Source organism: Brienomyrus brachyistius, unplaced genomic scaffold (assembly GCF_023856365.1).
Source record: "Brienomyrus brachyistius isolate T26 unplaced genomic scaffold, BBRACH_0.4 scaffold118, whole genome shotgun sequence".
Classification (NCBI taxonomy): Eukaryota; Metazoa; Chordata; class Actinopteri; order Osteoglossiformes; family Mormyridae; genus Brienomyrus; species Brienomyrus brachyistius.
Window position 1 is genome coordinate 290,724 of NW_026042393.1, and position 140,487 is coordinate 431,210.

The following is a 140,487-nucleotide window of genomic DNA, read 5'->3' on the forward strand; positions in this document are numbered from 1 at the left end:
AGTGCCTTATATGTGAGTAGGAGAACTTTGAAGTCGGTCCCGAACCTAACAGAAAGCCTGTGCAGGGCTTTAAGAGCAGGAGTTATGTGTTCGATCTTCCTGCTCCTGGTGACAATTCGAGCAGCTGGATTTTGAATAGGCTGCAAAGAGCAGAGTGTGGTCTTTGAGAGTCTAACCTACTGTACACACTGGCATGTATCAATTTCTCTGTGTTTTGAATAGTAAGCAATTGTAGTTTGGAGATATGTAGCTGAGGGAGCACACCTTCAATACTGCATCCACATTTAATTTGAATGAGAAGCTTGTATCTAAGAAGTCATCTAGGTTGCGGGCTGAGCTGCTGAGGGAGACGTTCAGCCCCCAGAGCGGAGCGCGGAGATCGCAGTATTTCTACCTGCAAACTTGCCTCCAAACAACAGGACCTCAGTTTTCTCCGCATTTAGTGAAAATGTTCAGTCATTCATGAGCTTCACATGCTAACGTCACGCCTCAAGAGACTGTATTTCATGTGACTTGTTTTTGGGCCCCCATGCACATTACTAAGTAGTGTAAATAACAGTAAATACTGTATGTTGATACTCTGCCGTTCCATAGGCTTGTTAAGCACAAGCACAAGCTCAGCAGTGACCCCTAGATTGTTGCTGGGGAAATGCTTGCCACCTGTTGCGTCCCGTTTTTTCTGATTTAGTTTTTTTTCTTTTGTTTCAAATAACGATCTTGGGTGGCAGCAGGCTGTAAAGCCGCAGGACTGCAGAGAATCTCCCAAGGTCCTGTGTATCTCCCACGGTGGCGGCAGGCTGTAAAGCCGCAGGACTGCAGAGAATCTCCCAAGGTCCTGTGTATCTCCCACGTGGCAGCAGGCTGTAAAGCCGCAGGACTGCAGAGAATCTCCCAAGGTCCTGTGCATCTCCCACGGTGGCAGCAGGCTGTAAAGCCGCAGGACTGCAGAGAATCTCCCAAGGTCCTGTGCATCTCCCACGGTGGCAGCAGGCTGTAAAGCAGCAGGACTGCAGAGAATCTCCCAAGGTCCTGTGTATCTCCCACGTGGCAGCAGGCTGTAAAGCCGCAGGACTGCAGAGAATCTCCCAAGGTCCTGTACATCTCCCACGTGGCAGCAGGCTGTAAAGCCGCAGGACTGCAGAGAATCTCCCAAGGTCCTGATAACAGTCCTGTCTCCCTGGAGACGCCACCTCCTCCTTCCCAGGCTGCCGTGGGCCTCACAGCCTCAGCATGTTACCGCAAACAGATGCTGCCACATGCAGCCTTGAAAGGCTGTGAAATATGACCATGTCAAACATTTAAGCAGCTAAGTATAGTATATAAATGGCACACTGATGTCATCTTGTAAACAGGAAGACAGGAGGTTAGGAAAAATCAACAGATTTTTCAAAAAGAGACGCAACTATGAGGTGTGTAACGCAGTGCTGCTATGCACCATGTGCTGTCCTTGAAGCAAATAGACACACACACACACACACACCCTGTAGCACCAGCTGAAGAGGCTGACAGCTGACAGGAAGCCTCATTACCTTAATGAAGGCCATCGCCGGAGTCACTGCAGTAAGAGCAGGCATCGGAACAAATGGCTAAAACGTCACACACCTTAAATAAAAGAGCTGAGCAGGCATCCGGAATAAGAAGAGGGCAGAGCGTATCGGGCAAGCTTACTGGCAGGTCAGCGCCAGGCCCAGAAAAAGCCTGTTCTCCATGTCCCAGCCTAAAGTCTGTCCTTCCTGTAATGAATCAGGACAGAGACATGGCCAGCAAGGCAGCTCTGTGCCACAGGAGCTTATCACAGAGGTGTGACACAGCACTGTGCTCACAGCCTTGCTGACCCCCTACGGACCTTACGTGGATCACGTCACCATGGAGACCATAGCAGGGGTCGGCTGCTCCACAAGCTTTCCATGGTAGAACAGAGTGATGACAGGAGACACTGCATACACCTACTTGTCCCTACAGACACTAATCCACAAACCTTCACAACCCACAGCTCTGTAAAGACCACTCCCCCGCAATCCCCTCGCTCTGTAAAGACCACTCCCTCGCAACCCCCTCGCTCTGTAAAGACCACTCCCTCGCAATCCCCTCGCTCTGTAAAGACCACTCATTCGCAACCCCCTCGCTCTGTAAAGACCACTCATTCGCAACCCACAGCTCTGTAAAGACCACTCCCTCACAACCCGCTCGCTCTGTAAAGACCACTCATTCGCAACCCACAGCTCTGTAAAGACCACTCCCTCGCAACCCGCTCGCTCTGTAAAGACCACTCCCTCGCAACCCCCTCGCTCTGTAAAGACCACTCATTCGCAACCCACAGCTCTGTAAAGACCACTCCCTCGCAACCCGCTCGCTCTGTAAAGACCACTCCCTCATAACTCCCATTCTTATAAAGACCACTCCCGCATAACTCTCATTCTCTATAAAGACCACTCCCGCATAACTCTCATTCTCTATAAAGACCACTCCCGCATAACTCTCATTCTCTATAAAGACCACTCCCGCATAACTCTCATTCTCTATAAAGACCACTCCCGCATAACTCTCATTCTCTATAAAGACCACTCCCGCATAACTCTCATTCTCTATAAAGACCACTCCCTCAGAACTCCCCGTAGACCACTCCATCATAACCATCTGCTCTGAAAAAATTGCTCCCTAACAGCTCCCAGTTCTATAAAGACCACTCTCTCATAACCTCCCTCTGCTGGATCTGCCTGGTTGATGAATAGCCCCCCCCCCCCCCCCAAAAGCACCTCTCCCAGAGGCGGCAGTGTACTGTATCAGAGAGTGGGACAAAGGACCCCCATTACTAGGTCTCAACTCCCCCCCCCCCCGCTCACACATACACACCCCCCACTCTGGAAACATCCGGTAACACAGGGATAATTGTGCACTCTCCGCCATGCTGGATGCCTGGCGCCATCATATTTCCCACATGCAGTGCAGAATGAGAGAGAACCTGAGTAATGAAGGACATCTGGTCACCATGCCAACTGTCTCCAGGATTTGAGGCTGATACACACAGAACAATTCACAGGACAGGGGACTCAGATAGGACACGTCAAACAGGGCCAGCAACCCTCCACCCACCGTCTAAGAAACACACACACACACCCTAACTACAAACTGCTGGCCATAAAAGGAAACACTTTCTGTTTCCTATAAATCTCACACCTTATCGCTCTCACCCAAAATAAAAGTCCTCTAAATGTAACAGCCTTCGTGATTAAGCACCAAACCCCCATCATATCTACTGTTATTTTAGGCAGTGACCTTATAAATCACTTTCACTGAAGAAGAATCCAGTAAACTGCAGTGTCTTCGCCATGGCCCCCGGCTGGGGCCAGTAAACAGTGGCATCTACACGGGGCCTAGGTTGGAGCCAGTAAACAGTGTCGACTTTGCTGGGGCTCCCAGATTAGGGTCAGTAAAGGAGGAGAGCCTGATTACTGGTCTATCAAGAGGACACCCACTGCACCTTTCAGGTCTTCCTGCACACATCGCAGTTTGAAGGACACAAACAGGAGGAGGCGCATGTCCTGCACCTCCGTCACGACAGAACAGCGGGAACTCCATGAATATTCAGCTGCCAGCGAAAGCTGATCATCAGCTGTTTCTGAACAGAAGGGTCCTGGTGACATTGCGACATCGGGCTTTAACCTCCTCCCCCCCCCCACACATACATAGTTTCAGGCTGGTTATGCCAGATGGTTTCCAGGTTAAAGTTCATGAGGGCCTGCTGAGATCTGCAGACAACAACAAACCGGATGAAAAGAAGTGAGGTGGAGCAGCAGAGAGCCACTGAGACTCACACAGACCCATAGAAAATCAGAGAGAGCCACTGAGACTCACCCAGACCCACTCAGAATTAGAGATCCCGTAGCTACAAGTTTATAGCTGTCTGCCCGTAGCTGTGAGCCTGTACTTCTGAGCCTGTGGCTGGGAACCCAAAGCTGGGAGCCTGTAGCTGTAAACCTGTAGTTGTGAACCTGTAGCTGAGAGTCCGTAGCTGCGAGCCCATAGCTGTAAGTCTGCAGTTGTGAGCCTGTAGCTGCAAGCTCGTAGCTGTGAGCCTATAGTTGTGAACCTGTAGCTGGGAGCCCATAACTGTGAGCCTGAAGTTGTGAGCCTGTAGCTGCGAGCTTGTAACTGTGAGCCTGTAGTTGTGAACCTGTAGCTGGGAGCCCGTAGCTGTGAACCTGTAGCTGTTAGCCCAGGGACGGATTACGGACCGGGCCAGCGGGGCCGCTGCCCAGGGGCCCTTGGGATGCAGGGGGGCCCGTGGGGCCCCTAGTCCAAAACAATTTGCAACGCTTATCAACAATGTATTTTCGTTTGTCTATTTTAGAGGGCCTACATTCTTTGATTCTCTGCCTACAAGGGCCCCTGTCCCTATAGGGAGGGTGCTTGGCTGCCAAGGGCCCTTGAATTGTGGTGGTTGTGGTGGTGGTGCTTGTGGTGGTGGTGATGGGGGGGGGGCCCTCGCGAACGTTTTGCCCAGGGGCCCACACAACCCATAATCCGTCCCTGTGTTAGCTTGTAGCTAGGAGCCGCATTAGTCTGTTGGGCTGTTTTAATCCCTTCCAATCTACTTTAGAAGCTTACAGTGAAGCTATCACATCTCCATCCCAGCATTTGATTTTAGTGACAGAGGTGTAAATCAGTCCACACACCGCCACTGAGGTGGCTGCTGACTCTAACCCCGCCCAGCACCCCTGGTAAGGTGGGTATCAACCTATAATGCCGTCTACTGAAGTCTGACATATGATCCAGAGAGCATTTTAAGACTGCAGCTAAAGATTGAGATTATCACAGATTCAGCGGGGGTGTTCCATCGGGTCTGTTCCATCCCCAGAGTCCAGGGGGGTGCAAAGCTACGGGCAAAGGTAAATGTTTTGGTAAATTGAACGAAAACAAAAAAACTGAACGCTTTTCATTTAATAGATTTACTTTAAGTTTCGAAGAACCAAACTAATTAGCAGAGTTGTAATGAAAATCTCACGTCTTTTGCGGCTTTTTTGCAGTTTGCGCGTACTTTATTTACTCAGCAAAATATTTATCATTTTATTGCATCAGCACTTAAGTATTAATGTGTGAGTAATCATACCAAGCAAAAGCCTGGGGACGGTGCGCTTTCGCTTTCTCCGTCCAAACGCAGGAGCAGGCGGACGTCACCACGAGGCGCCCTAATGCCGAGCAAGGACTGAATAATAGATGATGTCACGCTGCCACCGGGACCCCGGGGGGTTTAGGGACCGTCGGCAGCGCAGGACAGCAGCAGTGCGCCGGCGGGCGACCCGGGATTTACACATAGAGGGAGAGATTAAGGTAAGAGTGACGTCCATATTATGCCTTTAACACACTGGAAGCTGGAGCAATTTTATATAAGGAAAATACTCTTAATTTATTTATCTTACTTAAAAGTTGCAGGTAATTATAGGGTTGTGAAGGCAGTCTCCGTCTCAGCACACGGAGTCTCACAGTAATTATGAAGGGGCAGCAGGAGCCGAAAACCGATTCGCAACCTAATTCACAACCTTTAAATAATCTCAGTGCTGTTCAGTACAGCCAATACAACACAATACGAACGCGCAAAACAGAGTTCTAAGTTTAGAAAAAAGAGAAGCGTTGTGAGTTGGTGAAGTTTGAACCGCAAGTAACTGCAAGCATCTTAATCAACTCTCTAGTAAGTTACCATTAACTGTACAGCGCAGCCGTCGCCTGGTTTCCAACCGCTGTACACAAGAGATACATTCATGTTACTGAATCTGACATGAACTGCAGAGGAAATTTTTAAATAAGGGACGGTTTATTACACGACGGCTGTGTCTAAATGCAAAATGAAAGCAGGCGTGAGACGGCATTCACTGACATCGGTCTCTGCAGGTCGGAGCGCTCTGCCTGCAGACTGTTGGTAAACAGCCTTGCGTGCAAGTGCGCGTGTGCATGTGTGTGTTTGCGTATAGCGACCAGCTCTCCGGTCCGCAGCTCGCCGTGTCGCCGTCATCCTCGCACTGTGACTAAGCGCGTCCGTCTCGTCCTGCAATATTTCGCCTCTGTCTTCGTACACGGTTAGGCGGCGCAGTCCACTGCGGACAGCAAGGATCCAGGTGAAGCGGCCGCAGTGCATAAGGGACGCTGTCCCGAGTGCTGAAACGCGCTTTCCGCGGAAGTATCACTCGGGCTCGTTCTCTACACTCCTTGTCGGAGTAAATGGGATTTCAGGTTCTGCGATGGAGAGATTTTTCCCGTCCTCCGCTGCGCTGTTGATTCTCGGCTGTCTTGGCGTCTCTCGGGTCCAAGCGGGTAAGTGTAAATTCTTGCGATCATTGCTCATATTTACAGTAATATACATTTATGATAATACCCGTCAGCTTAGGGATCGAAATAACAACAAATAAAAATATATATTTCTTAAGCTTGAGAATTAATGGGGCGCTGTTTGAACGCTTGTCGTGACTAGAATGACTATCGAATAGTGCTCTGTGTTCTATACTATGCATTTTGTGCATATAACTAGTATATCAATGCAAGATCCATGCGATCAGCAATATTCAATGAACCGACACCAGAGACGATGCAACAGACGAGGACTCATGCATTTCTCTGAGATGCAGACTGTACTTAGTGAATTGCACTCTATTGTCCAAGCCCAGCACAATTTTTTACAAGCTCCCAAAATTATATCACTTGTGCAGAAAACACAGGGTAATTGACCTGATCTTTCCGCCTTAACAGCACATTGGTCTGAACCACCGAAGCGATGGTTGTCAAAAACGAGCGATCGTAGCTGTTTCCTGTTCATCCGTTTAATCTGATCAAACCAGCGAGTTTAACATCGAACCGGTTTACTATCTCTGCAGTTTCCCAAGTCCATGTCTAGCACTCACACTCCTCCATTAAGGCAAATAATAGTTAGATACAGAAGGGATTCATTTTATTGTATGGTTGAAACCTGGGCCGTGGTCCGTGAATAAAATGTAAATAAACCCCATAATGAAACCCCTAATCAAACCAAATAATCAACCCCCCACAATCAAACCGTAACCATACTAAATGATCAAGCCCCGTAATGAAACCCCCAATCAGACTAAATAATCAACTTCCAAAACCAAACCATAATCAGACTAAATAATCAACCCCCACTATCAACCCCCAATCAGAAGAAATAATCAACCCCAAACAATCAAACCGTAATCAGACCAAATAATCAACCTCCAGAATCAACCCCTTAATCAGACCAAATAATCCATTCCCACACTTAAACCTGTAGTCAGGTCTGGACTGGGATTAAAAATTGGACCTGGAGTTTTGTCCATACTGGCACACCACACATACACAAGCTACCTACGATAAAACCTGCTGATCAGGTGGAGGACCCCCACATGGAATTTTACTTAGCGACCTATACATTTACAAATTCCACTAATAGCAACTGGAAATAAACAGTGAAAAGAAGTCCGGAGATCAGAGACTCGGTTAAACACCACAAAAAGGCACGTCGGCATAAACAGACCGCACTCTTGTAATATTTATAACCCACTTTCACATGCAATTCCGCACAGATGCAATTATCCATCCATCCATTTTCCAAACTGCTTATCCTACTGGGTCGCGGGGGGTCCAGAGCCTGTCCCGGAAGCAATGGGCACGAGGCAGGGAGCAACCCAGGATGGGGGCCCAGAGGTGTGAGGTAACAGTGCTAACCACTGCACCACCATGCCGCCCCCCAGATGCAATTAACATACAATTAATGCACCTTCAAGAAGGACGGGGATGGAGATCCATGCCCAGGCACCCAGGGAAGCTGGCCAATCACATTATAGTACCTGGACACCCACATCAGTGAGGACCTCACCTGGACACTGAACACCACACAGCTGCTCAAGAAGGCTCAACAGTGGCTGTACTTCCTGAGGAGGCGGCTGTACTTCCTGAGGAGGCTGAGGAAATCCGGTATGTCAACCAAGATCCTCAGGAACTTATCAGCATCATGGTGGAGAGTACACTGACCAGCTGCATCCCCACGCTTTACGGCATCATTACAGCTATAGACTGTAAACGCCTGCAGAGAAGATCAGGACTCCGCTGCCCTCTTTGCAGAGCAGCTACCACCGCAGAGTCCAGAGGAGAGCTGCCTCCTTCCTCAAAGACCCCACACACTCCCAACATGGACTGTTCACACTTCTGCCCTCAGACTTCTTAACAGCCAACAGGAGTATGATTAATGGACATCATCACCTACCTCATACAGTAATTTTTGCACATTAAGCTCTTTTGTACATCTTCTTCATTTGCACAAATACACAGTTAATATTTCCTCGACATTCTACCTCATAGTGTAATTTTTGCACATTAAGCTGTTTTGGACATCTTCAATTTGCTCACATCCACAGTTAATATTTCTCAACATCTGCACAGTACATTTCAAAGTGTTTACTATTTTTCTATTATATTGTACCTCAGAATTTTGTGTGAACAGCAAAGAAACAATTTCATTGCATTTCTCTGTGCAGTTTTCCACCGTACATATGACAATAAACACTTTGAATGGAGTTGAATTAAAGCTTCTACAGCGGAGGCATCCCAGCCTTCCCGTGGGCGTTCGGCCTTCCCCGTGGGCGCTCGGCCTTCCCCGTGGGCGCTCGGCCTTCCCCGTGGGCGCTCGGCCTTCCCCGTGGGCGCTCGGCCTTCCCCGTGGGCATTCGGCCTTCCCCGTGGGCGCTCGGCCTTCCCCGTGGGCGCTCGGCCTTCCCGTGGGCGCTCGGCCTTCCCCGTGGGCGCTCGGCCTTCCCGTGGGCGTTCGGCCTTCCCCGTGGGCGCTCGGCCTTCCCCGTGGGCGCTCGGCCTTCCCCGTGGGCGCTCGGCCTTCCCCGTGGGCATTCGGCCTTCTCCGTGGGCGCTCGGCCTTCCCCGTGGGCGCTCGGCCTTCTCCGTGGGCGCTCGGCCTTCCCCGTGGGCGCTCGGCCTTCCCGTGGGCGCTCGGCCTTCCCCGTGGGCGCTCGGCCTTCCCGTGGGCGCTCGGCCTTCCCCGTGGGCGCTCGGCCTTCCCCGTGGGCGCTCGGCCTTCCCCGTGGGCGCTCGGCCTTCCCGTGGGTACCTCAGCACTCCAGCACTCATTAGACCAGCGCCTATGCCTACAATAAACTTTGGTAGCCCATAAACTCATCAGCCCTCCGAGAAAATAATGGCGTAATGTTCGCAAGGAGTGAAGCCAAACCTTGGTCATGACTGAAATGCCCCATCTACTGGTGCATTACCTAAGCTACATGTACAGCCAATTCCGGGATGCTGCAGTTAGATCAGACGCTACATTTTCACGATTTAAAATAATTTTAACCAAGCTTCGTTAGCAGGTTAGCTGACTGTGTGATGGTTTGTGTTCATGAGCAGCCAAGATATTTTTCTCACGATTCATTGGTGGTATTTGGATGGAATGACTGGGTTTTGTTCTAGAACCAGAGTTTCTATAATATGACTAGTGTGGCAGGAAAAAAAAACACCATTGGTTATGTTATCCCAGTTACAGCTAGAAGATGGTGACATTCAAAGCCTGGTCAGACATCCAGCACATAAGTAGGCCACCTTTGCAGGAAAAGGCAGAGTAATATTCTTCTGCAGGGAAATGGCAGATTGATCTTCTGGTTTGGCCATACACTCAACAAGCTTGCACACATACTGTACACTGAGAGTGAAGCTCATCTGCTTTGGCAGCCATTTAAAGCAAGCATGGCTCTGAATAAACAACATACAAAATACTCCTGAAGGGGCCAAAAACTGCTGCAAAAGGGACATTCCAGGCAAGGCCTTATATCCTATTCAGGGCTGGTATGGCATCCCTCAAGCTCAGCAAGCAGACGGCCTGCTTTGAGAGCACCATTCCACGTGGCACTCACGGGCTCTCAGGCCACATTATCTCTGGCAGGGGAGAAATGGCTTCTGGGTAATCACAGCTAGAAGAACCAGGACATGGCAAGAAGATGTCCACCTTGGCCCATTAGCAGCAGATGAGAATTTACAGTGACAGTAGTCCAGGCCACAGGATGGTCGGCGCTGTCTGCAGGATCCTTCTCAACTCAGAGCAGGAGCAATGGCTTCCGTTTCATCTCTGTCCGCTGGTACCAACAAGAAAGGTGAACTGTGCTGGAGTAACTGTGCCACTTACGGGACTCATGGTTCAGCTGGACCTGTGGCTTTGGGCCGGGCAGCTGACTAGATTCTCCCTTTTCATATACTACAGGCGCATGCACAGCTATATGGGTTCACATGTACACTCACAGACACACTCACACAAAAACACGCTAAGATGTACACTCACAGACACAAACACACAAAAACACGCTAAGATGTACACTCACAGACACACTCACACAAAAACACGCTAAGATGTACACTCACAGACACACTCACACAAAAACACGCTAAGATGTACACTCACAGACACACTCACACAAAAACACGCTAAGATGTACACTCACAGACACACACATACACAAACAGGCTAAGATGTACACTCACAGACACACACAAAAACACGCTAAGATGTACACTCAGACACACACACACACAAACAGGCTAAGATATACACTCACAGATACACACACACAAACAGGCTAAGATGTACACTCACAGACACACACACACAAACACGCTAAGATATACACTCACAGACACACAGACACACACACACACACACAAACACGCTAAGATATACAGACCCACACACAAACACGCTAAGATATACACTCACAGACACACACACACAAACAGGCTAAGATTTCCACTCACTGATACACACAAACACGCTAACATGTACACTCATACACAGACACACTCACATGTACACTCACAGACACACTAACGTACACTTCCAGGTTTCCTGATGACAGGCGCAGAATGAGAGAATAAGAGGAAGAGAGAAGGAGATTAGTGACCCCCTCCACTCTCTTTGGTTCCAGACAACCTGACACGCCCCGTCAATGTCACGGTCAAGGCCCTGACAGCCAGCTCCGCCGTAGTGACATGGGACATCCCCGAAGGGGCGCCCATCATTGGTTTTGCCATTACGCAGCAGGTAGGTGAGGTGTGTGTCCACATAAGCGTGTGTATGATCCCATGTATGTTCAGCTGACTGTTGGGTGTGTCACTTGGAGCAGAAGAAGGATGTGCGCATGCTGCGCTTCATCCAGGAAGTGAACACCACCAGCCGCTATTGTGCATTATGGGACTTGGAGGAGGATACAGACTACACTGTGCATGTGCAGGCCATCAGCATGTGGGGCCCAAGCCCACCCAGCACCCCCCTGCGCTTTCGTACCCCAAAGGAGGCTGAGAAGCAGGCATCCAAAACCAAAGGTGAGTCACATTACCACAGCAGCGCAGTTCATAGAGACGTTAAAGCCACGGCATCCTCACAGCCAAACACAGCCAGGCTCCGTCAGCAGCGTCCTCACTGCCAAACACAGTCCGGCTCCGTCAGCAGCGTCCTCACCGCCAAACACAGTCCGGCTCCGTCAGCAGCGTCCTCACCGCCAAACACAGCCGGGCTCCGTCAGCAGCGTCCTCACTGCCAAACACAGTCCGGCTCCGTCAGCAGCGTCCTCACCGCCAAACACAGCCGGGCTCCGTCAGCAGCATCCTCACAGCCAGGCTCCGTCAGCAGCGTCCTCACTGCCAAACACAGTCCGGCTCCGTCAGCAGCGTCCTCACCGCCAAACACAGCCGGGCTCCGTCAGCAGCGTCCTCACCGCCAAACACAGCCGGGCTCCGTCAGCAGCGTCCTCACCGCCAAACACAGTCCGGCTCCGTCAGCAGCGTCCTCACCGCCAAACACAGCCGGGCTCCGTCAGCAGCGTCCTCACCGCCAAACATATTCAGGCTCCGTCAGCAGCGTCCTCACCGCCAAACACAGTCCGGCTCCGTCAGCAGCGTCCTCACCGCCAAACACAGTCCGGCTCCGTCAGCAGCGTCCTCACCGCCAAACACAGCCGGGCTCCGTCAGCAGCGTCCTCACCGCCAAACACAGTCGGGCTCCGTCAGCAGCGTTCTCACAGCCAAACACAGCCGGGCTCCGTCAGCAGCGTCCTCACCGCCAAACATATTCGGGCTCCGTCAGCAGCGTCCTCACCGCCAAACACAGCCATGCTCCGTCAGCAGCATCCTCACAGCCAAACACAGCCAGGCTCCGTCAGCAGCATCCTCAGCACTAAACACAAACAATCATGGCACAGCCATCAGCCCAAAAAGTAGAACACAGCTGTTCATGTGTTTCCCAGAATGGTAGAAAGTGAGCTATAGGCAGCAGTAGCCAGCCTGGGCTCACTACTGTGACCAGTGGCCCTCAATACATAATATAAAAGTTATAATTATAATATAAATATTATATAAATATTATAAAAAATATTCTCTGAGAAATGCAGTGAGTCTGTCCTGAGAATCTGTCCACACACAAACACAGACACACACACACACAGGTGGAGTCTCTCTTACACAAACACATGAAGTTGGGGTGTCTTACTGTGACCTGGGGGAGGAATCTCAGAAGAGCCATAAAGTGGCATCACAGTTCTCTTATGTTTTGCTTCTTCTTGTTAAAGTACAAATAAACATCACAAAGTAAACCAGAACGAATCCTCACTAACTACCCCCCCCACCCCGAGGGTGACCCCCACAGCGTAGCCGTGCAAGTCGGGCTTGGGCACACAGGCGTGCTGATCCAGCCCCTCTCCTACAGACGAGGTGACAATGGAAGAAGTGGGACAGAGCCCTGAACTGCAAGCTGGAGAGCTCATCATCATCCTGGTGGTGCTCCTCATGTGGGCAGGTGAGAGGGTCGTCATCATCGTGGTGGAGCTCCTCATGTGGGCAGGTGAGAGGGTGATCATCATCGTGGTGGAGCTCATAATGTGGGCAGGTGAGAGGGTGATCATCATCGTGGTGGAGCTCATAATGTGGGCAGGTGAGAGGGTGGTCATCATCATCATGGTGGAGCTCCTCATGTGGGCAGGTGAGAGGGTGATCATCATGGTGGAGCTCCTCATGTGGGCAGGTGAGAGGGTCGTCATCATCGTGGTGGTGCTCCTCATGTGGACAGGTGAGAGGGTGGTCATCATCATTATGGTGGAGCTCCTCATGTGGGCAGGTGAGAGGGTGGTCATCATCGTGGTGGTGCTCCTCATGTGGGCAGGTGAGAGCGTGGTCATCATCATCATGGTGGAGCTCCTCATGTGGGCAGGTGAGAGGTTGGTCATCATCGTGGTGGTGCTCCTCATGTGGACAGGTGAGAGGGTGGTCATCATCGTGGTGGAGCTCCTCATGTGGACAGGTGAGAGGGTGGTCATCATCGTGGTGGAGCTCCTCATGTGGGCAGGTGAGAGGGTGATCATCATCGTGGTGGTGCTCCTCATGTGGACAGGTGAGAGGGTGGTCATCATCGTGGTGGAGCTCCTCATGTGGACAGGTGAGAGGGTGGTCATTATCGTGGTGGAGCAGGTATGGACTGTGGACAGCAGCTCAGCTTTTTCGAACATTATGTTTTAACTGCTTGTCGATTAACATCTGCTCCATTCCCCCCTTTGGTTTCTTCTGATCATCTGACCCCCCCCCCCCTTCCCCCAGGTGTCATCGCTCTTTTCTGCCGTCAGTATGACATCATCAAAGACAACGAGCCCAACAACAACAAGGACAAGGCCAAGAGTTCATCAGAGTGCAGTACTCCTGAGCATCAGACAGGGGGGCTGTTGCGCAGTAAGGTATGATCAGTGAGCTCTGCTGTCCATACCCCCTCTATCTATCTGCCACCTTATAACCTGTGTCCTGTTTTAACATGCTGCCTTCGGATTGGCTGAACTCATCATAATTTGTATAGGGACCCCATGACGATACCCTTGTTGTTACACCAGTAAAACGCAGCTCCTGCTCAGCTGTCTCTGCTGTTTGCCTCCACAGTTCCCCAAAAACAGAAAACCTTCAGTGAACATCATTCAGGTGTAACAGAGGACCAGCTGTCCAGGAGAAACCAGTGGTCCAAGACCTAATGAAATGCAGGTGGCGCTCAGAATTCTGGGAACTACTGGTCAACCTAACAGCGCCCCCTCAAGGACAGTAAAGGGTTTAAAAAGGGAGCTTCCTGCATAAATCTCACTCCGCTTCGGCCCCTGCTTTGAATGCTACAGAAGGAGGCGTTAAAGAGCAGTGCTTCTGATTGGCTGTGGGTTGGGAAAGGAGGTAGGATGTGTACGGCATGATCTGACCGTCAAAGAGGACGCACTCTGCTATCACACGCACAGTGGCATCTGAAGAGTTAGTGCAAGATGCTCACCTTCAGGAATCTCTTCAGGCCTCTTGAACTCTGGAGAGCTCTGACCCACAAGAGGGCGCTGTGGTGTCCTGGGGGGTGGAAAGGGGGCAATAAAACACCCCCCGCACTCAACCCTTTCCTAGCATGCACCACCACATGTGTTGAACCTGCAAAGAGATGTGAACATGAGCAGGGCAGATAGAGTAGTGTAGCAGGTTTGAATAAGCAAGCTCCCCCCACACTTTCTGAGATGGATGTGATGGAGGAAGTTCCCATGGACACAGTTGCCAAGGTGACCCTTTTGTCCAGTTATGACCATTGTTGACTGTTTGCCCTCCATCCTATCACCTTTATCCTTGCCCCACCCACCACACAGGAGCTTATGAAGAAGGTCAAACAGTAGCCTCCTTGTATGGGGTGTCAGAGATGCTGTGTCTGGAGGGGCAGGAGGCACCTACCTTAAAACTCAGCACGGTGTCGAAGGGACCTGCAGGTCGATGGAGCCCGGGATGGACGCCTCGACATGTCAGCAACATCCCTGGCTGAGAAAGGCTCCGTGTTCCCGACGGGCCCTGCTAGTGAGCTGAGGACCTGTGTTCACACTGACACATCAGGCCACAAGCTGTGGTTATGTTGGCGTCTGAGGGCATGTCTGACCATCACGCATCCCACACCATCCCTTCCGAGTGCGGCGTCACCTCAGCCTTCCCTGTCATGTGCCGTGGTCTCATCACAGGAACCCCCCATGAGCAAGAGTGCTGCAGCATGGAGGGTGGAAAGGGAGGGGTCACAGACAGAGAGTGAAAGAGAAAGCTGGAGGGAGAGAAAGAGGGAACAAAAGACAGACAGGGTGCAGAGGATCTGACTCGGGGTCTGGGTGCTGTGGCTGTAATCTCCTGTGGGAGGGTGAACCTTCTTAATGTGTTCTCCCCCCTCCATAAACATGGCTGGAGAGTTAACAAAGACATCCTACCTCTAGGACCTTGAGTCACTGAGCTCCAAAACCTGTGGAGAGTGAGCAGACACAGAGGAACATCATGGTCCTGCAGGGAGTTCTGAAGGGGCCAGCAGGTAGAGCAGACTGGCACATTTATGCACTTCTGCACAGCCAGGCCAACAGACACTGAATACAGGGTCCCAGCAGAGCACAGGAGGCACCCCAACAAGAGAAGCAGGGCACCAGTCATGCTGGGGGGGGGGTCATTGACATGGGTCATATCAGGAAGATGCATGGCTGACAACCTGTATAACCTATACCGTACTAAAGATGTTATAGTGACAGGAGCTTGGCCATGGATAGCGTGGTGCTAACATGAGGCAGAAACCGCTTCTACCAAGGCTGTGCAGTTAGAACTGCATATTAGAAACTAATCTAAATAAACCTAGGAAACATCTCGAGAGATGAGAGATGTGGGTGCTCTTTTGCTACACACAGCCCCACTGGTACCACACCCAGAACCGTGACCGGGGGGGTCCAGGTCTTACACATACAGGATTACACGTCAGCCGGAACGTGGTGCGTGAGCTATACCGAGACTTTGTCTTACTTGTTCAATTGTTTCTGGAATTTAAACAATGGAACTTAAGGGTTCTGGAATGTAAGGGTGTAGTGGGTATGCATTGACATCCCTGCCGGAACACGCCCATTCAGACAGGCTGAGTGACAAAACACGCGATAACATTGACTTTAGCGGGGGAAACTGCAAAAAGATGATCTGTTTTAAACGGAAATCAGTAGGACAACTTACCAAAGGACCAGTGAACCACGGACGCTGCTATGTGGCCAGGAACCGGCTTTCTGCACCTTTCTACGTGTTCTGTGTACACCCTCCTCTGCCAGCAGGTCAGTGCACTCAGACTGTCACTTTCCAGTCACTCTAATATAAATTTACTGTATTTTCAAACTCTTTATCAATTTTCATTATTTCTGTAGTTGTTATCCTAACATTTTAGTTCCATTCTTTCAGCTAACTTTTCCTCTATTTCTCAGTAACATGCAGCAGGGCTTGAGGAATCACATTTCCTTCCTTTACGTTGCACGATGTGTTGATGTATAGGAATGACAATAAAACCTATGAAATTGAATTGAATGATATATACCTGATGTCAACAGTGTGGAAATACACAAAGCAAAGTCTAAAGCAAGGTTCCCCAGTTCCAGTCTGGGTCAGTTTCCAGATTCCCTGCTCAAAACACACCTTATTCAGCTCACGAGCCAATTGCAAGATTCAGTAGGTGTGTTTGAGACTATGAAGTCCAATTAAACTGTGGTTCCTTAAATCCGACAAGTTACCCCAATAAGCTAGTAACCCTGCTTCGTAGTACAGGCCACCGGTTTTTAAAAAATATTTTTATTGCACCATTTATTTAGTCAGAAATGACAACAAATCCATGTTTTGGAGTCTAGATTTGGGTTGTTTCTGTGGATGGCAGCAATCCATTTAAGAACATAAGAGATTTACAAATGAGAGGAAGCCATTCGGCCCATCAAGCTTGTTAGAGCTATTAGTTAAGTTCTCCCCAGAGTTGTTAAAATCTTATCTAGCTCTAATTTCTTTAGTAGTTGGTGTCCTAAAAGGTAGCTCCCATTTCTTGTACAATCAATCATTCATTCGCACAGTAGCTCATTCCCCTTTTAGATGTGTTTGTGGTATTCGAGCTGGACGTCTTTTTGCCACTCAGTGGGTGTGACCGAAGTGACTGCCAGCTATTGTGATATCATGTGCATAGCACTGGCTGATCAGAGCCCAGCATGCCTTTCAAGAAGCTCCAATGTACGCGTGCACTTGTATGACAAACACAACCAGCGGCGGTGATCACCAGCACTCAAACCACGCGTCTGTAAGTGACTGGGTGGCTCCAAGACAAAAACAGGCCCCTGAACACAGCCAGCACAAATGACAGCATGGCCCAGCTAACATGTCCCATTGGTTTTAAGAAATCCCTGCACACTTGGGTTCTTTACATACAGTTCACACCATACATGATAACATTACCACAGTGTGTAGCATCTCAGCAGTCTTGTCCTGAAGTGCCAAATGAGCAGTGGGAGATGGAACAATTGGACCAACCACCAGAGGCCACCAGACACGGCCCAGCCACCCCGAGACAGAGGCAGTACAGCTTTTCAGCAAGAGCAGAGGGGCTTGTTCTGGCCCCCCAGCTGAACCAGAGCAAGCAGGCTGTCAGGGAAGTGCTAGGAGACCCACAGTGTAGCTCTACATGAAAACAGAGGAAGAAAGCTGCAGCACACAGTATGCAGGCCAGCCGAGAGAAGTCAGGGGTCCCACTGCCAAGGAAAGACAGAGAACACAGAGCCAACAGCAGCGACGACAGCATAAGATACCCAGTGACATCACTCCAGCATCCAGGCTCAGCAGCCAATCAGACAGGAGCTTTTTGAAGTATATGTGACGCTTACATAAATACCAACCCCCCCCCCCCCCCCCCGAGGATGGCTCATACAGGGATCTCCACTCTGCCTACTGGAGTCAGGCTGCTCCAGGCAATACAAGTTTGCTAAAAACCCCAGTGCCATGTAGAGCGACCCCCCCCCCAAAGTACCACCAGGACCAGTTACACCCAGTAAGGTGAAGCACACAGCAGAAAAGGCCAGGAGCCCTGGTGCGGGACGAGCACGCTTCACAGCGTATACCGATTATACCGAAGCGGATATCAGCCTGGCCGCCCCCAAAGAGAGAGAGCCAGAGCAGGCGGGCAGGATATACGGGAAGCAGAAGGTGTACCACCGAATCCTCACTGATACCTGGTGACACAGATTATACATTCCTCCTTTTATTTACCAAAAACCACTCAAAAGGTACAAAAGTGAATTAAAAACACACACACACACACACACACACACACACACACACACACACACACACACACACAGCAAAACCAGCAGTAAGACAGCTACAGGCACTGATACTGGCCAAGCACAGCTGCAGGCTTCCACATACTGCTGACATCAAAACAGGAAATATTTATAAGTGCGAGACGAGGTTAAGAGTAGAAGTAGAGGCCATCAGAGTAGCCTGAAGGCTCCCAGAGCCGGCTGGACCCCTCAGAGGACTGGGCTCCGCTGGAACTGCAGCGGTACACTGGCAAAGCGCCGCTGGACCTGGGAGTTCAGCTGGTACCACCGGTCCAAAGAGATCCGAGGCTTGTTCCGGCTTTTTCTGTAGTTCCTGGCAGGGAAAGCAGCAACATAAGAATTCACTCGAGGCAACTTGCAGTTGACACACACTGATACGACACATACCTGCATGTGAGGTCAGCGGGATGCTGCCAGGTAGAGGCGCTCAAGGCTGCCCCCTGCTGGCCAACCGTGCCAATGAGATTATAAAGTTCCTCGACAGCACCTGCAGGCACAGTCACACACTTTAATGACCCTCTGATTATCTGTGACAGGAAATAAACAAACATAGCTGACAGGCATGATACTTTACTGCAAATGAGAAGTAATATGAATAAAAGGGTCTCGTGGCATCACAGGGCTGCCCCCAGACAGGGTGCCAACTGTGTACCCAGGAGCGGCACCCACCCCACCATGGCGTGGTCCACCTGCCCCCCACCCAACAGAGGGACGAGCCCGGCAGTGCAGATACACCGGCACGCCCCCCCACCCAACAGAGGGACGAGCCCGGCAGTGCAGATACACCGGCACGCCCCCCCACCCAACAGAGGGACGAGCCCGGCAGTGCAGATACACCGGCACGCCCCCCCACCCAACAGAGGGACGAGCCCGGCAGTGCAGATACACCGGCACGCCCCCCCACCCAACAGAGGGACGAGCCCGGCAGTGCAGATACACCGGCACGCCCCCCCACCCAACAGAGGGACGAGCCCGGCAGTGCAGATACACCGGCACGCCCCCCCACCCAACAGAGGGACGAGCCCGGCAGTGCAGATACACCGGCACGCCCCCCCCACCCAACAGAGGGACGAGCCCGGCAGTGCAGATACACCGGCACGCCCCCCCACCCAACAGAGGGACGAGCCCGGCAGTGGGTGTGACCGCAGTCTTTGGGAGACTGAAAAGACCAGGGTACCCCCATGGGCAGAGATAGCCAGTGCACTCATATACAAAGTCACGCTCCACCCCAGACAGGGACGGCACCAGCCAATCAGAGGGAAGCTGCCTGACGGGACAAATGGTGGGGAGGGGATCAGCAGCTTCATACAGGACGTCACCCCCTGCATCCCACAACTGAGCACCGGATGGATGCAGAGAGGATGGCCGGGTTCATACCTGCTGCCGCAGAAGGGCGGCTGTGGCTGAGAACGGCGTCCACATACTGCCGTCTCCCTTGCTGCCAGTCCTGATCGCTAAACACCAGAGCCCTGCGATGAATGTGACGTCAGCCGGAGCCACACTCCCTCTAGGGGTCAGAAATGGTTACCGCACATATACCTGTGTGTGCTTCCAGACGGACTCTGCTCAGATTGGCCTAGACCGCCCACTGTTCGCACCTGTTCAGCACATGGAAAATACAGCCAGAAATGAGAGACACACTGAATGAGCCCAGAAGTCGTCACCCTGGAGACACGATGCCAGCTGTACCTGGGGCTGGGCTGGGCAGCGCAATGCCCCGCCATGCTGGTCAGCCGCTCGTCCCCCTGGAGACGGGGATGCCGACGTCTGGATGATGCAGCTGACGCCGCTCTCTCCCGCAGAAAGGGCCTCCTGGTGCATGTAGCCCTCATCCTGGAGGGCATCACCCCCAGGTGCTGCGCTGGGGGGCTGGGAAGGGGTGGCGGCTTCAGGGCCACTCAGACTGAAGCAGAGGTCGGTGACATCAGCAGCACAGCCGCTGTCATCGCTGACGATGGGAGTCAGACACAGGGTGTCATCGGGATCCAGGTCGAAGCAGCACTGGCGGTCTGGAGGACTGTCCACCTCCCTCGCAGCACCATGGGCCCACCTCCCCGACATCTTTTCAGGGAACGGAGTGCTCGCAGTGGCCTGCCTCCCCTCCACTGGGCCACTGGTCTCCAGGATGGGGGAGGAGTCACGGGGATCCGGTGTGGGCCGCATGCGCTGGTGGGGCTGCGGGGGGGTGTGGATCACCGGCAGCAGCGACTTGCTGCCTCCTGCGGACTGGACGTTCGCAAACACAACTCTGAGGTTTCTGAGGGGAACAGAGAGCTTGCAGTCCAGTTTACCAGAACGCGTAAGGGGCTGTTCAGTGAGCACGGTGCGAGAACAGGGAGGGGAGGGGCGCTGAGGGCATACGTTGTATGGTCCTCTATAGCGCCTGCTCTTCAGACAGACACGGCGAGGTAGGCTGCCCTTCTCTGGTCGGGGACTGGCTCCCATTTCGATGGCCAAGGTATAGCAGCTGGGGGGGGGGAAGACAGGCCAGACAGCAGGCAGTGGGAAGTTTAGCCAGTGCAGAGGCAGGAGACAGGGCCCCTCCCACTATTATGACATCATTGCCTGCTACAGCATAAGTGATAAGGGTGTAATCAGGCAGTCTACTCCCAATTCAAGGCTCCTACAATGAAATTACTGCAGCTCTTGTATGGGGCACCAAGTGTCAAGCGCTCATTTTCGTACAAAAATTGAGAACCATCAATCTAGAGACACCGCAGTAGAGAGTATACAATGCATCACAGTACGTTTGATGTAGTTTAGTTCACCTGTGTTCCTACATTAACAGTAAACTATACACATCCAGAAACTCCGTTGTTAAAATTACAAAACAGAATGTTTCTTGCGCAGATGTTATGTTTTTGAGACATTATTCATTATTAAAAACGAACAGATAAAGGGAGCGGGAGCTCGGATTAATTTGGCAGCAGATTTCCTCACCTGATGTGCAGCAGGCAGGCAAAAGGATGCAGAGGATTTGACTAGATGCCACCAAAATATTACAATAAACATTCGCATGTGCCAATGTGTCAGGCCACCATCGCCATTTTACCGAACAAATAAGATCAAACAAACCACAGAAATCGTTAAATAAGGCGTCCCCTGCTGACAGCTCATTGACCGGTTAAATCAGCAATTATGTCTCTATGGAGGTAAATCAAACGGCCAGGTGCAGGCTTGGGGGGGGGCACCATGCGCATCACTGAGAGGCAACCGGTGGGTGAAATTCACCGAGCGCCTCGAGCCGCCGCTTTTACACCGCGGAGACTGCAGAGTAATTACTAACAGCTGGGGGGGCATCCGGCATCTTTAGGAGCATCATTAAGAATGCAGCGATTCACAATCATTAAAAAATGACATACAAATTATTTCATACATAGCAATAAAACTACTAATAAAAGTATGAAATATATCGGTTTTGTTTTAACAATGATGTGATTTTTATGCGAGGGAAACGACATTCGCTACTCACCGAGTTGTCGCGATTTGAAACTTACCAGTCAACTGTACTTCAGGCTATATTTAATGTTACGTCATCGGCAGTATATCAGCGATATCCCAACATGCATCGCGATACAGGCACTGGTCAACGTGTTCATTTTAAGGTCATAGCTCGTTATTTCTTTGATTGCATTACAGTGTGTAGTATTTTGATATCTAAATGGGGGAAGAGTATGAGCGAAGATTTAATAGTATGAGATGTATAATAGTGCTTCCTAGTGGTAAACACGGCAAGGTCTTTGGCTGTGACGTTGCAGGTTGCCGGAATTCCCAGCGGCGTCGTACCGGGGGCGGCGAAGGCCGGAGGCCAGGAAACGCTGCTGCTTGGCTCATTTTGTTTTAAAATGACATGGGTCGGGAAACTTCCGGACCAGGGGCCTGTTTCACAAAGCAGGATGTCTTGCTTACCCGGTTAACTTGTCGGATTTAAGGTGGTCTGTGCTATATGTAAGTGAACAAAGCAAGTCCACGTTAACGGGGGCACTTAAATCTGACAGATTATCCAGCTAAGCAAGAAATCCTTCTTCCTGCTACAGGCCGCAACAACACACTCCTCAAACCTAAATTAACATCAGCACATTTTGTGATTTAAAATACAAAAATCCCTGTTGGAAGCAGCACTCCTCCCTGATGCACTTTAATAAAGCCCAAAAATATGGATCCAATCAGAGCAGGGAGGCTGTACCTAAACCTGTGCTACACGCCCCCAAACAGACCAATTCAGTCAAAATATAAACAAACCAAAGTGGGTCTTTTTTGCCTTTCAGTAACCATGAGCGGAGGGCCAGCCCGCTCCAGGGCGTGGTCCTCACGCAGGCCAAAGGGTGGGTGGCTGAGGTCCAATTTGGGCCATGAATCAGGCAGACACTGTTGGAGCAGCTCCAGGGGCCTGTCTCCTCCCGAAGGGGCTCGGATCCCTCCCCTCCCCTCCCCAATCACTCTTAGTAAACAGCAGCACATAGACCCCTCAGAAAGCAAATGGGGGGGCTGGGACACTTTAATGTCTTATATTATACAAACTTGTTTTTTTATAAAGGTATAATGTATATATACAAGCAGCTGAAGGAATTAAAATAAACACTGTCTTTAGCTGTAACACCACATCTGCAATTATTGCATGTTTAGAAGAGAAAAAAAATTATATATATATATATATATATATATATATATATATATATATATATATATATATATATATATATATATATATAAATTTATTGCTTTGGTCAGAGCTCCAGAACTATGTAGAGTTCCCCACTGGGTGCCCAGCCACAAGGTGGCAGCACTGAGACATTCCTTCACAGTCCCTCAGAAGTTGAAGATGTCATCCTTGTCTCCGGCAGCTGTCTCAGCTTTGTCCCAGTCCATGGGGGAGGGGCACTCCTCAGCGCTGAGGTCCTGGGCATTCACCCCGATGTCCAGCACCTGGGGGTTGGTCCGTGACTCTGCGAGTCTGTGGGGAGAGGCACGTCAGGGAATCCATCCCCAGCACACCCACAGGAAGAGGCTACACATGACACCAGCACATGCAGACAGAGTATGGGGGACGCCCCCCCCCCCCCCAAGGCACATAGGCACTGAGGACATGGACAATATAGGACAGGATCCTTGGTGGGAGATGCAGGGGGGGCACTGTAACAGGAACAGAGCACATGGGGGCCAGTCACCCATACAGCTGTATGCTCCTGCACATCCATCCACTCCTTTGGCTGCATGCACACCCTCCTGAAACTGCTGCTATGGAAATGCCATCCGGGCACCTTCAGCTTGGCCGTTACCATGGCAATTCCGCACAGGGCAGAGCTCCACAGTGATTCTCACACACTAGTGGTACCACCTATTGTTAAAAATTTAGGAGTCAGCAGCAGTAACTTATCTGCTGCTTAGGTACAGCTGAGTCACAGGACGGAAGGTTCCTCTTATCAGGGAATGACTGATGGTAATGGGGTTTGGGTCAGTCTGCTGCTGCAATTCATTTCTTGGTCCTGGGCCTCAGCTGGCGGGGAAAAGCCCCGTTACCAGGGCGACAGCACTGAGACAGTGGACAGCATGTCTGCACACGGAGTCCCTGGCACTAGCAGGAGACTGATGGCCAAAACAAGATGGATGAGGATGTGCTGTATCGGCGTGCCCTGGCTCGCACCATCGCAGGACTCCAAGCCCCTCGCATGATGGTGGCAGTCTGAGTTATGCAGGCTGCGGCAGGAATGCAGAGAGCCCGCATGGGTTATGCAGGCTGCGGCAGGAATGCAGAGAGCCCGCATGGGTTATGCAGGCTGCGGCAGGAATGCAGAGAGCCCGCATGGGTTATGCAGGCTGCGGCAGGGGTGCAGAGAGCCCGCATGGCTTATGCAGGCTGCGACAGAGATGCAGAGAGCCCGCATGGCTTATGCAGGCTGCGGCAGGGGTGCAGAGAGCCCGCATGGCTTATGCAGGCTGCGGCAGGGGTGCAGAGAGCCCACATGACTTATGCAGGGTGCGAGAAGCACCGACCACTTAGCGGGAAAACAGGATGTCTCTCCTCTCTGGTTTTGAGGCTGTCATTTCAGTGGCCAGTAGATGGTGCTGTCACACAAAATGTCCAGGAGATGCACTTTGGGAAATCACTGCTTATGTTACTCTTAGCCAGGTGGGCAGGGAATCACTGGAGGGAAATAAAATGGGGTCAAAAGCAGCTAAAGAGCTGAAAGACGCATGACCCGTTTCAGGGGAGGGGGGTGAGCCTGATCTCACAGCCGCATCCTGGGGCCTATCTTATTACAGCTCTGAGCAGGAGGCGGGGTGGCACATCAGGGATGGAGCCGGCTTTATGCTCACCCCTAAGCAGCAGGCCCTACTGCAAACTCCGGAAGCTTCTGAGGATCGAGACAGAATGCAGCAGAGGAAGGAAACACGAGAGAGACAGACATGCACCCTGCCACCCCTCACACAGCATATACTCATGGACAATTTGAGGGAGCTTTCGCTCAAAAGAACCGGACAGCATGAAGTGCAGCTATGTGTCTCTGTTAGAGGAGACCCAGCCCAGCTGACATCATTTAAACTCCACACATGAACCACTGGGTGTCACAGTGCCCCCTGCAGGTGGCCGACAGACACACCTGGAGAAGGCTTCATCCAGGCCATCGTCCAGCTCCTGTGTGGAGAGACAGACACGGGTCCTTAGAAAACAGCAACAGGACTCACTCCTGCCCCTTGCTGTACGACGGGGGCATCAGGACGGCGCTACGGTGGAGCAAACTTGCCAGGGGCCAGGCGCCCATCACGGTGTGATCACAGGTGGCTGCCCTGTGCTGCCCTGTGCTCACAGCAGCTCAGGTGAGGCACTTTAATCTGACAAAGTGGGAATGATACGCCGGGCTCCCATGTGCTGCTCCCATGCAAAATGGTCTCTCCCGGGGAGGAGGGGATGCTGAGGCCATGTACTAGACTATATCAAGCGTGCGGGGCCCCCCAGGCGCGTGCGGGGCGTGTGTCTCCCTTACCCACAGCATGTTGTTGTTCTTGGCTGCAGCAGAGTGTGTAGTGAGGTCCTGATCAGGGAGAGAGACAGCGGCTGCCCCCCCTTCCAGACCCAGCAGGTTCTCTGTGGCCACATCTGTGAGACAGACACACGTTTCTATTCATCGGGACCGTCCACTCATTTCTCTGGGCAAAACCCTAATCCCAGCAATGATGACCTTACCCCCCACCCAGCCAAACATTAACCACAAGTAACCAAACTAAATGCCAGACTCTTGCCGTTTTCAGTTTGATTGCACTCACAGATTTTTATAAAAGTGAGATTTATACTGTGGGTACCTGAAAAATGACCCTATAATCTAAAAATCCAGGTTTTACTGCATCGTGGACACACACACACACACACACACACACATACACACACACACACACACACAATACAGCAGGCAGTAGTTTAGATGGTCTCTGGCAGGTGTGCCCCCTACCCCCACGTGACTTAACTGATACCAACCCCACCCCCCACAGCTATCATGTGTCAGTATTAAGCTGAAGGAGAAGGCGCCTCGGTCCCGGGAGGGGGGGGGGGGGGGGGGGGTTCTCTGTCCCTGTGTCCTTCCGGGCCCCCATGCTGAGGCAGCAAGAACCTCTGGGCTGTCAGGAATAGACAGCTGACACCAGCATGTGCTGCTGCAGCGACTAACAGGAAGTAGCCCCACCAGTCACAGGAAGACTGTGGGGGGGGGTGACAGTCAATCAAGGGAATCGCACTGGTGGGGGCAACTTCCCGGGGGGGGCAGGAAGGCACATGTCTTAAACCTTAGGGGACCCTGACAGTTGCAGTTTCTCTGCTGGGCTGCGAGTCGCCATTTTATCCCGCTTCCCCAAAACGGGCGGGCGCCTCACCTCCTCCCCTCGGGGGGGCCGAGCTCTCCGACACCAAGTTACTGCCGCCCTTTTCGTCTGAGCCACATTTCGCTTGCTTCTCCTTCTCTGGGGGGGAACACAGACATTGCGGGTCACATCCTGCACTTCACAGTTACACCCTGACCATGTGACACGGGGCACTGACACCCTGACCATGTGAAACACACAGTTTAACGGCATGGACATGTTGACTCGTATCCATTTTGTATTAAATTAATCAAACTGAATTGAAATGAGTGGTATCACCATGCAGCGGCATGGTGGTGCAGTGGTTAGCACTGTCGCCTCACACCTCTGGGACCCAGGTTCGAGTCTCCGTCTGGGTCACATGTGTGTGGAGTGTGCATGTTCTCCCCATGTCGTCGTGGGGTTTCCTCCAGGTTCTCCGGTTTCCCCCCACAGTCCAAAAACATGCTGAGGCTAATTGGAGTTGCTAAATTGCCCGTAGGTGTGCATGTGCATGTGCGAGTGAATGGTGTGTGAGTGTGCCCTGCGATGGGCTGGCCCCACCATCCTGGGTTGTTCCCTGCCTCGTGCCCATTGCTTCCGGGATAGGCTCCGGACCCCCCGCGACCCAGTAGGATAAGCGGTTTGGAAAATGGATGGATGGATGGATGGATGGATGGTATCACCATGCTGAGACCCAAAGAGCTCTCTCAGGCCTTCAGAAAGAAAACTGTAGATGCATACAAGTCTGGGAAGGATATAAAAAGACCTCAAGAGTTTGGAATCAGCCGTTCCACTGTCCAAAAATAACTTACAAGTGGAGAACATTTAAAAGCACTGCCATCATGAACAGGGTAGGCTGTCCTAACAAGTTCAGCCCAAGAGCAGGCACCAAGATGCTGAAAGACGACTCCAAAAATCCTAAACAGGACATACCGGAAGCTCTTGCCACAGATGATGTCAAAGTACATGCATCTAGCATCAGAAAGAGACGCACAAGTTTGATCCACATGGGAGCTGTGCAAGGAGGAAACCTCTGCTGTCAAACATCTGGGCAGCACTGAGGTTTGCCAGAGACCCACCTAGACAAAGTGCTGTGGACAGACGAATCTGAAATTGAATTATTTGGGCGCAGTAACAGGACAGTTTGGCGTAAACCAAAGACAACTTTTGAGCAAAGAATCTCATACCAGCTGTGAAGCTTGGGGGTGGAAATGTCATGGTTTGGGGCTGCTTTGCTGCAGGAGAACCTGGCCAGCTCACCGTCATAGGATCCACCATGAATTCATCATATCAGAGGGGGTTTGAGGACAATGTGAAAACATCTATCCAGAAGTAAAGTGGGGATGGACCATGCAAATGACAATGACGTAGAACATTACAGTAAATCTACCAAGGAATGGCTTACAAGAAAGAAATGGAGAGTTCTGGAAAGATCAAGTCAAAGCCTGGATCTGAATCCTTTGAGATGCTGTGGGGTGACTGGAAGGGGAAGTGCATGTAAGAAAGACATCCTTCAAAAGTCACACAGCTTAAGGAATCCTGCATTGGAGGGGGGGGGACTTTGTGCCAGCCAATGTCAGAGGCTGATAGATGGTCACAGGAAACGTTTCACTGAGGTTATTTCAGCCAAAGTAGCTATTAGGGCACTGGGTGACCTGAAGACTAAGTGGGTGAGTGTGGAGGCCACTTAAGGAAGGACCTCATGACGACTCCAGAGGATTGACATCACAGCCACAGCCCCCCAACAAAAGCAGATCCAACAGGCAGCAAAGAAGCCCCCCCGGTCCAGAACACATGCTTCCTAAACGCCATCTACACCGTTTACTCCAGGATGTAGCAGGCGGCCGAATGCGTTGACTGCATGCCAGGGTATGGGGGTGCTGTGTATGCACAGTCTGGAGGCACCCCACATGCCCACTGCTCCTGCTGGGCTCAGCACCTTTACGCAGACGGAGGTATCTGGAGCCTTCCTCACCCGTGCAGACGTGCAGACACCCACACCCGCGCAGACGCCCAAACTTCCTCACCCGTCCAGACGCCCAGACCCGCGCAGACGCCCAGACCCGCGCAGAAGCCCAAACTCCCTCATCCACGCAGAAGCCCACACCCGCGCAGACGCCCAAACTCCCGCGCCCACCCTCCGTGTCATTCACGGCTCCCCCTGTAAACAGTTTACCGACATGGAAGAAGTGGGGTTTTAAGGGAGGGTGTCTGGCACAAACTTACCTCCTTTGGCTGCTTGCCATAACTCGAAAGCCAACTTGAAGGCCTGAGCAACAGTCAGGGTCACGGCCTGCGCCTGGGGGGGGGGGGGGTAGCACAGGGACACTGTCACAGCCTGCGCCTGGGGGGGGGGGCACGGGGACACTGTCACAGCCTGCACCTGGGGGGGGGCAATACTGGGTAATGGCCAGCACTTGAAGGGGAGTACAGGGAGGTTCAGACCACAGAATGACTCAAAGTTGTTCTGTGCAGATGTTGGGTGGAGTTTACAGAATTTTCTGAAATGATACATTATCTGTGGGACAGTGATAGAGCAAACTTTGCAAAGGGGAAGGAAGCAATAGTTAAGGGCAGAACAGCACAGCGACTCTCCAGGGAAGATAAGTATCTAACATGAATTAGAGAGGGGGGCGGGGGCACAGACAGAGAGGGGGGCGGGGGCACAGACAGACAGAGGGGCGGGGGCACAGACAGAGAGGGGGGCGGGGGGCACAGACAGACAGAGAGGGGGGCGGGGGCACAGACAGACAGAGAGGGGGGCGGGGGCACAGACAGACAGAGAGGGGGGCGGGGGCACAGACAGAGAGGGGGGGCGGGGGCACAGACAGAGAGGGGGGCGGGGGCACGGACAGAGAGGGGGGCGGGGGCACGGACAGACAGAGGGGCGGGGGGCGCGGACAGAGAGGGGGGCGGGGGCACAGACAGAGAGGGGGGCGGGGGCACAGACAGAGAGGGGGGCGGGGGCACAGACAGAGAGGGGGGCGGGGGCACAGACAGAGAGGGGGGCGGGGGCACAGACAGAGAGGGGGGCGGGGGCACAGACAGACAGAGGGGCGGGGGCGCGGACAGAGAGGGGGGCGGGGGCACAGACAGAGAGGGGGGCGGGGGCACAGACAGAGAGGGGGGCGGGGGCACAGACAGAGAGGGGGGCGGGGGCACAGACAGAGAGGGGGGCGGGGGCACAGACAGAGAGGGGGGCGGGGGCACAGACAGAGAGGGGGGCGGGGGCACAGACAGAGAGGGGGGCGGGGGCACAGACAGACAGAGGGGCGGGGGCACAGACAGACAGAGGGGCGGGGGCACAGACAGACAGAGGGGCGGGGGCACAGACAGACAGAGGGGCGGGGGCACAGACAGACAGAGGGGCGGGGGCACAGATAGACAGAGGGGCGGGGGCACAGACAGAGAGGGGGGCGGGGGCACAGACAGACAGAGGGGCGGGGGCACAGACAGACAGAGGGGCGGGGGCACAGACAGACAGAGGGGCGGGGGCACAGACAGACAGAGGGGCGGGGGCACAGACAGACAGAGGGGCGGGGGCACAGACAGACAGAGGGGCGGGCCTCTCACCACTTTCCTCTTGGTGCAAAGGTAGGCGTGGCACTCGAGCGTCTCACTGTGGGGACTCTGCGCAATGAAGGCAAAGACTTTGTCGTGCATCTTGTCAGCTGTGCAGTACGATATCCTGGGGGGGGGGGGGGGGGAGTCCATACTGTCAGAATGCATCTCCAGGGTGGGGGGAGGAGCAGAGGACAGGGTAGTAAGTTGCTGTGATGATGGCTCACCTGTAGATGGAGACGTTCTCTATCAGCTGGTTGGTGGCGCCGTCATACAGTATGATCCCTCGGGGGGAGACTTCCAGGGTGACCTTCTGCAGCTTCTTCCCGCTGGCTTTCGCCTGTTTGAATGCAGAAGAGGGGTTTGGAATGTGGGGGTGCGAAGTGGGGTCATACCCGACCCCACACTGCCTACCCCTGCGAGCTGCAATCGGATCTACATGCCGTTATTTGAAACATATAGACAGTTTAACAGCTGGAAATACAGGCTGGCATGCCCCCCTAGCTGTCTATTTGGGGAGTGTCCAGCAGGCAGGGGGTTGGCCAGTCCCATGGGGGCAGGGCACACTCACCGTGGCAACAATCCTCCTGATGGCAGCAGCAGAAAGTTCCTCCCCCTTGGGTTGCTCCACAAGCGTCATCCCCAGGTACTTCAGGCTGAAGGTCATTCCCTCCAGCAGGGTCTCTCGGGTGTCTGTCCAGTTCTCAGGCAGTTCTGGGGGGGCGGGGATTGACAGTTAATGTCCTGACTGACCTTCCTAGAAGTGCGGCTCCATGCTCATGCAGCCCTAAACAGGGGAGTTTATGCATGAGGTACCATCTCTGTTCATAAACATTTAACAGCGCAGTGACCATGTGACCACAGAAACCAGAGCCACCCGACCAGGCTGCAGGCTGCAGATAAAGAAGTAGCTGACAGTCCCTCAGTTAGAGCAGCTTTGTAAGCTGCCCTGCAACCTGCGGTCTGGGGCCCCTGAGCATCCGAACTGTAGATGGGCCAGAACGTGCAGCACTCAGACACCCATACCCACTCAACACAGGGGGGCAGCACTGAGCACTATTGTGTGTCCAGGCACAGAACAGTGTCTTGGCGTGTTCTGAAAAGGCACAGGTTATTTTATTGCCAGACCATCATGCTCAGCGTTTGATACACACTTAAAAGCAGGCAGACGCAGGCACGCGGGCAGACGCAGGCACAGACGCAGGCACAGACGCAGGCACAGACGCAGGCACGCGGGCAGACGCAGACACAGACGCAAGCACGCGGGCAGACGCAGACAGACACAGGCACGCGGGCAGACGCAGACAGACACAGGCACGCGGGCAGACGCAGACAGACACAGGCACGCGGGCAGACGCAGACACAGGCACGCGGGCAGACGCAGACACAGGCATGCGGGCAGACGCAGACACAGGCATGCGGGCAGACGCAGACACAGACACAGACGCAGACACAGACACAGACGCAGACACAGAAAAGGCTTCCTCTGCCTTCAGGGTTCATGCATGTCTTTCAGAGCCACGCTCAAGGTGAACCATCAGAGCCTCCAGCTGCAGGGGCTCCAAGACCGAAGGTTTTCACAGGAAACGTGGGGGAGTGAAGAGCGTGGAGCCGATCCCTAGGAGGTGACATCAGAACCGCACAATCGGGGGAAAGAACGAAGGAGACAGGGATAGAGAAGACATAAAAAGGGAGAGAAAGAGAAGACGACAAAGAGGGAGAGACGAAGAGAGAGAGAGATGGGGAGAGAAAGAAGGCAGAGAGAGAGAGAACGAAAGAGAACGAGCCCATGGGAAGTATGTGATCCCCAGACCAGCAGTGGTAATGGAGAAGATGGTGAGTGAGATCAATATGCCACAGCAAGCAGACATCAGGGGGGCAGGAGGACCACTTCCTGCAGGAGCCCGAGCCTTTAGGGAGCCCCTGGGGAAATATCTAACATGGAGGAGGGAGAGAGTGCCCCCTGGGGCCGGAGCGCGTCATAAGCAAAGCCTTGCCCCAACTAGGCCACCTGATCACTGCCTGCTGCACGATCATATGACCGGCAGGCAACTCTGCTCACCGCAGGGACAATAACCTCCATTCCTGAGAGCGACTTACCCAGAATGCACCAGCAGCAGGAGGAAGCGCAAACTCAGAGGCCAGACACGGAGAGCACACAGAGGGTAACGTTTACACCGGCTTCACCAGGTCACACTCTGTAGCAGCGAAAATGAATGGCTTACCCAAGCGTGACCCTCGCTACCTAATAACGGTGCAGTCAGACAATCATTAACCGGCAACTAAAGCTAAATTGCAAAGATAAGTGGGCAGTCTGAGCTCCTGGCCAGTGGGGGGCAGCACTGCAGGGCCAGAGGAAGGCAGCAGAGTCAGCACAAGCGCATGCGTCACCTCATGTACACATGCACCCACACATGCATGCACACACTCGGTGGGCTATCGCTGTCCCCGGCCACAGCCCCCCAGTGCTGGGAGGACTGGTAGAGGACAGAGACGCCACCCCAGTCCTCAAAGGGCCTTTTGTGAGACCACACAATGCAGGCCACAGCCGGGAGGGCAGCTCCAGGTCCAAACAGAGCCGTCCCTGGCCGGCACCAGCCCAACGTAACTGTGAGCACGTCACCCCCCACCCCCTGAGGCACCCCCATGCAGACCTGCTCCCAGACCAGGAGGAGGAGGAGGAGAACGGAGCCTCCTTCACCCGTCATGTAGCAGCTCTGCTCCCCCTGGATGCTGCCCGTCTCAGAATCTCCGGGCCAAATGCCCCAGTGCCTCAGGAAATGGACCCTGGTACTGACAGAACTTATCAGGCACCAGAACTACTAGAAATGTTTCCTGCTATTTATTAGAAAAATAATTTAAACTGCTATGGTTATTTGTCTCATGTTGTCATGTAACCATTTACTAATTTATTTCTATGCAACTTGACACATATCTACATGTACACTAGGTGTATTAAAGGTATATGTATATTTTAATATATTCCAATAATCTTACTATTGTTAGTAGTGCTAATATTTATTTTGTTTTGTCTTTTTCTTCCCCCACTGTTCCCACATCTCTGATATTTGTCCTGTTTCTGTGACTGTATTGTTGTATCTTTAATGTTCTTGTTTGGACCTTAATAATAAAAAAAAGAAATACTGTTTAAACTAAAGACAGTTTGACATCAATGGAAAATGTGTTACTCATGGGGGGGCCACAGAGTCGGGCTTCCGCACCAAGGTGACATCGGCAGCAGGCCGGGACACATTCCGAAGGGGACCGTGACCCGGGACTGCCACAGCCGTGGATCTCTCACGGAGACAGTCTTACTGTCCACAGCTAAGCCATCCAATCCGCTCTGGAGAGGAATTCAAGGAACAACGAGTGACATCTGCTTCGGATTACATCTCAATCGATCTGCCTTATTCAAGGGCCATTATGGGACAGGGGGTGAACTACAACCATTCAGGTCCTTTGATGACCAAAAACAAGGCTGTGTTCCACTAGGGAGGCATACAGACAGTGAGAGCGCCGTCACAGGCCCGGGCCGCGAGAGGGGGAGCGCCGTCACAGGCCCGGGCCGTAAAAGGGACACGCACTTCCCAAAGCCTTGCATCGAAGCAAACTGGTGCGTGAAAACTGACGAATAATTCACAGGTGACCTCATTTCTCACTACGCACCACAGGAGCAATGGCAAGCTTAGGGTGGTTCACCAGGCGTCCTGTGGACACAAGTGCTTAAGAAAGCAAAGAAATGGCAAGTGAAAAGCAGCCTGCAGGAGGCATGAAGCCCAACGGGCTGCATGCGACCACCTGCGTCGGTGCTTAACGAGACACGTCAGAGCGAACACTACTCCCCCCGTGGGCCAGCATTTGGTACAGTCAGGGACAACTAAAGAACAGGCAACAGAATAGTCCACAGCCAAGCATCAGGTTACATCCCCACTGCTTTCAGGTCGACCCAGATCGACCTGCAGAATCGGGCCATTTTACACTGGATCTTGGAGGAAAGTGAGCCAGCAAATTCCAGTATTCACCCCCCATATGGAAAAAAGCAGCAGAGAGGGTCTCCTAACCCTAACCAGGCAAGTCAAATCCTAACAAAACTTTGTGGATCACACATATTATACAGAGTGAGAGAACCATGGTCACACACCCTAACACGCGACTCCTGACGTGAAGATTATTTATGAGAATGGAAACCCAGCAAGTGACACTGGCAATAACACTGCAGCCATACAAAGGCAATGGTACACTGAACAATAGGGGGAGCCACCCCCCTCCAGGAAGCTCACGTGTTGGGGGGGGGGGTCTCACAACATGGCCAGAGCCCTCTCTTTGAACATGCCTGAGGGTGACACTAATGATGTCCTGTGTGACAGGCGCTGAGGAGGTCAGAGCCCCAGGCAGGACTCCCGCTCCCCCGCAGCCAGCGGACGCCGACGTGCGGGACACGTGGGGCGGAGACAGGCCTGATGGACGGAACGGAGGACAGAGAGCACAGCGAGACTGTGGATGCGGGCTGTTGTTCGGGAAATACAGACACACATGCAGAGACGCGAAGAAGCAGCGCAGTCCCGGCGGCTGACGTGGCGAGAGACGGACTCCCTCACGTCCTTTGGCAGGGCGTTTCGGGGCTGCTCAGCGGTTTAACGCCGTATAAAGATCGTGCTACTGCTCCGGTTAGTCCGCTGGAAACGTGTGCGGGTCCCGGTAGAGGAATGACATGCAAATAACAGGCAAATCCATTGTACAGCGTTTGGCTCCGCGGAGCAGGTACCCGGGGATCCGAGGCGAGCGCGGCTCCGCAGCAGCTCCGACCGGGATTAGCGCGGATCCGGAACCGAGCGACACGGCGGCAAGAAGCTCCGCACGCTGGGCGCTGCGCTGCTTTACTCCGCATTTCCGCAGTCAGACAACTTTATAAAAGTGATAAAAGCGAGTTACGGAGCGGTGATCCGAGCCGGGATAAGCAGCCACGACAGCCGAAAGCGCCAGAAACAAACTTAAAACTAGTCCGACGGCTGCGAACTTACTCTTGTGCCTGGCGACACCCCAGGACTGCTTGGCCACGCTGGGGCTCCGGATGATCGCTCTGCCGGCCGACCTGAGCGCGTCCATGCCCGTCACTGGAGCCCGCAGCTACGCTTCCTGCTTCTGCGGCTCGCAGCGCCCAAACTCCGGTTCTTTCTGCTTTCTGACCTAATACTTGTTTAAAAACCACCCGAGCCGACACGTTTCCCCGTCGATGGGAGGTGTCACATATGCAAAGCGGGCGGGTCGCGGACATGAGGAGGGGCCACCTGACCTGACAGGTCATGGGGCGGCTCCAGGGAACTCGCAGACAGCAGAGAGGTGGCTCTGCCTCCACCTGAAGCTCGACATGGATGCAGCTTTCAGGGGAGGTCTGATGCTGAAGTAGCCACCAAGGTCTTCATAGGTTTCAGTTTTGGCTGAACTGTATTTTTGTTTCATGTGTAACCTAATAGCACGATGCGTTTTAAAAAGAGCTAAGAACATACTGTGCAGGATCTAGGCAGGAAAAGCTGCAGGTGCGAATCACAGTCAGTGGAGTCCTATCTCAGCAAGGCTATCGCACAGTTAGGTCTCTGGATCGCGGCTGGGAAGCCACAGGTTTGGAAGGAATGCAGGGAATGTCGCCCTTGGACTTGCAAAGGGAAGCTGAGATTCTGACAGCCACACACTGAGCCCTTTGTGCTCATCCTGTTTAAGATGAAAATTTCTACACTCTGTCCTCCCTTTCCTTCCATAACCCTGCTACCCACTGGTTGATCCCTATAACTAAACCACTGCTAGATGTGTTGCTGAACTACCTGGAACAAAACAACTAAGCTAAGGGACTGACCTAAGGTGTCTAGTCCACGAGGATCCAAAGGAGAGTGCAGACCCTGGATGGCAGCCAGCCAGCTGCCATAGCGCCCTCCGCAGGACGTGTCCGTACCAGCGGCCCTGCCCATAGCGAGACAAAAAGCTGCAATGACACAGGCTGTGGGTGCGAATCACTCTCAACCCCCCCACCCCCCATCTTCACGTTTCCATGCTGACAGCACATATATGATTTACTTCCAGTTCCACTACAGCCACATTCTTTGAATTTGATTTTTAAAAATACTTTTCCTGACCTCCATTCTGTTCTGTGAGGAGGCTGAGGGTCGCAAGGGCCTGGCTTGGGAGCCTCCGGAAGCTTCTTAGAAAGTAACTGAGGAGAAGATAGACCCCCAAAGGCGCTGCTGGAGAGACATGCAGTTGACCGATGCAGAATGCAGGGCCAGGCTGCAGTTGACCGATGCAGAATGCAGGGCCAGGCTGCAGTTGACCGATGCAGAATGCAGGGCCAGGCTGCAGTTGACCGATGCAGAATGCAGGGCCAGGCTGCAGTTGACCGATGCAGAATGCAGGGCCAGGCTCCAGTTGACCGATGCAGAATGCAGGGACAGGCTGCAGTTGACCGATGCAGAATGCAGGGCCAGGCTGCAGTTGACCGATGCAGAATGCAGGGCCAGGCTGCAGTTGACCGATGCAGAATGCAGGGCCAGGCTGCAGTTGACCGATGCAGAATGCAGGGCCAGGCTGCAGTTGACCGATGCAGAATGCAGGGACAGGCTGCAGTTGACCGATGCAGAATGCAGGGACAGGCTGCAGTTGACCGATGCAGAATGCAGGGCCAGGCTCCAGTTGACCGATGCAGAATGCAGGGCCAGGCTGCAGTTGACCGATGCAGAATGCAGGGCCAGGCTGCAGTTGACCGATGCAGAATGCAGGGCCAGGCTGCAGTTGACCGATGCAGAATGCAGGGCCAGGCTGTAGTTGACCGATGCAGAATGCAGGGCCAGGCTGTCTGACTGAGCCCCTGTATCAGACCCTGACCTAAAACTCGCAGGCAGCCTCTAACATGTGGTGAAGGAATCAAGTCGACCACAAGAGCAACGTGCTGCCCATGACAACTGTCAGAAAAATGCATGTGCAACACATCCGCTCATAAACAACCAACACCCCCTGCTGGGAGCGAATGAGATTACAGCCTTACCTAAACCCAACTACAATCTGCAATTAAAATCTGTCACGTGTAATTAACTGTATGTGCATCAGGTAATGTGTAATTAACTAAAATGTGAAAGCGTGTCATCACTGAGATTTAAATACACTGCTGCAACCTCTGTGACTGGACTTGCTGCAGAGTCAAAGGAAGGTTTCAAAACAAACTATTACAAGAAAAAAAATTTATTCCTTGTAAACCTCACAGGAAGCGACAGGGCAGCAAAGATCAGATCTGGAGAGGAAGAGGGCTCAACAGGTGGTGCAGAAAGTCCGATTTACCCTGGGTCAGTCCTTCCCCGCTGAGCGGACTGGTGAGAGGGCGGCTGGGATTCATGAGAGGAGGGTGCAGACAGTGTTCCTCTGAGTGCGATGCGTAGAGAGGAAAGAGGAAATGACCCCCTCACAGTGAGATCACCACCTCTGCAGTGTACTGCAAACCAGTGTGCAGCTTTACTACCTCCTGCTAGATATTATACCAGGTTCAGTGTAGCACCATTTCCTAATGCACTGGCCAAACATGTCTAAACACAAATGTTACACTGAATAAGTTAAAAAGTCCTCGCTTGGCACAAAAACAAAGTTGAACATTCAACTGCAAAAAGATGGGTGCAAATGCCAAGGTGACTTTCAGCCACGATCGGCACCCGACGGCAGCACAGAGCCCCGTGTTACAGCAAATGTGTGATTGTAGGAAGCGGCTGGCTGGGGCCCCTCAGCAGCAGGCCCTCACTGGCTCAGATTAAGGTATGGGGGCAGTGTTTATGCCAAGGCACTATTAAAACACAGGCTGGTGTGCAGTGGGAAGCCTGTCACTGTACCGGGTGGTGGAAGCAAGTGATAAAGGCCTCGCCCCCCCAGGCTTTTCGGCAGGGCGGTCACATGGCACGACGCCGGCCCCCCCTCTCAACCACACTTTCACTTCTTCAGAGGCTGGTACACCGAGGCGTTGGGGTCCAGGCCGGAGGGACTCGTGTCCATGAATTTGGAGGAGTAGTGGGGGGCCACCGCACTCAGGCCGCTGCCATTGGCTGCGTATGCCAGGCTGGGCATGACAGCCATCACCTCTGCGATCTTCTGCTTCAGCTCTTTGATCTCCTGGTCCTTCTGGAGCATCTGACCTGTAGGCACACAGATGAGGAGATGCGTGAGGAGACACCAGGCTGTTTGCACCGTCTGCCGCGACCTCCAGCCCCGTGGAGCTGACCTTGGGCGATCTCCAGCTGCCTCTTCGCGTCCCCCAACGCGGAGAACAGGTCCAGCTTGATGCGGGTCTCCGCACTCAGGCTGTTCTCCAGGTGCTGCGTCTTGTCCTGCATGGCTGACAGCGCTGACATCAGCACCTCCGTCTCCTTCTCGTTCTCCTTGTACTTGTGTAGCTCCTGCGGGTGGCAGACAGGCGCATGCCTGAGCACAGATTCTGCCCTCCTCCCTCCCCCCAGGGGCTCGGCCAGACTCTCACCTGCAGCTGCACCTCCAGCTCCCTCATCTGCTCCTCCTTCAGCTTGAGGTCCAGGGAGAGCTTCTTGCACTCTGCCTCCAGTTCACGGACACGGCCCCGCAGCGCCTCCGGGCACTCCCCTCTGGGGGGGAGGTACATCAATCACCCAGTGGAACCAGACTGGTCCCCATAGGGCTGGAGCTAACCACAGAGGAGCCCTGCCCAGCCGCTGCTACCTGGAGGCCGTGGCCAACACCGCCGCCCGCACCGACCCCGCCGCCTCCTCTAGCTTCTTGCGCTTCCTCTCATCCACCAGCTGCTTCTCCACGGTGGCACGCGCCTCCTGCTCCACCTTCAGCCGCTTTTCCAGCTGGCACACCACCTGCCGGTCCTTCTGCTTGGCCTGCACTGCACTGTGGAGCCTGTGGGGGGGGCGCAGTGTGAGCCGGCCAGGTGGAGCACCCGCCGAGCGTGACCTCTGACCCCTGAGCAAACGCACAAGTGAGCCTTACTTGTTCTGCAGGAGCTCGTTGTCGTGGCGGAGCTGCGTGAGCTCGGCGCGTGCGCCCCGCTCCGCGCTGCTCACTGCGCCCATCTGAGTGCGCAGCTCCTGCTCCGACTGCCGACTGGCCTGCAGCTCTGCCTTCAGCTTCTTCACATCCTGCTCCAGCCTTGGGAGGGGGGGTACATGCTAGCATTAGGAAACAGAGCAACGTGATCGGGTCATCGGAGAGTTGGGCTAGCTCGAAGACTCCATGCACCATGCAGTCTCTACATGCCGTTTACGGCGATCAGACGCCAGATGCATGCAGGTGTGGCTCCCTTAGCTTCACAGCGCCAAGACAATGCCGCAGTGGAGCAACGGGACGCGCCCCCCGGTGGCCAAGTGATGTCTGTACCCCCAAGGAGCTATGGACTTACAACGTGCACACGGAGCAAACCAAGGGCAGGAAAAGCAAAGAGCAGTGAGGGATGCCAGCGTAGCCCTACACACACACACACACACACACACACACACACACACACACACACACACACACGGGCTTCCCACATCAGTGATCTGCAGCCTGTCACTGCATGCCTGTGTGCCCTTGCCAGGAGGGGGCACTGTACCGCATGAGGGTGTCGGGCCGACTCAGCTGGCCGCCGGCTACGCAGCTCTCCGTCGGGCCCTTCCCTGCCACGCTCTTCTGCTTCTTCTCGTTCTTGCTGGATGTGGCGGGGGGCGGGGCAGATGGTGGCACACTGCCATTGGTGGCACTGTGCCCGCGGGGCGAGGAGTTGGCCACACCCCCTCCACTGCCGTTCCGGTAATTTCTGGAGGAGGTGAAATCAGCGAACTCCTCCCTCAGCAGCAGGTTCTCTGTGCTACCCGTCAGCTCCTCAGTCAGCCTCCGACCGCCATTAAGCTCCATGTATTCCGGTTCCTGCAACCGGGAGTCCACAGAGGGCAGGATGTGGCTGGACACGCTCAGGGCCACGGCAGCCTGTTTGCGCATGTCCTTCCCATCCTTGCACCTCTCCCTGTACTCCAGCTCCGGCAAGGTTGGCGAGACCCTCTTCCCCACTGGGCCACCATTCTGTGATGTGGCTATAGAGTCCAGTTCAGACACGGCCCTGGTGGGTGCAGCTAACACAGACAGGAAGAGAGGTTGCATGTCAGCAGGAGGTGGAGCTTCAGGAAGAGGTTGGTGTAGGTAGGCAGAGAAGCAGAGCCATGCTGCTGCGGCGGCTGCCCTCACCGTCCTCAAGCTCCGCCTCCGGCCTGCGGAGGAGCTGCTGTCCGGGGGGCAGCGCCTGCTGCAGCAGCTGCATGTAGAAGTCGTTCTCCTTCTGCACCTCCCTCTGCTTCCGCAGTCGTAGCTTGTAGCTCATGTAGCTCTTGAAGCCGAAGCCCAGTGTCACCACGGGGTAGCCGATGCTGGGGGCGGGGTCAGGGGGTGGGGTCGGGGGGCGGGGTCAGGGGGTGGGGTCAGGGGGCGGGGTTAGGGGGCGGGGTCAGGGGTTGGGGGTCAGGGTCAGGGGCACTGCAGAGCTCGTGGACTCAAGCATGTTTCACAGAGCTGGGGTCAGACTCACCAATGTGCAGCAAATGGGCGGCACAGGTCCACGTGGAAGTTCTTCAGATCTTTGAATCTGATTGCAGCCTCTATGTAGACAAAGAGTATCCAGAGAGACACTGTGGGCAGACACACGCCCCTCTCTGTGGGTGGAGACAAGGGTGCGAGTCACACGCCAGCCTCCCGCGGGAAAGAGATGAACCGGAATACGGAACTAAAAAAGTGACCACAGGTGACACTGTACTGAAGCAGCTGCATGCACAGGCCCAGCGAGCGGGAGGCATGCTGGGAAGGGGGGCGTTCATGGACATCAGGCCACAGCACGTCAGGATCTGCAGCTCAGCATGTTTTCATAATGTTTTGATCAGAGGGAACAGCCTCACACAGCAGCCATGAAAGTCAGAGAGAGCCCAGGCTGCAGCCCTGATCTGCATTTACCCGTCCGGGATACATGATGAAAGTCACAACTACTAATAATGCACGTAGCACAGGTTACACCACCAGAACAACCACCACTCCAACCTGCAAATAAATGGTTATGCGAGCATGCCGACGCTGGGGCGGAGGGGGATGCGCAAGAGGGCACCATCAAACAGCCAAAAATTAACAGGCTCGACTGCCCTGGGCCGGGGGGGGGGGGGTGCGGACTCACCAGTGTGCCAAACATACTGAACCCAGACGTATGTGCTGGCAGCAAAGAACAGCCACTGGAGGGGGATGAAGAGGAGGCAGGTGATGTCAGATGTGAAGGCCATACAGACGAAGAACACAGAGAACACCTGGGTGAGAGGGGAGAGAAGAGAGGAGGAGAAGGGAGGGGGGAGAAGGAGATGAGGGGGAGGGGAGGAGAGAGGTGGATATGAGGGAGTGCAAGCAGACCGACGGCCCACCTGCCCCCCACCCCTCAAACCCCCCGGCCTCACTCACCAGCCCCTGGTACCTGAAGGAGTCATACACGCTGCGGATGAATAGCCAGAAAGGCCACAGATACTCGAACCTGAACTCCAGCACGAAGTCTGCCAGCAGCACCAGGGCCCACACCACCACGAAGCGCAGGTACAGGAACGTGCTGGAGGTGGGTCGGGTGGTGGGGGGGGACAGAGAGGCAATTTCAAAGGAGAGGGCATCTCTTACCACGTCCACTCATCTACACCTCCGGGGGGCCCGGTCTCTCCGCTCATCTACACCTCCGGGGGGCCCGGTCTCTCCGCTCATCTACACCTCCGGGGGGCCCGGTCTCTCCGCTCATCTACACCTCCGGGGGGCCCGGTCTCTCCGCTCATCTACACCTCCGGGGGGCCCGGTCTCTCCGCTCATCTACACCTCCGTGGGGCCCGGTCTCTCCGCTCATCTACACCTCCGGGGGGCCCGGTCTCTCCGTTCATCTACACCTCCGGGGGGCCCGGTCTCTCCGCTCATCTACACCTCCGGGGGGCCCGGTCTCTCCGCTCATCTACACCTCCAAGGGCTGGTCTCTCCGCTCATCTACACCTCCAAGGGCTGGTCTCTCCGCTCATCTACACCTCCGGGGGCCCGGTCTCTCCTCTCATCTACACCTCCGGGGGGCCCGGTCTCTCCGCTCATCTACACCTCTGGGGGGCCCGGTCTCTCCGCTCATCTACACCTCCGGGGGGCCCGGTCTCTCCGCTCATCTACACCTCCGGGGGGCCCGGTCTCTCCGCTCATCTACACCTCCGGGGGGCCCGGTCTCTCCGCTCATCTACACCTCCGGGGGGCCCGGTCTCTCCGCTCATCTACACCTCCAAGGGCTGGTCTCTCCGCTCATCTACACCTCCAAGGGCTGGTCTCTCCGCTTATCTACACCTCAGCTGTCCTAAGTGAAACGGGGCCTGAGAAGCCTCAATCCCAGAGTGACTCATCACAAGCATGACACCCCTATGCACAGATCATCTCAGACAGCCCATTTCTCTTAATCGTTCCGATGGATTATGTTGGCCTGTATTCCATCCTAGTTGAGTCCAACTCATGAAAACGTGGTGTGGGGTGCAGGCGATACTCGGAGGGCTGGAACACGCTGCTTTGATTGCCCCATCACACCCCAAGGTGACACCCTGGAGCCCTGCTGGCCTGGATAAGTGCACAATGACTGTTCTGGGCAGGAACCCACCCCCACATGCCAGAAGAACAAGAGCTGGGTACGAGAGCCGAGAGAACCAAGACTCAAGGCAGCCGAGTCACACGTGTGTCACACGGCACCAAGGCGGCAGAGTCACACGTGTGACACACGGCACCAAGGCGGCCGAGTCACACGTGTGTCACACGGCACCGAGGCGGCAGAGTCACACGTGTGACACACGGCACCGAGGCGGCAGAGTCACACGTGTGACACACGGCACCGAGGCGGCAGAGTCACACGTGTGACACACGGCACCGAGGCGGCAGAGTCACACGTGTGACACACGGCACCGAGGCGGCAGAGTCACCCGTGTGACACACGGCACCGAGGCGGCAGAGTCACACGTGTGTCACACGGCACCGAGGCGGCAGAGTCACACGTGTGACACACGGCACCGAGGCGGCAGTGTCACACGTGTGTCACACGGCACCGAGGCGGCAGTGTCACACGTGTGTCACACGGCACCGAGGCGGTAGAGTCACACGTGTGACACACGGCACCGAGGCGGCAGAGTCACACGTGTGACACACGGCACCGAGGCGGCAGAGTCACACGTGTGTCACACGGCACCAAGGTGGCAGAGTCACACGTGTGACACACGGCACCAAGGCACGTGTCACCTGGGAGACAAGGAAGGGCGTTTGGCAGGAAAGGCCACTGAGGTACCGACACCCCATCTGGTCATGTCTAGACATGGCACAGCTGCAGGGGGCCGGGGGCAATGGAGAAATCATGTTCCTGCAGCTAAGGAGCATACGATTCCCAGAATGCTCTGCTGTATTTTCATGCAGCAGCACAGCCGAAGCCACTTTCTGATTGGACTGGGCCTCCCCTCACTGCCAACCACAGCTGTCAAGCTCAGTGTTTCTTTCTCTATCTTCTGGGAGTTTTACTGATGCTCACCTGGCACCAAGTACACAACTGGACAGCATCGGGCATGGCGTTCCTGCAGGCTACACTGGGCTGCTTAGCCAGGCTGTGCCTGTCAGCCCAAGCACCCGCTTGTGCCCCCCTAGGTCACACATGCAGAAAGTCATTTTTTTTAAAACAATTTTTAGTAGCAGAAGTTTTGCCAGAGTCCAGTTTTTTCTTAAATACATGTCCAATACAAAACCCAAAGAAGCAAATCTCCCCCAATCACTCCATGTGAGGCCAAGCCAAATGAAACGCTCAGAGAAACAACCAGCCGGCGAAGGCAAGCCACAGACTGACCCTGAGATCAGGAAGACCCCCGTTAGCACTCGGAGCACCCACGATCCATTCACTGCTCCTCACACAAGCTGAATGTCCCCAGGCGCCTTTCACGCACTTAATCTACTCTGCAACCGCTGTCAACCATCTGCGGATGCTGCGGTGATCAGCCGAGATTTGTCTCTCCATGCCGGGGACCAGTCACCAGGTAGCAGGCTTCGTCCCTGCCAGCGCCGGCGGACTCGCATCAAGCAGATCGGAGCTGCAGCCCGGAGCCTGTGAGAGACCGCTGCTACCGACGAAAAGACAAGCGCCCACCGCGGGCCGGAACCCCGTACCTGCCGTATATCCCCTCCGCTATCCGATTCCGCTTGAGCGGCCGCCGGAGTTTACTGCAGTCCGCATTGCGCCGCTTCATCCTCCCCTCCTCGGCTTTGACTCCTTGATTCTTAAATTCGTTCCAGTTTCCTTCCCACTACTGCCCATAAATGACTCTGAAAAAGTCGTTAGAATGAATATCTATTATTCCATTCTGCAGCCGAATCAAATACATAAATAATACAACGCCACCATAAGCTGCGCTCCTTCTTCTGAGCGCAGGCGAAATGAGCCGCGCACTGTTTTGCGCAGGTGTCACTATGGGGCTGCAATTGCACCCAATTGCACAGCCCGTGTCTTTGATTGATGGAATTACTGACCACTTGTGCTCCTCAACAGACAGCCAGTTACGTAATTTCTGTCAAAGACAGCAAATTGGGGCGGGTCGAGAGCAGGTCGACAATATCCACAGTCTGTCATTGGACCAATCAGTTTCTTCGTAGACCAATCACATATCGATGACTGTCATATCAGCTGAAGGTGGAGGTGGGCCTAAGCTGCGCACAATGGGTAGCGGTTGGGTAACCGAGTGACGGGAGAATTACCTGTGATTAGCATTTAAGTGGCCAAATATTATTATAGTTGACACGCACCTGGCAACCGACCGACAAATAAGCAAACAGTAATAAAGTGGGCGGGATGTAATTTTATCGTGCGCTGCATGATGAGCGCTGATTGACATTACTGGTGTGTAGAGAGAAATTTGTTCTGACTCCGTGCGTAAGATTTCGTTTACCTAAACATTCTATGCATACTTGAATCCCCTTTGCTTCGTGAAACTGTTTATTTTACGCCTGTCTTTTCAGATTTTTTTTATAATGTGTTGTGTAATGACCTGGATCCCGTCCACTTGCTTAGGAAAATGAAAATCTGCATTCAAGAGAACTGGAAAACAGGGAGCAGTTATTTAAGCAACCAGGCATGGAAGTTAACGGTTTGGACGCGACTCATACAATTGCTCCTGAAATAAAAAGAAATTGGAATTTGAATGTATACGGAGCTATGGAACATGCCCTGGATTAAAAAACAAATTGCAGTGCGATACAGTTATGCAACATATCATGCATTTAATCCAAACGTGATGTAACAACACATGACATGTTAAGGGGCGTGTCCTTCCTGTGTAATAAATTACAATACAGTACCAACAGGCAGGGACGGATTATGGGTTGTGTGGGCCCCTGGGCAAAATGTTCGCGAGGCCCCCCCCCCCCCACCACCACCACCACCACAATTCAAGGGCCCTTGGCAGCCAAACGCCCTCCCTATAGGGTCAGGGGCCCTTGTAGGCAGAGGATCAAAGAATGTAGGCCCTCTAAAATAGACAAACGAAAATACATTGTTGATAAGCGTTGCAAATTGTTTTGGGCTAGGGGCCCCACGGGCCCCCTGCACCCCAAGGGCCCCTGGGCAGCGGCCCCGCTGGCCCGGTCCGTAATCCGTCCCTGCCAACAGGTACTATTAGTTTATTGAAGTTGTAAACCATGCTAATTCATGTAACAATTAAAATATTTGTGCAAATACATATATCTCAATTAGTTTGACTATACTTCCACAAAAGTCTAAACCTGCGCTCTAACACAATAGTTTTCAGTCCTGTTTCTGGCGCCAGAATGTTTTCATTCCGACTCTCACTGCTTTCAACCTGCCACATTCATTAGCCTGTGAAGGACCATATAAGCCTGATTAAGGTGAGATTGGAATGAAAACATTCTGGCAGGGGTGGGGACGCCAGGAACAGGACTGAGAACCACTGATCTAACATAAAATATCAATTTATTAAAATAGTATGATGCATTGTGCACAGACTTAATTTCCATCCTTGTTAAATAAAGTAGAACATATTTCATGCATTTATAAAACAGAAAAAAACTAGTTGACTTCACCGCTCTGTAGGACAGAAACGCAAAATGCTCCGCTGCGCACATTTTCTTGGAAAGATAACGGGGCGCTGAGCCGAGTAAGAGGCACGCCCCACTGGCCCCCGCCAGCGCCGCACACAGCTCACCCCAGTCAGTCTGCTCCGATGGCGCCGCGCTATGCGCCCAGCCTGCGGGCGCCGCTGCCCCTGTTGATCCTGCTGCTGCAGACGAGCTTCGCTGTACTCTTTGCGCTGTATGCCAGACTGGCCAAGCCTGAAGTCACCGCGGACAATCCGTTCACAAACACCTATGCCGGTAAGATGTGTGCTTATGATATCGTATCATATCGCTAAAATATAGCTCGTGTCTACTATAGTAATTGTAGGAGAAGTCACTTTAAATAATCAGAAAAGTTTTACGTGGAATCGGGTATTCTGCGAACAGTCCTTCTTGATTAAAGGTAACCCGAATGTGTGAATGCATCAGTGTGCAGCACAGTGATCGGTAGTGACCTCGTGGTGTTGTTAAGGTGTCCGCCCTGTGTTCAGACATCCATCCTGCGCCTGTTTAAGCTTTAAGGGCCAGAGGCACCTTTACCTGTCTTTAAATAGACTATAAAGGGAGAAAGTTTGCATCAGGTGATTTTAAAAGTTTTCAGCAGGAATCTAAAGGTATCTGCCGAAGCTGCCATGCAGAGTGAGTGGATACTATGAACAGGGTGGAGGCTGCAGCCTCTGGGTTCCACTGATAAGGGGGATACGCGGCCCCCACTCAGCAGTGTGCCCCCCCGATAGCGCAGTCACAAGGCACTGGCCTTAACTGTGCAAACTACACAAGTGCATTAATTAGGATAATTGCAGTTTATAACCAATTAAATTCAACTCAGGGTAACTTTAGATTCACATTAGCAGGGTAACTTCAGACTTTAGCACTATAGCATTATGCTAGCTGGCAGCCTGGCGAGCCACACGCTGACTGATCCACGGTGTTCCCCATATGACAGGATTCCAGGATGTCAATGTTATGCTCTTCCTGGGCTTCGGCCTCCTGGCCACGGGCTTCGTTCGCTATGCCTTCAGTAGCTTGGCCTTCGTCTTGCTGGTGGGCTCCTGCTCAGTGCAGTGGGCCATCTTGGCAAACGGGTTCTTGTACCACCTTCATGATGGAAAGATCTGGATCAGCCTACGAAGGTAAGCAGCACTGGCTGCCCGGCGATCTTGCTTTTCATGAGTACACTTGAAATATAAGCAGGGAAAACTAACAAAGGTACAAAAATAGTAATAAGATAACTAACAAGGGGGGAAAACTCAAAATGTCCAACAAACCTACAACAGCTGGGGAGCACAGTTCTCAGTCGCATGCCCAGTTCATTTAGCCACATGGTGGCCCTGGGAACACAGGAACACGCTAGGGACCGTGACAGGTACTAAATACAGAAAAGAACAGGATGACTAGTGACACCTCCTGGCCAAACAGGGAAACGATGGATAAAACAGGACAAGACAGGGACTGATCCTGACACAGGGAGCTATATCAACTATATCAACTGAAAAGTAGCAGACTGTAGACAGGGCCACTCCTCAGAGGCACTAAACTGGGCTTCCAGTCTGCCACGGTCATTAAGGATTATGCTGTGTTTACTGACACACTAAGCTTTAAAGCAAACTGCCCTGATCAAAGATCCTAATCAGAAAGTCTATTATAATAAAGCATAATTCTTTACCACCAAGCTGATGCGCAGTGAGCGTTCTGGAGTAAAATGAATGATGATCTTCCATCTCTGCTAAAACACCAGTGATCTATGGCTTGTGGTCTCATTCTCCTCCCTGTGTGCTCCACCAGTTTGGCTGAGGCCCAGCTGTGTGCAATATCCTGCCTTATTGCCATGGGCTCGGTCTTGGGCAAGACCAACCCTGTCCAGGTGCTTCTTATGGCTCTGCTGGAGGTCACTGGGTTCATAACCAACACCTGGATCCTCCGTACCTTCCTGAAGGTGAGTCTGAGGCCACTGAGGAATGAGACATGAAATCCAGAGGGTTGTGGGTTTGAATCCTAGACCTCATTATTCTCTTTGACTGCGGTGACAGTCTATGAATATAGCATGATAATGCATTCTAAACACAACAGTAAGTGGTGCTGATCCCACAGGCTGAGGGCATGTACAGCAGCATGCTGTTCCATATCTTCGCCTCATTTTTTGGAGTCATAATGTCATGGACACTAGTCCAAAAGCAACCTGAGCTGCAGCACGAGAAGGAGAAGCTGGATCACAAGACAGCCCTTTTCTCTATGATGGGTGAGTCCATGGGAGATGATGGTGTAATGCTGAATGGGTCAGAAGTGAGGTGCGTGGGGGGGCTCACAGCACCTCAGGATGCTCCATTTATGGATCTTTGGCCAGCATGGCTACAGAAAAAAATCCAGCCTTGAGTAAAAGCATTAACAAAGCAACGACCTGTGGATGCAGCGTTACAAACTAACCAGCAGATGGCAGCAGTGTAAGGTTTCCATTGCACAGGAGTTTAATGGTCCTGGCCTGTACTCCGCAGGGGTGCTCTTCCTGTGGCTGTTCTGGCCCAGCTTCCTGTCTGGGCTAGTTGCCCCTTCCTTGCCTGCCTACAAGATGGCCGCCATTTACAGTACTTACCTGTCAATGGCGGCGAGTGCCATCTCTGCTTTCACCATCTCCATAGTGATGAGCCCAAGAGGAAAGATCAACATGGTGAGGGCAGGGGATGGGAGGGGATGCTGCCTGACAGCGGCCACAGTGCATCCTGGGAGTTGCAACACCGATCCAAGTTCACAATCAAGATTACAATGTTCACCGAGTGAAACCCACAAATTCAGAGGCACAGATGTGCTCGGTGTGTGAGGATGCAGCGTGTTTTGCTTGTGTATGTCCATTGCACGGGTGTGTGTTTCACCTTTATGTCCATCCTGCAGGCTCACATCCAGGGAGCCGTGCTTGCAGGAGGTGTTGCTATGGCACCCGTTATCTCAGTGAACCACATGCCATGGGTTGCTATAACAACAGGGATGTGTGCTGGCCTCCTCTCCACGTTGGGTTTGCTTTATCTAAAGGTGCTTAATTGATCACTCACAGCTAACTTTGGGCTCCGCCTCCGATTCCCACTGTGCCAATCAGAAGGAAGAAGCCTCTGGCCCACATCCAATAATCTTCTGGATGTCTGCCTTCTCTCTCTTGCTCCACAGCCCCACCTGGTGCTGGCATTTGGCTGTCATGACACCTGCGGGGTTCTCAGTGTCCATGGGCTGGCAGGAATTCTGGGATGGGCAGCCTACCTCCTTCTCCAAGTGTACCACACCCCTGATACGTACGTGACAGCCACGGCGCCCACGGCAGTACGGCCCCCTGCCCCCGTTTTACACCCTCCCCAGGCAGAGCTGATCCGTGCCCCCGTCCTCCCACCTCGCTCGCACACCTTGTGTCCTGCTTGCAGGCTGTGATGGCTTTAGCTGATGCCCGGTGACCTGTCCCCCAACAGGGCCTGGAGCCTGAGCCTGTTCTGTGTCTGCAGTCTCCTCATCACCCTGAGCACCAGCGCAGTGGTGGGGGGGCTCACAGGTGCGTGTCCTCTGCTCGTGGGGCCCAGCAATAGGGCATGTTGGCTCTTTTCTCTAATTAACACCCAGTCGCTCTCTGACCTGCAGGGTTTCTCCTTAAGTGGGCCATCTGGAGGCCACCACAGGACAGGAAATGCTTTGAGGACCAGGCATTCTGGAAGGTATGGGGACAGCAGGGGCTCCACTACTATCGCTGCCACCGCCAGCAGCCATTTGAACAGCAGGCCTGTCTCTGTCCCTGCAGATTGAGCACCTGGCCGTGGAGCAGTGAGACGCTGCTCCAGGTAGAAGCAGAGCGAACGCTCCCCCCTTCAGCAACCTTCATAAATGGACTAACTGCAAAATACATATCGATAGTTAACACCTTGAGATGAAATTTACTCAGTAGGAACCCTTTCATTGTATGGGCCGTAGACAGGTGACGAGGAACACAAGGCTCGGTAAGACTGGAGTAGGTTGTCAATCATTGAAGAATCAGCCAATTAGTGTATGACAGCATGATAGTCCTGCCCACAGAACCACTGTCATGTCATAACTCTGTTGCTTTGTGTTTGTATGAATATTCTACAGCAGCAAAGCCATCAATAAAATCATTGTTTATGTCCCGTGTCCCTGCTTCTCATACTGTGTAACTACAACCTACGGGAGTGTAAAGAGCTTCGCTTCTGGCCTGGTGGGTTGTCAGGTCATGGAGCTAACAGCTCTTATTTTAGTACATAGGAATGGAAATAGCAGAGGCCCAAAGTGACCATTCAGGCCAGATTGTACGGCCTGGGCCGGCCTAAGCGTCTTGCACAAGGCCGACCCCATGTACCTGGTGGGGGGTGGGGGGCATTGCTGGAGGGACTCTAGGCCGCATTTCCTGTTTGCACTGAGCAGAGTGCAGAAGGCTGCAGCTAGGCAGACACACTGAACACCTTCGTGGCGCAGACCGTCTAAGATGTTTTAAGAAACGGCACAAGCGTCAACACGAAGGTTGCATGTTTTAATCTGTTATACAGCTTTTGCATTCTAAAAAAACAGTACGGTGACACAGAAGGAAAAGACCCAAGTATGTAGAAAGTTTACATTGGGGGTAGCAGTGTATAGGTATAAAAAAAACATTAAGGTTGATTATGAGGATGAGAAGCAGCCCTTACTGCTGCTTACTGAGAGTATTCAGCATTAAGCACCTTGTCACCAAACCACCGCCTCCCACAGACTGAACACATGCTGTGTGCTGGATGCCGACAAAGGTCAGTATAACAAAAGGTCATGTCAGTTTTTAAAGACCCCAAAGGGAACTAAACTCAGCATCCAGCATGCAGCACGTGTACCTAATAAAAGACACCAACTAGAGAGAACATGGAAAAAAGGCAGAAAGACGTTGGCTTGCTCGAAGAGGGCAAAGGACCACCCCAAACTTCATGACATCAGAGCTCAGAACGCGCAGACTATTCCACCTGCTGCTGTACAGTAGATGAAGGAGTTTCACTGATGAAAGGAACAGACAGCCAGCAATGTCAAGTGAAAACATCTCAGAGAATGAGAACTTCAAAAAGAGCGCTTTCGAGTACCTCAGCATGGGCGGAGAAGCAGCTCCACCCGCCTGGACTGTAAATTTATACATTAAATCAAACGGTGGGAGACTTCAAGTCAAAAACACCGTCACAGCACTGAATTTTAAATTATTGCTTAAAAAAGTTCTGATTGAGACAGCTGTCTCAGAGACATTATTTTGAACATTGTGGCACACAGACAGGCCTTACAGAGAGACTCCCCTGGGAAATGGCAGTTTACTCTTCCAGAAAAAAAGACTGTACAGCTGGACATCTCTCTATAAACAGTCACACGGTTACTCTGGGGTATAAGACAACTTCTGAACCCAGAAGTTTCTCAACCAAGAGCTTACGGAGGGAATCTTATGGAGGCTGCACGTTTGGAGCGGTGGTGGGGGGGCAGGAAAAGGTGGAGGATGAGAAAAGGAGAGATGCTGAAGCTTTATGTACACACAGGCATCAGTGGAACATCCCACTAGATGACAGACAGCAGGTCACTGCCACAAGTCTTCGGTGCGACCAAACTTGAACACCAGACCCCTGAAGGAGAGAGCAGACAATTATCCTTAAAGGGAGCGAGCATGGAAAACAGGGGATACAGCTGCTCTCCACGTCCAGACAAAACGGTCACACAAGCCTGCGGCGAATCTGCACCTTAAGCAGAGCTGAGTAATGCTGAGAAACAAACTTCAATGTAGGAGACTCACCCAAAGAAAATGAAAGCGTTCTGGAAGAAAATAGCAATGCCTGGGTACACAGCATCCTTATCTGAAAGGGAAGCATGGTACACTAACGTCATCCCACTGTAAGAGTGATCAGTGTACAAACTGAAGATCAGCAACTCCCAGTGCAGTGCTCCAGACCAGCCCAGAAGCCCAGGCACACTTACGGTGCACGACGAAGACACCGAACAGGATCCACATGGAGGCGATAAGGGAACCAAAGGCCAACATGAAGCCTATGAAGAGCCAAATACGGGCACCTGTGAGAGATGGTGACAAACAGGGGCTGAGCTCACACAGACTCACAGGGAAGGCAAGCAGGCACACGACCAGGGGTCTCAGTCACACCCAGAATCGCACCTGTCTGCCCCATGCAGCCCTCGCTGTAGCTATCCCCTCGCACCTGGCCATTGGATACCGCATTGATCCTGTCAACAGAGACGAAAGTTAATGCTTCTCCCACTCCAGAACAGCACCCCCACCCTGCCCGACCAGAGCGGTGCTCACATGAGGAAAGCCACTGTAGCAATTACTCCACAGACGTGATACGTGTGGTTGAATAAGGTATTGCTGGGATACATCACTGCTGCATCGATAATGATCCACCAGCCAGTGAAAAACTGCAGAATGAGAAAGACAGAGACAGGGAGGGAGAGTGGTAAAGAGAGTGTTGAAGAGAGAGAGGGGGGATAGGGAAAAGAAGATGGGACAGAGAGAAGGGAGGAAGAGGGAGAAGGGGAGGGAGGACGAGGAGAAGCAGGGCGGGGAATATCAGCGTCTTGGACTTTGCTCCGCACTCGCCTTCCGGCGCGTGGCCATACAGTAACACAGCAGTCATGGCAAGCATTTAAGCAAACTGCAGATCGTGCTAATGTATCAAAAATTAGGCAGTTAAACATCTATCCCTTGTGCGAGAAAAAGAAATATCAGCACCAGGATGCCGGCCGCTATAGATGCGACGGTGTTCCTCTTCTCCGCCCAGTCCACGGAGCACTCGCAGTCGCCACAGCGGATACTATCCAGAAATCCGGACATTCTGCTGAAGAAAACACAGGTCGGGGCCTGCGGAGGTCCAGCGTACACCACACATTACTGTCACGCTACTGTGTAATGTCCAGTGTTTCACATGACCCGAAAGGCTTCACGCGACCTCACCGACTGATTCAATGGTACCTGGGTCACATTTTAAAGCTATGAAAGCTTCATGCCAGAAGGGACTATATCCCTACCCAAAGTATCTAGCTGGAATGTATCGACAAACGCCATTGTTCAAAAACAAAGTTGACTTTATTCTCAAATAATCACAAAGGGGCCCGTTGCTTTGTGGGAAATTCAGTCCAACCAATACTCTACGTCTCCCCAGCCAACGAATCTGCGCGCCGCAAAAACTACAAGCCCCACAATGACACTGAATCAACAACATCGCAGCCAAACTGCGACAGAGGAAACGAATATCGTTAATTATTATTTTTTGTCAGCTGGTACATCTTCAGCTTTTCAACTGACCATTTACTAATATTAAATATAATGTTATATTGCAAAGAAATTAAATCTGACTTAGTTTTAACGCTAAAACTAGCCAGCTACTCCAGTAATAACCGCAAACATCGAACCCCCTTCAGATCCTGGACAAAGAACCAAGAAGACAAACATGCTATCTATTTCACCGTCTAAATAACCGATGCTGTCATGAACGAAAACACAAACGTTAAATCACCTTTTCGTAGCTTAAGTTTGCGATGTATACGTCCAGAGAGTCTCGGCGTCGGCGTGTCTGCGCATGCGTATGCGCCTTTTTCACGCCCCGCGACACGTGACAATAACGTACTAGCTCACTGTCAGAAGCATCCCGGCTGCAACCTGCTTCCCTGTTGCATTGTATTATTAAAACATGTCGCTGTCCACTAACCTGTTGCATTACGCCACTGCATGTCACAGGCCTTTATACTTGTTTGCAGTGCGAGTTAATCCTACAAAGAAAATAATCTGGGGAACTACTATGGAATCAGATTTCTGCCAATACTATCAAGCAAAACTTCTCACTGAAGCAAAAGAAATGTCATCTCAAAAGCAAAATTTACAACCTGCAAACAAATTTATAACTTGCAAACAAATTATATGTCTTGATAATATGCTCCTTTGTTTACGCTGCCTGACTTTCTGTTTACAGGTCTGACACAAACTTCTCGTGTGGGCGGGTTTTTCAGGGGCGCGTCCCCATTGGCTAATAAGTTTTTTGACTGACAGGTCAGTGCCCCGGACATTTTTAATGCGGGACTGCTACAACGCAACTAATGCGCTCCTGAAAAACTTCGCGTTCACTAAAATCGCATAACCTACTAAAATACCCTTATCGAATCCGAAAAACAGGGTTGCAACTCCAAGACTAATAACTTACACCAAACGAAATATATTAAATAATAAAGAGTGATACCGTGACTAATAATGAAATTATATGCATGTTAAGAAATAATATGTCAATACATCATATCTTAAACATCTCCTACGGGTCTAGGAGTCTCATGAAAATCGCTTACAGCGAACGTGCTGACCTCGCTGTCCATTGCTGACAATCGGCAGTAGTGGTGGCCAAAATAACGCTTCATGAAGCATTTGCTATATCTGACCATCTACTGGAGTCTTAAAATACAGCAAATGGTTCATAATGCATCATTTTAACTATCGTTAGCTTAGTATAACAGTATGTGTAACCTTGTACTCTGCACGTATGGAGTTTGCATGTTCTTCACACAGGTTAGCTGTGGGTACCGCACATTTGCGAATCTTTAATCTGCTGTGTGTGTGTGTGTGTGTGCTGGATTGGTAAACCATGTGGAAAAAAATTTGAGCCTAAGACTTTGACCTGTGTACAAAAAGCTAGATTCTTTTAGATTTGAAAACCGGTTCGACTGATTCACCAAAAAGAACCGGTTCAAAAGAATGATTTGTTCGCGAATCGGACATCGCTTGGATAGCTGCGTTTCTCGCGGGCAATATGGCGTTGTGGATCGCTTAGTGGTTCTCTCTCCGATTGAAAATCGCGCAAAAATGCTATTCGGACATGGTCACTAATTCATCGATCGCATCAGCACATTGTTTCAGTGTGAGATCCTGCATTGAAGCAAGACTAACTATGTACAAACATGCTTGTTTTTTTTGTTGCTATTTATGCAAATGAAAAATTAACATACCTATAAATTGTACTTTTATTGCATGGGACCAATATTCGAACACTTATACATTACATAAAAATCATTTTAATTATGATAGAATTTGCTTAAGCATATGGTGCATGACAGGTTCCACCAAGCAAACCAGAGGAGGCATAGCAGTGGTTCAGCCTCAGGGCAGAGCCCCAGGGTGGGTCCAGCAGTACATTTGCAGGCCCTGGCCTCCACACTGAGCGCCCAAGGGCTGGTCCACTCTATGTCTAAGGCACATACATAAACAGTCACCGAGGGCATAAACCACAGATTTAAAAAGGGTTAAACTGGCTGGCACCCTAGAAAACATCAAATGTTTGGAGATTAAGCTTTACTCCCCATACACCTTAGCGTAAGGAATCCCACAACCAATCAAAGTTAATTATACACTAGACAGGGGGGCAGGTCTGGATTGGGATGGAAGATACCGCTACAGACTCAGAACGCAAGACAAACAGGACTAAACTCTACATTCTGACTTTGATTAAAGGAAGGATACAGAGTGAGGGCAGTTAGGAGGCAGAGAGGAAAAGGCACTTGGCCAGGATCTGCCCCCCCCCCATGCAAACATTCCAAAGACAGATCATTGTTACACCAGTAGACATGTTCTATACCAGCATGGCATATGGCGATAATTAAATGATGTCCACTGGAGGGCGCTGACAGCTGTTTTCAGTGTAAACAATTAAAATACTCTGAGCAACTGCAGAGCAACTGCGATGGAAAGGATGACGACTCCGAAGAAGCCGACATAGCCATAGGCTCCATTCATCCTTCTCGCAGGATCTAAAAGAGAAAAAGAAAGGTGCCTGCATTAGTGTGCAGGAGGCCAAGAACAGAAGGTTTTAGTGAAAAGCTGCCCTGATCCTCATCCATTCACGCATCTTCAACAACTGTTTGCACCATTAAGACATCTGTGATCTAATCACATGGGAATCACATTGTTTACCAATCCAGCACACACACACACACACACACACACACACACACACAGCAGATTAAAGATTCACAAATGTGCGGTACCCACAGCCGACCTCTGTGAAGAACATGCAAACTCCATAGGTGCCGAGTACAAGGTTACACATACTGTTATACTAAGCTGTAAGTCCAGACTGACACTATGCATGCAAAAACATCACAGATAGAAAGAGATGAAGAAACAGGCTGAAGAAGTGGCCTTTCGGGCCAAAGGCTCTTACTGCCGGTGTAATAACCCCAGGCGTAGGAGAAGCGGCTGGTGACCCAGATGACACCCAGCACCGAGGCGGAAGTCTGCCAGAGGGAGAGAGGGAAAAAGGAATGAGCAACGGCATCTGGCCGCAGGCCTCATATCTCACTCATTTTAGCGGATTGTTGTGTACTTGAAAGCGACTAAATCACATTTCTTAAACCATGTCAGAAAAGTTATAGTGAGCAAAATGATGACTTAATTTCTTAAGGACGGTAGCCCCATAATGACAAACATGTAGTTAAAATTTTTAAGTGATGGGTTTAAGTCAATGAGGTGGTCAGCATGTCTATGACTGGCTTTGTCTAAACTACTTCACCAGCACTGTAAGAAAGGGACAATGTTACTTTTTAAGTTCATGGTGTACATTTTAACGGACGTTTCGCCGATTTCATTAAAGTGCGAAGTGGCTTTAACGTAAATAACTTAGGTAACGTGGTGAAACTTCATAATTAAATATATGACCTGAGCAAATTCCAAATCATCTTCTGCATTTTTATACGGGTTCCGGCACAACGTACATTTCCAGATTTTTCTACATCAATTTTATGCATTTAATCATTCAGCAATATGCCTACCATTATTACGATGATACACGGGCAATGAGTGATTTTACTCGCAATAGCACCCCAAAACAGTCCGGTCATCAGGTCAGTTTGGGGCGCGTGTGCTGATGCAGCGCATTGCCGCACCCACCACACAGCGAAACTCCTCGGGATCTCAGCTGGCGACCCCGGGGCAGGCATACGATCCAGTCCCACATCGGCTATCCATCTGCCGCAGCCGGGTGTTACGTGGGCGTCCCCCCGGCCTGGTCCAGCCGCTCGGGTCCTCAGCAATGAGGATCCTGCGAGCTGGATCACCCTCGGGGAAACGCGCCGCATGGCCATAATGCCGTAACAAAACACTAGTGGTGATAATGGTAACTGGCAGCTCTTCTCAGGACAGGTAGCGTCTCATAAGATCTGCGCCCAAGCACGTCCGGGTTGGGAACTGTAACAACCGACAGCTCCTGCTCCGTATGCATGGCGGGGTGCTCACTTAATGTCTCTAGGCAGAGAAACTCACTGCACTAACAAAGCTCTCCAAGTGAAAAATCGTTACCAAAATGGGCCACACACACAAATCCCAGAAAGCTCCCTCCTTCAAGCAGCCGAGCTAAGTGCGGTGGTACACACCGGGTAGACGAGGCCAGCGATGGTCTGGAAGATGAGCCACTGGGGATAAACTTCCAAGGTGTTCTGATGGGCCCTCTGGATGCAGTTGAACATCTGTTCCTTCTCGCTGTACATAGTCGGGTACTATCAGCGAGAAAACAAGGGGAAGCTCACAGTTTGGTGCCTAAATCGCCATGTAATTATCACTAGGGATGGTACAGATTATGAAGGAATTTAAATGGATAAATATTTCATGCACGACTACAGCCAAAGCCCTGCGGAGCAGAATGAACACAGTGGTCCAGTTATATAGGAGAGCAACGAGGAAATTTGTAACTTCCGACCAAATGACACCTTCCGACTGGTCGGGGGGTGGGTACGCCCCAGGAAAAGACTTTGCCGACCAGCAAACTCCGCCCCCCACAGTCTCTGATATGACCTACTACAAAATCTTAAAACATTAAGCGTCTTATGCTACATTTATAAAACACAGTCTCGACTACGTCCCTGTTCGCCATGCATTAGCAAACTCCATGCTAACCAGAACGCAAGGAACAGCATTCACGCTTTGTACACCCATCAGTTAGAAAGAGCAGTTTCTGCACAGTCATGGCGTGCCAGTGCCTCTGAGTAGAACTCAGCCCACCCGACCCACCTTAATGTCGTATTTCTTCCTGGCCGCGCCGACCTTGACCGCCAGGTACATGAGCATAGCCAAGCTGTAGACAAAAGTGAAGATCACGAAGCCGAACCTCTCCGGGAGGACATCGTGGAGCTCCATGGCGAGTCGAGAGAGAGATGGTGATCGCAAGTCTGCAATCGGGGGCGCCCTGGAAATGAGGGAACTTTGCACGGGGCGTGCGATAAGGTCAAAATCAGTCTGTTCCCTCCTCCAACTAGATCGACTCGTGATAAAACGCTGAAATAAAGTGCACGCAACGCTTTTTTTCCTAAGATAAGAGGGTTCATCGTTCATTCGTGGCAGGTGTTTGTTTGGTGCTTATTACTTTATTACTTTAACAAAGCGGTAAATTCAGACGACAGCAGGATACATGGAAGAACATTATATTGCTTCTTTCGCATGCCTGTCAGCCAATCAGAGCACCAGGCAGAGAACGACCCGGACAGCAAATCAGAGCACCAGGCAGAGAACGACCCGGGCAGCCAATCAGAGCACCAGGCAGAGAACGACCCGGACAGCAAATCAGAGCACCAGGCAGAGAACGACCCGGGCAGCCAATCAGAGCACCAGGCAGAGAACGACCCGGGCAGCCAATCAGAGCACCAGGCAGCGCTCAGCCTTCTGCTTTATTTTGGTCTCCTCTGTTATGTGCGATGCATAACCTGTCTGACTGAGGGAGTGCTGGGTTTTGTTCCCTTGGCTAATATTACTGGTTTTACTAGTCCATTTCGAATTCCTCGGAGATGATTGTGAAGACCGAGGAGATCTGCTTGCAAGCGTATGTTTGTGTAACAATGTTTTGATGTTAATGATTCATGTAGATGGACATCCGAATTTTTCAGAACGTGAAAGTTTGACAGTTTTGTAAGCGAAGTGTAACGTAGGCAGTCGTTTAAATATTTGCGTGAAAAGCATCCGAATAGTCACGTTTTAGATTTTAGGCAGCTAAACAGCTTTTCGACGTATTGACTTCGCCGGCTGCCGATGAGCTAGTCGCGTTGTCCTGGTAACGGGAGCGAACTCTCCGGAACTCTCGAGAAATGGTTGCCTGTAGTTACACGGCTGGTCGGTAGGGGGAGCACGGACCCGAACATAGCTGAAGTTGACGTGAATGTTACTCATCTGATACTCTGCCGCTTTCTTAAGGCCGAAACAGGCCCATCATCTCACTCCCACGTACACGCTGCTAGTAATGTACACCCCACACAAGCGTGCCTCATGGCAGCTGATCTGAGCTGACATGTTACCCGACTTACCTGATGACAGCGACACTGACACCTTTGTCCCAATACTTCACTCCAGCACGTTCTCTCTTGCTGCCGTAGGCTTCTCCCACCAAACGCCTGACATCAGCACTCAAACCTCTGGAAAAATCCCACATGTGCACTTTACAGGCCAGCACACTGGGACAGCCCCCCCCACCCACAGGGGAGTAGGAGAGTGTCTTTACAGCCTGATAATCATGCAGCTTACTGCCATCTTACACACACAGCCTCAGCTCGGAAGTGCAGCAGTAAGCTTGGCTAGGCATGTGGCCGGCTGCACCCAGGCATGACCTTTTCAAGAGGGTCCTGATAAGCACCTTTCACCACACGCCGAAGATCCACAGACCAGAACATCTTTTATGGGGAAAAAACAAGATTAATGAAAGATGTAATCAAATAAGCCACCAGCTGGGGGCACACTGTCACCATCATATTAAAAGAGAGCTACAGCTGAAATCTCGGGAAGCAGTGAGCCAGACTTGGGAGCTCACCTCGACTAGCAAGATCATTTTCCGTGTTTGGTCATGTGAACTAACAGGCCATGCTGGGGGGATACTGGGGGGGATAGGATCACTGTGCTCTCGCATGCAGGTGGTGTCCACACCCACAAAGCCCTCCTCAAGCCTGAGAGTGGGCACTAGACCGCCGTCCCAGTTGCCAGCAGTAACAGCTCTCCGGCACCCAGCTAGTCCAGGGAGGGCCATGCACTCACACGCACCCCCGCCCTGTTTGTTTCCGTGGCATGTGAGATAATCATCTTTGTCGTTTGCCGGAGGCGAACTAAACCCTGAAATTCGGAACATTCCTGCAAAGCCACTAACGCATCTTAACACATCTTTAAAAAGAGAGAGAGAGCCTCTTGTTTACAGGCGGACACAAAGGAGCGCATTGTGCGCCTGCCACACAGAACGCCTTCAGTTCTCCTTGGGGGGGGAGTGCCGGCTGCCCTCAGACAGGCTTCACATGGTAAACGCTGCATCCAGATGCCATGAATATCCTGATGGCTGTGCTGCTGTCACATGACACGCATTTGTGTTCAAAGACGATTTCGCCAGAGGGCCTCCCCTTCCCAAAAGGACAAGCCCCTGCCAGCCAGTGGGACACACACTCTTGGGACGGTGTAGCCACATGACAGAGCCCCCACCCAGCCACCAGATGTGGCAGCTGGCATGTAAGGTATCTGTACCCAAGCTGAAGCCCTCACTGGCACAGGGACAGCCCATCCCTCCACACCACACACACGTGTCCCCCAACAAATACAATCAGATTTGGGTATCAAAAGCCTGCATTTGCATCATAGCCCTGCATCGCCGGGACCGAAGCAAGTAAACCATGAACAACTTGCGATTTTCGCACGCAAGCTCTGAAACGGCTTTGGAAAGGCTTCCATTATTATACGCTTTGAGGATGATTCATAACTCCGCTTCGTATTGATGGAAACATCTGACTTGCATTATGAAGATTACATGTTGCTTATCAGTGCTGGACCTCAAGGCACCGCCACGTCCATCAGATATATGTCCACTAGGGGGCGCAGTGACGTGCCCAAGGCTGGAGCATGGGAATCTGCACTGCAGCCTTTGATCATTTCTCAAGTCACAAGCCTTCACATAGCCACTATCCTGCCCAGGGGCTGACAACTCGACAGATGGGGGAGATACCAACCAGTGGCCCTACCCACTTGGGCCTGCGGTGACGTGGTGATGCCCTCACACATACCAGCCGTCGCAGCAGACACATGATTCCACGCAAAGGCTGAAAGCACGCGCACAAGCTGCAGTGAGGCACCAGGAGAATATTCCAACATTTTATTAAGCAACAGGACCACAGGAATGCTACTACATCCGAGATCCTCTCTCTTTCCCCACAAATAAAACGGCAGAAAGCATTTTAAAAAGTTCCTGTTTGGAGGTCTGGGGGCACGTCCAGAAAGGCAGCGAGGCAGGTACAGAGCAGGCAGGGGAATGGGGACATCAGACGGCCGTGCCGCGCTCCAAGTTCTGCTTTATCTCAGCCGTGTACTTCCCGTAGAAGCGCTCCGCCTTCTTGTTGAACTTGGCATTCCTCTCGTTGATGTAGTCGATATCCGCATCGTCGTTGTAGGCCCTGCGCCGGCTGTACTTTGACCTTTTTGCAATCCTATTGGGGGGCGGGGGGGTCAGGAGGAAGAGGTAGAGGGGTCAGGGAGGTGTTACAGTCCTTGTAACCCTCTGGGGTCGGCGATGCCACGCATCTTTCTCGTGTTTTTCAGTTCATAACTCACTGAAATCTTATTGTAGAAACATGAAAAAAAAAAATCCATTGTCGGAAGTATTAAAATTTCTAAAATTAGCATAATAGGCAAAAAAGTGAACCATGTCACCTTACTTTGTTCTACCTGCATCGGGGGCATGTAGTGCCGCCCCTCACCTCAAGATCACTATTCACAATCTAAATAGCTGCATTTCCGCGTATTCAAACCGCATTCGCATGGTAATTAGATGAACAGCGCAGCGGTGGAACGCGATCCAGATACATCCCCATCAGCGCCATAAAAAGGGGGGGGGGGATGTGGCCAGGTGTCAATGGCTCATTCATACACATGAAAGTTGCTACATATTCAATGAAAGGAGCCAGAAATAGTGACATGAGTTCGGTTTTTCTTATTTATTCATTTAGTCATCTTCATGTAGCCAAGACTTTGGAGATCAGATATCTGGGATCAAATCAAACTGCCACCATTGCTTAGTATGTACTTCTATAATGTTTCTGCAAGTGTTCCAAACTGCATTTTGCAATGTCTGTACTTTGATGTCAAATTACAAACATATTTACAAAGTACATTAAAATAAAGATGAGTTTGATGCCAAAATGAATATACAAGAAATAAATTTATTTGCCATGAATTAAGTTTATGATACTGAATGAAATGTGTGATCATGCCCCAGTCAGTGAGGGCGTGTCCCTCCCCCTAGACCCCAGAGGGTTAAAAAGCAGGGTCAGACAGTCCTTGGAGCAATCACACTGCCCCCCTCCCTTCCCAGAATCCCCGGAACACGGGGACACTCACTGCTTCTCTACATCCTCCACCATGCGGTCGACGCCCTCCTTGGTAGGAACGTGAGTCCCATGTATCAGGCTGTTGGAGGTGGGATGGAAATCCTCACCGCTGGAACAGGAAGTGACAGCATTAAGCACTGATTACAAACGTAAGGCAGGAAGTAGACAAGCGCACAGGCCCGTCTCTGAGCCTCACTGACATTTTCCCTACGGCGGCAAGGACAGGCAGAGCACACTCACCACTCCTCCCGCTGACGCGCATAATTCTCCATGTCGGGCTGGATCTGCCTGGTGAGCCGCTGGTACTGCCGCAACTGGGCCTCTGCGTAGCCTGGGGGACCAAGGCACTGTCAAAGGGCAGCACTTACAAATGACACGACTCAAACACCCCTGTGGCCCAGCATCCCCTCCTCTGGCCCCCTACCCCACCAATGCAGCTTTGATGTAACGGATGGCTGCCATACTCATCACGGCTCTCCTGTGAAGCATTAAAGTACAATCACTTAAAGATGATCTGTCAGCCTGTGCTCCAGTGGACAGATGTCAGCTGCCAGTGTGCACACAGGGAGAACAGCCCATCCCGCTCTGCTAATGGGCGTCCCGCCTCACCCGAGAAGCCAGGGTCTGGGTTTTTCTTCTTCTTCTTCCGCTCCCATCGCTCTGCGTCCTCGGCGCTGATCTCCAGCAGCTTCACCCTGTCATAGTCCTCGCCACGGGCCACGCAATCCTGATGGAGACATGGAGGGAGGTGGCTCACAGATGTGTGTGAACCGAGACACACTCACCAAGAACAGCTGACACCTCAGCCCTGCTGACCAACTACTGTCTGGCCACGATCGTCACTGGAGTCAGTCAGCATGGTCAGCAGAGTGATCATATCATTGTCTGGCTTGTCTACAAGGCTTCAGATAGATGGCAGAGCGTGCAGAGCTCTGACCTCAAGTTGCGCTCTCATCTGTCAGTCTCTGTCAGGAGAGCAAGATCGAATCTCTATGTAGCTGAACTCATAAACATGCAACAGAAGCATCAATACAACATGCAATGGAATTTGACCTTTTCAGGCAGGAAGCTATGGTCATCTCATGCATGCCGTCACTGTCCTAGCTGTGATTCGGTGCCGTGCCTACGAAACGAGCCTGACTGATTGGGAGCTGGACGGTTGGCAGAGACCCCTCCTTCGGATGCCACATCAGGTTCATTCACGCCACGCTCATGGTCAGTACCTTCTTCTTCTCGTCCACCTGCAATTCCCACTCCAGTCTGGCTTTCTTGGCCTCCCAGTTAGCTGGTAGTTTCATGCGCTTGTCCTCCTCCACCACCTCCTGGTGGTTCAGCTTGCGAGCTTCATTCTAGGCAGAGGGTATGGATCAAATGAAGTAAAGGATCTATACTGTCATACCATCTACATACAGCAGGGGCCAATCAGAAAGGGCTATTGTGGATGCAGATTTTCACTGCAGCTCCCTAATTAGACTAGTAGTGAGAGGATTGATTGTTTAAAGAGTCCTCACACCTGCCCTAAAGGTTATCCCAAAAACCTGCACACACACTGACCCTTTGCGGATAATACTGGTTACCCCTGTTATACAGCTGTACGAAACAGCGTACATTCAGGCAGCAAGTAACGAGGGGCGGGTTTCACAGTGCTTACTAACACGATTTAATTAATTCACCTGAAACGGACAGTGGTCATATAGCTGGCAGTAAGCGCCGTGACTGTCCCTGAAATGTCCCCCAGCGAGGCCCAGGACACGAACCGGGCCGGACCCAGCCATTGCCAGCACGAGCACACTCACCCTTTTGAAGTGAAGCTCGCGGAACTTCCTCAGCCTCTCCTCTCTTTTCTGTGAAACTGGTGACTCTTCGTCAACCGACAGCCCAGCACCCTGAATAAGGAGGTACAGACATTGTGAAAAGAATAAATAACGGAGGAGGAGGATAAGCTACGACTTAACAAACCGCGTAACTGTAGTCATCAGTCAGTCGCTAGCAAACGGCTACAAACAAAGCGGCCTCTGCCTCATAACCGGTTAAATGTTGGCTCACACAGCCGCGTCGACTCGTTTATCAATGTCATGTAAGATACTTCGCGCATACCGACTATATTATAAGAACACAACGGAAAATTCGCAAAACTGAAAATTTCATATATCCGGAGAATATTCACGAACCTCAGTAGCTGACGCCATGTTGAATATGAAACGAACCGGATATTGCGCAAAGTACGTCACACCCCTGAGGGCGACAGTGTGGTGCAGGGAATCTTTTGAATTCCTCATCCTTTATTGCTAAATTTGCTGCTATAAAGATTTTATGAAGATATGCAAAGCGATCCCTTTGTCATTGATTCAACTAATCAGAAACATCATTGTATACTTAAAAGTGACTGTTTCAATGCCCAGTTTAAAAGTGAATTACTGTAACTTGATTTCAAATGTAATAACAAGGTCATTAATAGTGGTATGCGGCAAAAGATTTACTATGAATATAATTGGGATTCTTTCAAGAAATTTCCTAATGCAAATTGTGAAAGCACATTGGCTTCTGCGTACTCTAAATTTGTTAAATGGCCTGTTTCACCGAAAGTGAAGGAGACTCGTTTTAAAATAATAAATGGAATATATCCCGTATGCATGTTTCTTAAAAGAAGATTTAAATTTGAAGTTGACCTGTGTGCCTTTTGTAAGTTGGAAGATGAATCCCTGGAGCATCCGTTTTTTTCTTCCTAATATTCACAAGGTTTTTGGACGGACATGAGTGAATGGATTAATCTCAAACTTAATATTCCTTTTTTGATGTTGGTGCTATCTTATTTTACGTGGAAAACTTGAATTCTGCTTTCTCCGATGCAATTAATATTGTTGTACCAAATACCACATTCACTGTAGTAAGTGGACGGGTAACAAGCCCCCTTTTCCCGGCTTCTTGAATGAATTTAAATTGTACTATTTTTTAAAAGTAGATTAAAAAAGCAGAAAAGCACTAGAATCTTCTCACATCACATTAAAAACTATTGTTTTAAGTCTCCCTTATGACTCGTGCTCCCATACTGTGTATGTATCTAGTTTTGTTTGTTTTTCGGTAGGTTGTCCCCTTGCGTATTCTTTGCAGTTGTCACGTCCTTCATGAGAGTTTGTATTTCTGTATATTGTTCTGTATTTTATGCTGTTAATAAAGCAGGCGCGTGCGTGACTGAAATCCGCAGTCGTAAAGAATATGAAATGTTTTATGTCATGATTATTAATGATAGTGATGGACTGAATCGTCATATACAGTTCAGGACGGTATTTGTATTAAAGGGGACAGAGGAGCACACAGCAGCCACCCCCCCCCCCCCCATACCAAACTAGGAACACAGAGCTAACCCATTTTACACATCTTATCAATACTAATGGTGCAAGGTACGAGTCATCCTGGACATACCAAAGCAAGACTCAAAAACGGGTTACAGAAATAGTGCCGGGAATTTAAATTAAAAACAGAGTACAGAGCAACAGATTCTACAGGAGGCTGAATCACACTATGACAAAGATACTGCTCTTTATTTTTGCATGTTTGTCTTGATGACGATTTTTGTCATCGGTGCAAACAGCACCCCTGCTGGTGCATGGAGGAATTCTCCTCCGGGGGGGGGGGGGACCTAAGCGAAGTCAGACGTCGGCCCCACATGGTGATGCAGAATGATGGTGACGCCGTACCTTTTATTTGTTTGAAACAGCTGCCAGCGTAGATTGTTTGAAATTCCAGCCATTTTGTTTTTCCCCAAGCCGATAAAACATAAACTGCATGCCTTCTGTAAGGCTCCACCCCCTAGCCCCCCCCCCCCCCCCCTCTTAAATGAAGCAGCAAAGAAACTCTTTCATGGTCGACAGCTTACAGCAGACATGAACAGGCGGGGCAGGCCTTGGGAACAGGCTGGGCGGGGGCTGTGTCCAATGACAAAAGGGACGGGGCACCCCCCACAAACAAGCTCAAACTTTATTAGAGAGATTCCTCTGAGAGCGTGAAAGAACATTAATGAGTGTAGCTGACCCTGGACCTGCATAAACACAGCCTGTGGACAGGCTCGGAGCTGGATGGTGGGGAATGCACTGTTTTCATGTGACTTTCACATTGGTTTGGCTGATGCTTTCTCTATTTGATTGTGTTATAATTAATAAACTTATTTAAAAGGATGCAATTAAGTCATGTTTACAGTCTTAGATGAAAGCATGACCAAGATCACAGGCAGTGCTAATGGACTGATGCAATTAGCTGTTAGCCAGATGGGGGCGATGTGAGGTGAAACGGCATGCGAGGCGGAGCAGAATCAGTAATGGGCCGTCACATTTATGAGGATGATAAGGGTACAGGAGTAGGACGGATGTGGTCATGGTAAGGAGCAGGATGGATGTGGAGCACAATGTATGGGAGTGGGACAGACGTGGAGGCACACAGGGTAGGAGTGGGGCAGATGTGGTGATGTTAAGGGCAGGAGTGGGATGGACCTGAAAACGCAATGTGCAGGAGCGGGAGAGACGCAGAGATGCAAAGCACAGGAGCGGGACAGACGCAGAGACGCAAAGGGCAGGAGCAGGACAGACGCAGAGACGCGAAGGGCAGGAGCGGGAGAGACGCAGAGACGCGAAGGGCAGGAGCGGGAGAGACGCAGAGACGCGAAGGGCAGGAGCGGGAGAGACGCAGAGACGCGAAGGGCAGGAGCGGGAGAGACGCAGAGACGCGAAGGGCAGGAGCGGGAGAGACGCAGAGACGCGAAGGGCAGGAGCGGGAGAGACGCAGAGACGCGAAGGGCAGGAGCGGGACAGACGCAGAGACGCGAAGGGCAGGAGCGGGAGAGACGCAGAGACGCGAAGGGCAGGAGCGGGACAGACGCAGAGACGCGAAGGGCAGGAGCGGGACAGACGCAGAGACGCGAAGGGCAGGAGCGGGACAGACGCAGAGACGCGAAGGGCAGGAGCGGGACAGACACAGAGACGCGAAGGGCAGGAGCGGGAGAGACGCAGAGACGCGAAGGGCAGGAGCGGGAGAGACGCGAAGGGCAGGAGCGGGACAGACGCGAAGGGCAGGAGCGGGAGAGACGCAGAGACGCGAAGGGCAGGAGCGGGAGAGACGCAGAGACGCGAAGGGCAGGAGCGGGACAGACGCAGAGACGCGAAGGGCAGGAGCGGGACAGACGCAGAGACGCGAAGGGCAGGAGCGGGACAGACGCAGAGACGCGAAGGGCAGGAGCGGGACAGACGCAGAGACGCGAAGGGCAGGAGCGGGACAGACGCAGGTTAGGGAAGGGAGAGCAGGAGGTGAGAAGGCCCATGGCTCAGAGCACAGGGGTTGCATGGGGACTTGCAACAAGATTCACCAGGAAGGTCCCACGTGTTCCATATGCATCTACTGTGCCTGGAGACCATGGGGGGGAGGGAGGAGGGACAAGGGGAGGGGCCATAAATCTCTGCTGTAGTTTTGTTCTCATTACCTTCATATGGCTGATGTTTTGCATCGTGATAGTTCTGTTGAACAGGCACTCACTAGGTCCAGCTCCCGGGACCCCCCCCTTACCAATTCACTGGTGGCATGCCATCCTCTTCACCTGCACGGCTCCCTCACTGGGGGTCGTACACTGGGGGGGCACAGTCTCGGGCATTCAGATGTCCTCAGCTCGGTGGATCATCACACGCCTTGGGGCGCTGATGCAGAAATATCACATCCTGCTGGCTCAGGGTGAGCATGTTTCCATGTGAACCACTAGGGGGTGCACTACAAACTCTGCAGTCAGAAACTCTGGCACCCATGACCCCCCAGCCACTTAATTTCCTTCTGTTGCTCTGTATTGTCACTCTGGCCTCTTTGCATCATGTCACCCCCCCCCCATTTAATGCTCGTTCACTTCCTGTCACATGACCCAGAGCTGCCTGGGATTAGATGACCATTGAGCACATTCATAATGGGTCTGGGGCATCTATCAGAAGGTTTGCTGGCCATCCTCATAGCTTGCATTCCATCACAAAGTGACCAGTACCGGTAGCCATCAGTGTGACAGTGCTCCCCCAGCCACCAGACAGTGCTGGCCACCTACAGGGGCTCCTTGTCATGCTCAAGCCGAATCTATCTGCTTCACATCTGGACCTTGACCAAAATAGACCAGCTAATAGAAACAGTTACAAAGGCACTGTCGCTGTGGACTTAGGCTCACAGACCTAAGGACACCACCACTGTCCTGTCCTGAACGAAGGCTTCAAACCTTTCAGGCACGGCTGGGCTAATGCTCACGGCCTCGTGCCTGGGGGATACCGAGGCTGTGCTCTCCTCCAACGCCTGCTTACTCATATCTCTCCTTCTCTTTCTCTCTCTCTCTTTCCCGGCCTTGTGCAGCTGGGCGTGGTACTACTGCTTTCCACTGCAGTTTTTGCCATGTGGAAGGGCAGAGCAGCACCTAAGCTGTACTGAGCTGGTGGGCTGTTACCTGCCAGGAGAGCCAGGGTGGCCAAGGTCGTATTGCAGCTCAGTGTTGTCAAACTGGCCTTCATAGGAGGGGGGGGGGGGTCTGAGTGACACGTTAATACTGTCAAGGGTTTTCACTTCATGCATTCAGTACAGCAGAGGGCACTAGAGGACTCTTTTAGGAATTAAAATGGATGTCTGTGTGTGTGCATGTGTCTGTAAGTGTGTGAGTGTGTGAGTACATTTACCTGTGTGTGTGTGTCTGTAAGTGTGTGAGTGTGTGTGTACATTTACCTGCATGCGTGTACAATTACCCGCTAGTGTGTACGTGTGCATGACAGCCTGTGTGTCTGTGTACACGATTACCTGCATGTGTGTGCATGTCTGACTGGCTCCATGCGTGTGCATGATAAACTGCATATGTGTGTGTATGCGTGACTGGCATCGTGTGTGTGTATGCCTGTGCGTGACTGACTGTGTGTGTGTGTGCCTGTGCGTGACTGGCTGTGTGTGTGTATGCCTGTGCATGACTGACTGTGTGTGTGGTCGTGCCTGTGCATGACTGACTGTGTGCGCGTGTGCCTGTGCGTGACTGGCTGTGTGTGTGTGTATGCCTGTGCATGACTGACTGTGTGTGTGTGTGTGCCTGTGCGTGACTGGCTGTGTGTGTGCCTGTGCATGACTGGCTGTGTGCGCGTATGCCTATGTATGACTGGCATCGTGTGTGTGTGTGTGCGTGCCTGTGCATGACTGGCTGTGTGCGCGTGTGCCTATGTATGACTGGCATCGTGTGTGTGTGTGTGTGTGCCTGTGCATGACTGACTGTGTGTGTGTGTGCCTGTGCGTGACTGACTGTGTGTGTATGTGCCTGTGCGTGACTGGCTGTGTGCGCGTGTGCCTGTGCGTGACTGGCTGTGTGTGTGGTCGTGCCTGTGTATGACTGGCTGTGTGCGCGTGTGCCTATGTATGACTGGCATCGTGTGTGTGTGTGTGTGTGCCTGTGTGTGACTGACTGTGTGTGTGTATGCCTGTGCGTGACTGGCTGTGTGTGTGTATGCCTGTGCATGACTGACTGTGTGTGTGTGTGTGCCTGTGCGTGACTGGCTGTGTGTGTGTATGCCTGTGCATGACTGACTGTGTGTGTGTGTGTGTGTGTGCCTGTGCGTGACTGGCTGTGTGCGCGTGTGCCTGTGCGTGACTGGCTGTGTGTGTGTGTGCCTGTGCGTGACTGACTGTGTGTGTGTGTGCCTGTGCGTGACTGGCTGTGTGCGCGTGTGCCTGTGCGTGACTGGCTGTGTGCGCGTGTGGACCCCCCCTTCCCCGATCCCATGACACTCCTTGACAGGACGTGATCAAACGCTGCTTGGCCTGCATAAGTACTCCAATCTGGCAAAGCAAACTCAGAGCGGGACTTTACTACTGTTTCTTCCAGCGGCAAAGGGGAGGGGGCTGGCAGGGAAAACTGCTGCCCCCCCCCTGCTTTGAGGCAGATCAGAATTCCCCCAGCAGCCGTCCGGTCCCAACTTCTGCTGCGGCTCCTGGTGACAGTCTGCCCCCCATTAGAGCATCGTCAGAGACATGCGCCAAGCCGCCGCCCATGATGTCACTTCCCCCCAGCTGCTGCGCTTCGGCACTTCAGCTCTGCACCCCACACAAAATGGGAAGAGTCCCGGCTCAGAGCCCCCTTTCATGTCGGGGGAGAGGGGGGGGCAACAAGAAGTTTCATCTTTGTATTTCAAATTGGTTCCAAACTTCTCTGCTGTGAGGTGGGACTGCTGGCTGCTGGGGGTGGGGTGGGGGGGTTGATGGACGGGCCAGGGGTGTGATGGATGGGGGGGGGCACTGGAGAATTACTTGGATGGCACTGGGCCCGCTTGGCGGACCCCCCAGACCCTGGAGCTCTCAAAACCCCCTTTCTTCTGTTGCCAGAGTGTGCCGAGGTGGAGGGGAATTAAAGGAGGGGGAGGGGGACGGGCCCCCCCCGCCCTGGCAGCCTGGGGCCTGGTTAGGTAAGTTTGTCCGTGCCGGCCAGGCTGGCTGCCGCGTGAGGATGAGCGGTCCCCGTTTTTATCGGCGCGTTTCTCCTTGCTGCCTGACAGCTTTGGGGGGGGGGCACCGTGAGGCCGTCATGGCTGCTGCTCTGGCTCAGTCGCTACCCCCCCATATTGATGACATTAGACTGACTCGAGAGAGCAGAAGCAACTGCTGCCCCCCCCCCCCCCCCACATCTGGGCAACTAGCATCGCTCACTACTGACAAGTGCCCCACCCCACCCCCCCGCCAGATCAAAGCAGGCGCAGATTAAATCCAGCCATGCTGACTAACCCTTTCTTTGCTGGCCCAGATTGGTGGCACCCCAAAACTGTGCTCCATGTCAGGCGTCATGCCTGGGCTGCAGGGAGGAGCCCCCCCCGGCACAAACACAGCACCCTCACCTGTCATCACAGCAGAATTATTCAGCAGCTCCAGAAAGGCAGTTAACTGCAAAGCATCATGGCAGGCGTAGGGGCCGCATCCATGCCGGGAGGGGCGGGGGGGCGCATCCATGCCGGGAGGGGCGGGGGGGCCGCATCCGTGCCGGGAGGCGCGGGGGGCCGTATCCATGCCGGGAGGGGCGAGGGGCCACATCCATGCCGGGAGGCGCGGAGGGCCGCATCCGTGCCGGGAGGCGCGGGGGGCCGCATCCGTGCCGGGAGGGGCGAGGGGCCGCATCCGTGCCGGGAGGCGCGGGGGGCCGCATCCATGCCGGGAGGGGCGAGGGGTCGCATCCGTGCCGGGAGGCGCGGGGGGGCGCATCCGTGCCGGGAGGCGCGGGGGGGCGCATCCATGCCGGGAGGGGTGAGGGGCCACATCCATGCCGGGAGGCGCGGGGGGCCGTATCCATGCCGGGGGGCGCATCCATGCCGGGAGACGCGGGGGGGCGCATCCATGCAGGGAGGCGTAGGGGGCGTATCCATGCCGGGAGGCGCGGGAGGCCACATCCATGCCGGGAGGACCCCCCAGTCTCTCAGTGTCGTGTCCCTGACCCCCCAGTCTCTCAGTGTCGTGTCCCTAACCCCTCAGTCTCTCAGTGTCGTGTCCCTAACCCCCCTGTCTCTCAGTGGCGTGTCCCTAACCCCCTTGTCTCTCAGTGTCGTGTCCCTAACCCCCCTGTCTCTCAGTGTCGTGTCCCTGATCCCCCAGTCTCTCAGTGTCTTGTTCCTAACCCCCCTGTCTCTCAGTGGCGTGTCCCTAACCCCCCTGTCTCTCAGTGTCGTGTCCCTGATCCCCCAGTCTCTCAGTGTCATGTCCCTAACCCCCCTGTCTCTCAGTGGCGTGTCCCTAACCCCATTGTCTCTCAGTGTCGTGTTCCTAACCCCTCTGTCTCTCAGTGGCGTGTACCTGACCCCCCAGTCTCTCAGTGTCTTGTTCCTAACCCCTCAGTCTCTCAGTGTCGTGTCCCTAACCCCCCTGTCTCTCAGTGTCGTTTTCCTAACCCCCCTGTCTCTCAGTGTCGTGTCCCTAACCCCCCTGTCTCTCAGTGTCGTGTCCCTAACCCCCCTGTCTCTCAGTGTTGTGTCCCTAACCCCCCTGTCTCTCAGTGTCGTGTCCCTGACCCCCCAGTATCTCAGTGTCGTGTCCCTAACCCCCCTGTCTCTCAGTGTCGTGTCCCTGACCCCCCTGTCTCTCAGTGTCGTGTCCCTAACCCCCCTGTCTCTCAGTGTCGTGTCCCTGACCCCCCAGTATCTCAGTGTCGTGTCCCTGATCCCCCAGTCTCTCAGTGTCATGTCCCTAACCCCCCTGTCTCTCAGTGGCGTGTCCCTAACCCCATTGTCTCTCAGTGTCGTGTTCCTAACCCCTCTGTCTCTCAGTGGCGTGTCCCTGACCCCCCAGTCTCTCAGTGTCTTGTTCCTAACCCCTCAGTCTCTCAGTGTCGTGTCCCTAACCCCCCTGTCTCTCAGTGTCATGTCCCTAACCCCCCTGTCTCTCAGTGTCGTGTCCCTAACCCCCCAGTCTCTCAGTGTCGTGTCCCTAACCCCCCTGTCTCTCAGTGTCGTGTCCCTAACCCCCCAGTCTCTCAGTGTCATGTTCCTAACCCCCCTGTCTCTCAGTGTCGTGTCCCTGACCCCCCAGTTTCTCAGTGTCATGTTCCTAACCCCCCTGTCTCTCAGTGTCGTGTCCCTGACCCCCCAGTTTCTCAGTGTCGTGTCCCTAACCCCTTTGTCTCACAGTCTCTTGTCCTTAACCTCACCGTCTTATAGTGTTACATCTCTAGCCCCTGTCTCTCAGCCTCCCATTCTTAACCCCCCCTCTCTGTCATGTGCCAAACCCCTCAGTCTCTCAGTGTCATGTCCCTAACCTCCCTGTTTCTTTGTGGTGCATCTCTAACCCCTCTCTAACCCTCTCATGTGTTCAGGCGAAATGCTATAAAAATGAATCATGCCAATTTCCATGTATCTTATGTCATCAGTTTACTTTAAGCGGCATGTGCATATGGCTCCAGGGCACCTCCCCAGGAGAGCCATCCATCAGCCGCCCCCTCGCCTGTCTCCTGTGTGGGACCTCTGCCGCTCTCTGGGCAGGATATCAGAAAGCAGCTACTAGGGTCATAAATGACAGGTATCATGAGACATCCACACACTGTTCACATGCCATTCACATGCTGTTCAGATACTGTCCACACATAGTAAATCAAAAATTTACACATACCAAAATAAACATGTAGAACTGTATGCTCATTGTGTGTGCATTATATGTGTGTGCTTGCAGAGTGTGTGAAGTGTGTCTGTGCAGTGTGTATGTAGTGTGAGTGTGTGCAGCGTGTGTCCCTTGAGTATGCAGTGGGTGTATGTAGTATCTGTGTTTGCGGTGTTTGTACACAGTGTGTGCTGCCACCAGCCACCATCTCTTCTGATTTGTTACTCGGCGGTAAGAGGGAGGCATGTGGCTCAGTCTACGGTAAATGCTTTTTACTGGCTGGTTATACTGGAATCCCATTCGCCACAGGAGCCCCTGAAGTGGGGAGGGGGCTCATCACATCTCTGCTCACTCAGGACTGCATGTTCCCCTCTGAAGCAAACCCCACCCTGAAAACCACAACACACACACACACACACACACACAAGTGGCTGACCTACACTGGTGTCAAGTTGCACCTTATGTTTCCATTTAACTGCTGAATCCATCTCCAGGCTGCTGGAACCACAGGCAGGTTGCCTGGTCAGACAGGCGGCTGAGGGACTCTGCAGCAGCAGACAGACAGACAAACACACACACTGGCAGGCAGACAGACAGACAGACAGGCAAACAAACAGGCAGACAGACAGCTTCTGGTCACCAGCTTCTGTTCTTCAAAAAGCTTAATTTCTCTAGGAACTTTCTGGGGTTTCTGAGTCGGTCTGTTTTTAATGAGAGCCACTGTGTCAGCAACACAGAGTAACACAGGTCACCGTTTACTGCTGACAGCAAAAAGAGGAGCAAGAGAGAGAGGAACGGGGGGAGAGGAGTAGGGTCAGCATCATACAAGCAGAGATCAGGGGAGAGAGGAGTTGGGTCAGGTGCACCTGAGCAGAGATCAGGAGAGAGAGGAGCAGGAGAGAGGGGAACAGGGTCAGCCACACATGAGGAGAGATCAGGGAAGAGAAGAGCAGGGGAGAGAGGAACAGGGGGAGAGGAACAGGGGGGAGAGGAACAGGGTCAGCCTCACACTAGCAGAGATCAGGGGAGAAAGGAGCAGGGGGAGAGGAGCAGGGGAGAGAGGAGCAGGGGGGAGATGAGCAGCGAAGAGAGGAGCAGGGGGAAGAGGAGCAGGGGGAAGAGGAGCAGGGGAGAGAGGAGCAGGGGAGAGAGGAACAGGGTCAACCTCACACTAGCAGAGACCAGGGGAGAGAGGAACAGGAGGGAGAGGAGCAGGGGGGAGATGAGCAGGGAAGAGAGGAGCAGGGAAGAGAGGAGCAGGGGGAAGAGGAGCAGGGGAGAGAGGAATGGGGGAGAGGAGCAGGGGGGAGATGAGCAGGGAAGAGAGGTGCAAGGGGAAGAGGAGCAGGGGGAAGAGGAACAGGGTCAGCCTCACACTAGCAGAGATCAGGGGAGAGAGGAGCAGGGGGGAGATGAGCAGGGGAGAGAGGAGCAGGGGGGAGAGGAGCAGGGTCAGCCTTATGCGAGCCAGCAGAGGCTCATTCCTTCTGTTCATGTGTAATTATTATGGAATTTATGAAATATAACTTTATAGGAGCACAAGTACTATATACATATTCATATGGATGCAGAAGGAAAATACCTTGCAGAGAGTGAAGCACGCCACTCAAGACTACCATGGCACCTAAATGGCTGGCCTCAATGTACCCTACAGCCGAGGATTATGATAATTGTCTGATCTGTGAAAAATTTTAATCCCTCAACTGCGACACATAATCATTGAGAAAGGAAGGGGAAGCTAACTGGCTAATGTGTTTAGCAGCAATGAAGCCAGTTAGCTGCAGCGCTCTTTGAAAATGAGAAACTACTGATGGTCAAAATCAATTTCCTTACGGCCAAATTACTGCCTCTCCGGCTTAGGATTTCAGCTAAATGGCCAAACCTTAAAACACTCATACTAATTTTATTAAATTAGAGCCCCGATCATATAGTTCAGGTTATTGTTAATGCTATTTGGTTTATTCATGGCGGTAAGCGGTCTGGCTAAGGGAGACAGCGTTCTGGGGCCGTCCTGCGGTGGGGCTGGGAAGCCGGCCACCGCACACACTGACCAAACACTGCACACATGCTGACCAAACACTGCACACACGCTGACCTAACACTGCACAAACGTTGACCGAACACTGCACACACGCTGACCTAACACTGCACATACGTTGACCAAGCACTGCACACACGCTGACTGAACACTGCACATACGCTGACCGAACACGGCACATACACTGACCAAGCACTGCACTCATTATGACCAAACACTGCACACTTGCTGACTGAACACTGCACACATGCTGACCAAACACTGCACATATGCTGAACGAACACTGCACGCATGCTGACCGAACACTGCACACATACTGACCGAACACTGCACACATACTGACCAATCACTGTACACATGCTGACCGAACACTGCACACATACTGATCAATCACTATACACATGCTGACCAAACACAAGGCAAACATGCCGCCAAAACACTAAATGCAGGCTTACTAAACACTGAATGCAGGCTGATGAAACACTGAACATATGCTGACCAAACACTGAACACATGCTGAACACAAAATCTGTGGTTTCATGGCAAAGCCAAGTCCCATAAAAGCCTGCTTTTCACGTGAGGATTGGAAAGTGGTAATTGGTTGGATATTTTTAGATATAACGTAGGTGTGCTTAGTACCTCGGGGATGAACTGCACTGCAAACAACACAGGCTCCCCAGAGCTTGGTCCCCGCATACCGTTACTGGGCAGAGGCGTGTGCAGAGTCTGTGTCACCACAGTGGAAGTGCTTATGGCATCTGGGTCACTGTAGTGGAGGCAGGGGAGAGGCGTTTATGAAGTCTGGATCATGGGGCGGAGGCATGTATGGCGTCCGGGTTGCAGGGCAAAGACATGTACGGAGTCCGGGTCCCTGGATGGAGGTGCATACGGAGTCCGGGTAACAGGGCAGAGGAGCGTACACAGTACAGGTCACCGGGCAAAGACACATACCGAGTCCGGGTCCCTGGATAGAGGTACGTACGGAGTACGGGTCACAGGGCACAGGAGCATACGGAGACCGGGTCACGGGGCAAAGACACATACTAAGTCTGGGTCCCTGTATGGAGGCGCGTACGGAGTCCGAGTCACGGGGCAAAGACACGTACTAAGTCTGGGTCCCTGTATGGAGGCACGTACGGAGTCCGGGTCACAGGGCAGAGGAGCGTACGGAGTCCGGGTCACGGGGCAGAGGCGTTACGGAGTCTGGGTGGCATATTAAGCTTCATCACAAGGTGAAATTTCACATGATGGATGCTCGCCTGCCATACGTAATTTTCGACACATTCACTTCATATGCAGATGTGGGCCCCCAGCGCCCAAGGCGTGAAGCTGGTGTCTTGTGACGGTCTGGAGAGAGGGCAGGCATTTCCCGATAACAGCTTATGCACAGGGAGGGTGGTGGTGGGTGGGGGGTTTAAGGTGACACTAATGGGGCGCTGATGACAAACAGGGTGCGCATGGGGACCGCTTCCTGCCGCTTTTAATTCCCCCGGCCGGCTGCTCGAGTTACCACGGCGACCCCGCCACACTGCCTGTCACCGGGCCCCCGCTCACGTGATTTACTGCTATTCCGTGTACGCCACAGGTGTCGGCGGGGGTTGGGTGATGCGGGCTGGAGGGGCTCTTTGATGGCACGGGGGTGTCACCTTATCCACAGAAAGACACACTCTGCTCCGGCGGAGATTAAATATTAATGGAAGAATTAGAACCCCGTCCGGGTGGGGGGCAGGGGGCTCTTTCAGGCCTCCTGCATGTGTCCTCCCCCTGGCCCCCCCACTGAGCCATACCTGTTGTGGGAAGGCTTCATGGGAGGCTGTAAAAGGCACCCAAATGCAGGATCACACACACACACACACACACAGACACATGCACATAGACACACACACAGACACACATACACACACACGCACATACACACACATACAGACACACACACATACAGACACATGCACATAGACACACACACATACACACATATAGACACACACTCATACATATAGACACACACACACATACATACAGACACACACACACACACATACATACAGACACACACACATACACACACACGCACATACACACACACAGACACATGCACATAGACACACACACATACACACATATAGACACACACACATACATACAGACACACACACACATACACACACACGCACATACACACACATACAGACACATGCACATAGACACACACACATACACACATATAGACACACACACATACATACAGACACACACACACATACACACATATAGACACACACACACATACATACAGACACACACACATACACACACACGCACATACACACACACAGACACATGCACATAGACTCACACACAGACACACATATAGACACACACACACATACAGACACACACACACACACACAGGCACATACACACACATACAGACACATGCACATAGACACACACACATACACACATATAGACACACACACATACATACAGACACACACACACATATAGACACACACACACATACATACAGACACACACACATACACACACACGCACATACACACACACAGACACATGCACATAGACACACACACATACACACATATAGACACACACACATACATACAGACACACACACACATACACACACACGCACATACACACACATACAGACACATGCACATAGACACACACACATACACACATATAGACACACACACATACATACAGACACACACACACATACACACATATAGACACACACACACATACATACAGACACACACACATACACACACACGCACATACACACACACAGACACATGCACATAGACACACACACATACACACATATAGACACACACACATACATACAGACACACACACACATACACACATATAGACACACACACATACATACAGACACACACACATACACACACACGCACATACACACACACAGACACATGCACATAGACACACACATACACACATATAGACACACACACATACATACAGACACACACACACATACACACATATAGACACACACACATACATACAGACACACGCACACATGCAGACACACACACCCGCACATAGACACACACACATACACACATATAGACACACACACACATACATACAGACACACACACACATACACACACATACAGACACACGCACACATATAGACACACACACACACATGCACAGACACACATACATAGACACACACACACATGCGCAGACACACATACAGACACACACACATACAGACACACACATATACCGTCATACACACATACATAAAGACACACATTCACACATAGACACAGACACACACACACCGACACACATTCACATTTTTCGGTGTCCACGAGCCTGTCCTGCAGCCCCGAAGCCTGTCCTGGGGCCCTGGAGCCTGTCCTGCGGTCTGGGAGCCTGTCCTGGGGCCCTGGAGCCTGTTCTGCGGTCTGGGAGCCTGTCCTGGGGCCCTGGAGCCTGTCCTGCGGTCTGGGAGCCTGTCCTGGGGCCCTGGAGCCTGTTCTGCGGTCTGGGAGCCTGTCCTGGGGCCCTGGAGCCTGTCCTGCGGTCTGGGAGCTTGTCCTGGGGCCCTGGAGCCTGTCCTGCGGTCTGGGAGCTTGTGCTAGGGCCCGGAGCCTATCCTGGGGCCCTGGACCCTGTTCTGAGGTCTGGGAGCCTGTCCTGCGGTCTGGGAGCTTGTCCTGGGGCCCTGGAGCCTGTCCTGCGGTCTGGGAGCCTGTCCTGGGGCCCCAGAGCCTGTCCTGGGGCCTTGAAACCTGTCCTGCGGTCTGGGAGCCTGTCCTGCGGTCTGGGAGCTTGTGCTAGGGCCCGGAGCCTGTCCTGGGGCCCTGGACCCTGTTCTGCGGTCTGGGAGACTGTCCTGGGGCCATGGAGCCTGTCCTGGGGCCCTAGAGCTTGTCCTGCGGTCTGGGAGCCTGTCCTGGGGCCCTGGAGCCTGTCCTGTGGTCTGGGAGCCTGTCCTGGGGCCCTAGAGCTTGTCCTGCGGTCTGGGAGCTTGTCCTGGGGCCCTGGAGCCTGTCCTGCGGTCTGGGAACCTGTCCTGGGGCCCTGGAGCCTGTCCTGTGGTCTGGGAGCCTGTCCTGGGGCCCTGGAGCCTGTCCTGTGGTCTGGGAGCCTGTCCTGGGCCCTGGAGCCTGTCCTGGGGCCCTGGTAGCCTGTCCTGCGGTCTGGGAGCCTGTTCCAGGGTACAGAGCAGAAGGCATTAGCAGGCTGGTAGTCACGGACCGGTTCCAGCACAATGCGGGAGCCCAAAGACGCAGCCTCAGGAACCAGCTGATTATAGCAGCAACAGTCGGGGGGGGCCGCACCCCCCACATGCCTCAGTAAACACCTCTGATATCCCCAAGAAGCTTCCTGGGAATTTGTAGAGGTCTTTCCTGAGGCCTGTAATGAACGAATTATGCTTATAAAACCGCTTTATCTGTGCAGCTCTTAAATAACTGTGATGGAATCCGGCTCATTGTTTATCAGAGCTGGTCACTTCCAGACAAAGAGTGACACCGTAATGCTGCAATCCCCACTTTTATGAGAGGTGTGGCGAATTAAACATTATGACTTTATCTTCTGGTGGACCACTGAGCCGCCCGCGTATGATAAGTGCTTTTTGTGAGCCGGCTCGCCTCTCCGGTGCGGCGCGGCTCCATTTACAGCAGCACTCCTCTTCAGCGGCGGTCTGTGAAAGCTTTCCAAGCAGCCGGACGCCCCTGTTTACCTCTGAGGAGGAGACTCCGCCCGTAAACTTCGGAAGAACAAACTTAGCCTCAGAGGAGCAGCAGAGTGAATGACAGGAAAGGGGAATGCGGCCCATTGCTGTGAAAGACAAACAGACATCCACCTAAGTGGAGAGGGGGTGCATCGCAGATATTTAATTGGTTACTGCGACATGCGAGTGCTGATACACTTCAGATGGTGTTCATGTAGAAGCCGGGCAGCCAGCATCCTCGATATATCACCATCCCAGAAGGCTAGTTGACAGGGAGGTTCTAGGAAATGGAGCAGTGTGGAATGTGAGGTGCCTGTGCTGAGAAGGGGCCTTGCAGGGGGTGGGATAAGCGGAGCAGGCGAGGTGGGCGGAGCGGGCGGGGTCAAGGGGCGGGCGAAGCAGGCGAAATGGACAGGGCGGAGCAGGCAGGGTAGGCAGAGCGGGCAGGGCGGAGCAGGCAGGGCGGAGCAGGCAGGGCAGGCAGAGCAGGCAGGGCAGAGCAGGCAGGGCAGGTGGAGCGGGCAGGGCAGAGCAGGCAGGGCAGAGCAGGCAGGCAGGGCGGAGCGGGCAGGGCAGGGCAAACAGGGCAGGCGGAGCGGGCAGGGCAGAGCAGGCAGGGCGGAGCGGGCAGGGCAGGGCAAACAGGGCAGGCGGAGCGGGCAGGGCAGAGCAGGCAGGGCGGAGCGGGCAGGGCAGAGCAGGCAGGGCGGAGCGGGTGGGGCAGGCGGAGCGGGCAGGGCAGAGCAGGCAGGGCAGGTGTAGCGTGCAGGGCAGAGCGGGTGGGGCAGGCGGAGCAGGCAGGGCGGAGCAGGCAGGGCAGGCGTAGCGTGCAGGGCGGAGCGGGCAGGGCAGAGCGGGTGGGGCAGGCGTAGCATGCAGGGCGGAGCAGGTGGGGCAGGCGGAGTGGGCAGGGCGGAGCAGGCGTAGCGTGCAGGGCAGAGCGGGTGGGGCAGGCGGAGCAGGCAGGGCGGAGTGGGTGGGGCAGGCGTAGCGCGCAGGGCGGAGCGGGTGGGGCAGGCGGAGCAGGCAGGGCGGAGCGGGTGGGGCAGGCGTAGCGCGCAGGGCGGAGCGGGTGGGGCAGGCGTAGCAGGCAGGGCAGAGCGGGTGGGGCAGGCGTAGCGTGCAGGGCGGAGCGGGTGGGGCAGGCGTAGCAGGCAGGGCGGAGCGGGTGGGGCAGGCGTATCGCGCAGGGCGGAGCGGGTGGGGCGAGGCAGCTTCCGAAACAGAGAACAGAGGTGGCCTGCAGGGAAACTCTCTCCTGAAGTGACTTTGCTTTTCCTGGCACAGAGTGTCCCCAGAACAGGGGTCTGTGACAGGCAGCAGAGAGAAGCACATCCAGGGCAGCTCTTGGATCAGAGTGCAGCTGCTTCGAGGTGGATACAGCGATGGCGGTTAGCATTGAGCTAACATGGTATGATGCATCATTAAACTAAAGATACATCATTAAACTGAAATACGATTGTTTCCCAAATCTGTTGTATTTTGTCAGTAAGCAGTAGTTTGATTCATGATGGTTTGAACTTCCGTGGTTTGAACTACAATGGTGCCAGAGGAGTTCAGTCTTTCACAGCGGGAAGCGTGTAAAAACTCACAATATTTGTAATATTATGCCTAAACATGACAGTTGTGGCAACAGTGTATCATTCATTTATTATTTAGGCTATTCATATTGTAACTATATAACAATACTATTTATATTAACAAATTCAATGATAGTGATAGCATTATACAATATTACAATAATAATGACACACTTCTTGTAGAGTAAAAACTAAAAGAATTATCAGCTATTAAAATGTCTTTAGTGAAATAGACTCTATCTGTGATTAAGTTTATTTTATTTTATTAACAGTACAAACACATATAAATTCCTAGTCCGGGGTTCAGTGGGGTGGGCAGGTGCCCATTCTGGCCCAATCAGATCTGGCTTCCTACTCATCCCCTGTATCTAACTGGTGAATTCTCTGCTGCCCCTTCACCACCTTAGCTAGTGTGGTGAGCGTACTGGTGCAGAGTGGCTGCTGTCGCATCCCTTACACAGCCATGGGTTCGCGTCTCCAGTGGCCGACACACTCTGTGTGATAATGGAAATCTCTCAGTGATTGAAAATTGATTAGTTATAAACACACACACAGTATACAAGTGCTTCAGCTTCGCCATTGCTATGTCTGCATGTGCAATATCACATCACATTTCTCGTGTGTCACATCACCAATTTGTTTGACACACTCTCTCGTCAGATAACTTCTATTTGGCAATAATTTAGTTTTGCGTAATTTCATCTCCTTTTTTTGCTCTATAAATACCTCAAAATTACTGTCTAAAATTTTCCATATCTCTATATGTCATTGCTGTATAATATTGTGCAATATAGGTTAATATATGTAATGAAAATCCCTACCATATACATTTTCAAAGCACTTAACATTATTTATGTTTGTACAGCATGATTATTGCCCATTTGTGCCTCCTTTGGCTGCATTTTCTGCCATTGATGACACAGTCACCAGGTCTGAACTATGTAAGTTACCTCAAGTTGGAACTATAGTTTCGGCCAACTATGCAAGTTGCTAACATGATTAGCAGCTATGCTTTCGGCGGGATGTACTCCACGTCACTCGTCCCGACTTTGCCTGGTTTTCCAGTCTTCTGTCCGGACCGCTGTTAGCTGTCCTCCTTTCGGCCCCCTTGTTCTCCCTTTTCTCTCCCCTAACCCTCCCACACCCCCAGGCACACAAAAATGTGAGACACAGACACACATATAATTCATGAGTGGCTGTGCTTACGCCTATTTTATAGCGTTTTGCAGATGGTGATGTGTGCGACAGAGCCAAGCGCCTGAAATGTGGGGTCCTGAGCACATGGTCATGCTGCTACAGGAGACAGTGGAAATAGGAGTCCTGATTATTGTCATTGCTATGCTTATGTCCATCCATCCATCCATCTTCCACCCAGTTACCCAGTACAGAGCCACAGCTGTGCACCACAGGGCTGTCGGTTGAGTGGAAATTGAAACATATCTGTAAAAATGAGGTTTTAAACTGAAATCAATAACAACAGTGAATCTGTGATAAGTATTGGCTGTTAAACTATAAGTGCCAGCCTTTGTGGGTTCTGAGGCGGGTATGGAGCAGTTACAGAGGCGGGTACAGAGGAAAGTCCTGAGGCGGGTACAGAGGCAAGTCCTGAGGCGGGTACAGAGGCAAGTCCTGAGGTGGGTATGGAGCAGTTACAGAGGCGGGTACAGAGGCAAGTCCTGAGGCGGGTATGGAGGCAGGAACAGAGGCGGGTACAGAGGCAAGTCCTGAGGCGGGTATGGAGGCAGGTACAGAGGTGGGTACAGAGGCAAGTCCTGAGGCGGGTATGGAGGCAGGTACAGAGGTGGGTACAGAGGCAAGTCCTGAGGCAGGTAAGGAGGCAGGTTTTCCAACAGCACAGGATTACCCATGGCTTCCTGTGTGCTCCTGGCCTCATTTCGGTGCTTCCCCGAACATGCGCTTCACTGCCATTTTGCTCCAAAAAATGAGGGGGAGGGAAGTATCGGTGGCAGCCTTCTCGGAAGGGGTTCGCTCAGGTGTCCTGGGCCGCAGGCACTCCAGGCCCCGAGCAGCGTTTGTTTGCCCCTGGGGCATATCCATCGATTCCTGTGAAAGAGGAGTTTCATTCATGAAACACAGACACAGCATACGTGTGTGTGTGTGTGTGTGGGGGGGGGGTCATGAGGTCTCTAGGGGGAGGTGTAATGCACTACAGTCAGTGCCTGAGAGGGGGTCGTGTGCTGCCTGTATGCAAACTCACTGATCCCCCCCAGAAGACTGCGAGAGTGTGCATTTAAACCACGTTGCCTGCCCCCCATCCTGCCCCCACCCTATGAAGATCTGGGGTGGCCCGAGTACAGGGACACATTTCTGAAGAGTCATGATGTCCTCAGGGCTGATGTTCATTCCAGTAGCATGAACTTTGCGAGGAACTGGGACACTGGGTCGCTCACTCTGTCTGGATGAGCGGCATTCAGGAAACATCGTAAAAGGTAACAGACTGATCATTAAGTAGACTAATAGGCAGCATGATTGGTGTCTGTCTGCGTGGAGATTCTCCCCGTGGGAGCCAGAGAGCGTCTTTCATGTTAGCATCCTGCTTCTTCACACCTTCTCATCAGGGGGCTTCCAGGGAGCTGTGTCACAGGGGCAGCTGAGGTGAGCTTCCCTACTGACCTTCCTTACCATGTAGCTGAATGAATGTCACATTTATGAAGCACTTTACAGAACCAATAGGGAGTTACTTCAACCCCCACCGCTGTGTAGCCCCCACCTGGCTGGCGTGACGGCGGCCATTCTGTACCAGTACGCCCACCACACAGTATCTATGGTGGTGAAGAGGCAGGAGAGAATTCACCAGTTAGATATATGACATGATTATGAGGTCAGGACTGATAGGGTAACTTAGCCAGGACATCGGGGTTCCCCCCCCACGCTTTCAAAAGATGCCCAGGGATCTTTTATGACCTCAGAAAGTCAGGACCTTGATTTTTATGTCTCATTGGAAGGACAGCACCATTTTTACAGCACAGTGGGCTAACCAGTTAGCCACAGTGTCCCTGTCACTGCACTGGGGCTTTGGGATCCACAGACCACAGGATGGGCTTCCCTGTGGGCGACAGTGTCCCCCATCACTGCACTGGGATCCACACAGACCACAGGATGGGCTAACCTGCTGGCCAGAGTGTCCCCCATCACTGCACTGGGATCCACACAGACCACAGGATGGGCTAACCTGCTGGCCAGAGTGTCCCCCATCACTGCACTGGGATCCACACAGACCACAGGATGGGCTAACCTGCTGGCCAGAGTGTCCCCCATCACTGCACTGGGATCCACACAGACCACAGGATGGGCTAACCTGCTGGCCAGAGTGTCCCCCATCACTGCACTGGGATCCACACAGACCACAGGATGGGCTAACCTGCTGGCCAGAGTGTCCCCCATCACTGCACTGGGATCCACACAGACCACAGGATGGGCTAACCTGCTGGCCAGAGTGTCCCCCATCACTGCACTGGGATCCACACAGACCACAGGATGGGCTAACCTGCTGGCCAGAGTGTCCCCCATCACTGCACTGGGATCCACACAGACCACAGGATGGGCTTCCCTGCTGGCCACAGTGTCCCCCATCACTGCACTGGGATCCACACAGACCACAGGATGGGCTAACCTGCTGGCCAGAGTGTCCCCCATCACTGCATTGGGATCCACACAGACCACAGGATGGGTTTCCCTGCTGGCCACAGTGTCCCCCATCACTGCACTGGGATCCACACAGACCACAGGATGGGTTTCCCTGCTGGCCAGAGTGTCCCCCATCACTGCACTGGGATCCACACAGACCACAGGATGGGCTTCCCTGCTGGCCACAGTGTCCCCCATCACTGCACTGGGATCCACAGACCACAGGATGGGCTTCCCTGCGGGCGACAGTGTCCCCCATCACTGCACTGGGATCCACACAGACCACAGGATGGGCTTCCCTGCTGGCCACAGTGTCCCCCATCACTGCACTGGGATCCACACAGACCACAGGATGGGCTAGAAGCAACCCAGCTAGTTAGTTGGGCTCCCATCAAAGCACTGGCCAGGTCCAAATCTGCTTAGCTTCAGAAGGATTACCGGGTCCAGCTGGTATGGCTGCTACGTTACAGCCCCCTGATCCTGGCCCTGGTACAATTATCACCCTAGGCTGTCCAGGGCCAGTGGTGGGACAAGAATGAACATGGCCCTCACAGAATTACACTATGGCATTCCCGGCAGAAAGAGGCATTGCCATGGATACCTGGTTGAATGTGGATTCGGGCAGGCCCCTCACCCAGCAGGCGGTCCCACGTGTCTTTGCAGGGACGCCGAATGACACTACTGTGCCAATAGTTTTGGCAGAGGGCTTCTCCTCACTCTGAGTCACCAGATTCCTAGCAGAGCAAACATCTGAGAATGCAGATCTCTGCTCCGCAAAGCCGAGGAGGGCGATGCCTTGGGGCTGGAGTCCAGCCTGCTGTAACACCCTAACATAGGAAAGCTGCTCCTCTCATGTAATTTATGACCATCTTCCTTTTACGGAATCATGTAGATGAAAACAAACAGCACAGTGCCTCATTTCTGTGGTGCTATGTTTAAGGCGAAGTCTGGACTGGGGGATAAAATCTGGACCTGTGTGGACACAGCCCCCCTTATCCGCTGCTCTCCCAACTCCCTAGGAGCTGCATTCCTCCATGTTGGTCTGAATGGCAACATTCAGCACAGAGCGACAGAGTCATGGACCTCACTGACCGGAGGTGACAGTACAGAGTGTAGGAGTCAGGCACCTCACTGGCCAAGAGTCACAGCACAGAGCAACACAGTGATTGGGGCACTGAGTGACAGAGGCAGGGACCTCGCTGACCGGGAGTCTCAGCACTGAGTGACAGAGGCAGGGACCTCGCTGACCGGGAGTCTCAGCACAGAGTGACAGAGGCAGGGACCTCGCTGACCGGGAGTCTCAGCACAGAGTGACAGAGGCAGGGACCTCGCTGACCGGGAGTCTCAGCACAGAGTGACAGAGGCAGGGACCTCGCTGACCAGGAGTCTCAGCACTCAGTGACAGAGGCAGGGACCTCACTGACCTTAATCCTGGGCAGACTTCAGGCCATAGATAGCCGTGTAGCCTCATATCTTACATGCTACCCTGATGACTGAAGTTACATTTCTGGGGAGGTGCGCGTCAGGCTGTGGCACAGGGTATTCATGCACAACTATGCCAGCAGGAGGCAGTCACATGGGATCACTGATCATTCCTGGCCTTCGCCTCAGTGCCGGGGCCACCCTGGGAACAGTGGTGACATCATCTATACGCTTCAAGTGACAATCAGTAGCATATGATGTAGCAGGATGTGATGTGTCACCTGTGAGCTGATCCTCTCATCTGGTCATGTCCCTTCCCACATTACCTTGCTCCTGTCCGATCCTGGACACACACTGGCATCCAGCATAGGAAGGGCAGATCCCAGGAACAGTGACTCCTGGGAATAACAGAAATAGAGGCCCGACAATATGACAGGATGAATAGAAATTCTTATGACGTGAAACACATGTAACCAGTTTGCTAACAAGCCTAGGACTGTCCAGCAGGGCTTACTGGCTGTGACACCTTAGCACATAATGTTGCTATGGGGTACCAGCTGGGTGCTGAAAAGCTCAAGTGAAGGATCCTCAAAGATGCCCACAGTGCCCCCACTGCGAGAGCAGCTCATTAGCGATGCTCGTCCTCAGAAAGGTCACGGCTCTCCCTCTGCCATTGATTGGAGGCAGCGGATTCATTTCAGATTCCTGTTATACGCTTTGCCATTGATTTACCCTTCTCCTCTAATTAGCCGTTTGAAGCAAACACGTAGGCAGAGCGGATTTGGTTGAAGGAGAGCATTTCCCTGGACCAGAGAAGGTAAGAAAGGAAGAGATGATGGGCAGGAGAGGCGGCAGTGAAGGGATGAGGACATTCACTCCCCCCAAATAGAGACTGCAGAGGGACGGGCACAGGGACGGATACATTCACTCCCCCCAAACAGAGACTGGAGAGGGACGGGCACAGGGACGGATACATTCACTCCCCCCAAACAGAGACTGGAGAGGGACGGGCACAGGGACGGAGACATTCACTCCCCCCAAACAGACACTGGAGAGGGACGGGCACAGGGACGGAGACATTCACTCCCCCCCAAATAGAGACTGGAGAGGGACGGGCACAGGGACGGAGACATTCACTCCCCCCAAACAGAGACTGGAGAGGGACGGGCACGGGGACGGAGACATTCACTCCCCCCAAACAGAGCCTGGAGAGGGACGGGCACGGGGACGGAGACATTCACTCCCCCCAAACAGAGACTGGAGAGGGACGGGCACAGGGACGGAGACATTCACTCCCCCCAATCAGAGACTGGAGAGGGACGGGCACAGGGACGGAGACATTCACTCCCCCCAATCAGAGACTGGAGAGGGACGGGCACAGGGACGGAGACATTCACTCCCCCCAATCAGAGACTGGAGAGGGACGGGAACAGGGACGGAGACATTCACTCCCCCCAATCAGAGACTGGAGAGGGACGGGCACAGGGACGGAGACATTCACTCCCCCAATCAGAGACTGGAGAGGGACGGGCACAGGGACGGATACATTCACTCCCCCCAAACAGAGACTGGAGAGGGACGGGCACAGGGACGGAGACATTCACTCCCCCCAAACAGAGACTGGAGAGGGACGGGTACAGGGACGGAGACATTCACTCCCCCCAATCAGAGACTGGAGAGGGACGGGAACAGGGACGGAGACATTCACTCCCCCCAATCAGAGACTGGAGAGGGACGGGCACAGGGACGGAGACATTCACTCCCCCCAAACAGAGACTGGAGAGGGACGGGCACAGGGATGGAGACATTCACTCCCCCCAAACAGAGACTGGAGAGGGACGGGCACAGGGACGGAGACATTCACTCCCCCCAAACAGACTGGAGAGAGACGGGCACAGGGACGAATACATTCACTCCCCCCAAACAGAGACTGGAGAGGGACGGGCACGGGGACGGAGACATTCACTCCCCCCAAACAGACTGGAGAGGGACGGGCACAGGGACGGATACATTCACTCCCCCCAAACAGAGACTGGAGAGAGACGGGCACAGGGACGAATACATTCACTCCCCCCAAACAGAGACTGGAGAGGGACGGGCACGGGGACGGAAACATTCACTCCCCCCAAACAGACTGGAGAGGGACGGGCACAGGGACGGATACATTCACTCCCCCCAAACAGAGACTGGAGAGGGACGGGCACAGGGACGGAGACATTCACTCCCCCCTAACAGAGACTGGAGAGAGACGGGCACGGGGACGGAGACATTCACTCCCCCCAAACAGAAACTGGAGAGGGACAGGCACAGGGACGGAGACATTTACTCCCCCCAATCAGAGATTGGAGAGGGACGGGCACGGGGATGGAGACATTCACTCCCCCCAAACAGAGACTGGAGAGGGACGGGCACAGGGACGGAGACATTCACTCCCCCCAAACAGAGACTGGAGAGGGACGGGCACAGGGACGGAGACATTCACTCCCCCCAATCAGAGACTGGAGAGGGACGGGCACAGGGACGGAGACATTCACTCCCCCCAATCAGAGACTGGAGAGGGACGGGAACAGGGACGGAGACATTCACTCCCCCCAATCAGAGACTGGAGAGGGACGGGCACGGGGACGGAGACATTCACTCCCCCAATCAGAGACTGGAGAGGGACGGGCACAGGGACGGAGACATTCACTCCCCCCAAACAGAGACTGGAGAGGGACGGGCACAGGGACGGAGACATTCACTCCCCCCAAACAGAGACTGGAGAGGGACGGGCACAGGGACGGATACATTCACTCCCCCCAAACAGAGACTGGAGAGGGACGGGCACAGGGACGGAGACATTCACTCCCCCCAAACAGAGACTGGAGAGGGACGGGCACAGGGACGGAGACATTCACTCCCCCCAAACAGAGACTGGAGAGGGACGGGCACAGGGACGGATACATTCACTCCCCCCAAACAGAGACTGGAGAGGGACGGGCACGGGGACGGAGACATTCACTCCCCCCAAACAGACTGGAGAGGGACGGGCACAGGAACGGATACATTCACTCCCCCCAAACAGAGACTGGAGAGGGACGGGCACAGGGACGGATACATTCACTCCCCCCTAACAGAGACTGGAGAGAGACGGGCACGGGGACGGAGACATTCACTCCCCCCAAACAGAAACTGGAGAGGGACGGGCACAGGGACGGAGACATTTACTCCCCCCAATCAGAGACTGGAGAGGGACGGGCACAGGGACGGAGACATTCACTCCCCCCAAATTCACTCTCCCCAAATTGGAGAGGCAACAGCAGATGGATGGGGTCATTCAGACAGGCACAGCTAGTCTATGACATCCAGCAGTAGCTCTATAGTCGGTAGGCGCTGAAGCCCAGACTGAGTCTGTTTTACTCCCCCTTCATGCTTGGCTCTGTCAGAACATTATTTCCTACACATGCATACAGACACACAGATACACGCACACACACACACACACCCCTGTATCTGCTGAATTTCAGGGGAATGAAACGGCAGTTGAGAAAGGGCCCACCCTGGGGGTTGAAAGCTTGCATCCCTGCCAGAGCCGAAAGCTGTTTCCACTCCAAACACTGTCAGCGTGCCCAGCCGCGTCTGAGGAAACGTTTCGTAAGAAGTTGGGAGGGGGGTTGGGAATGGCACTCTATAGGGTGGGCAGGGAGCCTGTAAGAGCCAATCAGGCATTAGGAAAGAAAAATAAATAGGCGGGGCCACAAATGGTTCCCTGGAGTTAGCACCTTGTAAGGTAGCAGGGGAGCATGGCAACGACACAGGTCACTAAAATTTTCCCAGTGCAGGTGGAGTTATTAATAAATGCACTAATAAAGTCATCATGTAATGCCACTGATGGCAGGGTAGACATACTGTAATGTCACTGGTGGAAGGATGGATGCGCTGTCATGCAACTGGTGGCAGGGTGGATGCACTGTAATGATGCTGGTGGCAGGATGGATGCGCTGTCATGCAACTGGTGGCAGGATGGATGCGCTGTCATGCTGCTGGTGGCAGGATGGATGCACTGTCATGCAACTGGTGGCAGGGTGTATGCGCTGTAATGACGCTGGAGGCAGGATGGATGCGCTGTAATGATGCTGGTGGCAGGATGGATGCGCTGTAATGATGCTGGAGGCAGGATGGATGCGCTGTAATGATGCTGGTGGCAGGATGGATGCGCTGTAATGATGCTGGAGGCAGGATGGATGCGCTGTAATGATGCTGGTGGCAGGATGGATGCGCTGTAATGACGCTGGTGGCAGGATGGATGCGCTGTCATGCAACTGGTGGCAGGGTGTATGTGCTGTAATGACGCTGGAGGCAGGATGGATGCGCTGTAATGATGCTGGTGGCAGGATGGATGCGCTGTAATGATGCTGGAGGCAGGATGGATGCGCTGTAATGATGCTGGAGGCAGGATGGATGCGCTGTCATGCAACTGGTGGCAGGATGTATGCGCTGTCATGCAACTGGTGGCAGGATGGATGCGCTGTCATGCAACTGGTGGCAGGATGGATGCGCTGTAATGACGCTGGTGGCAGGATGGATGCGCTGTAATGACACTGGTGGCAGGATGGATGTGCTGTCATGCAACTGGTGGCAGGGTGGATGCACAGTAATGGCACTGGTGGCAGGATGGATGCGCTGTAATGATGCTGGTGGCAGGATGGATGCACAGTAATGACGCTGGTGGCAGGATGGATGCACTGTAATGATGCTGGTGGCAGGGTGGATGCATTGTGATGGCACATGTGGCAGGATGGATGCACTGTAATGACACTGGTGGCAGGGTGGATGCACTGTGATGGCACTGGTGGCAGGATGGATGCACTGTAATGGCACATGTGGCAGGATGGATGCACTGTAATGACACTGGTGGCAGGGTGGATGCACTGTGATGGCACTGGTGGCAGGATGGATGCACTGTAATGACACTGGTGGCAGGGTGGATGCACTGTGATGGCACTGGTGGCAGGGTGGATGCACTGTAATGACGCTGGTGGCAGGGTGGATGCACTGTAATGACACTGGTGGCAGGGTGGATGCACTGTGATGGCACTGGTGGCAGGATGGATGCACTGTAATGACACTGGTGGCAGGGTGGATGCACTGTGATGGCACTGGTGGCAGGGTGGATGCACTGTAATGGCACTGGTGGCAGGATGGATGCACTGTAAATGTTCCAGAAGCTGTACCTCACTGATTGCTCAGGTGATCCCAGGGTAGGGCTATCTACTGCAGTGCTTCCCAACCGGGGTGGTGGGGACCCCTAAACAATCCACATTTTTGCTCCCTTCCTGCTCCCGGCCTGGAGGAGACCAAGGGAGAATATAGGAAGTGGTGTAGAGGAGACCCGAGGGAGCACATAGGGAGTGGCCTGGAGAAAACCAGAGGGAGTACAGAAAGAGTGGTTTGGAGGAGACCCAATGGAGCAGAGAAGAAGCAGCCTGGGGAAGACCTGAGGGAGTACAGAAAGAGCAGCCTAGAGGAGAGCAGAGGGGCTACAGAAGGAGAGGCCTGGAGGAGACCGGTGTGGCCACAGGGCGACAGAAGGAACAGTCTAGAGGAGATTGGAGGGGCCACAGAAGGAGTGATGTGGTGGAGACTGGAGAGACTGCAGAAGGAACAGGCTGAAGGAGTCTCCAGGGAGCACAAAGGGAGTGGCCTAGAGGAGACTGGACGGACTGCAGAAGAAGCAGCCCAGGAGACAGAGGGCAGTTAGTGCAGCTGTGACTTCCAGTGACTTGCTCTGGGACATGGCCAGTCGAGGGAGGGGTCAGGTCCAGTCGAGTCTGAAACACTGCTCTCAGGTTCCCCTAGCCCATCTGGGTGGTCCTCACGGTGACCCAGGATGCCCAAACAGACACACCACAGAGTCTCACGGCTGCCGAAGCTGCTCCATTCAGCAGAACGTGGCCCCCAGTCCCCACCCCGAGTCAAATATTTTTATAGCAACTCCCCAACATGAGACAGACTTGCTTCACTTCAAGGGGGTTAGTCATGCTCACGGAAACAGGCAGGATAGCCAGAGAGAAACCTCAGCTACTTATAGAAGCTAGTGGGATTTTCCCCCTCAACCCGTCTGAGGAGGGCGCTGCAGACGGCGGCCACTTCACCACTCAGTTGTGGTCACATGGAAAAACACAAACATTCCCCGTCTAAATGAAACTTCAGCAGCAGAGAAATACCAGCAGCCGCCTCCCGGTCAGGGGAAGGCGTCCTGCACTGTTCCCCTGCTATTTTTGTTTGAAAAAATATTTTCAGAAAGATTTGAAAACCCCTTTTTTTAAGCTTCTGCCCCTAGTCACCAGTAGGCCATCATTTTTCCTGATTGAAAAAGGCCTAGAGTGCCGGGAGACCTTGACACCTTACCCATGGATATTTAGAGTCTCCATCAGAACTAACAGGCAGCGTTTGTCCTCAGGATAGCATCAGGCTGTACAGCAGGGACACAAAGTTTAGAACAGGGAGTAGGGCAGGAACAGAGGATGTAAAGTACGCTTTTGAGCAGGGATAAAGATTGTAGGCAGGGTGGAGAGCTGGGAAACCGGGTGCAGAGCAAGGTATAATGCAGGGACACAGGGTGAAGAGCAGGGCGTAGGGCAGGGACAAATGCTGTACAGCAGGACAGCAAGTACAGCAGGCTGAAAGGCAGAGACACAAGGTGTACAGCAGGATGGATAGCAGGGGCATAGGGGGTAGAGCAGGCTATAGGTCAGGGACACAGGGGGTAGGGCTGGGACACAGAGTGTCCAGCAGAGTGTAATGCAACTATACAGGGTGTAGAGCAACCTGTAAAGCAATTTAGAACAATTTTGTCTGTTTATGAAAAAGACAGCCGTGGATTTCATTCTGAACGATTTAATTACAACTGAATGAATAATCGTTAGGGACTCAACACCTCGTGAATGACCGTGGATGAGAGCAGTGTTTCGCCAAAGACATGGGGGCCCTTTCCAGTGTGCAAACTCACCTCCACAGGAAATGACACCCAAAGTCGGCATGTGCCCCCATGCTGCAGCTCTGCATTGTGGGTAGTCACACTCCAGCCCCCTGTCCAGGATTGGTGGCTCCTTGGGTGCGTGCTAATACTGAGCTGTGGTTGAAGAAGCACTTAGGTGTGCACTCGTTTTCTATCGTGATTACCTCGACGATCCTGTTCTGGGGGGGTGGGGGGTTCTGTCCTTTACAGACTTCCTGTAATGATCAATCATAAAGTTAAACGGACTGGGAGGGATCAGCGGAGAGACTGTAACCTCAAGCATCTTCTAATGCAGAAAAGCTTTTCGCTGAGAGCTCTTATGTAATAGGTAGTGGCATCAATAATTAAGCACAGATTGGGTTTAATATTTAATGCTGGCGACATGTAATTTACACTTATACCCGAGAAATCACCGGGCACAGACCAAAATAAACAAGTGTGTTTGTGCTCTAGCCAGAGCGTATCTCTGTCACGGGGCTCTCCCTGTGCGCTTCTGCGACCGCTGCCAATGAAACTGGATGTCATAGTGTGGCATGCGGCCCGTGGGGACGCCGTGTGAGGGCACTTCGGTGGACTGGCTTGTGTCGTTAGGTTGCCTCGAAAGCCCTGCTGCAAAGGGGGAGCATTTCCCACAATGCTCTGCCTGTACAGCAGAGTGTCACCACAGGAAAAGGGCCTCCACAGTTCCTGTTTCATCATCTGTATGTTTGTGAGCTTGTTATGCTGTGTGTGTGTCTGTCCGTGTGTGTCTGTGTTTGTGTGTGTGTGTGTCTAAGAGTGGGGAACCTGCTGTCTTTAATGATGACTGAAGCACCCTCACATTCTGTGAAAAACATCTCCTCTTTGGTTAATCCAGCCAGGAGGGGGCGGAGCCTTGTGATTGGTGTGGTGGGAATGGTGGGGGGTCAGCTGGAGCAGAGAGGTGAGGCCAACTCTCATTCAAGTGGGATGATCTGGATGGTAGACAGGCACCAAAGACTGAGCAGCATGTGAGTCTCTGGCTTTCCTCAGGCTGAATTGGAGCCGTGTAAGAACGCCTGTGATCAGAAACATGCAGAATGGAAGGGAGAGGCAGCATCTACTTCAAGCAGGTGGTCAGAGGAAGTGGGCAGAAGGAGAATCTGCCAAAATGAAACAGAGGATTTCAATTCCAGCTCACCTTGACCACTCATCCCAAACCAAGTAGGCTGCTCACCACAAACTCTATGGACTGTTCAGCTCGAACCATATAGAGCGCTCACCCCACACCCAATAGACCGTTCACCTTGAACCCTAGAGACTTCTCACCTCAAACTCTATAGACCGCTGACCTCAAACCCTATGGACTGCTCAGCTTAAGCCCTTTAGACCACTCCCCTCAAACCCTATTGTCTGCTCACCACAAACCCTACGAACTACTCATCGTGAACGCTATAGACTGCTCACCTCAAGCCCTATAGTCGCTGACCTTGAACCCTATAGACTGCTCACCCCTAACCCTATAAACCACTGACCACAGAAACCTATGAACCACTCACTTCAAACCCTATAGACCGCTCACCTCGCTATAGAACGTTGACCTCGAAACCCTATAGGCCGTTGACCTCAAACCCTATAAACCTCTCACCTCAAACTCTATAGACCGCTGACCTCAAACCTTAAGAACTGCTCATCTTGAACCCTACAGACCAGTCAACTTGAAGCCTACAGACCACTCACCTCAAACTCTGTAGACCATTGAGCTTTTAAAGAGGGATATCCAAGCATATATTACCACTTCCAGCTTCAGGAGGTCTTCAGCAAGCCAGACAATTTGGAGGTGCTGCATAGTGGCATCTGTAGTGCTGGGGTGCCCCCCCTAGATTGGGCCTGACTGAAAGTTTTATGAGAGGGAAGGCCAGTGTACACTGTGGCCAGGCTGACCTGGAGCTGTCCAGCATGCACAGCAGGCAGCCTGATTCACGAGGAGCATAATTAACAAGAAGCAGGTCAAGTGTTTATCTATAGTGCAGGGAAGCGTGAGACCTCCAGGGAAGAGGAGGTGGGGACTGGCACGGCGACGGTCACGGTCATCATCTGGTCACATTACTGCTGCCGCCCCCCTCCACATGCTCTAATTGGTATTGAGTGGAGTTAACGAGATCTGCTGGGGGGTGGGGGGGGGTCATAAAGCCATTAACGGGTGCTTTGGGGTCCAAGCTCACGTTAACACCTCCCTGAAAGGGCAGAATGCAGCTCCTCTCCTTTCATGATGGGTGCCCCTGGGTCTTTTATTACTACATTATAAAAGTATTACTGCAGGTCACGTTTAGAAACAAAGGGGAGCCTGATATTCCACAAGGCATGGAGGGAAAGTGGGGACAGGCTGGGAGTAATACGAGCTTCTATCCCACACAGGTGCTGGACCCTGAGAGAGCTGCACAAAAGGAGAGGAAGTCCACACCTCGTATCGGGAAACGAGTGTGTGAAAAGGTGTCCCCCAGGCATGGAGGGGGGAGGGAGAGGGGGAGGGAGAGGGAGAGGGAGGGAGGGAGGGAGCAGGCCCATCTGCGTCCGCAGACTACCGATGGCCAGTTCTCATCCATTGTCATGTTCCACCTGAAGACACTAGAGGGCAGTGTTTGGTCTACATCAGAGCAGCTGTGTCTCACATTCATCCCGTGATGGATGTGAAAGGATCCACATCACTCCACTCGTGCCCCACATGACCCCTATGTGGGTCCCGGTCCGAATAGAGTAGATGCTTGAACACAAAGCTAGGTCTGTTAAATGCTAAATCACTCCCACAATGCACTAGAGCTTCTGTCTGGTTGTTAGGCTAGGTATCCTGTTAAAATATAAAGCCAATCAACATCTTTACTGGAAAGTTGATTAAAGTGATTGACACGCAGGGCTGATCGGCCAGAGCTGCTCATTAAATGTTTCATTTAGCTTTAATACACATATTTACATTCCCATAAATAGATAAGAATACAACTGTGGTATTGTTTACTCGCATCACATACATTAAATCAATAAGTTTTCATACATTTTACACAGCAATAATTAGGAAACATTTCAGAAATGCGAAACACTGGGTCGGAACTGGACCCAGAACAGAGATTGTCAGGCTGTATAAAGCCTCCTCACAGTGACACCGTACCGGATCAGAACTGGGCCCAGAATAGAGACTGTCAGGCTGTATAAAGCCTCCTCACAGTGACACCGTACCGGATCAGAACTGGGCCCAGAATAGAGACTGTCAGGCTGTAGAAAGCCTCCTCACAGTGACACCGTACCGGATCAGAACTGGGCCCAGAACAGAGACTGTCAGGCTGTACAAAGCCTCCTCACAGTGACACCGTACCGGGTCAGAACTGGGCCCAGAACAGAGACTGTCAGGCTGTACAAAGCCTCCTCACAGTGACACCGTACCGGATCAGAACTGGGCCCAGAACAGAGACTGTCAGGCTGTACAAAGCCTCCTCACAGTGACACCGTACCGGGTCAGAACTGGGCCCAGAACAGAGACTGTCAGGCTGTACAAAGCCTCCTCACAGTGACACCGTACCGGGTCAGAACTGGACCCAGAACAGAGACTGTCAGGCTGTACAAAGCCTCCTCACAGTGCCACCGTACCGGGTCAGAACTGGGCCCAGAACAGAGACTGTCAGGCTGTACAAAGCCTCCTCACAGTGACACCGTACCGGATCAGAACTGGGCCCAGAACAGAGACTGTCAGGCTGTACAAAGCCTCCTCACAGTGACACCGTACCGGGTCAGAACTGGGCCCAGAACAGAGACTGTCAGGCTGTACAAAGCCTCCTCACAGTGACACCGTACCGGATCAGAACTGGGCCCACAACAGAGACTGTCAGCCTGTACAAAGCCTCCTCACAGTGACACCGTACCGGATCAGAACTGGGCCCAGAACAGGGACTGTCAGGCTGTACAAAGCCTCCTCACAGAGACACCGTACCGGGTCAGAACTGGGCCCAGAATAGAGACTGTCAGGCTGTATAAAGCCTCCTCACAGTGACACCGTACCGGGTCAGAACTGGGCCCAGAACAGAGACTGTCAGGCTGTACAAAGCCTCCTCACAGTGACACCGTACCGGGTCAGAACTGGGCCCAGAACAGGGACTGTCAGGCTGTACAAAGCCTCCTCACAGTGACACCGTACCGGGTCAGAACTGGGCCCAGAACAGAGACTGTCAGGCTGTACAAAGCCTCCTCACAGTGACACCGTACCGGGTCAGAACTGGGCCCAGAACAGAGACTGTCAGGCTGTACAAAGCCTCCTCACAGTGACACCGTACCGGGTCAGAACTGGGCCCAGAACAGAGACTGTCAGGCTGTACAAAGCCTCCTCACAGTGACACCGTACCGGGTCAGAACTGGGCCCAGAACAGAGACTGTCAGGCTGTACAAAGCCTCCTCACAGTGACACCGTACCGGATCAGAACTGGGCCCAGAACAGAGACTGTCAGGCTGTACAAAGCCTCCTCACAGTGCCACCGTACCGGGTCAGAACTAGGCTCAGATGGATCTCCATGTTCCATTCAGTGTCGTCCCCTCCCCCACCCGCTGACACCTTGCATCTCTTGTCAGTAAAAATAAGATGTGAGTGAAAAACAGGCAGAGCTGTGAACTTCCTGTGACGTGCCGAACTGCCAAGCCTGACGTGTCAACCACAGCCCAACACCTCCTGGGAAGGACCACATAGAGCACACACACAGACACACAGACACACAGACACACACACTCATCCAGACACACAAATTCTATATCTATATCTTCGTGGGGACTCTCCTATCATTTCTATGGGCATAACCCTAACTATGCTAACTATGCTAACTATGATAACCCTAACCCAGCCCTAACCTAAACCTTTTGCACTGGCATATAGGAATCCTGCAGAGAGAGACTAGTTACAGCGTGTGTCCATCTTACTTCAGTTTTCCACTGCAGATGAGTCGGGTCAGTAAAGGTGTTGTCGAGTTTGGAGAGTGACAGTGATGTATAACCGAAGACACGCTTATTTACTGTTCACACAGAGTATATCATGATTTACTATGTGCTAATTTCTGCTAGCACATCTGTGACAATCGCTGTCTTATGTTTGCATCACACACTAGCGGAAGTAGCATTAGCTTGCGTAAATTTGTACTAAAAATCCAATCTGTTCAGCCAATCTGTTCACTTTTTAAAGTAGGATACTACTAATTATAAAAAATATAAAGAATATGCCCTTCTTCCTTCAGATAATCCATGCACAAGACACCGATATTTCCATGCATTTCGACCAGTCAGATGGTGGTTTGGTCAAGCACTGGTACAACTTGCATAATTTACAATGGAAAACAGTTTGTGGTACGGTGTAGGTATGGCTTGGTTCTCAGTGGCATAAGGCACCATAATAAACCAAACAAAATACAAGATTTTTGGCTTTTTCCAGTTTTTGATCATATTCAAATTTTTATAAAATTGAGGTTTCCATTGTGGAGACCTCAGCACGATGGAGCCTTCAGCACGATGGGCGATGGGGCCTTCAGGACGATGAGGCCTTCAGAACGATGGGCGATGGGGCCTTCAGCACGATGGGCGATGAGGCCTTCAGCACGATGGGCGATGAGGCCTTCAGGACGATGGGCGATGAGGCCTTCAGAACGATGGGCGATGGGGCCTTCAGCACGATGGGCGATGAGGCCTTCAGCACGATGGGCGATGAGGCCTTCAGAACGATGGGCGATGAGGCCTTCAGAACGATGGGCGATGGGGCCTTCAGCACGATGGGCGATGGGGCCTTCAGCACGATGGGCGATGGGGGCTTCAGCATGATGGGAGATGAGGGCTTCACAACGATGGGCGATGGGGCCTTCAGAACGATGGGCGATGAGGCCTTCAGCACGATGGGCGATGAGGCCTTCAGAACGATGGGCGATGGGGCCTTCAGCACGATGGGCGATGGGGGCTTCAGCACGATGGGAGATGAGGGCTTCACAACGATGGGCGATGGGACCTTCAGCACGATGGGAGATGAGGCCTTCACAACGATGGGCGATGAGGCCTTCAGCACGATGGGAGATGAGGGCTTCACAACGATGGGCGATGGGGCCTTCAGCACGATGGGAGATGAGGCCTTCAGCACGATGGGCGATGGGGCCTTCAGCACGATGGGGCCTTCAGCACGATTGGGCCTTCAGCACGATGGGGCCTTCACAACGATGGGCGATGGGGCCTTCACAACAATGGGTGATGGGGCCTTCAGCACGATGGGGCCTTCACAACGATGGGTGATGGGGCCTTCACAACGATGGGCGATGGGGCCTTCACAACGATGGGCGATGGGGGCTTCAGCGCGAAGGGGCCTTCGGCACTATGGGCGATGGGGCCGACTGTGCTGCTGCGCCTCGTCTATGGAAATGCCCCTCCTGACACTCCGAGGGCAGCCCAGTCTACTGACACTTTTAAAAAAGGACTTAAAACTTTTCTTTTTAGCAGATTTTGTCATTCCTAATTTTTTGCTTTACAGCTCTTTATTTTATATTGTTGAGGTTTTGTAGCACTTCGAGATTTTCTCCAAAACTGTAAAGTGCGTTATAAATAAAATGCATTATTATTATTATTATTACTACCAGAAAAATGTCCATGCATACACATGGGGGGTGACAAGGCAATGAAGTGCTGGATGAGATCGCTGTGTTCGCGGGGTACCAGGTTACCATACTGACCTCTGAGATAGGTGGGTTCCCGCAGCCACAGAGACATGGTAGCTGGATCCACCATTCAGAGAGGCTGAGTGTCTGAGGCACATGCCACAGTCCCACTCATGACCACACCCACGTCCCCCCACAGTCACACACACGGCCACACCCACATCCCCCCCACAGTCACACACACGGCCACACCCACAGTCACACACACGGCCACACCCACAGTCCCACTCATGACCACACCCACAGCCCCACCCACAACCTGTCACTCAGAGTTCCTGTGGCACTCCAGAATCCTTCTATGCGAGAAAATGGGTGCAACAGCAGAAAGGCTCTGGACCCAAGTATGGCAGCACATGCTGTCTGTTCGGGGGAGGGGGGAGGGAGGGGAAACCAAGCTTCCAGACGCACACGAGGCCTTGGAGGCAGGAAATGCTGACAGGAGCCAGACAGACCCCACCCACCGGGGGCCTCCCCCACGCTCACCCCAAGCCCGGTGCGGTCGGTGTTGGCTGGGGCATGGAGCCCTCACACAGCCCTGTCACGCTGCCGTACTTCTTCCAGTTCTTTCCTTTTCATTATGCATCCCGGGGGCCCGGCGGCGCTGCTGGCACACTCCTCGGGAGATGTGGTTTTCCCCAGATGCTCTGAAGCCCGTCGCCAGTTCCACATGAAGCCACGCTTAATTTGTGCGGTGGAGTCGGAGTAGGAGCCCCACACCCCTCCTCTCCGCTGTGGCTAGCCGCCTCCTCCGCCTTTGCGGTCGCCCACAGCTCAGAGCCTGGCGCCCATGCCGGGAGGGTGGGTGGACAGCAGCGTCAAGCTCATCCAGGGTGACCCCGTGCCCCCCTCCCACTGCCGGTTAGCTGACATCGACGAGAGGAAACACGACTGGTTCACCTCGGCCCGGTCTCTCCATCATTCTCACTGCCGTTATCTGTTTCTCCATCATGCCTCCTGCCATTCTCTGTCTCCATCACCCTTCCTGCAATTCTCTCTTCCACTCTCTCTCTGCATGCCCTTCTCTGTCCCTGTCTTCCCTATCACCTTCCTCTCCTGCAGGCTCAGGTGTCAATTCTCAACTCCATCCTGTAACTCAGACAAGACTGCAGCAACCTCCCATAACAGCCAGGGGGACACTGACCAGTTGGTATCAAAGACAGGGGCTCAGTGTGTCATGCTCGGACCTGCAACCAAGGACCGGGGACCTCAAAGAGGCAATCAAATGACAGGACAGGCGTGGAAACACAGAAAGTCAAAGGTCAGGAAAAGCTGGGTGTCCCCATTGAGGAGATGGTTTTAGAGTGACCCCATACCATGGACACACACAGTGCTTGGGCCATATGCTCCCTATCCAGCATGCATCTGTGCTGCTCACAGTAGAACTTGACTACCACCGACCTCCGATGTCACGCTGAGAGGAGATGGAGACAGGAAGTGACCAGGAAAGAATGCCAGACATGCAGAGATGACGGGGGGCCAAGAGGTTCTGGTGAGGCCTATGGAGGCCAAAGCTCCACTGAGGTGACAGAGTCTGGGCTGATGAATTCGCTGGCTAATGTCTATTAAGGTCTCCAGAGTGGGAAAGTGATGGATGGGGGGGCCTGTCTGATCAATAAGCTGCAGAGAACCCAGACTTTAAGGCGAGGCAAATTCACCAGGACCTCGCTGAACCCTCCGGATCCCAGCATCTGGCTCAGGGAAGGAAGCATGGGTCCCGTTCGTAAAGCACCCCCTAAGTCTCATAACATGCTTCAGAGCCCCTTGATCAATAGCATCAGCACCCCCCAGCCAGGTCTGTCCATAGGGGGTAGGGCTCGACACTGTAAAGGATGATGAGAGCATGAAACATTGCATTGACAGCCTTTGGTGTCATCTGCAATGGGGGGCTCCCTGTGGGCCCCCAGGAACACAGAGGTCTGTGGAACAATGGTGTGTTCAGCCAGTCCTCTGGGTAGGCTCAGGAACATTAATATTTAAGGGGAAACATGGGACCATACAGCCGAGAGCTTGAAGCGCACATCATCAGCTCCACCCCCACAGTAAGCGAGCTCACGGGTGTACCCTCCCCCTCCAGCCCACAGATGTTTTGCCTTTACCCATAATGACTTCCAGATGTGGCATCCAGGGCTGGACAGTGCTGGATGGGGTGGAGCAGGGCAGGGCTGGATGGGGTGGGGCGGGGCAGGGCGGGGCTGGATGGGGTGGGGCAGGACAGGGCTGGATGGGGCAGGGCAGGGCTGGATGGGGTGGGGCAGGGCAGAGTGGGGCTGGATGGAGTGGGGCAGGACAGGGCTGGATGGGGTGGGGCAGAACAGGGCTGGATGGGGCAGGGCAGCGCTGGATGGGGTGGGGCAGGGCAGGGTGGGGCTGGATGGGGTGGGGCAGGACAGGGCTGGATGGGGTGGGGCAGAACAGGGCTGGATGGGAGCAAGGCAGCCCCATTTTTCCAAAATTCCAGTTCTTGATTTGTACCAGGGTTATGGTTAGGGTTAGGGTTGAGTTAGGATTGGGACAGTCCTGGAGGTTGGATTAGGGTCGAGTTAGGATTGGGTTAGGATTAGGACAGACCTGGAGGTTGGGTTAGGGTCGAGTTAGGATTGGGTTAGGATTAGGACAGACCTGGAGGTTGGGTTAGGGTCGAGTTAGGATTGGGTTAGGATTAGGACAGACCTGGAGGTTGGGTTAGGGTCGAGTTAGGATTGGGTTAGGATTAGGACAGACCTGGAGGTTGGGTTAGGGTCGAGTTAGGATTGGGTTAGGATTAGGACAGACCTGGAGGTTGGGTTAGGGTCGAGTTAGGATTGGGTTAGGATTAGGACAGACCTGGAGGTTGGGTTAGGGTCGAGTTAGGATTGGGTTAGGATTAGGACAGACCTGGAGGTTGGGTTAGGGTCGAGTTAGGATTGGGTTAGGATTAGGACAGACCTGGAGGTTGTGATCTTTATGCAGCCCCAGGAAAGAGCGCCAGCCTGGTTCTCCTCTGCCTTTGGCCTTCATCCTCTCCACTTCTCTTCCATCACTCTTTGACCAATAGGCAGGTGACACCTCCTTTAAAACATACAGAGGTAGCAATGGTGGGGCATCCTTTCAGTCGCCATGGAGTCCTTTCTGTGTTTCTCCTTACTGTATGAATCAAAACATCACAATCAGTTGAAAACATCCAAATAAAGCTGAAAAGTAATTACAATACTATTAATAAAGTAAAAGGTGTGTAGGGGGGCTGGGGGGGTTGTCACTATTGATTTATCACTGCTTTCCTTGGCCTCTCTGCTAATAGAATTGAGATCCAGGAAGTAAGTTAATGTAGCCGACAGCGATACAGGAATTTAATCTCCTGGCTGCTCTCTATCTCTGCTGTCAGGGGGATAAATAGTAAATCAATCCCGGTCCCATCCGGTGCAGGTGAAACTGGGGGGGGTGGGAGGGGGGGCACTGGTAAAAAGAACATAAATGTTGTGTCTCCCCAGGTGTCAATGCTGGGCCACAGCTGATAGAGGGCGCTCATGCGCGGCCCCCCCATGTGTTTACACAGTTGGGGCATGGGGGGTACCCCTGGTGGCAGCCCTGGAGCACAGAGACGTAGGATCGAGGCCCTGGGTGGCCACCACCCAGGCCGGCATGGTGTGTGGCACGGCCACATACCGGCCGTAGTCACATGACCTCCATGGCAGACACCCCCAGCCCCCAACAACGCCCAACTGGACTTCCGGAACAAGGTGGTGGGGGGGCAAACAGCGTGTACAGCCAGCTCCAACCATGTAAAGGCAGGCGCCCTGAGCGTACCTCAGCATGGAAAGGGATCTGCTGCTTATTAAACACATGAGTGACGTGCTTATTTTAGCTCCCTAATTATAGGGGCTCACTGTGTGGGCTGCTGGGACATAAGAAGCTGCTCCAGATTGCAGACAGGGACACGCTGTCCTCAGGGATGCACTGTCCATCAGAGCGCAGGCGGGTAAACGCAGAGAGCACTATTCACTGGAGCTGAGATGGGGACATGCTGTCCTCAGGGAGCACCGTCCATCAGAGCGCAGGCGAGTATACGCAGAGAGCACTATTCACTGGAGCTCAGATGGAGACATGCTGTCCTCAGGAAGCGCTGTCCATCAGAGCGCAGGCGGGTATACGCAGAGAGTGCTATTCACTGGCGCTCAGATGGAGACATGCTGTCCTCAGGGAGCGCTGTCCATCAGAGCGCAGGCAGGCATACACAGAGAGCGCTATTCCCTGGCGTTCAGATGGATACATGCTGTCCTCAGGGAGTGCTGTCCTCTGATGCACAGATGAGGACATACTGTCCACTGAGAGCACTGTCCACGGCACACAGATGGGGACACGCTGTCCTCAGGGAGCGTTGTCCATCAGAGCGCAGGCAGGTAAACGCAAAGAGCACTATTCACTGGAGCACAGATGGGGACACGCTTTCCTCAGGGAGCGCTGTCCATCAGAGCGCAGGCGGGTAAACACAGAGAGCACTATTCACTGGAGCTCAGATGGAGACACGCTGTCCTCAGGGAGCGCTGTCCATCAGAGCGCAGGCGGGTATACGCAGAGAGTGCTATTCACTGGCACTCAGATGGAGACATGCTGTCCTCAGGGAGCGCTGTCCATCAGAGCGCAGGCGGGTTTACGCAGAGAGTGCTATTCACTGGAGCTCAGATGGAGACACGCTGTCCTCAGGGAGCGCTGTCCATCAGAGTGCAGGCGGGTATATGCAGAGAGTGCTATTCACTGGAGCTCAGATGGAGACACGCTGTGCTCAGGGAGCGCTGTCCATCAGAGTGCAGGCGGGTATACACAGAGAGCGTTATTCACTGGCGCTCAGATGGAGACATGCTGTCCTCAGGGAGTGCTGTCAATCAGAGCGCAGGCGGGTATACGCAGAGAGTGCTATTCATTGGAGCTCAGATGGGGACACGCTGCCCTCAGGGAACGCTGTTCATCAGAGCGCAGGCGGGTAAACGCAGAGAGCACTATTCACTGGAGCTCAGATGGAGACATGCTGTCCTCAGGGAGCGCTGTCCAGCAGAGCGCAGGCGGGTATACGCAGAGAGTGCTATTCACTGGAGCTCAGATAGAGACACGCTGTCCTCAGGGAGCGCTGTCCATCAGAGTGCAGGCGGGTATACGCAGAGAGTGCTATTCACTGGAGCTCAGATGGAGACACGCTGTCCTCAGGGAGCGCTGTCCATCAGAGCGCAGGTGGGTATACGCAGAGAGTGCTATTCACTGGAGCTCATATGGAGACACGCTGTCCTCAGGGAGCGCTGTCCACTGGAGCACACACAGGGACACAGAAGAAGCACTGTCCACCGACACACAGATGGGGACGTGCTGTTCACAGGGAGCACAGTCCACTGGAGTGCAGACAGAAACACAATGTCCTCAAGGAGCTTTCAAGCTTATTCTATCTCTGTGTCTCTCCTTTCCCTCTCTTTTTCTCTCTTCTCCCTGTCTCTCTCTCTTCCCATCTCTCTCCCTCTCACTCGCCCTTCCCTCTCTCTTCCTGTCTCTCTCTCCCTTCCCTCTTTCTCTCTGGCTTTCCTCTCTCTAATGCAGCCACCCTGATCTCCACCAGCCCACATTGCTGCCCCTTCAGCCCCCAAACCACAGCTGACCGCCAGGGCACTAGAAAATCAAAGGAGGGAAACCGCGGCCGGGCTCTGACGGACCGCGGCCCCATCGGGCCCCATCGGGCCCCGCCAGCGTGGAGGCTCTCTTGGAGGTATTACGATATTAATTGCTGTTTGACATGATGCTGTTACAGTGAGCAGGGAGCATTGTGGCTTTTTACTCGGACCTGCCTTAATGGTGCAGGAACCTGACGGTGCAGAAATGCCTGCTCTGCATCCTTGCACACCGCCTGCCTGATTACATGAGTTTGCACAAGCTAGGTGCACGGGTGCAGGGCCTGCGGCAAGCAGTCAGTGCATTCAGGGGCGTGAAAATAAACCAGGAGAGGCAGGACACAGGATTTATGCTCCAACTGCATGAGACACTAACAGAGCCGCGGCACATAAACAGCCCCGCCCTGCGGAGGGCGCTCTCCTGTGTGGGGTGCGAACCTGTGTTTAACCTGGCCGCTGCCCCGGCGCCGGTCCTGCCCGCGGGTGAGGCGGAAGCCTGAGGCAGACGGGGCAGGGAGCATTACCTCAGCACATCCCCTGGGACAAGCCAGGACACACCGCTAATCCATGTGGCTAATGCTGCCTCTTCGGCGTGCACATCTACCGGGAGCCACACCTCGATTAGAGTGGGCATGTACTGTGGGTGTGGGAGCAGGGCAGGGCCGGGCAGGGCGGGGTGGGGGCGCGCTGGCCAGAGTGACCAGATGTGGGGTCAGTGGATGGGCCAAGTGACTGCAGATTGGCCAAGCTGAGGCCACAGAGTGATTGGGGGACGGCACAGCAGATGATGAGCATCCCCCTGATGTTCCAGGGGGGAGGGCGGGGGCTGGGACACACACTGCTAAAGAAATGCAGGTCGCTCTTTGTTCTTCATCATTTTCCAAGAATATGAAGTCTGATGAGGGGCCAATAACGAGAGAAACGCAGGGAGTGAAAGCTAAAGTCACACTGTTCTGGCTGTTAGATTGATCACCCTGGGCCACAGAAGGGCTCCAACTTCACATTTAACACACCGAGTGTGTGATTCAGGCTTGAAACAAGGAACTGGATTCAAAAGAAATACTAGCAGCAGGAGGCAACATGGTGGGGGTGGCTGAAGGTTGGTGTCACAGGAGCAGCTCCAGTGGGGCAGAGGAGAGGCTGGCGAGTGTGTGGCCTCCAGGCAGGGCAACGGAGAGGCTGGCGAGTGTGTGGCCTCCAGGCAGGGCAACGGAGAGACTGGTGAGTGTGTGGCCTCCAGGCAGGGCAACGGAGAGACTGGCGAGTGTGTGGCCTCCAGGCAGGGCGACGGAGAGGCTGGCGAGTGTGTGGCCTCCAGGCAGGGCAACAGAGAGACTGGCGAGTGTGTGGCCTCCAGGCAGGGCAACGGAGAGGCTGGCGAGTGTGTGGCCTCCAGGCAGGGCAACGGAGAGACTGGTGAGTGTGTGGCCTCCAGGCAGGGCAACGGAGAGACTGGTGAGTGTGTGGCCTCCAGGCAGGGCAACGGAGAGGCTGGTGAGTGTGTGGCCTCCAGGCAGGGCAATGGAGAGACTGGCGAGTGTGTGGCCTCCAGGCAGGGCAACAGAGAGACTGGCGAGTGTGTGGCCTCCAGGCAGGGCGACGGAGAGGCTGGCGAGTGTGTGGCCTCCAGGCAGGGCAACAGAGAGACTGGCGAGTGTGTGGCCTCCAGGCAGGGCAACGGAGAGGCTGGCGAGTGTGTGGCCTCCAGGCAGGGCAACAGAGAGACTGGTGAGTGTGTGGCCTCCAGGCAGGGCAACGGAGAGGCTGGCGAGTGTGTGGCCTCCAGGCAGGGCAACAGAGAGACTGGCGAGTGTGTGGCCTCCAGGCAGGGCAACGGAGAGACTGGCGAGTGTGTGGCCTCCAGGCAGGGCAACAGAGAGACTGGCGAGTGTGTGGCCTCCAGGCAGGGCGACGGAGAGACTGGCGAGTGTGTGGCCTCCAGGCAGGGCAACAGAGAGACTGGCGAGTGTGTGGCCTCCAGGCAGGGCAACGGAGAGACTGGCGAGTGTGTGGCCTCCAGGCAGGGCGACGGAGAGGCTGGCGAGTGTGTGGCCTCCAGGCAGGGCAACGGAGAGACTGACAAGTACGTGACCTTCAGACGGGACGGCGGAGAGGCAGGCGAACGCAGCCTTTGAGCGGGGAGCTGCAGGCTGTGCTGACGTGTTCCCCCCATGCAGGCGGTATTTTCAGAATCAGCACACTCATTAAAAACAATCAGTCAATCATTAATCTGGAAAAACAGAGTAATTAATGTTTCCTGTTTGGGACGCCGCTGCAGTGTTTACATTCGTAGAAGTTAAAAGCTTCGTTATTTAGCAAACATCCTTTTGCACTCGTTCATTAAGTGCTGTTTCTGTTCGCCATGGCTGCCCTCGCTGCTAATGAAAGGGGTCTGTGGAGTCCTACCCACCAGCAGCACGCAACCAGTCACACATCCAAATGGGATCCAGAGCCAGAGCCAGAGCCAGGCCTGCACGGGTGCCGGGCGTCTGCTGAGCAGTAGAAATGTGACGTGCTGCCCCCAGCCACAGCACCCCCACCTGGACAAAGACTGAGACGATACACTTTCAATGCTCTTTTGCTCCAGCTGTTTTTCCAGAATAAATGAACGAACCCAGAGGCAGCAGCCCCCCCAGCACCTCGACCTGCTCCGATTGGCCATGATAGAAGGCTCTCTGTGACATGGGGGCAATCAGATTACACCCGGGGAGTGCAGAGAGGTGCATTCTGTCCTGGGGGGCTGAGGGAGATTCAAGATTCTTTAATTGTCACATACATAATCATACAAAGTATGACATGTAATGAAATGCATCCTGAACTGCTCTTTTTTAGACTGTGCAAGTTAAAATCCAATTATGTAAACTGGTAAAGGTGCAAAAAGCTAAAAGTGCAAGCAGTGACCAGTGTGACCAGTGACCAGTGCGGATATGGTGGGGGTACAAGAGCACAGTGTACATCAGGGTGTGAGGTGCAGTGGCATGTGCAGGTTCAGGAACTTTATGGCCTGGGGGTACAAGAGCACAGTGTACATCAGGGTGTGAGGTGCAGTGGCATGTGCAGGTTCAGGAACCTTATGGCCTGGGGGTAGAATATCCTCCTAAGCCTCTCAGTCCTGGCCATGATGTTCCTGAGACTCTTTCCTGATTTCAGAAGCTGGAACAGGCTGTTGTTGGGGTGGGATGTGTCCTTCATTATTCTGAAGGCCCTGCTTCTACATCTCTTGATGTAAATGTCCTGAAGAGATGGAAGGGCCGACCTGCAGCAGCGTTCTGCTATATGGATCACCCTCTGGAGGGCTTTTCGATCCTGAACACAGCTATAGGGAACACAGATGGAGGCATAAATGGAGAGATGGAGAAGACAGACAAAAGACAGGTGGGGAGGGAGGTGTGTGGTCAAGCACGTGAAGGGCTGCAGGCGGAGGCACCGAGGGCCTGGAGGCTCAGCCTGGGGGGGGCCTGTATCTTTGGAGGTCGTGGGGTGGGACTGTGGCAGGCACAGGGCAGGAAGCAGCTCTGGAGAGCAACAGACACAGAGGCATCCTACGATGCCGCCCAGCTCTCTACAGCGACAGCGTGGCAGGCCGCAGGGAGCACCCCGCCCAGCCCACCCCCCCCAACAGACAATCTGCCCCTGAAAATGGCTGAGCTGCTGAGGGAAGCGGCTCTTAATGCAATTTCTGAGCGCCTTTATAAGCTGTAAGTGCTGGAGATGAAGTGAGCCGACCAGCAACCAGATAAACAGAGAGTTACTCCTGTTAAGCTGTTTAAACTGTCAATCGCTGGTGAGGGAGGTGGCACAACAGGCCGGTGGCTGGGGGACACGCTAAAAACTGCTCATTCCTGCAAGCCTGCGGCACCCTCCTGCCCCCGCCATCCCTGAGCCATAAACCCAGCCACCAACAAAACTCCGCAGGTCAGCTGAGGCTGCACTGGTTGGCGGGACGGGTTTGGTTTAGGGCTTGGGCACAGCTGGCGGTGGGGGGGGGGATGTTTTCCACCACCTCCCTGGGTGGCCCTGCTTTAGGTAGCCCAGCCAACACGGCGGCCGGCACCCCTGCCCCCCCCACAGCCACTGCTATGAGGGCTCCTGCTCGATAGACCAACCCGGAAGTGGGAAGATCTGTGGAATCTCGGCAATCAGATCCAGGAAAAACCAGACGGGAAACAGAGGAACGTCTTACTGCCTTGGCAGAAACTGAAGGTTAGGGGGGGACTAGGTTTCAAGCTGTGGTCTTCTGAAGCAGAGTCAGGGAATGCGGGGGGCAGGGACATGCACACAGATGCAGCTGCCTGTGATGGATTCCCCCCCCCCCCATGTAAGATCAAACCTAAGTAAGATATCTCTGTCTGCTGGGGAGGAGGGGCAGTTTTCCTGCTTCTGGAACAGATCGGAACAGACCCAGTGCCTTCAATCTGTCCCACTTCGAGCCTCAAACCCAGGACAAGTGGCTAAAAATAAACATACATATGTGCTCATCTGTTGTGTGCCTGGTGTGTGTAACCTGACAGCAGGTGTCCAGTCAAATTGCAGAACCTATTTGGTGTAACGTCACTGGCTGTACCACATATACCACCCCACTCCCCCGCATTCAGCTTGCTGTCTGATTGGATGTGATTAATATTTTTAGAGCCAGTTAGTGAGAGTCACTTACTGACGAGGATGTGGGGGGGCTGTCTATCATCCCCTGCTGCTTAAATGAGAGCATTAAAAGCAGCCGTTTGTTAGGAGCAACGCGGGGATTCCCCAGGGCGTCCCCAGCTGTTCGTACAGTGCGTGCTCTGGCACATGTGACCGCCTGACCCGGGCTCTATAATGGCCATGTTAATGTACGAGCACAGACGGGTGTACGTGGGCCCGCGGGCCGCTTAATGGCCAGGGCCAGAGGCTGCCGAGCTGCGCTGCGCCGATCCTCCGGCTGCGGGGGATGAGTAATGCAAGCGCCATGTATAATGCATGTCCTGCGACAGCCGCCGAGGCACGTCGAGGCAGCAGCAGCCAGCAGGCCCTGGCTCTCCTACGTCTGACGGGGCAGTTACTTAAGACAGCCCGGGCACCTTGACAGGGACGCAGAGGCCCTCGTTATGGAAGAATTGATTTTGTCATCTTTTCATCCTGAGCAGTGTGTGGCCCCCACAGGGGCCCCAGGTGGGCCGCGCACAGGACAGAGCCTGTACTGTGATCTCCATAAATAATAAATACTGTTTATCAGTGTAGTTTTCCTATTTGACCCCTGGGTTTACTGTGGAAACTGCAGCTGTCTGCCATGGGGGTGATGGATGGCGTCTGCTCTGTGATGTGATGGACCATCACTGTTCAGGGACCCTCTTGTCAGTGATCACTGACCATTGCCCAATCAGTGGGTAGGACTCAGGCATACACTCCTTCAGGTTGCTCATCTCGTCTCGCGCAGGACCAAGGCTGTACTTTGGGCCTCACCTGTCCCCAGAAGACTTAGAGAGGTTCTTTATTTTGAAAGTTAGAGTAAGAGTTCCTCAGTACGGAAGTGAGGGTGGGTAGAAGTTTTTCAGTCTAAAACTGTGATTTCTTGAGTCTGGAAATCACAGTAGGTGGAGGTTCTTCTGTCTGGCAGTTATAATAGATAGGGGCTATTCAGTCTAAAAATTAGAGCAAGTAGAAGTGCTTCAGACTGGAAGTGACAGTAGGTTGAGGTTTTACAATCTGGAAGTGAGAGTATGTGGAGGTGTACGACATGGCCAATGGCAGGCAGCAGCCCAATGGGTTCCACCATTTTGGGGTACTGGTTTTGTAGAGATTCCAACTCTGACCCTACAAAGCAGCTCAGTCATCCTATAAACACAAGGGCATCATTAAATACCTCAGGTTTCCCCACTTCTGTCTCTGTCTCCCCTAGCAATGGCACTGGGGGCACCAGTGGACCAGAACCTGCAGTCTGCTGTAAAAGGAGCAGCTGCCTCCTGTGTGGGTTGTGCTGGATCGGTACCAGAGACTCGGCTCCACCTTGACACGCTTGTTTCAATTAAAACCTTCATCGCCTAGCTTTGTGCAGTAGGCCCAGAGCCCTCAAGAAGACCAGGAAAGAGCTGGGACCTCCAGTGTGGCCACAACCAGGAGGGTTCCATCCATGTGGTCCTCTTTAGGGTGTCAGCAGCCCCATCCTGAGTGAAGGAGCGGAGGGAGGACTGCCATTGGTCGTTTATCTCTATCCACTTTCAATATCTGCTTATGCAAAGAGGACCACAGCGACCTGGAGAATGTCCCAGAGAGCCTGAGGCTCTGCAGCAGCTGCCCATCACAGGCAACACACAAATTCCCAAGGGCCACGGAGAAGAGGCAAACTCCACTTGATATCCAAGCCATGAACAATGAGTTCACTCTGTGGTGGCCTCCAAGTGGTCAGCAAATCACCGAAACTGGTTAAACATACAAGTGCTCTAAAGAGTTATGATATAAATGTATGATATATGTAAGCAGCCCAACAAAGTGCAGGTACAGAGCACTGCTGTGACCACGCGTGACCCATGACCTTTCACCCTGACCACAAAGCCCCAACATAGGAGGGGCAGTGCCTGGTCACCTGAGGAGTATAGCGAGCCCCCAACTGAAAACTCGCAGAGCAGGAAGGTGAGGAAGCGGGGGGGGGGCACTGTGTGATCACAGATTTAAAATGGTGAATAATTCAACAACAAGATCAACCCCCCAGGCCTCCCCCCCCCCCCACACATACACTACGCTAATGCTGTTGCTATGGCTCATGCAGGAGGAGGAAATCATTAAAGATCAATGAGGGGATCATTAGCCCCCAGGCCTGCCCCCCCGCCCGCAGTAAAAAGGCACACCATGAGCTCACCCCGGCGGGTGGCAGCCTGATTGATTGGGGGGGGTCAGGGGTTAGCCAAGCAGAATGTGACCCAGATCACTAATGCACTTGTAACACTTTAATGCAAGTTAAACAGAAAGAGCTTGTGGACCACACAGGAGAACCACCCGGACTCACACACACACACACACACACACGCACACACACACACACACACACACACACACACACACACACACACACACACACACAGGAGAACCACCTGGACTCGCACACGCACACACACACAGGAGAACCACCCGGACTCACACACACACACACACACACACGCACACACACACACACACACACACACACACACACACACACACACACACACACACAGGAGAACCACCCGGACTCACACACACACACACACACACACGCACGCACACACACACACACACACACACACACACACACAGGAGAACCACCTGGACTCGCACACGCACACACACACAGGAGAACCACCCGGACTCACACACACACACACACACACACGCACGCACACACACACACACACACACACACACACACACACACAGGAGAACCACCTGGACTCGCACACGCACACACACACAGGAGAACCACCCGGACTCACACACACACACACACACACACGCACGCACACACACACACGCACACACACACACACACACACACACAGGAGAACCACCTGGACTCGCACACGCACACACACACAGGAGAACCACCCGGACTCACACACACACACACACACACACGCACGCACACACACACACGCACACACACACACACACACACACACACACACAGGAGAACCACCTGGACTCGCACACGCACACACACACAGGAGAACCACCCGGACTCACACACACACACACACACACACACGCACGCACACACACACACGCACACACACACACACACACACACACACAGGAGAACCACCTGGACTCGCACACGCACACACACACGCACGTATCCTGTACCTCTCTGAGGTGCTGTCCTCCTTTGGACCTCCTTCCTCTTCCAGCTTCCTCACCCATTTACTTTACGTCACTGACAGACATGTTTACTGTTCCCCTGTCTTTCCCAGTTTGTTAGTTCAATGTTAAAAAAACTCTTTAAAGTACTTGAGCTTATTCTTGCAATAATAAGTCCCCTTCCTGCTTGAACACTGTCCCTCTGTGGTGTCACCTAACACCATCCCAACGCGCCTCTGCTGAACATGCCTCCGAGCGATTAGCTTAGCTCAGCACCCCCCCCCCCCCCCCCCGAGCACTTAATCCAATCAGAATGGGATTTGGGAGCTCACAGCAGAGGCTGTCATCCCATGAACCATTCACCAGGGGGCTTCCTGAGCGTGTCAGCTTGTGTCTTGCATAGGTAAAGCCCCGGGGTGATGGGGACAGCCATGTCACACCATATAGGGCAAGACTGCAGCTCGGCACAGGCAGGCCTTCGGGGAACAATTTTGCTAATGGAAAAATGAAGGTGGCCTGATCTGCAGCCAGACGAGAGAGAGAGTTGGCCCTAATCTGGTGCTGTGAGAACACTGCCTTCCTCTGGCGCGACGCTGTCATAACACCCCCTGCCCCCACCACGCACACACACCTCCTCCCTCTCTGACAGGAAGCGCGGTCAAAGGGGGCACTAATTCAGAGCCAGTGGCCAGTATTGCAGTCCGTGGTTTTTGATTGGGTCAGGAGCCGGTATTGGCTGGGGGGTGCAGTGGTCCCATGTCTGGTTAAGCCACACCCTGATCGATGACAGGCATTACCGTTTGTTAAGTGCCCCCCTTGTCCTCGGTCAGGAACACTTAACACGGCACTGTGGTCGGCAAGCACAACCGTAATGTTGGAGGAACGTAAAATATTCATCGGTGAGGAGTTGTGGTTTTCCTCCTCAGAAACCCTAAAAGCCCATCCTGTTTGCGTCTTAACCAAACCCACAGCTGCTTCAGGGCCTTAAGAAGAGCAGGGCCAGGGCTCACTGACCGCCGCTCGCTCTGGCCGGGACAGACACTGTCCCTATTTCCTTTGCACTTTAATGATAATCAGTAAAGTCATTTTACATTGTAAATTTGATCTGCAAAAACCTACGGAATGCAGATTTCAGAAGAAACCTCATTGAGAGGCCATTTGCTTTGTCAATATCGCTGGGAAAACCTGAAAAAGTCCAGGTCGCCTCAGCATAAGTCACCTGACCCACCACAAAAGCGATGAGTCATTCTCATCTTGGTGCCAGTGCCGTTTAACTGCTGTTTAGTGTGCTGAAACCACCAGCATTCACACTTTGCTCCAGAGGAGGCTCACAAAGCGGGGTTCCCCACAGAGAAAGACTCTGAGGCAGGGAGGGGCAGACAGAGGAGGCTCACAAAGCGGGGTTCCCCACAGAGAAAGACTCTGAGGCAGGGAGGGGCAGACAGAGGAGGCTCGCAAAGCGGGGTTCCCCACAGAGAAAGACTCTGAGGCAGGGAGGGGCAGACAGAGGAGGCTCACAAAGCGGGGTTCCCCACAGAGAAAGACTCTGAGGCAGGGAGGGGCAGACAGAGGAGGCTCACAAAGCGGGGTTCACCACAGAGAAAGAGGCTGAGGCAGGGAGGGGCAGACAGAGGAGGCTCACAAAGCGGGGTTCCCCACAGAGAAAGAGGCTGAGGCAGGGAGGGGCAGACAGAGGAGGCTCACAAAGCGGGGTTCCCCACAGAGAAAGAGGCTGAGGCAGGGAGGGGCAGACAGAGGAGGCTCACAAAGCGGGGTTCCTCACAGAGAAAGAGGCTGAGGCAGGGAGGGGCAGACAGAGGAGGCTCACAAAGCGGGGTTCCCCACAGAGAAAGAGGCTGAGGCAGGGAGGGGCAGACAGAGGAGGCTCGCAAAGCGGGGTTCCTCACAGAGAAAGAGGCTGAGGCAGGGAGGGGCAGACAGAGGAGGCTCACATAGCGGGGTTCCCCACAGAGAAAGACTCTGAGGCAGGGAGGGGCAGACAGAGGAGGCTCACAAAGCGGGGTTCCCCACAGAGAAAGAGGCTGAGGCAGGGAGGGGCAGACAGAGGAGGCTCACAAAGCGGGGTTCCCCACAGAGAAAGAGGCTGAGGCAGGGAGGGGCAGACAGAGGAGGCTCACAAAGCGGGGTTCCCCACAGAGAAAGAGGCTGAGGCAGGGAGGGGCAGACAGAGGAGGCTCACAAAGCGGGGTTCCTCACAGAGAAAGAGGCTGAGGCAGGGAGGGGCAGACAGAGGAGGCTCACAAAGCGGGGTTCCCCACAGAGAAAGAGGCTGAGGCAGGGAGGGGCAGACAGAGGAGGCTCACAAAGCGGGGTTCCTCACAGAGAAAGAGGCTGAGGCAGGGAGGGGCAGACAGAGGAGGCTCGCAAAGCGGGGTTCCTCACAGAGAAAGAGGCTGAGGCAGGGAGGGGCAGACAGAGGAGGCTCACAAAGCGGGGTTCCTCACAGAGAAAGAGGCTGAGGCAGGGAGGGGCAGACAGAGGAGGCTCACAAAGCGGGGTTCCTCACAGAGAAAGAGGCTGAGGCAGGGAGGGGCAGACAGAGGAGGCTCACAAAGCGGGGTTCCTCACAGAGAAAGAGGCTGAGGCAGGGAGGGGCAGACAGAGGAGGCTCACATAGCGGGGTTCCTCACAGAGAAAGAGGCTGAGGCAGGGAGGGGCAGACAGAGGAGGCTCACAAAGCGGGGTTCCTCACAGAGAAAGAGGCTGAGGCAGGGAGGGGCAGACAGAGGAGGCTCACAAAGCGGGGTTCCCCACAGAGAAAGAGGCTGAGGCAGGGAGGGGCAGACAGAGGAGGCTCGCAAAGCGGGGTTCCTCACAGAGAAAGAGGCTGAGGCAGGGAGGGGCAGACAGAGGAGGCTCACAAAGCGGGGTTCCCCACAGAGAAAGAGGCTGAGGCAGGGAGGGGCAGACAGAGGAGGCTCGCAAAGCGGGGTTCCTCACAGAGAAAGAGGCTGAGGCAGGGAGGGGCAGACAGAGGAGGCTCACAAAGCGGGGTTCCTCACAGAGAAAGAGGCTGAGGCAGGGAGGGGCAGACAGAGGAGGCTCACAAAGCGGGGTTCCCCACAGAGAAAGAGGCTGAGGCAGGGAGGGGCAGACAGAGGAGGCTCGCAAAGCGGGGTTCCTCACAGAGAAAGAGGCTGAGGCAGGGAGGGGCAGACAGAGGAGGCTCACAAAGCGGGGTTCCTCACAGAGAAAGAGGCTGAGGCAGGGAGGGGCAGACAGAGGAGGCTCACAAAGCGGGGTTCCTCACAGAGAAAGAGGCTGAGGCAGGGAGGGGCAGACAGAGGAGGCTCACAAAGCGGGGTTCCCCACAGAGAAAGAGGCTGAGGCAGGGAGGGGCAGACAGAGGAGGCTCACAAAGCGGGGTTCCCCACAGAGAAAGAGGCTGAGGCAGGGAGAGGCAGACAGAGGAGGCTCACAAAGCGGGGTTCCCCACAGAGAAAGAGGCTGAGGCAGGGAGGGGCAGACAGAGGAGGCTCGCAAAGCGGGGTTCCCCACAGAGAAAGACTCTGAGGCAGGGAGGGGCAGACAGAGGAGGCTCGCAAAGCGGGGTTCCCCACAGAGAAAGAGGCTGAGGCAGGGAGGGGCAGACAGAGGAGGCTCACAAAGCGGGGTTCCTCACAGAGAAAGAGGCTGAGGCAGGGAGGGGCAGACAGAGGAGGCTCGCAAAGCGGGGTTCACCACAGAGAAAGAGGCTGAGGCAGGGAGGGGCAGACAGAGGAGGCTCACAAAGCGGGGTTCCCCACAGAGAAAGAGGCTGAGGCAGGGAGGGGCAGACAGAGGAGGCTCACAAAGCGGGGTTCCCCACAGAGAAAGAGGCTGAGGCAGGGAGGGGCAGACAGAGGAGGCTCACAAAGCGGGGTTCCCCACAGAGAAAGAGGCTGAGGCAGGGAGGGGCAGACAGAGGAGGCTCACAAAGCGGGGTTCCTCACAGAGAAAGAGGCTGAGGCAGGGAGGGGCAGACAGAGGAGGCTCACAAAGCGGGGTTCCTCACAGAGAAAGAGGCTGAGGCAGGGAGGGGCAGACAGAGGAGGCTCACAAAGCGGGGTTCCTCACAGAGAAAGAGGCTGAGGCAGGGAGGGGCAGACAGAGGAGGCTCACAAAGCGGGGTTCCCCACAGAGAAAGAGGCTGAGGCAGGGAGGGGCAGACAGAGGAGGCTCACAAAGCGGGGTTCCCCACAGAGAAAGAGGCTGAGGCAGGGAGGGGCAGACAGAGGAGGGTCGCAAAGCGGGGTTCCTCACAGAGAAAGAGGCTGAGGCAGGGAGGGGCAGACAGAGGAGGCTCACAAAGCGGGGTTCCCCACAGAGAAAGAGGCTGAGGCAGGGAGGGGCAGACAGAGGAGGCTCGCAAAGCGGGGTTCCTCACAGAGAAAGAGGCTGAGGCAGGGAGGGGCAGACAGAGGAGGGTCGCAAAGCGGGGTTCCTCACAGAGAAAGAGGCTGAGGCAGGGAGGGGCAGACAGAGGAGGCTCGCAAAGCGGGGTTCCCCACAGAGAAAGAGGCTGAGGCAGGGAGGGGCAGACAGAGGAGGCTCGCAAAGCGGGGTTCCTCACAGAGAAAGAGGCTGAGGCAGGGAGGGGCAGACAGAGGAGGCTCACAAAGCGGGGTTCCTCACAGAGAAAGAGGCTGAGGCAGGGAGGGGCAGACAGAGGAGGCTCGCAAAGCGGGGTTCCCCACAGAGAAAGAGGCTGAGGCAGGGAGAGGCAGATGGAAGAGGCTCGCAAAGCGGGGTTCACCACAGAGAAAGAGGCTGAGGCAGGGAGAGGCAGATGGAAGAGGTTCACAGAGCACAGTTCCCCAAGGCTCGTGCTCTCTGGGGTGTGTCTAGGCCAATAGTAAAGCCCACAGCTGTGATCAGCTTTGGGTTTCATTCTTCTAGAACACAAACCCAGAAAGCTGACTTTATAAACCCTTTATCTTCTCGCTTTCCCTTCCCTCAGCCACCCCCGAGCTGGGCTGGCAGCCACTCAGATGCTGTGTTTACAGTCATTGCCTGTATGATGGTTCTGACTCCTGAAACCTGGCCCTGTTCCTCTGGGTTTGGGATATTTACTGTGGGGCAGTCAGCTCCTGAGGCCTGGAGTTAACCACACCCACCCTGCTCTTAACACTCAGCTGGAGTTAACCACAACCACCCTGTACTTAACATCACCTGAAGCTAACCACGCCCACCCTGCTCTTAACACTCAGTTGGAGTTACCCACACTGCACTTAACACTCTGCTGCAAACAATTTTTGATAGTCAGTAAAGCACCCAAACATTAACACTGCTACAAAAATTAGAAAGAATAAGGAAGTTTATGGTCCCTCGTCAGCAGATGAGACCAGACACAGCTGTATCCATGACAACAGACGATCACATCAGATCATGTGGTCAGCCGGCGTCTCTCCCATGACCTCAGCAAAAGAACCCTCTCCTGACAGCAACTCACTGACAAGTCATTTTCTGGCACACATCCCCCTTGTCTTGCATGGTATTAACCAACAGATGGCACAGCAGTTAAGGAGCTGAACTGTGCTGGTGTATCCTCCAATCAGGTGTGCTGATCCTTGAAGGTCAGCTGGGTAAAAGGGTGAAGTTTAACGTGGTTTGGCACCCAGGCAATATAACAATCCTTCCCCATGACAGTGGATCTGCACCTGCATGACTTGGATGTCTGTAATAGGCTCTTAAAAATATCTGCAGCCCATTTCAGATGCCCACTGTAGGAATGCCTGTGGCCCGCGCTCACCACAGCGACCCACAACACCCCAGTGAGCTGGGACACTGGGAGGGACCCGCCATCCTAAGAGGACTGGGAAACCACAGCAATGGCCATCAAAAAACCAGTGACTTCCTCAGCCGCCTGCTCACTTCCGCTTCAGTGCCGCTGCAGGCCGCGGTCGCCATGGCAGCCGGAGCGGCCCTTGCGTGCGAATGAGCCTGGGCTGGGGGGCTGTTCACACACCGGAAAGCGGCGGCTGCGTTCCGGCCCATTTCTCACTTCTGCCTTTGCACATGCGGAGCTCCCTGCAGCCCGACTCCGCGGACTGCCGCCCATCACACATCCCCCCTCCTTCTTTGTCTTGCCTCGTCATGCCTGGGAAAGCAGTCGGCCATCGTTGCCTCACTAAATGTCAGAAGTCTCCATTTTGGTGTCCCACGGAATAACTGTGACCACAGACTGAAATAAACACAAGGTTTATTTTGTTACATAAATGACCAGTCTGTGGTCAGGGCTAATCAGATGAAGCAGCAGGCTCGTGGGGGGCTCATAGTGGGGTACGTTGGCATTTCACAAACGCAAGGAAAGCTGGAGAGGGGGGGGGGTTCCACAAAATACGTAAATGTACCTGAAAACTAGTGAGAAACAGCACGATATAGAATAGAGAGACATACAGAAAGAGGGAGCTGCACGGTAGTGTGAGATCAGATACAGTGCTGCGTCAGACAGGGACACCCGGGGAAAGAGGTAGTTATTTCAGCACCACAGTCGTTCAAAGTGTCTTAGCGAGTTAACACAGAGTAACAGATGCAGAGTAATAGGTGCAGAGTGACAGACACAAAGTAACATTCCGAATAATCAACACAGAGTAACAGATGCAGAGTAATAGGTGCAGAGTGACAGACACAGAGTAACATTCCGAATAATCAACGCAGACTAACAGATGCAGAGTAATAGGTGCAGAGTGACAGACACAGAGTAACATTCCGAATAATCAACACAGAGTAACAGATGCAGAGTAATAGGTGCAGAGTGACAGACACAGAGTAACATTCAGAATAATCAACACAGAGTAACAGATGCAGAGTAATAGGTGCAGAGTGACAGACACAGAGTAACATTCCGAATAATCAACACCGAGTAACAGATGCAGAGTAATAGGTGCAGAGTGACAGACACAGAGTAACATTCCGAATAATCAACGCAGACTAACAGATGCAGAGTAATAGGTGCAGAGTGACCGACACAGAGTAACATTCAGAATAATCAACACAGAGAAACAGATGCAGAGTAATAGGTGCAGAGTGACAGACACAGAGTAACATTCCGAATAATCAACACAGAGTAACAGATGCAGAGTAATAGGTGCAGAGTGACAGACACAGAGTAACATTTCAAATAATCAACAGAGAGTAACAGATGCAGAGTAATAGGTGCAGAGTGACAGACACAGAGTAACATTCCGAATAATCAACACAGAGTAACAGATGAGGAGTAATAGGTGCAGAGTGACAGACACAGAGTAACATTCAGAATAATCAACACAGAGAAACAGATGCAGAGTAATAGGTGCAGAGTGACAGACACAGAGTAACATTCCGAATAATCAACGCAGACTAACAGATGCAGAGTAATAGGTGCAGAGTGACAGACACAGAGTAACATTCAGAATAATCAACACAGAGTAACAGATGCAGAGTAATAGGTGCAGAGTGACAGACACAGAGTAACATTCCGAATAATCAACACAGAGTAACAGATGCAGAGTAATAGGTGCAGAGTAACAGATGCAGAGTAACATCCATCCATCCTTCCATCTATCCATCCACTTTCTGTAACTGCAGGGGGTCCAGAGCCTATCCTGGAAGCTACAGGTGCAAGGCAGGGAACAACCCAGGACAGGGTGCCAACCCATCACAGGGCACACTCACACACCATTTACTCACACATACATACTGCAGAATAACATATGCAGAAAGAAATAAACAGATGAACAGACACAGAGCAAAACATCCAGAATAACAGATACAGAGTAATTGATGCAAAGTAACAAATGTAGAGTAACAAATGCCAAGTAACAGACATCAAGTATGCAAAAATGATGCAGAATAATAAATGCAGAATAACAGTAAGAGATCCTGAAACAGACGCAGAGGCATGGACAGAGTACCAGACACAGATTGACACATGCCTGCTACCCTTGTGCCTATTGGGGTACCTGTATGCGGTATCTGTGACTGGAGAGTCATGGGTTCAAATCCCACAGTGATGTCACCATTCCATCCCTGAGCAAAGCCCTTAACCCCAGCTGTTCCAGGCACTGCCTGACTCTGCCTTCTCAACTGTATGTTGATTTGGATAAAAACATATACTAAATACATGTAACAGAAAGTGTCCCGTTTCACTTGTTGCTCTGCAGACATTATGAGTAGAGATGAAGTGAGAGAGAGAGATCGGTCAAGCAAAATCTGAGAAACACAGGTCAAAAAAGCCAGTCTGAGCAGGGATTTAACTGCACAAAAGAGTCTGCTAAAGGAGTAAAATGCAAACACAGAAATCTCACTACTGTCTTTCATTACTTGGGGCACACAGACACACACAGTGACACAGATACACATATTCACACACATCCTGTAAATATTCACATGGTCTGAAGCTACATCCCTAACCAACGGAACTGATATAAATCTGGATGCTGTCTTATTTCTAGCTGTGCATCTAACACAGTGAAAATGGGGGAATAAATGGGGGGAACAAATGGGGGGAACAAATGGGAGACTTCATCAACGTCCTATTACCCACAAAAATAGCCCCAAATATTTAAGGACTGGGCTGACTGGGCTGGGCTGGGCTGAATGGGCTGACTGGGCTGAATGGGCTGACTGGGCTGGCTGAGCTGGGCTTGCTGGGCTGACTGGGCTAAATGGGCTGAGCTGAATGGGCTGACTGGGCTGGCTGGGCTGAGCTGAGCTGGTCCGTATCTCTCAGTAACACAGACGCTCCCATGCAGGGCGTCTGACTCTCTTTTTGTGGAAACGCACGTCGTAGGCGAAGTTCATTAACAACCATAAGCTGTGGAATGAGCCGCTCAGCGTGATGACTGGTGGCCTCTTCCGCGGGTTCATTTTGTAAACAATGTGTGACACGCACCATGCACTTATTTCACCCATGTGTAGAACAATTTGGGGATAATTTCTTGGGGACGATTTCAATGTCACTGCTGTGACCAGCAAAACTCTGGCCTGACTGCTGCTTTACGGCTCCTTGTCTTTAAAGGGGACAGTAGCCAGGGCCCAGAGGAGCTCGTCACACCAGCGGCAGGACGGCCCACTCGAATTGTACCGGATCAACGACAGCAAGGTCACATGAGCAGTCAAAGAGCCCACATGGGGATGAGCCGCCCCCCACCCACATGGGGATGAGCCGCCACCACGTACCAAAAGTGAAAGTGGCCCTTTTACCGCTGCGTGACGCTTCGTATCAAACCAACAGCAGCTGGAAATTCACACACTCACTTCCTCCTTTTCAGAATCCAAGTTCCCTAGAGGCCAACAAGAAGCCAGGAGAAACCATGCAGAAGCCCACAGCTCCCCTCTCCTCCCTGCGTGGGTCTATGTCGACCAGGCCAGTCGATGCCCACAGTTCCCCTCTCCCTCCCGTGTGGGTCTATGTTGACCACGCCAGTCAATGCCCATGGCTCTCCTCCCCCTCCTGTGTGGGTCTATGTCGACCAAGACAGCCAATGCCCACAGCTCCCCTCTCCTCCCTGCGTGGGTCTATGTCGACCAGGCCAGTCGATGCCCACAGCTCCCCTCTACTCCCCGTGTGGGTCTGTGTCGACCAGGCCAGCCAATGCCCACGGCTCCCCTCTCCCTCCCGTGTGGGTCTATGTCGACCAGGCCAGTCAATGCCCACGGCTCCCCTCTCCCTCCTGTGTGGGTCTATGTCGACCAGGCCAGCCAATGCCCACAGCTCCCCTCTCCTCCCTGCGTGGGTCTATGTCGACTAGGCCAGTCAATGCCCACAGCTCCCCTCTCCCTCCTGTGTGGGTCTATGTCGACCAGGCCAGCCAATGCCCACAGCTCCCCTCTCCTCCCCGCGTGGGTCTATGTCGACCAGGCCAGCCAATGCCCACAGCTCCCCTCTCCTCCCTGCGTGGGTCTATGTCGACCAGGCCAGCCAATGCCCACAGCTCCCCTCTCCTCCCTGCGTGGGTCTATGTTGACCACGCCAGTCAATGCCCACAGCTCCCCTCCCCCTCCTGTGTGGGTCTATGTCGACCAGGCCAACCAATGCCCACAGCTCCCCTCTCCTCCCCGTGTGGGTCTATGTTGACCAGGCCAGCCAATGCCCACAGCTCCCCTCTCCTCCCCGTGTGGGTCCGTGTCGATCAGGCCAGCTAATGCCCACAGCTCCCCTCTCCTCCCCGCGTGGGTCTATGTCGACCAGGCCAGCCAATGCCCACGGCTCCCCTCTCCCTCCCATGTGCGTCCGCGTCGGCCATGCCAGGGGTTTGTGGGCTTTGACTCACACTCTCCTTGCCTGAGCCCTCTGACTCACTCTTACAAGAAGCAGCACACGGTTTCTGAGCACCACATCTTCTGCAGGGTGCATATGACCGTGGGTAGGCGCCGTGCACACGTGTGTGGGAACAGGCTCTTGTCGCCGTGAGCACTGCGGTGACGTGTGGTCCTGCTCTGGCTCTTCCACAGAACTCGTAGGCTGTTACTGGCCCCAGGGGGGCGGATCACACTCATGACAGACTCCAGATAGGACCCTGGGGGCCCAGTAGCCTTGCAGAAAGTCTCTGTAATTTCTGACAGGACAGTGCAGAGAAACACCACCTGATCTCAGATCACGCTGCACGTCTGTATGTCACAGTGGTCAAACAGAGCCTTTGTAGGGTACCTGGGCAGAATGCTCACCCTCCTGACCTTTCACCCCCCAGCTCTATCCTTCTTACACCTGAATATACACCGATCAACCACAACATTAAGACCCCCGCCTAATATTGTGTCGGTCCCCCTCCTGCAGCCAAAACAGCTCTGACCCGTCCAGACATGGTCTCCAGGAGACTCTGAAGGTTAATGTATCTGGTAAGAAGAGGTTAGCAGCAGATTATGTAACTCCTGTAAGTGGTGATGTGGGACCTCCAGGGACTGGACTTGTTTGTCCAGAATATCCCACAGATGCTCGGTTAGACTGAGATCTGGGGAATTTGGAAGCCAAGTCAACACTTTGCAATCTTTTTCATGTTCCTCAATCCATTCCTGAACAATTTCTGCAGTGTGGCAGAGTGCATTATCCTGCTGAAAGAGGCCACTGCCATTGGGGAATAACACTGCCATGAAGGGGTGTACTTGGTCTGCCACAATGTTTACGTAGGTAGTACGTGTCAAAGTGACATCCACATGAAGGCCAGGACCCAAGGCTTCCCAGCAGACCATTGCTCAGAGCATCACACTGCCCCCGCTGGCTTGCCTGCTTCCCATAATGCATCCTGGTTCCTTCTCTTCCCCAGGTAAATAATGCGCATGCACCTCGCCATCCACATGATATAACAGAAAATGTGACTCATCAGACGAGGCCACAACTACGACGACTGTGTGTTCTGACACCTTTCTATCACAGCCAGCATTAACTTTTTTAGCAGTTTGTGGTACAGTAGCTCTCCTGTGGGATCAGACTGGAGAGACCAGCCTTCGGTCCCCATGCACACCAATCACCCATGGGCGCCCATGACCTCTGCTTCACCGGTTGACCTTCCATGGACCACATTTGGTAGGTACACCCCAGGAACACCAAGACCTGCCATTTTGTAGATGCTCTGACCCAGTCGTCTAGCCATCACAATTTGGCCCTTGTCAGAGTCACTCAGATCCTCACACTTGGACATTTTCCTGCTTCCAAGACATTAACCTCAAGAACTGACTGTTCACTTTCATAATATACAATGGCTCCCTTTACAGGTGCCATTGTAACAAGACAATAAATGTTATTTACTTCACCTGTCAGCGGTTTGAACATATCAGCAGGGAGGACATTAGTGACACTGAGTGACAGCATTATGGTAGCACAGCTCTGGAAGAGAGTCTGGGTTGATAGGGGAGGGGCTGTCTGCTGGGTGGTGAGCTGCTACAGGAAATCAGCTTCACCTCCTACACTGCATCATAAAACAGTTATAAAATCCACAAGAGTTACGGGCAGCATCTGTGGGATGGCATTTGCCTTTTTCAGAGGTGATTTACTCCTCATGCCTGACAGTTACAAGCTTCACACAAACATGTGGTTACAAATCTCAGTACTGATTACTGAAGTTTCAGCTGCACCCACCAACCATGGGAGGGCGTCACGCCGCTGCCGTGCTGAGAATCATGGGAGTCCAAGCATCATGGGAGACTGAGTCCCGAAGATTACAGAAAATCTGACACTGACTGGGGGAGTTGTGAGAATCGGTGATGTGAGCGTTATCTCCATGGGTAAAACCCCCAACATGAAGACAGAAAGGAAGCCTGCACAATGAGTTACGAAAGGCAGCTTTTTCAGAATCAATTTTTCTGCCTTACGTGTCAAAACAGGCCTGGTGAGATTTGTCTTCAGATATTCCCCAAGCTAATGATGAAAGAGTTTTTTCACATTCCAGCATTTATCATTTGTCAGTCATTTATCAGATAAATCGATAACAAACGCCGTTTACACCTCAGCCGTGTAGAACACAGCGAGGACACCGGCAGAGTGAAAACTTTCACAGAGCACTGCCAGCAGATGGCCTGCAGAGAGGACTGCCATCAATGTGGAGCGCTCACTCTGTAGCTTATCAGCTAGAATGTTCTGGAAGCGATTCAGAGCCAAAGTTAAAAACACGTGTGCATATCTGTCATTTATCTCAGCTGGAAGGGCCCGGAATTAGTAGCGTCTCACTGATAAACCAGATTGTTACAGCCTCCTGCGTGCAGACGCTGCGTTTCCTCATGCATACTGGGAGCAGCTCTCAGCAGCTTTCTCAGCGTCTGTCGGATACATGTCTCCTGCAAGGGACTGTTTTTCAGTTCTGCATGAAGGAGCAGGTGACATCCAGCCTCGACTGGAGGGCGCAAAGACGCAGCCAATTATTGGTTGGAGGGGACATAACAGGCAGGGGACAGGGGCCCCCACCCCAGAGAGCAGGAACATCCCCCTGCATGCCGCAACCCCTCCGGTTCCTCACGGGGTGTCTCTCTGCGTGCCGTGGCCCCTCCGGTTCCTCTCGGGCCATCTCTCTCTCACACGCACACACACAGACACACTCACAGGCACGCAAGCACCGGAAACCAAACCTCAGAGTTTTGTCACGAAAGCTGTTGCTCTGGCAGGTCAGGTGATGTAGTACGCGGCTGAGAAGCTTCACAAACAGCCACTTACTGTCAAAAAACGCAGACAAAGAGGAGAGAGAGAGAGAAAGATAGAGAGAGAGAGATCGAAAAAGAGCCGGTTCCCCTCCTGGGGAGTCTGCAGCAGCGAGGCAGAGCAGACGAGCGAGCCACTAACCGCAACCGCAACCGCCCCCTGCTGCCCTGCACCTGGCTGCGCTGCTGCTCTCTGCAGACATGCAGAACACACAGCGTTGATCCCTGGGGGGGGAGGGGCACGGGGGTTTATGGCCCTGCTCCTGATCCTCATGGCGACACCTTGAGCCGCAGGCAGCCTGGGATAGTGGCAGCAGCTCTGGAGGCCTGTGGGCCTGGAGCAGACCGTGAAAGGGCAGGCATGTGAGCGTGTAACATGTGAAAGCCCACAATGCCCTGGCTCTATTTAAAGCCGAGAGCGTGGGAAAGCGGCTCCGCCACGAGTGGTGACACAGGCAAGGTTGCCGTCTCGCAGAACACAGCACGGCTGACCCGCCCACTCACACTGCCAGGACCTCTCAGGCCGTGAGCCGCTCGAACCGTGAGCCTCTCGGACTCTGAGCCTCTCAAACTCTGAGCTACTCACACTCTGAGCTGCTCAGACTGCAAGCTGCTCAGACCATGACCTGCTTGGACTGTGAGCTGCTCAGATGGTGAGATGTTGGGACCGTGAGCCTCTTGGACCCTGAGCCACTCGGAATGCAAGCTGCTCAGACCATGATCGCTTGGACGGTAAGCCATTCGGACCGTGTGCCACTCGAACCCTGAGCTGCACGGCCCTTATGTCACTCAGACCGTCAGCTACTCGGGCTGTGAGCCTCTCGGACCCTGAGCCTCTCAGACCGTGAGCCACTCGGATCCTGAGCCGCTCGGGCTGTGAGCCTCTCGGACCCTGAGCCTCTCAGACCGTGAGCCACTCGGATCCTGAGCCTCTCGGACCCTGAGCCTCTCGGAACCTGAGCCTCTCGGACACTTAGCCTCTCGGACCCTGAGCCGATCGGGCTGTGAGCCTCTCGGACCCTGAGCCTCTCAGACCGTGAGCCACTCGGATCCTGAGCCGCTCGGGCTGTGAGCCTCTCGGACCCTGAGCCTCTCGGACCCTTAGCCTCTCGGACCCTGAGCCGATCGGGCTGTGAGCCTCTTGGACCCAGAGCCTCTCAGACCCTTAGCCACTCGGATCCTGAGCCGCTTGGGCTGTGAGCCTCTCGGACCCTTAGCCTCTCGGACCCTGAGCCGCTCGGACCCTTAGCCGCTCGGGCTGTGAGCCTCTCGGACCCTGAGCCGCTCGGGCTGTGAGCCTCTCGGACCCTGAGCCGCTCGGACCCTTAGCCACTCGGACCCTGAGCCGCTCGGACCCTTAGCCACTCGGACCCTGAGCCGCTCGGACCCTTAGCCACTCGGACCTTGAGCCGCTCGGGCCGTGAGCCTCTCGGACCCTGAGCCGCTCGGACCCTTAGCCACTCGGACCCTGAGCCGCTCGGACCCTTAGCCACTCGGACCTTGAGCCGCTCGGGCTGTGAGGCCTGCCCACTGAAGAAACACGGCTGCAGAGTAAGCCGGCTGCCAGATGAGATGCAATGGCGAGTCACTCGGTGAGAACGAGGAGCCCCTGCCTGTGCGAGGTGGTTCCTCAGACAGTCTCTCTCATCTCCACTTCCTCTCTCTACCCATGGGCTCCACTTCCTGTGCTACCAGGCTGCGGGACGACCAAGTCTGGGTTGTGGTTCTGGGGCTGTGGGCCCAGGTATGGGACTGGTATTTGAACAGTTTCAAACCTTCAAAAAGGATATAAAAATGGCTTTGATGCAGACAAATGGTTTTCATAGTGACCTGATCGGAGCTTCATGGTTATTTGCTGTATGCATTGTGCATTGTGAGAGCTACCATGAGACCTGTGTAGCTGCTTCCATAGAAAATCTCTATCTGTCAGAGCTTAAGGTTAAATAAAAATGGAAGGAGAGTGCAGGCCATGGGTCTTGTTCATGTTAATGACAAGGTTAATGAAAGCTGTGATCGCAATGTCACCTTGGCCACAGAGCTCTGGCTCCACCCACCAGCCCAGACTGACCTGCTGTTTAGCCCCTCCCACCCCATACACCTCAAGTGCAGAAGAGCCAAGTCTGGGACACATTACACACCATGTGAAAATGTGCCCAAGTGTCCTTCATTATGGCCAGGCCCTGCACCACTACAAAGGGAGCGCCGTCTCTCAGAAGGGGAGCAAGCCACGGCCCATGCATCCATCCGGGGGTGGGGGGGGTCGTCTCTGAACCCATCTCATCGGGAATTGACAGAGAACTCAGATGTGAAATATCTGCGGAGAGAGGGACAGAAGGACAGACAGAAAGAGAAAGAGATGGAGAGAGGGACAGAAGGAGACAGAGAGAGAAAGAGATGGAGGGAGGGACAGCGAGGGAGACAGGAAGATGGAGAGAGGGACAGAAGGAGACAGAGAGAGAGAGAGACAGTGAGAGGAACCATGTCCAAGTTCAAAAGCTAGGAATTGTGAGAAGGCAGCAGACTTGATTAAATGATGATGATGATGCATCCCGGAGATTAAGAGGGAGAGATAGATGGGTGATGCGACATCAGAGTGATCAGCCGAGGGCCAGCAGTGAGTGGAGAATCCGAGCAGCTCCCACGCGTCCCCGGAGCAGCTGTGATGTCTTCAGAGATGAGTCGCTCAGTTCCAAAAACAGGTCGCAGCCACACGGTTGGGGGTGGGGGGCTGCGGGGGGCTTCTGACTCACACAGAGTTCTGATGAAAAACACGCTTAGCGTTTGGAGCACAGCACGTGGAGCACGGGAGCTGTGCTAGAGGGGTAGAAGTATTTGAAATGACTGTGAGGAGTTACCATTAGCAGGCAGCGCGTAAGACGGCACCCAGCGAGTCAGAGGGCTCGAGCGCGACCCGTCAGGGGCCAGAGGGCCATCTGTGGAGCCCGTGTGTGACCCCGGAGCTTTGAGAGCTGTGGTGAAGCCAGTGAATCAGCATGCTTCCCACAGCACTGGGAAAGGAGAGAGAAGCTGCCAGGCAGACAATTACAGCAGCAGATAGCTGGCCGATGAGAGCCGCTTATGGAAGTGAGAGAGGGCGTGGCCCCTGGACACCGGGCTGCTTGGCCCCATGAGGCCCTTGTGAGGCCCTGCCAGGCCTTTTCTCTTGCCACAGGCAGCTCCCAAATGAAACACGGGGCGGACAAGGCGCCAGCAGAACACTGATGCTATCGCGGCTCCGGCGGGTGCGGCCAGTCGCCGTTATCAGCCGCGCGGCCTCTCCTTATCAGATGGCCCCCATCAGGCTGATACTCCAGGCCTCATCCCTTGAAACTGTTACGCAGCTTCCAGATGCGGGGGTGCAGGATGGAGTAAACAAATGAGTGGCGCACTCCTCCGACGCAAAGGAAGATTGCGATGCTTAGGGCTCGGGACGCGGCTGCAATACAGCCACCATGAACGACATCCTGCCAGCAACCATGTCTGTCACATGCAAACCTCCGTCTGCACCACAGGAAATAAACAGGCAGAGTAAAGCAGACAGGTAGCAGTGCAGCTTACTGGCAGCAGCGTGAAGATGGCGATGTAAGGCAAGCCCACACCGGACAGCCATCTTGGAAGCATCAGCATTCACGTGTCTTTTTTTACAGGGTTGCTGTGTGATTTCTGCACAGGCCCAGGGGACAGCATGACCGTTCTGGGTAACAAGGTGAGGTGAGCCTGTCCCTGTCGGTCGTGTGGGTCCTATTACTGGAGGCCCGCTATGATGATGTGGCCTGCTTCGATGACAAGGCCCACTATGATGACGTGGTCCACTTCGGTGGTGTGGCCCACTTCTATGACGTGGCCCGCTTCAGTAACGAGGCCCGCTTAAATGACGAGGCCCACTTCAGTGACGTTGCCCCCTTCGATGACGAGGCCCGCTTCAGTAACGAGGCCCGCTTAAATGACGAGGCCCGCTTCAGTGACGTTGCCCGCTTCGATGACGAGGCCCGCTTCGGTGACGTTGCCCGCTTCGATGACGTGGCCTGCTTCGGTGACGTTGCCCGCTTCGATGACGTGGCCTGCTTCGGTAACGAGGCCCGCTTAAATGACGAGGCCCACTTCAGTGACGTTGCCCCCTTCGATGACGAGGCCCGATTCAGTAACGAGGCCCGCTTAAATGACGAGGCCCGCTTCAGTGACGTTGCCCGCTTCGATGACGAGGCCCGCTTCGGTGACGTTGCCCGCTTCGATGACGAGGCCCGCTTCGATGACGTGGCCCGCTTCGGTGACGTGGCCCGCTTCAGTAACGAGGCCCGCTTAAATGACGAGGCCCGCTTCGGTGACGAGGCCCGCTTCGGTGACGTGGCCCGCTTCAGTAACGAGGCCCGCTTAAATGACGAGGCCCGCTTCGGTGACGTTGCCCGCTTCGATGACGTGGCCTGCTTCGGTGACGTTGCCCGCTTCGATGACGTGGCCTGCTTCGGTGACGTTGCCCGCTTCGGTGACGTTGCCCGCTTCGATGACGTGGCCTGCTTCGGTGACGTTGCCCGCTTCGATGACGTGGCCTGCTTCGGTGACGTTGCCCGCTTCGATGACGTGGCCCGCTTAAATGACGAGGCCCGCTTCAGTGACGTTGCCCGCTTCGATGACGAGGCCCGCTTCGGTGACGTTGCCCGCTTCGATGACGTGGCCTGCTTCGGTGACGAGGCCCGCTTCGATGACGTGGCCCGCTTCGGTGACGTGGCCCGCTTCAGTAACGAGGCCCGCTTAAATGACGAGGCCCGCTTAAATGACGAGGCCCGCTTCGGTGACGAGGCCCGCTTCGGTGACGTGGCCCGCTTCAGTAACGAGGCCCGCTTAAATGACGAGGCCCGCTTCGGTGACGTTGCCCGCTTCGATGACGTGGCCTGCTTCGGTGACGAGGCCCGCTTCGGTGACGTGGCCCGCTTCAGTAACGAGGCCCGCTTAAATGACGAGGCCCGCTTCGGTGACGAGGCCCGCTTCGGTGACGAGGCCCGCTTCGGTGACGTGGCCCGCTTCAGTAACGAGGCCCGCTTAAATGACGAGGCCCGCTTCGGTGACGTTGCCCGCTTCGATGACGTGGCCTGCTTCGGTGACGTTGCCCGCTTCCATGACGTGGCCCGCTTCAGTGACGTGGCCCGCTTAAATGACGAGGCCCGCTTCGGTGACGTTGCCCGCTTCGATGACGTGGCCTGCTTCGGTGACGTTGCCCGCTTCGATGACGTGGCCTGCTTCGGTGACGTTGCCCGCTTCGATGACGTGGCCCGCTTCGGTGACGAGGCCCGCTTCGGTGACGTTGCCCGCTTCCATGACGTGGCCCGCTTCAGTGATGTTGCCCGCTTCGATGACGTGGCCCGCTTCGGTGACGAGGCCCGCTTCGGTGACGTGGCCCGCTTAAATGACGAGGCCCGCTTCAGTGATGTTGCCCGCTTCGATGACGTGGCCCGCTTCCATGACGTGGCCCGCTTCAGTGACGTGGCCCGCTTAAATGACGAGGCCCGCTTCAGTGATGTTGCCCGCTTCAGTGACGTGGCCCGCTTCGGTGACGTTGCCCGATTCGGTGACGTTGCCCGCTTCGGTGACGTTGCCCGCTTCAGTGACGTGGCCCGCTTCGGTGACGTGGCCCGCTTCAGTGACGTGGCCCGCTTCAGTGACGTGGCCCGCTTAAATGACGAGGCCCGCTTCAGTGATGTTGCCCGCTTCGATGACGTGGCCCGCTTCGGTGACGAGGCCCGCTTCCAGCAGTACCTGAAAGCTTAACAAACACATGCGGGCGTGAGGGAGTGCCACACGCAGACAGGCGCTCTACCTAACTGCCCCCTCCCCCACTCAGCCATCTGTAGGTAGCTGCTCCATGCTCTTTACACACAGTTTCAGTTTCATTTTAATTTACTAAGGGAAAGAAGCTTGAAGGCATTCAGCAGAAGAAAATTCCTGAAAGGCGAGAATCTGCCAACAGGAAACGGGGCCGTACAGCTATACGTGTCACCCTGTAACTGCCCAAAGCGGCTCTCTGGCATGTGAAAGGTGTCATGCCTGTAACTAGGGCAGCTTCCATGTAGCAGTACAGGCTGCATGCCCTGGTGCACCAGCCGAGGCATGGTGGGGGGGGCGAGATGAAGAGAGACCACCAGAAAGGAGGACAGGGCACTGACAAAGCAGACCAACATCAAACAGTTTTTAAAGTAGCATTAGGAAACAACATAGTGACTATATACAACTCCTGGTGTTTGCTGTGCTGGGAAGCTGCACTGAATAAGCAGAGTTTGGGGTGTTTCAGGATAGACACAAATGTCCATTTTAGATTTACATCATTTAGACTGTTTGGGACAGTATGGGACAGTTTCTTCCAGTGTGAGACACTTTGGGATGGTTTCTCCCAGTGTAAGATACTTTGGGACAGTGTGGGACAGTTTCTTCCAGTGTGAGACACTTTGGGACGGTTTCTCCCAGTGTAAGATACTTTGGGACAGTGTGGGACAGTTTCTTCCAGTGTGAGACACTTTGGGACGGTTTCTCCCAGTGTAAGATACTTTGGGACAGTGTGGGACAGTTTCTCTCAGAGTGAGACACTTTGGGACGGTTTCTCCCAGTGTGGGAGCGTGGTTTTGACATTGCGCATTTTAAAGATGACACCCTCAGGACTTATTATCACTCACTTCCTCCCTCAGAGCTGAGAACTGGGCTAGTTCTGTAAAAAAAAAAAAAAAAGCACAGAATTTCATAGCTTGTGTTTCTTTACATGGAGAATGAAGGAAATGCTGCTTTCCCGGTTCCCCACCCCGAGAACTCCCACCCCGAGAAGAAGTCCCGAGAAAAAAGAATGGTCATGGGGCGGTTGAGCCAACCCCCCCATGCCAGGTGTATAACAACCCCCCGAGCCCTGCGTCTAACAGCCTCATTGGGAGGGCAGGGAGACGTCCTCTGTCACAGAGTGTCCCCAGCACCCCACATTCCAAGTTTATGGGGAACATATGCAGAGGCCTGCAATTTTTAAACCACGAAATAAGATCCTCCGCAGCTGAGCGCTGGACGGCACTTTGAGCCGGCGGCCGCGCCCAAGGCATGGGACCAATGTGACACATTCAGCCAGCAGAGATTTTCTCAGCAAAACGGCAGTTATATTAAGCTTAAATACAGGGGTTTGACAACTAGGACGCCCTCGGGGTCTGAGACTGTCAACCCATCGCTGTGGTAACATGAAACACGTGCAGTTTGGCCCATCCAGAGGGGGTCTGCAGCTAAGAGGCGGCGAGGCTCTCGCCTGCTGTACTCACGCCTCAGGCCGGAAAAGTGATCTCGCCTGACAGTGACATCATGGCGTGACGCAGCAGACAGAGAGCGGCCAGGCCTGAGGGGCTGGGAGAGACTCAGCTTAAGTGCCTCAAATCCAGTACGATAAACATCACAAAAGCCTCGTTTTGAAAGCTGTTTACTTTTTAAATTTCAGAATGACTTGTTGGATCATTTATCAGTGTGATCCTCTTCCCACAAAACCTGTGTGAGGTCACATGTGTGTGTCATTTGTGACCCCAGAGCATCACAGGGTGAAACCACCCACACATGCATGCTCACACACACACACACACACACACACACACAAGTTTGTATAGATGTCTGTATGGAGACCGTCCATTCACTTCTATGGGCAAAACCCTAATCCCATCAATGACGACCTCAACCACCATCCAGTCTTAAGTTTAACCATAAGTAACCAAACTAAATATGAGACTTTCGGCATTTTATTTTTTTTAATTGCAGTGTTAGATTTTTACAAAACTGAATTTGTCATTGTGGCGACTGAAAAAATGGTCCCCACAAAGTCAAAATAAGAGGTTTTTTTGTGGCCGCATTTGATCCCCAAAATTTAATATACACATAACCCACACACACACACACATACACATAGACACACAGTCAACGTATTCATATCTTTATGGGGACTCTCCATTAATTTTGTTGGGTATAACCCTAAAAATTGTCCTTACAAGGTAAACGTTACAGGTTTTTATCAGATTGTGAGGAAATCTGGTTCCTACAGTGTAATAATTAAAAACACCCGCATACACACACACAGACGCACACACACTCACCCTCATACACACAGACGCACACACACTCACCCGCATACACACACACAGACACACTCACCCACATACACACACACAGACGCACACACACTCACCCTCATACACACAGACAGACGCACACACACTCACCCTCATACACACACAGACGCACACACACTCACCCGCATACACACACAGACGCACACACACTCACCCCCATACACACAGACAGATGCACACACACTCACCCGCATACACACATACAGACGCACACACACTCACCCGCATACACACACAGACGCACACACACTCACCCTCATACACACACACAGACGCACACACACTCACCCTCATACACACACACAGACGCACACACACTCACCCGCATACACACACACAGACGCACACACACTCACCCGCATACACACACACAGACGCACACACACTCACCCGCATACACACACACAGACGCACACACACTCACCCGCATACACACACACAGACGCACACACACTCACCCTCATACACACACCCAGACGCACACACACTCACCCGCATACACACACACAGACGCACACACACTCACCCGCATACACACACACAGACGCACACACACTCACCCGCATACACACACACAGACGCACACACACTCACCCGCATACACACACACAGACGCACACACACTCACCCGCATACACACACACAGACGCACACACTCACCCGCATACACACACACAGACGCACACACTCACCCTCATACACACAGACAGACGCACACACACTCACCCTCATACACACAGACAGACGCACACACACTCACCCTCATACACACAGACAGACGCACACACACTCACCCTCATACACACACACAGACGCACACACACTCACCCTCATACACACACACAGACGCACACACACTCACCCGCATACACACACACAGACACACACATTCACCCGCATACACACAGACAGACGCACACACACTCACCCTCATACACACAGACAGACGCACACACACTCACCCTCATACACACAGACAGACGCACACACACTCACCCTCATACACACACACAGACGCACACACACTCACCCTCATACACACACACAGACGCACACACACTCACCCGCATACACACACACAGACACACACATTCACCCGCATACACACACACAGACGCACACACACTCACCCGCATACACACACACAGACGCACACACACTCACCCGCATACACACACAGACGCACACACACTCACCCTCATACACACACACAGACGCACACACACTCACCCGCATACACACACACAGACACACACATTCACCCGCATACACACACACAGACGCACACACACTCACCCTCATACACACACACAGACACACACATTCACCCGCATACACACATACAGACGCACACACACTCACCCGCATACACACACACAGACGCACACACACTCACCCGCATACACACACAGAGACGCACACACACACAGACGCACGCACACACTCACCCGCATACACACACACAGACGCACGCACACACACTCACCCGCATACACACACACAGACGCACACACTCACCCTCATACACACATAGACGCACACACACTCACCCTCATACACACAGACAGACGCACACACACTCACCCTCATACACACACACAGACGCACACACACTCACCCTCATACACACACACAGACGCACACACACTCACCCTCATACACACACACAGACGCACACACACTCACCCACATACACACATACAGACGCACACACACTCACCCGCATACACACACACACTCACCCTCATACACACAGACAGACGCACACACACTCAGCCGCATACACACAGACAGACGTACACACACTCACCCGCATACACACATACAGACGCACACACACTCACCCACATACACACATACAGACGCACACACACTCACCCGCATACACACATACAGACGCACGCACACACACTCACCCTCATACACACAGACAGACGCACACACACTCAGCCGCATACACACAGACAGACGCACACACACTCACCCGCATACACAGACGCACACACACTCACCCACATACACACATACAGACGCACACACACTCACCCACATACACACATACAGACGCACACACTCACCCTCATACACACATACAGACGCACACACACTCACCCTCATACACACATACAGACGCACACACACTCACCCGCATACACACATACAGACGCACACACACTCACCCTCATACACACACACAGACGCACACACACTCACCCTCATACACACACAGATGCACACACACTCACCCGCATACACAGACACAGAGGCACACACACTCACCCGCATACACACATACAGACGCACACACACTCACCCGCATACACACTCACCCTCATACACACATACACACAGCTGCTCCTCTTCAGTGCTTCAGACTCACGTAAATGTTTCTTCATGGTCAGTTTATCAAGTCAAGTCAAGTAGTTTTTATTGTCATTTCAACCATACACACAGTATACAGAGAAATGAGGTAACGTTCCTCCAGGACCATGGTGCAACACAGAGCAGGACAAAGACAGAGCAACATCATAAGTGCAGACAGGACAGCATAGCAGTACAGATTGACAAGACAGACAAGACAACATACAGTGCCAATTAACAGTGGTAACATTCTGGATACAGTATTTGTTACTGTATGGTAGCAGCGAAGGTTGTTTGTGCAAAAATGATGTACAAAATGCCGTGGTATAATAAATAACAATAAATATTATATACAGATGTACAGATGTGTATGTGTGTGTGTGGGGGGGGGATTGTGTTCAGTTCCGGTTGAGGAGTCTGATGATATCTCTTCACCTGGTGGGTTTAATGTAGTCTACAAGCTGGTTTTGCCTCTCATCAGGATCCCAGGTGGACCTTGGTTCTCTGCCTGGTCCTGGCATTGCCAGTGAAACTTGGGGCTATGATACTATCAAGTGGTAAGTGAGGGTGGAGAGTTGGTTTGGAGGCCTGAAACCACACACAGACACACATACAGACACACACACACATACAGACACAGACACACACACAGAGACACACACACACACACACATACAGACACACACACACACACACACACAGACACACACAGCTCCATCCTCTAGCACCCACCGACAGCCCCCTAACCCCAAACCTGGTTCCCACCCCCCAGGGCTCACTTTCTTTTTCTTTTGCACTCTTCTGTCGCTCCCATTCTCTCTCGTCCTCTCTGTCTTTTATCGCACTTTTAAGTTTTGAGTTCTTCATATTTGTTGGGGCGCCACTTGAAAGTGTCCCTGTGTGACAGGACAGAAAGCCACAAGGCTGAGGCGGGGAGCCAATGAAACGCCGGCACTTTCTAAAGTTAAAAAGGAGGGAATTAAAGAGAGAGAGAGCAAGAGACAGAGAGAGAGACAGAGAGAGAGGGAGAGAGAGGGAGGGAGATGGGGAGGCCCGTGTGACCTCATGTGACATGTGACGGCAGAGAGCTCCGACCCAACCAACAGGACCTGGGAGTCGCCTCATCGATGTGTGAGGGAGGCCGCGTCGGCCGCCAAGAGCCACCTGAAGGTAAATCCAGCCGAGCCTGCAGGGACCCCTCCGCCTGCAACGCCACCTCTGCCAGTGCTACCATCTCCGCCACCTCTTCCACCTCCGCCCTCGACCCCGGTGAGTCTCGCCGTGCCCCCCACCCCGCCTGCCACCTTACCATCAACCCTGCTACTTTGCTATGACGTCGCCTGCAGTATAGCTGACAGGATGTAGAGAAGGATCCCAAAGCGAAGCCTCACTCACAAACAAGCTTCGTCTGTCGTTCTCTGTCTCTCTCTCTGTGCCACCCGCTCTTCCTGCCACAAGACGAGTTCTGCCAACCGCCAGAGACACATACCAACACCAGCACGGACGCTGGCACAACCACCGGCACAGACAGCAACGTGGACCCTGGCACAAACGCCAACACGGACAGCAGCCCGGGCTGCACTACCAGCCAGAATGGCATCTAACAGCATTTTTGACTCCTTCTCCACTTACTCCAGCAGCTTCTTGAGAGGTGAGTCCCCGTACCCTGTAGCCCGCCGGCCTGCACCCCCGAGCCCCCTTCTCCCTACAGCAGGGGTGCTGTCTGCTTTCCTCTCGTGTTCCGCTTGGCGTCTGGGTCAGAAAACCGCTTTGATGGCAACGCGTGTCAGTGTGACACATAAGTGCCTGGGAACAGAGTTGTGACGTTTGGAGGGAGAAAACAATGAGAAGAGAAAGGGAGGGAGAGTCAGCAGCAGGTCCAGGGATCCAGCTTCCTACCCGTTATCAAAGGCGGAAGGCCAGGGTCATCGCAGCGGTGACGCTGGCTCTGTTTCTATGGCAACCCTCTGCCATTAGATCTGGCACTGGGCCAGCAGTCACCATTTGGCACGGGACTTGAGTTTAATGAGAAAGCGTGACAGGGCCGGCGACAGTTCCACACCGGCACCATGGAGCAGCGGGAACACAGGTGCACAGGGGCCCTAAGGACACTCCGGAGTGGCATCCGCGGGTGGAAAGCCGAACAGCGGAGAGGCGCCGGCTTCCCGCCACTGCTGCAGATCGGTGTTAATTAGAGACCGTTACAGAAGGGCAGCGCCGCACCATAATTGTTTGCAGGGTATTTTTCCAAAGCTCTGGGCTGACAGAGCCCCCCCTGCACACAGGCGCACACACTGAAGCTCTGTGAACGCGGGACACACAGATATTTAGAAAAATTTATTGTTTCCTCTTTACAAGTGGTTTCAATTTTTTTTTGCTTTTAGTGCGTCTCTCTAGGGTCTATCACGGCGCAGAAGCATTTCACACAGTAGAGATGGGGTTAGATGTGTCGGAAATGATTCATAAATATAAATGTTCGGGCCCAGAGAAGGCAGAGGATGAGATGACGTCTCATAAGTGATATCAAGATGGAGCCTGAATGTGTCACCGGCACTGGTGGGTCATGCACACTGTCATGTTTAAATTTACACACGTGTGCAGTACTCCTAAAACGCTGGGGGAGGGGTCGGTTGAGGCCCTGGGGGGGCTGAGGTGCGGGTGGAGACACAGCACAACCTGATAAGGCGATAAGATCCGGCCCCTTTATTGGGGACAGGGGGAGGGGACGCGGTACTCACCAGACCCTGGTGAAACGGAAGCACGGCGTCCGAAAGGTGCTGCACTGCTGGTGAGAAGGGAGGCTAATCTGATGCAGACAGCACACTGCTCCGTGCCATCGCTGCCATGAGGCCATGCCTCCCTCCGTACACAGCCCAGGCCTCACAATGCCCCAGATAGAGCTGCGGGCCCCCAGGGACCCAGGTTCGAGTGACACCCAGCACTTACCAGAAAGACTAAAAAGCCTTGTTACACCAGCACAGTTGCATTTCACTTCCACGCAGACTGCGTGACAAACTATTTCATGCCTCCATAACCACTTCTGCTTCTGAAAGCACTTCAGAAGCCCACAGCCAGGGGGCCAAGATTTAGGGGACACCCACCAAAAGGACAGCAATAAG

General features: G+C 53.4%; 9 protein-coding genes and 1 long non-coding RNA gene across 25 annotated transcripts in view; 3 read left to right on the top strand and 7 right to left on the bottom strand.

Moving 5' to 3' along the window:
• The first annotated feature begins 4,773 nt into the window (after window positions 1–4,773).
• Window positions 4,774–16,716, top strand: LOC125727822 (fibronectin type III domain-containing protein 5-like). 6 transcript variants are annotated; one of them, XM_049004792.1, is made up of 7 exons: window positions 5,363–6,309; window positions 10,962–11,077; window positions 11,160–11,358; window positions 12,737–12,826; window positions 12,872–13,009; window positions 13,190–13,237; window positions 13,283–13,613. In XM_049004792.1, the coding sequence occupies exons 1-7, from the start codon at window positions 6,237–6,239 to the stop codon at window positions 13,540–13,542; spliced, it is 924 nt and encodes a 307-aa protein (XP_048860749.1). In that variant the 5' UTR covers window positions 5,363–6,236; the 3' UTR covers window positions 13,543–13,613. The 6 variants fall into 6 exon arrangements, with proteins under 6 accessions (XP_048860748.1, XP_048860749.1, XP_048860750.1 ...); XM_049004793.1 differs by having other exon boundaries at window positions 11,268–11,358; window positions 12,737–12,916; window positions 13,052–13,237; XM_049004794.1 differs by lacking the exons at window positions 12,872–13,009; window positions 13,190–13,237; window positions 13,283–13,613 and adding exons at window positions 13,621–13,754; window positions 13,951–16,716 and having other exon boundaries at window positions 5,372–6,309.
• A 1,156-nt stretch (window positions 16,717–17,872) lies between these two features.
• LOC125727809 (uncharacterized) lies at window positions 17,873–21,736 on the bottom strand. 4 transcript variants are annotated; one of them, XM_049004767.1, is made up of 7 exons: window positions 21,120–21,361; window positions 20,541–20,646; window positions 19,869–20,405; window positions 19,719–19,777; window positions 19,557–19,648; window positions 18,567–18,666; window positions 17,873–18,492 (listed from the first exon to the last, which is right to left on the bottom strand). In XM_049004767.1, exons 2-7 carry the CDS (start codon window positions 20,622–20,624, stop codon window positions 18,369–18,371), a joined length of 996 nt encoding a protein of 331 aa, XP_048860724.1. In that variant the 5' UTR covers window positions 20,625–20,646; window positions 21,120–21,361; the 3' UTR covers window positions 17,873–18,368. The 4 variants fall into 4 exon arrangements, with proteins under 4 accessions (XP_048860724.1, XP_048860723.1, XP_048860722.1 ...); XM_049004766.1 differs by lacking the exon at window positions 21,120–21,361 and adding an exon at window positions 21,652–21,736 and having other exon boundaries at window positions 19,869–20,646; XM_049004765.1 differs by having other exon boundaries at window positions 19,869–20,646.
• A 923-nt stretch (window positions 21,737–22,659) lies between these two features.
• Window positions 22,660–34,940, bottom strand: LOC125727811 (low density lipoprotein receptor adapter protein 1-B-like). Its single transcript, XM_049004769.1, has 9 exons — window positions 34,598–34,940; window positions 30,148–30,290; window positions 29,804–29,916; window positions 29,589–29,703; window positions 28,242–28,314; window positions 26,046–26,132; window positions 25,166–25,278; window positions 24,782–24,816; window positions 22,660–23,133 (listed from the first exon to the last, which is right to left on the bottom strand). Exons 1-9 carry the CDS (start codon window positions 34,680–34,682, stop codon window positions 22,989–22,991), a joined length of 909 nt encoding a protein of 302 aa, XP_048860726.1. The 5' UTR covers window positions 34,683–34,940; the 3' UTR covers window positions 22,660–22,988.
• Window positions 34,941–36,787: 1,847 nt separating this feature from the next.
• Window positions 36,788–44,164, bottom strand: maco1b (macoilin 1b). The gene is made up of 11 exons (XM_049004704.1): window positions 43,785–44,164; window positions 41,046–41,187; window positions 40,771–40,897; window positions 40,138–40,261; window positions 39,801–39,979; window positions 39,172–39,688; window positions 38,571–38,729; window positions 38,295–38,480; window positions 38,080–38,200; window positions 37,825–37,999; window positions 36,788–37,738 (listed from the first exon to the last, which is right to left on the bottom strand). Exons 1-11 carry the CDS (start codon window positions 43,862–43,864, stop codon window positions 37,536–37,538), a joined length of 2,013 nt encoding a protein of 670 aa, XP_048860661.1. The 5' UTR covers window positions 43,865–44,164; the 3' UTR covers window positions 36,788–37,535.
• LOC125727785 (uncharacterized) lies at window positions 41,195–43,777 on the bottom strand. 5 transcript variants are annotated; one of them, XR_007388848.1, is made up of 3 exons: window positions 41,743–43,777; window positions 41,510–41,577; window positions 41,195–41,441 (listed from the first exon to the last, which is right to left on the bottom strand). It is a non-coding gene; the product is annotated as an uncharacterized LOC125727785 (long non-coding RNA). The 5 variants fall into 5 exon arrangements; XR_007388847.1 differs by lacking the exon at window positions 41,510–41,577 and adding an exon at window positions 41,610–41,641; XR_007388846.1 differs by having other exon boundaries at window positions 41,195–41,407; window positions 41,510–41,641.
• Window positions 44,165–45,821: 1,657 nt separating the features above from the next.
• On the top strand, window positions 45,822–49,880 carry rhd (Rh blood group, D antigen). Its single transcript, XM_049004705.1, has 10 exons — window positions 45,822–46,001; window positions 46,690–46,876; window positions 47,529–47,679; window positions 47,835–47,982; window positions 48,236–48,408; window positions 48,630–48,767; window positions 48,900–49,021; window positions 49,193–49,272; window positions 49,359–49,432; window positions 49,516–49,880. The coding sequence occupies exons 1-10, from the start codon at window positions 45,851–45,853 to the stop codon at window positions 49,540–49,542; spliced, it is 1,251 nt and encodes a 416-aa protein (XP_048860662.1). The 5' UTR covers window positions 45,822–45,850; the 3' UTR covers window positions 49,543–49,880.
• Window positions 49,881–50,235: 355 nt separating this feature from the next.
• Window positions 50,236–53,399, bottom strand: tmem50a (transmembrane protein 50A). 3 transcript variants are annotated; one of them, XM_049004707.1, is made up of 7 exons: window positions 53,249–53,399; window positions 52,465–52,567; window positions 52,039–52,151; window positions 51,892–51,959; window positions 51,699–51,791; window positions 51,517–51,577; window positions 50,236–51,349 (listed from the first exon to the last, which is right to left on the bottom strand). In XM_049004707.1, the coding sequence occupies exons 2-7, from the start codon at window positions 52,564–52,566 to the stop codon at window positions 51,304–51,306; spliced, it is 483 nt and encodes a 160-aa protein (XP_048860664.1). In that variant the 5' UTR covers window position 52,567; window positions 53,249–53,399; the 3' UTR covers window positions 50,236–51,303. The 3 variants fall into 3 exon arrangements, with proteins under 3 accessions (XP_048860664.1, XP_048860663.1, XP_048860665.1); XM_049004706.1 differs by having other exon boundaries at window positions 52,465–52,593; window positions 53,249–53,388; XM_049004708.1 differs by having other exon boundaries at window positions 52,465–52,570; window positions 53,249–53,339.
• Window positions 53,400–54,719: 1,320 nt separating this feature from the next.
• mgst3b (microsomal glutathione S-transferase 3b) lies at window positions 54,720–59,076 on the bottom strand. 2 transcript variants are annotated; one of them, XM_049004711.1, is made up of 5 exons: window positions 59,058–59,076; window positions 57,775–57,964; window positions 57,141–57,263; window positions 55,934–56,006; window positions 54,720–55,520 (listed from the first exon to the last, which is right to left on the bottom strand). In XM_049004711.1, exons 2-5 carry the CDS (start codon window positions 57,898–57,900, stop codon window positions 55,420–55,422), a joined length of 423 nt encoding a protein of 140 aa, XP_048860668.1. In that variant the 5' UTR covers window positions 57,901–57,964; window positions 59,058–59,076; the 3' UTR covers window positions 54,720–55,419. The 2 variants fall into 2 exon arrangements, with proteins under 2 accessions (XP_048860668.1, XP_048860667.1); XM_049004710.1 differs by lacking the exon at window positions 59,058–59,076 and having other exon boundaries at window positions 57,775–58,166.
• Window positions 59,077–60,860: 1,784 nt separating this feature from the next.
• On the bottom strand, window positions 60,861–64,367 carry syf2 (SYF2 pre-mRNA-splicing factor). Its single transcript, XM_049004709.1, has 7 exons — window positions 64,277–64,367; window positions 63,902–63,991; window positions 63,329–63,454; window positions 62,715–62,832; window positions 62,346–62,436; window positions 62,116–62,214; window positions 60,861–61,205 (listed from the first exon to the last, which is right to left on the bottom strand). Exons 1-7 carry the CDS (start codon window positions 64,292–64,294, stop codon window positions 61,040–61,042), a joined length of 708 nt encoding a protein of 235 aa, XP_048860666.1. The 5' UTR covers window positions 64,295–64,367; the 3' UTR covers window positions 60,861–61,039.
• Window positions 64,368–138,423: 74,056 nt separating this feature from the next.
• The window catches only part of runx3 (RUNX family transcription factor 3), a 36,272-nt gene continuing 34,208 nt past the window's right edge, over window positions 138,424–140,487 (top strand). Inside the window, 2 exon segments of the mRNA XM_049004744.1 lie at window positions 138,424–138,637; window positions 138,827–139,019. Of these exon segments, the coding sequence (XP_048860701.1) occupies window positions 138,962–139,019 (58 nt within the window). The 5' untranslated portion in view covers window positions 138,424–138,637; window positions 138,827–138,961.

Excerpts from the sequence above, each read along its gene's own strand:
- rhd (XM_049004705.1), top strand. The coding sequence starts at position 45,851 with ATGGCGCCGCGCTATGCGCCCAGCCTGCGGGCGCCGCTGCCCCTGTTG. Across the intron at positions 46,877-47,528 it reads ATCTGGATCAGCCTACGAAG|TTTGGCTGAGGCCCAGCTGT; the intron begins GTAAGCAGCACT and ends GTGCTCCACCAG. Across the intron at positions 49,022-49,192 it reads GTGTACCACACCCCTGATAC|GGCCTGGAGCCTGAGCCTGT; the intron begins GTACGTGACAGC and ends GTCCCCCAACAG.
- maco1b (XM_049004704.1), bottom strand. The coding sequence starts at position 43,864 with ATGAAGCGGCGCAATGCGGACTGCAGTAAACTCCGGCGGCCGCTCAAG. Across the intron at positions 39,689-39,800 it reads GGAGGCGGAGCTTGAGGACG|CTGCACCCACCAGGGCCGTG; the intron begins GTGAGGGCAGCC and ends TGTCTGTGTTAG. Across the intron at positions 38,000-38,079 it reads AGCTGGAGGTGCAGCTGCAG|GAGCTACACAAGTACAAGGA; the intron begins GTGAGAGTCTGG and ends TGCCACCCGCAG.
- LOC125727809 (XM_049004766.1), bottom strand. The coding sequence starts at position 20,624 with ATGGGAGCCAGTCCCCGACCAGAGAAGGGCAGCCTACCTCGCCGTGTC. Across the intron at positions 19,649-19,718 it reads CCGTCTGGAAGCACACACAG|GGCTCTGGTGTTTAGCGATC; the intron begins GTATATGTGCGG and ends CATTCATCGCAG. Across the intron at positions 18,667-19,556 it reads CCGCCCTTCTGCGGCAGCAG|GTGCTGTCGAGGAACTTTAT; the intron begins GTATGAACCCGG and ends CTGTGCCTGCAG.
- mgst3b (XM_049004710.1), bottom strand. The coding sequence starts at position 58,095 with ATGAACGATGAACCCTCTTATCTTAGGAAAAAAAGCGTTGCGTGCACT. Across the intron at positions 56,007-57,140 it reads TCGCTGGCCTCGTCTACCCG|ACTTCCGCCTCGGTGCTGGG; the intron begins GTGTGTACCACC and ends TCCCTCTGGCAG. Across the intron at positions 55,521-55,933 it reads CTGGGGTTATTACACCGGCA|ATCCTGCGAGAAGGATGAAT; the intron begins GTAAGAGCCTTT and ends TTTCTCTTTTAG.
- LOC125727811 (XM_049004769.1), bottom strand. The coding sequence starts at position 34,682 with ATGGACGCGCTCAGGTCGGCCGGCAGAGCGATCATCCGGAGCCCCAGC. Across the intron at positions 30,291-34,597 it reads GGGTGTCGCCAGGCACAAGA|AACTGCCTGAGAACTGGACA; the intron begins GTAAGTTCGCAG and ends CCGCCCCCCCAG. Across the intron at positions 25,279-26,045 it reads GGCCCCCCCGAGGGGAGGAG|ATGTGGCCACAGAGAACCTG; the intron begins GTGAGGCGCCCG and ends TCTGTCTCACAG.
- syf2 (XM_049004709.1), bottom strand. Across the intron at positions 63,455-63,901 it reads GCGAGCTTCACTTCAAAAGG|AATGAAGCTCGCAAGCTGAA; the intron begins GTGAGTGTGCTC and ends CCCTCTGCCTAG. Across the intron at positions 62,833-63,328 it reads AGGTGGACGAGAAGAAGAAG|GATTGCGTGGCCCGTGGCGA; the intron begins GTACTGACCATG and ends TGTCTCCATCAG.
- LOC125727822 (XM_049004789.1), top strand. The coding sequence starts at position 6,237 with ATGGAGAGATTTTTCCCGTCCTCCGCTGCGCTGTTGATTCTCGGCTGT. Across the intron at positions 6,310-10,961 it reads CGTCTCTCGGGTCCAAGCGG|ACAACCTGACACGCCCCGTC; the intron begins GTAAGTGTAAAT and ends CTTTGGTTCCAG. Across the intron at positions 11,078-11,159 it reads GTTTTGCCATTACGCAGCAG|AAGAAGGATGTGCGCATGCT; the intron begins GTAGGTGAGGTG and ends CACTTGGAGCAG.
- tmem50a (XM_049004707.1), bottom strand. The coding sequence starts at position 52,566 with ATGTCCGGATTTCTGGATAGTATCCGCTGTGGCGACTGCGAGTGCTCC. Across the intron at positions 51,792-51,891 it reads GGGCTGCATGGGGCAGACAG|GTGCCCGTATTTGGCTCTTC; the intron begins GTGCGATTCTGG and ends CATCTCTCACAG. Across the intron at positions 51,578-51,698 it reads CGGTGTCTTCGTCGTGCACC|ATAAGGATGCTGTGTACCCA; the intron begins GTAAGTGTGCCT and ends CTTCCCTTTCAG.